Consider the following 144,179-nt stretch of genomic DNA (forward strand, 5'->3'; position numbering starts at 1 on the left):
GGCTGCCACCAGCTCACCTTCAGGTCTGAAAGTTCTACCCTCTCCTCCCCCGTGTTTTTTCTCGGCCAGCGGTGGGGGTAGGGTGACCACATTTCCTAACTGCCATTCAGGGACACTTACTTTCACAAGTGCATTTCGTCAAACTTATACTTGAGACTGGGCCGGTTCTAGGTGAAATGGGGCCCTTGGGCGAAAAACAATAAGGCCACCCCCCCCCCCATGACACTTGATGACTTTTACAGAAGAAACTGTATATTGTGTGGCACAGTGTATGCTGTATGTGTATAACATAAACATATTTCATATGAAAACTTACAATTACTTGACTTGGCCCTTGGGGATCTCGGACGCCACTTCAACACTTGGCTGGGGGGCTCGGCGGAGCTGATGTTGTGTTTTATCCTAATGAGAAAGATTTCATAATAAGGATTTGGAGAAGGGGCAGAGGGGTCACAGAGCAGGGAGAGGCTGGTGCTGCTACTAGGGGGTCATACCATGGGGGAGTAATAAAGCCCATCATAATGCCCTCCAGTAGAAATAATTCTCCTTATAATGTGACAAAAAATGCAAAAAATACCCCCTTGTAATGCCCCCCAGTTGAGCTAATGTCCCCATAGTGCCCCCATAATGTGCCAGTATAAAATACCCCTATATAGTGCCCCCAGTAAATGCCCCATAGTGCTCCTCTCCCCCTCCCTCCTAGTGCCCCCCATAATGTACCAGTATAAAATGCCCCATATATAGTGCCCCAGTAGATGCCCTCAGTGTCCCCTATAATTTGTAAGTATAAAATACCACTTCTCAGTGCCCCCGTAGATGACCCCATAGTACTCCTCTCCCACCTTCCCCATAGTACCCATCATAATGTGTCCCAGTATAAAATGCCCCTATACAGAGCCCCCATATAAAATAACTGTTCTTTGTGGCCTCAGTAGATGCCCCTATAGTGCCCACCAATAATGTGCCAGTAAGAAGTGCCCCCAATGTGCCAGTAATAAGTGCCCCCATAGATGTTCCCCAATAATATGCCAGTAGCCACAGCCCCCCCACCATCATGTGCCAGTAGCCACAGCCTCCCCTATATCATGTTCCAGTAGCCACAGCCCCCCTATATCATGTGCCAGTAGCCAGAGCCCCCCTATATCATGTGCCAGTAGCCAGAGCCCACCCTATATCTTGTGCCAGTAGCCACAGCCCCCCTATATCATGTTTCAGTAGCCACAGCCCGCCTATATCATGTGTCAGTAGCCAGAGCCCCCCCTATATCATGTGCCAGTAGCCAGAGCCCACCCTATATCATGTGCCAGTATCCAGAGCCCCCCCCTATATCATGTGCCAGTAGCCAGAGCCCCCCTATCATGTGCCAGTAGCCAGACCCCCCCCATTATGTGCCAGTAGCCAGAGCCCCCCTATCATGTGCCAGTAGCCTGAGCCCCCCCATCATGTGCCAGTAGCCTGAGCCCCCCCATCATGTGCCAGTAGCCAGAGCCCCCCCATCATGTGCCAGTAGCCATAGGCCCCCCTATCATGTGCCAGTAGCCATAGGCCCCCCTATCATGTGCCAGTAGCCTGAGCCCCCCCATCATGTGCCAGTAGCCATAGGCCCCCCTATCATGTGCCAGTAGCCTGAGCCCCCCATCAACATGTGCCTAGGCCCCCCTATCATGTTCCAGTAGCCATAGGGCCCCCTCTATAATGTGCCAGTAGCCATAGCCCCCCCTATCATGTGCCAGTAGCCATAGCCCCCCTATCATGTGCCAGTAGCCTGAGCCCCCCATCAACATGTGCCAGTAGCCATAGGCCCCCTATAATGTGCCAGTAGCCATAGGCCCCCCTATAATGTGCCAGTAGCCATAGGGCCCCCCTTATCATGCCCCTGTAGCCATAGCCCCCCCCCCAATCATGTGCCAGTAGCCACCAGTATTGACAAAAAAAAACAAAAAACACTTATACTTACCTCCTTGGCAGTGATGTGATGCAGGCCTCTTCCGGCCTGTGTCCCGCGCTGTACGGCTCAGGGCTCAGGCGGTGGCCTGCAGCCTCTCAGAGGAAGGGACACACCTCTCCCTCCCTGCTCTGCTGCACAGCCATCTGTATCGCTGTCCTGAGGATGGCGATACAGATGACTGGAGATGAGCGCTTCCACAATGGAAGCGCTCATCTCCGGCCCCTTGCCTCTATGGAAGCGCCGGCCCTGACTGTCACAACAGCAGCGGTCGGCGGCTCAGGTCATTCCGGGACACTGCATTGTCCCGGAATGAGGGTGACCGGGACCCGGGACAGACTCTCCAAATGCGGGACTGTCCCGGGCGATCCGGGACACGTGGTCACCCTAGACCGTGTGGGCGTGGCTTCACTGAGGTGGGGTGTGTGGCTTCATGTGGTTTGGAGGCGTGGTTTGGGGCGTGACGGGTGAGGTCCGGCTTTCTAGGGTGAAGCCATTGGCCACCCTGAGATGCTCCGATGCTCTCCCTTGCCCTGTGCTGAACCGCGCAGGTCAAGGGCTTTTTCATTAGATCCGGTGACGTACCGGGTCTCTGCTAGGTGGAGGCTTCTGCCTAGCAGTGTTCCTGGTGATGTCACCGCCACTAATGGGTGGGCTTTAGCGCTGGCCTAGCCTGTAAAACAGCTAGGGCAGCGCTAAAGCCCACCCATTAGTGCCGGTGACATCACCGCCTAGCAGTGTAAAACAGAAACAAATAGCCCTTGTCCTGTGGGCAAAGGGGGACATCAGAGCACGATATTCTCGGATGCACATCTCAGAGGGGCTGCCTGGGTGAAGAAGGGTCTGAACCCCAACACCCCTTTAAATGTCCCTCTTTTTGATCTGAGGCACAGATTTGCATTATTACATTTTACAACATTTAAAGTCTTTGTCCGGTTCCTATCTGTATATCAGAGCTCTTCTTGTATATTATTTCATTATCTAATGCATTTTGGATTCTGGTAATTTATATATTTAGATAATTTTAGCTCTATTTTGTAAAAGAACCCTATTGTACTGTGCAAATATTTCTGGCTCTTTCACACAATGAACACAAGGTATGATAAACTGCTGACCCTCATAGGCTTGAGCTTTGCTGACCGCAGCTTCTTTCTCAGGTAAAATGCATGACTACATGAAGAGGACATATTCATTCTGTAACATGGAGAGGACTCGTTTCGTCCACTAGAGGTCGCACTAATACCGCGTACTGCTCTCAGTCACGTGATCGCGATCAGCCGTCTCGTCACTTCTGGTCCAAGATGGCTGCTCTGAGAAGGAACCTGATGCAAAATGTAAGAGGGTTTATGTGGGGTCGTAGAGGAACGCCGAGGAAGGAAATAACGGGGGCTATACTAAGCAGATGAGAGCGTTTTCATAGGCAGGCTTCGTTCTGTAGCTGCCAGGAGCACTTGGTGCAGGCAGAGTGGTCGCACTGGTATAGCTTGCATGTGGGAGTCTGTGGATTAGAAATGGGCTTTTTGGCAAAGTTTGGTAGGATTTTACAACAGAACCGTTTGGAACATATTCCAATTCCTGGTGTAAAACTGCAGCCGCTTTGAATATTATCTTATTAAAGGGAGCAAGATACTTTCAGCAGTACTTAGCCCTCTACCTGCCAGTTCCGCCATCTCCGCTGCGATCATGTGACCGCCTGGACTGGCTGCAGGGCCTTCCCCCGAGGTCCGGTCTGGACCGACTCCTGCGTCTTCAGGACCTCAGCGGAAGAGCCCGCAGTCACATGGGGGCAGCGAGATGGCGGAATCGACAAGCGGGACAGAAGGATAAGTGCTGAAATTATTTCGCTTCCACAGGTTAAATGACAGAGGGATTTTAGTAAAAGCCCATTTTTAGCCCATTTTTTTTTATTTTTTTTTGTAGATGAATTTGGTAAATGCCTAAAAAAAAAAAATTATTAAAAAAACGTACCAACCTAAGAAAGATGCTGCAAATAAAAATGCACTTTTTCATATGTGTTTTATAGTTCACTATTCATCATCTGTCCTTAGAAAAGTAAAAATGTGCCAGGACAGTCCTTTTAAACACATGATTTTTGTAAAACCACTTTGTGAAACTGTATGTAAAAGGGTATTCCGGCTGCTAAAGGGGACCTGTCACCGCTCATTGTCTTCATGTATCCCCCATGTAATAACCATTCTGCAGCTTCTACTCTCATGGCTCTATGTTGTGCCATTCCTTTATTATTACTACTAGAAGTTATGAGTGAATTGCTAGCAGTCTGCAGTAAGGGTACAGAGGGGAGTAACCAGTTGGGGGTGTGAACCTGCACAGTCTGACAATGGCAGCACTGATTGGATAGAGTGAGACTGTGCAGGGACACACCCCAAACTGGTCACCACCCCTCTGTACCCTTACTGCAGACTGCTAATAATTCACACATAACTTCTAGTAGAAATAATAGAGGAACGGCACAACATAGAGCCATGAGAATCGATGTTCCAGCATTGGTATTACATGGGGAATGCATGCAGATAATGAAACAGACATGTCAGTAGTGGTGACAGGTCCTCTTTAAAATCTATTGGCGGTAACTATCCGATCAAATGACGAGAATGGGTTCCCCGTACCACAGGGAGCCCCTGAAATAAAGGTAGTGGCCGGTCAGCCATGCCCACTGCTGCTCCATTCATTTCTATGGGCGTTCTGGAAATGTCCAGGTACTGTACTCTGTGGAGATGAATGGACGCAGGCTTTAGCTGACCCTCTGTCTGTACCTCTCAGAGCCTCCTGAATGACTTTTAACAAGCGGAAATACCCCTGTAAGGGCCTATATCTGCTGAGAGAACAAAAAACCGCTCAAAATGTGGAAATACTAAACTATTTGATAATCTTGTACGTACACATAGGATGTAAATTCTGCAGTTGCACTTTTTTATTTACCCATTTACTAAGTGTCTCATTCAGGATACATTTTCCTGATGCTTTTGTGCTGTATATTTATTTAGATTTCTTGCCTCGTAGGAAAGATTACATGTTTTTTAGGTCTTCTTATTATGTTGCTTATACTTCTTATATTCCATAATTAGAGGGGTATTCTGGTTATGACAAGTTATCCTCTATCCACAGCATAGGGTAGAAATATTGGGTAGGTGGGGAACCACTGGCACCCCCATGGATTACAGATGCCCTGTAGCCCGAAATGAATCAAGCTGCAGGTCTAGCACACACACTGCTGTTCCATTCATTCTCCATGGGACGGCTGGACGTCTTCAAAGTCTCCTAGAGAATGAATCGAACAGCACACGCCGGACCAGCTGCTCCATTCATTTCGGGGTATGGGGCCTCTGTTCTCGTGACCGTTGGGGAGGATAACTTGTCATCCCTCTTGTTTCAATTAGACATCTTTTTGATGTTTCTTTTTAGGTGTAATTAAGGATATGTTACTTTGTTGTGGTGTTCTGAGGTTTTTACACATGTAGCACGCCTCACATTTCTAAGTATAGCTTTTTTTATTTACATTTTAGGCAGTAAAATGAGGAGCTGTCTGTATAAAACAGTGGGGTGTCGGTGTTACCGGAGGCAGAACAATGTGATAGTGTCTAAAATCAATACAGGGAGGAGGTGCCACTCAATAAAAACACAGAGGCAATTATATGAGGCCACCATATGTATATACCAAAACGACACTAAATATAAAGAAAAAAAAGATACGTACATTAGCAGTGTATCTAGGGCCTACTAAATCTGTATGCCGCCACATTGACATCTAGACCACTTCAGAGTTAGTACAATGTTATTAGGTTACTTTAAAGGGGTTGTCACATCTCAGACAATGGGGGCATATCACTAGAATATGCCCCCATTGTCTTATAGGTGCTGGTCTGATAGAAAGCCCCAAAACTGTTGGAGGGCGCACTGCGCATGCGCAGCCACCCTCCATTCATTCTCTATGGGGCCGCCGAAAGTAGCCGAACGCTGGCTCGGCTGTTTCCGTCAGGCTCCTAGAAATGAATGGGTGCGGTGACCGGTCATGCGTGGTGCGCTCCCATTCACTTCTATGAGGAGAGCGCTTGGTGGTTGCCGGACCAGCGTCCTCCAGCCACCACTTTGCAGAGCTCTGTTCCCGATATAGGTGCGGGTCCCAGCACCGGGTACGCTCCCATTCACTTCTATGAGGAGAGCGCTTGGTGGTTGCCGGACCAGAGTCATACGGCCACCACTTTGCAGGGCTCGGTTCCCGATATAGGTGCGGGTCCCAGCGGTGGGACCGGCACCTATAAGACTAATCCTAGCGATATGCCCCCATTGTCTGTGATGAGACAACCCCTTTAAAATATCAGTTAGATAGTATGATCACTCACAGACCAGCTTGTTGATAGTGTGGCTGCAGCTGGGGCATTTCCTTCTTTCCACTGGATATCCCATACACAATATATGGAATATCGTTGTCACTTAAAGGGGTTGTCTTACTTCAGCAAATGGCATTTATCATGTAGAGAAAGTTAATACAGGGCACTTGCTAATGTATTGTGATTGTCCATATTGCCTCCTTTGATCCAGCAAGCAACCAATCAGACATGCCACTTGCTGAAGTGACACAGCCCCTTTAATGCAGTAATGTAAACAGCCATCTCTAGCTGCCTGCCCTATGGATGTTCTCCCTCCACTTGGAGGTACTGCCACGACAAGGAGGACACCACTCTTGGTGGCTGACCCTGTATGTCCCTCAGACACCCTATAAACATCAGTAAAAATGAGTTATAGATTGTCCCAACTAATTCAAGGCCAGGCTACTGCAGGCACCATCCCATGTATGACATCCTCTTCACAGTGCTGTTAGCACGTTGGTCAGATACTCCACGGTGAAGGGTGCTGCACTTTGTATCTGCCTCATACACTATGCCTAGTAGTAGTTGTAGCCTTCCAGAAAATGCATTTTCAGTTTTGGACAAGTGACTGTTGTAGTTTTTGTTGCTTGACATTAAATGAATTGTGGGGTTTTTACAGGAGCAGTTGAGTTGGACAGATGACCTCCCCCTCTGCCATTTATCTGGCATAGGATCCACTACAAACAGGTCCTATAACTCAGAAGGAGTCCCCAAGGAAGAGCATCCCTGTGAAGACAACTGGCTCAAGTTCAGGTTGATCCCGTGGTGATTCGTAACTCGCTAAACTTCTTATGTGCAGAATATAGTTGTATTAACAAGATAAAGGGGTTATCTGAAACTGATGGCCTCTTCTTAGGATAGACATCTATGTTAGGTCAGTGGGGGTCCGACTCTCGCCACCCCCGCTGTTCAGCTGTTTAAAGCAGTGCTCATTCAAGCTGAAGTGTCCTGTGGTCATAGTGTCACTACCTCATTACTTCCACAGTGTCCTGGGTCTGGTCCTGGTCCCACAGGGATATAGTCAGTAGTGTCCTGGGTCTGGTCCTGGTCCCATGTGGCTGCATCAGTAATAAACTGTTTCCAAGGATATTGGACATGAAGGGTTGAGATGAAGGACATGACCGCATGCAACTTTCTGCTTTCATAACAAAATTTCCAACACATTTTATGCTTGTAAATATTGTACGTGAAACATTGGTTCTAATATTACCTCAGATCTGAACTCAGAAAATATGAGGTGATATAGAGTAGAGAGTTCAATGGACTATGCCACATACAGTGCTCGGCTATTCCGCTAGATAGGGGGTAACTTTAATTCTGGCTACAGACTTTTTAAATGGGCTGTCTCACTTCAGCTAATGGCATTTATCATGTGTAGAGAAAGTTAATACAAGACACTTACTAATGTATTGTGATTGTCCATATTGCCTCCTTTGTTGGCTTGATTAATTTTTCCATCACATTATACATTGCTCGTTTCCATGGTTACGACCACAGCATCGATGGCCCTATTTGCGCACTACAGGAAAAGGCACCATCGTCTGGTGTGCTCATAGGCTGGTACTTTTTCCTATAGGGTTCAATCACGGCCGCTGCTGCTGGATTGCAGGGTGGTCGTAACCATAGAAACGAGCAGTGTATAATGTGATGGAAAAATGAAAGGGTATCTGTCAACAGATTTAACCCTATTAAGCTAGCTGACATTAGCGATGTGCTAATGTCAGCTAAACCAAACTAGCCTATTCCTACTTTTATCTATGCCCCCGTTACTCCAGAAATATAACTTTTATAATATGCTAATTATCCTCTAGGAGCAGGGGGCCAGGTAGCACTCGCATCTGTCTGCCAGCCCTGTGCTCTGGTGAAATCTCGTGCCGTTCGGCATTCGGGGCAGGCGCGGTGAGGGAAGGAAAGACGCTCGCAGGCTGCCAGCTTCCTCACCGCGCCTGCGGGGGCATAGATAAGAGTAGGAATAGGCTAGTTAGGTTTAGCTGTCATTAGCACATCGCTAATGTCAGCTAGCTTAATATGGTTAAATCTGGTGACAGAAACCCTTTAAGTAAGGCTACTTTCACACTAGCGTTCGGGGCTCCGCTTGTGAGTTCCGTTTGAAGGCTCTCACAAGCGGCCCCGAATGGATCCGTACTGCCCTAATGCATTCTGAGTGGACGTGGATCCGCTCAGAATGCATCAGTCTGGCACCGTTTGTCCTCCGCTCCGCTCAGCAGGCGGACACCTGAACGCAGCTTGCAGCGTTCGGGTGTCCGCCTGGCCGTGCGGAGGCAAACGGATCCGTCCAGACTTACAATGTAAGTCAATGGGGACGGATCCGTTTGAAGATGACACAATATGGCTCAGTTTTCAAACGGATCCGTCCCCCATTGACTTTCAATGTAAAGTCAAAACGGATCCGTTTGCATTAGCATGAACAAAAAAAAAAAAAAAAAATTTTTTTTTTTTTTGTTCATGGTAATGCAAACGAATCCGTTCTGAACGGATCTAAGCGTTTGCATTATAGGTGTGGATCTGTCTGTGCAGATACCAGACGGATCCGCACCTAACGCAGCTGTGAAAGTAGCCTAAGCCAGTAAAGAAAGCAATATGGACAATTCTCTACATGATAAAGGCCATTTGCTGGTGAGACAACCTCTTCAAATGTGACCAGTTCACACAGATCTATTACATTTTGCTTTCAGTTTGACAACATGTTCAACAAGACAGGCACGCCTAAACCCTTTAAGGCTACTTTCACACTAGCGTTCTGGGCTCCGCTTGTGAGCTCCGTTTGAAGGGGCTCACAAGCGACTCCGAACGCATCCGTCCAGCCCTAATGCATTCTGAGTGGAGGCGGATCCACTGAGAATGCATCAGTCTGCCAGCGTTCAGCCTCCGCTCCGCTCAGCAGGCGGACACCTGAACACTGCTTGCAGCGTTCGGGTGTCCGCCTGGCCGTGCGGAGGCAAGTGGATCCGTCCAGACTTACAATGTAAGTCAATGGGGACGGATCCGTTTGAAGTTGACACAGTATGGCTCAATTTTCAAACGGATCCGTCCCCCATTGACTTTTAATGTAAAGTCTGGACGGATCCGTCTGAAGCTACTTTCACACTTAGGATTTTTTCTACAATATAATGCAGACGGATCCATTCTGAACGGATCCCATCGTCTGCATTATATGAGCGGATCCGTCTGGGCAGACATCAGACGGACCCGCTCCGAACGGTAGTGTGAAAGTAGCCTAATACTGTACTGTACCGATTTTTTTTTTATTTTAAATATTATTATTTTTTTTTTCGTTTTCTCATTGTCACATCGTTTGAAAGCAGCCTAAAGGGGATGTCTATGTTTTGTAAGCTTTCTCCCCTGCCAGGAAATTGTGTAGAATAACAGTAGTACTATACTTACCTGTTTCTCCTGCTCCGTTGTTGGCTCCACCTCTGGTCCTCCCATTCTTTAAATACAAGACTTCAGCAGTGACTTCCCGGACTCCGGTACATAACTACTGTAGCCAATCACGGACCTCAATAGCTCATGCTGTATATTGCTGAGGCCAGCGATTGGCTGCAGCAGTCACATGCAGCACACCTTGATGTCACTGCTGCAGTGTTGTGTAGAAACAGTAGGAGGACCAGAGGTGGAGCGATGACAACAGGTAAGTATAGGATTATTCTTTATTTTATACAATTTCCTGTAATGGGGAAAAGTTCACTATAATGCTCACAACCCCTTTAAACAGAGACCAACTGTATTGGTTTCCAGTCAGTGCCCTGATGCGTCAGGTTTGCAGTTTGCATACGGTACAATTTTCTCTGGAGCGCCATCATAAAAGGCTTTGCGTCAGAAGGTATTAATACTAGTTGTTGTCTTTTAAGTATGAGGTGACTGAAATTAAAGGGTTGCCGATACCATAACATTTTCACATTGCAGCACGTTATAATAATTTGCTGTCTCGTTCTACAGGGGAGAGAATAACATCTATCTTTATGGAGTGTTCAATGGCTATAATGGAACCAGAGCCACAAATTTTGTCGGCCAGAGGCTGGCAGCTGAACTCCTCTTGGGGCAGTTGCATTCAGACGTCACAGACGCAGAAGTTCAGAGAGTGCTTTTGCAGGTTAGTAGCATTAAAGGGATATTTCCACATGATGAAAGAATGGCTTTAAGAAATAAATAAAATGGCAGGTATGTTATAACGTACTGCTTTGTTATCTGAGGCAAGTTATACTGGTTTATTTCTGTATTTATTGCAGATACTAGATGTAGTGTGTTAAAACTATTTAAATTCTTCAGAAGTTGAGGCTCATCTTAATTACCATGAATTTGTATAACCGGTTTGGTATCATCATGACTTTCTTGAGAGACGGTTATTTACCTTTTCTACCAGTCTTGTATCTCATGAACCTTAATTGTGTTTTATTAAGGCATTTGATGTGGTTGAAAGAAGTTTCCTCGAGTCTATAGATGATTCCCTAGCAGAAAAAGCAAGTCTCCTGTCTCAGCTACCGGAGGTAAGTCTCATTCTGAACATAGTCTCAGTGCTCAATTTTGTTTTTGTTTTTCCAGATTGAAATATTATTTCCTGGTATTTTCATTGTATCCCAAAATAATGTAATAGGTTTCTCACACCTATGGTCATATTGGTTTGATTCTTTGCTTACTAGCATTTATTTCCAGGTACGATACAACCAGTGCTCCATGTTTTTTTTAAAAGGCCACTAAACTCAGAATCCAAACACAAAAAAGAACCAAGGACACCTCCTTTTGTGTCTTTATTTGCTCTTGTTTCGTCAGATATCACAATAGTAGACAATAAAAAATATAAAAGCAGCGCATTGTTCTATCAGGCTGCAGGCCCTCCCTCTCTCCTTCTAATGCTATTGCACATAAGCCAGGAAGTTTAGGAATAGGGGGCTGGGTTTAGTCTGGATAATTTTTGTCTCCACAGTGAGCATGGCCATTTTGTAATTGTTGGAAGTAATCTATTAGTAACAGTCCAAAATAGTATATACTTACTACCAGCTATAGTACATACAGCTGAATGGCTAATCTGCCTAGTGACGCCATGATAATTCCTCATTTCACTGCGTAATTGTACACCGGTTAATTTCAGCAGCTTTGGAAAGCTGAATAGCATGTGGAGGTATGCTGGAGATAAGACTACGTATATAGTACATGCTCAGAGCTGTCCTGATAGTATATTTATGGATATAGCGTATAAACATAGTATATAAGACCGAAAAAATTCATTTGTCCATTCAGTTCGGCCTGTTATCCTGCAAGTTGATCCAGAGGAAGGCAAAAAAAAACTGTGAGGTAGAAGCCGATTTTCCTCACTTAACCCCTTAAGGACTCGGCCCTATTTCACCTTACGGACTTGGCCATTTTTTGCAAATCTGACCAGTGTCACTTTAAGTGCTGATAACTTTAAAGGGACACTGACAGGCCAAATCAGCATATTTAGTTATATATATGACATTACAGGTCTTAAACAGTCTATTAAAAGCATCTAAGTATCCCCCCTGTCCACCTTATAAATACGGAAAACTAAAGTTTTATAACCTGCCTGTCTCGTCACCAATCTGCCCAAGGGGCGGCGTTTCATCTCAAAATGCGCCCAGCCAGCCTCGCCCCAACTGCCGTTCTGAAGCCCCGCCCAGCTCATCAATATTCACTTCGCTGGGTGGTGGCTACAACTCTCCCCAGTCACGATCCTGCGCATGGGCAATTGAATCCTCCTGGCATCGTTCATGTCTAATCTTCTGCGCCTGCGCCCCGCCGTGGTTACATCGTGCCTGCGTACACACTCAGCCTGCGTCTTCGAGGCCTCTGCCTCATGCGCATGCGCCAGGCACTGTTCAGAGCAGCGCTTCAGAGCGCTGCTCACTCACATCTCATTTACAATTGCAGGGAAATAAATGTATAACAGAAACTAATGGGGGGAACATTATTTACCTTTTTATTATGAAAAATTGGTCCACCAGAAATTGACACTAGATGTACTCGAACCTCAAACTCTTCTTCCGCCTCTCTTTGTCTGCACTGTGTACACACAGACAATGAGGGCGGAGTGAAGATTTGGAGGTCGGACGCACTATCATTAACCCCTTTTGAGATGTGAGTGAGCAGCGCTCTGAAGCGCTGCTCTGTACAGTGCCTGGCGCATGCGCATGAGGCAGAGGCTGCAGCGGCCTCGAAGACGCAGGCTGGGTGTGTACGCAGACGCGATGTAACCACGGCGGGGCGCAGGCGCAGAAGATTAGACATGAATGATGCCAGGAGGATTCAATTGCCCATGCGCAGGATCGTCACTGGGGAGAGTTGTAGCCGCCGCCCAGCGAAGTGAATATTGATGAGCTGGGCGGGGCTTCAGAACGGCAGTTGGGAGCGGCTGGCTGGGCGCATTTTGAGATGAAACGCCGCCCCTTGGGCAGATTGGTGACGAGACAGGCAGGTTATAAAGCTTTAGTTTTCCGTATTTATAAGGTGGACAGGGGGGATACTTAGATGCTTTTAATAGACTGTATAAGACCTGTAATGTCATATATATAACTAAATATGCTGATTTGGCCTGTCAGTGTCCCTTTAAAATGCTTTGACTTATCCAGGCCATTCTGAGATTGTTTTTTCGTCACATATTATACTTCATGACACTGGTAAAATGAAGTCAAAAAAATTTATTTTTATTTATAAAAAAAATACCAAATTTACCAAAAATTTGTAAAAAATTGCAAATTTCCAAGTTTCAATTTCTCTACTTCTATAATACATAGTAATACCTCCAAAAATAGTTATTACTTTACATTCCCCATATGTCTACTTCATGTCTGGATCTGGATTTGTTTAGAAGCAAATCTTGAAATTTTTACAAAATTTTCAAAAACCCAATTTTTAGGGACCAGTTCAGGTCTGAAGTCACTTTGCGAAGCTTACATAATAGAAACCACCCATTCTATAAAATACCCCCCTCAAGGTATTCAAAACTGATTTTACAAACTTTGTTAACCCTTTAGGTGTTCCACAAGAATTAATGGAAAATAGAGATACAATTTAAAAATTTCACTTTTTTGGCAGATTTTCCATTTTAATAATTTTTTTTCAGTTACAAAGCAAGGGTTAACAGCCAAACCAAACTCAATATTTATGGCGCTGATTCTGTAGTTTACAGAAACACCCCATATGTGGTCGTAAACTACTGTACGGGCACACGGCAGGGCGCAGAAGGAAAGGAATGCCATTCGGTTTTTGGAAGGCAGATTTTGCTGGACTGTTTTTTTTGACACCATGTTCCATTTGAAGCCCCCCTGATGCACCCCTAGAGTAGAAACTCCATAAACGTGACCCCATCTAAGAAACTACGCCCCTCAAGGTATTCAAAACTGATTTTACAAATGTCGTTAACCCTTTAGGTGTTCCACAAGAATTAATGGAAAATAGAGATACAATTTAAAAATTTCACTTTTTTGGCAAATTTTCCATTTTAATCCATTTTTCCCAGTAACAAAGCAAGGGTTAACAGCCAAACAAAACTCAATATTTATGGCCCTGATTCTGTAGTTTACAGAAACCCCCCATATGTGGTCATAAACTATTGTACGGGCACACGGCAGGGCGCAGAAGGAAAGGAATGCCATACGGTTTTTGTAAGGCAGATTTTGCTGGACTGTTTTTTTTTACACCATGTCCCATTTGAAGCCCCCCTGATGCAACCCTAGAGTAGAAACTCCAAAAAATGGGCCCCATTTTAGAAACTACGGGATAGGGTGGCAGTATTGTTGGTACTAGTTTAGGGTACATATGCTCTATATTACACTTTTTGTGAGGCAAGATAACAAGAAATAGCTGTTTTGGCACCGTTTTTATTTTTTGTTATTTACAACATTCATCTGACAGGTTAGATCATGTGATATTTTTATGGACCAGGTTGTCACGGATGCGGCGATACCTAATATTTATACTTTTTTTTATTTATGTAAGTTTTACACAATGATTTCTTTTTTGAAGCCAAAAAAATCATGTTTTAGTGTTTCCATAGTCTGAGAGCCATAATTTTTTCAGTTTTTAGGCGATTATCTTAGGTAGGGTCTCATTTTTTGAGGGATGAGATGACTTTGATTGGCACTATTTTGGGGTGCATATGACTTTTTGATCGCTTGCTATTACACTTTTTGTGATGTAAGGTGACAAAAAATTGTTTATTTAGCACAGTTTTTATTTTTTATTTTTTACGGTGTTCATCTGAGGGGTTAGGTCATGTGATATGTTTATAGAGCCGGTCGATACGGACGCGGCGATGCCTAATATGTATACTTTTTTTTGCCTATTTTTTACCTTTTTTTTTTTAACTTTATTTGGGGAAAATTACGTTTTTGTTTATTTTTACTTGAAACTTGTAATTTTTTTTGTCCCACTTTGGGACTTGAACTTTTGGGGGTCTGATCCTTTACAATGCATTCCAATACTTCTGTTGGCTGTATGAGTAATACAGTGAGTATTACTCATACAGCTTCCGGCCTGTGAGATCCAGGGGGCTGGATCTCACAGGCTCGTCACCGGAAGGCAGCGCGATGCCTTCCTTAGACATCGCGCTGCCTTCCATGCCATCGGGTCTCCCCCAGAGCCGCATGGGAATTAACCCCCCCCCCCCCGGCGTTGTGACAGTATGCTCGTTGAATTATTTCAGAGGGCATCCTGTTCCTATTAACCCCCACCGTGCCGCAATCTATTTTTAAACTTAGGACGTACTGGTACGTCCTGAGTCCTTAAGGACTCGGCAAACGTGGCGCACCGGTACGTCCTAAGGGGTTAAGGGGAAAAAATTCCATCCTGACTCCAATCAGGCAATCAGAATAACTTCCTGGACCAACGATCCCTCTCTAGTAGCTATAGTCTGTAATATTATTACACTCCAGAAATACGTCCAGGCCCCTCTTGAACTTTTTTAGTGAACTCCCCATCACCACCTCCTCAGGCAGAGAGTTCCATAGTCTCACTGCTCTTACCGTAAAGAATCCTTTTCTATGTTTGTGTACAAACCTTCCTTCCTCCAGATGCAGAGGATGTCCCCTCGTCACAGTCACAGTCCTGGGGATAAATAGATGATGGGAGAGATCTCTGTACTGACCCCTGATATATTTATACATATTAATTAGATCTCCCCTCAGTCGTCTATTTTCTAAAGTGAATAACCCTTATTTTGATGATCTTTCAGGGTACTGTAGTTCCCCCATTCCAGTTATTACTTTAGTTGTCCTCCTCTGACCTCTCCAGCTCTGCTATGTCTGCCTTGTTCACAGGAGCCCTGAACTGTACACAGTACTCCATGTGTGGTCTGACTAGTGAAGTGATAGGACTATGTTCTCATCACATTATCTTATTGGCCTTGGCAGCAGCTGCCTGACACTGGTTTTTACAGCTTAGTTTGCTGTTCACTAAAATTCCTAGGTTCTTTTCCATGTCAGTGTTACCCAGTGTTTTACCATTTAGTATGTACGGGTGACTTGCATTATTCCTTCCTATGTGCATAACTTTACATTTGTCAGTGTTAAACCTCATCTGCCACTTATCTGCCCAAGCCTCCAATCTATCCAGATCCCTCTGTAGTAGTATCAATTACTTTACACAGTTTAGTGTCATCTGCAAAAATTGATATTTTACTGTGCGAGCCTTCTACAAGATCATTAATAAGTATATTGAAGAGAATAGGGCTCAATACTGACCCCTGAGGTACTCCACTAGTGACAGTGACCCATCTGAGTATGTACCATTAATAACTACCCTCTGTTTTCTATTACTGAGCCAGTTACTTACCCACATACAGACATTTTCTCTTAGTTCCAAGCATTCTCATTTTACTAACCTTTTATGTGGTACAGTGTCAAATGCTTTGGAGAAGTCCAGATATACGACATCCATTGATTCGCGGCTGTCAAGTCTAGAACTTACCACCTCATAGAAACTGTTTAAATTAGTTTGACATGACCGATCCCTCATGAAGCCATGCTGATATGGCGTTATTTGCTTATTTCCATTGAGATGCTCTAAGATAGCATCTCTTCGAAAACCTATAAACTGTTTACCCACGACAGATGTTAAACTTCCCAGCCTATAGTTCCCGGGCTCTGTTTTTGGACCCTTTTTGAATATTGACACCACATTTGCTATGCGCCAATCCTGTGGAACATTCCCTGTCAGTATAGAGTCCGCAAATATCAGAAATAAGGGTCTGGCTATGACATATCTTAATTCTCTTAGGATACGGGGGTGTATGCCATCCGGTCGTGGCGCTTTGTCTATTTTAATCTTTTTAAGACGCCGCTGTACTTCTTCCTGGGTCAGACAGGGAACTTTTAATGGGGAATTAACTTTTACATTCTGCATTCCATCTGACAGTTTATTTTCTTCAGTGAATACAATGTAGAAAAAGATATTTAATAGCTTTGCTTTCTCCTCAACACTCTCTGAAACTCCCCCCTCATTACTCTGTAAAGGGCCAACACCTTCAGATTTATACTTTTTACCATTTATATAATTGAAAAACATTTTAGGGTTAGTTTTGCTCTATTTGGCAATTAATGTCTCTGTCTCTAGTTTGGCCGCTTTTATTAGTTTTTTTTACATATTCTATTTTTTTCCTTGTAGTTTTTCAGTGCTTCTTCGCCACCCTCCTGTTTTAGTGATTTAAATGCTTTCTTTTTGTCATTTATTGCTTTCTTTACAGTTCTATTTATCCACATTGTTTTTTTCTTGTTCCTTAACCTTTTATTCCCATACGGTATGTACCTCTCACAATTAGTTTTAGGATGCTTTTAAAAATATCCTATTTTGTTGCTGTATTTTTATTTTTGAGGACTTTGTCCCAGTTAGTTTGGCCTATGGCCTCTCTTAGTTGGCTAAATTTAGCTTTTTTGAAGTTTGGTATTTTTGTTCCTCCCTGTAGAAACGCTCTTTTGAATGATAATTGGAAGGTTATTACTTTATGGTCACTATTTCCCAGGTGTCCCCCGACCTGCACATCTGTTGTTCTGTCAGGTCTATTGGTTAATATTAAGTCCATTATGGCCGTCCCTCTAGTCGGGTTCTGAACCAGTTGGGAAAGGTAATTGTCTTTGGTTATTGCCAAGAACCTGTTTCCTTTATGAGATGTACAGCTTTCAGTTTCCCAGTCTATATCTGCGTAGTTAAAGTCCCCCATAATAACCACCTCATTATGATTTGCCGCCTCGTCTATCTCGTTTCGTAGTAGATTTTCTGTGGACTCTGGTATATTAGGTGGTTTATAGTAAACTCCTGTTAGTAATTTATTATTATTTTTGCCTCCATGTATCTCTACCCACAGTGACTCCACATGTTCATGTCCCTCACTTATATCTTCTCGGACTGTGAGCTTTTGACAGGACTTTACATAAAGGCAGACCCCTCCCCCTCTCCGGTTTTGGCGATCCTTTGTAAACAGACTGTAACCTTGTACATTAACTGCCCAGTCATAGCTATCATCCAGCCATGTCTCAGTTATTCCCACTATATCATAGTTCTCCTCACACATCACTAATTCCAGTTCCCCAGTTTTATTAGTCAGGCTTCTGGCATTAGTATACATACATTTGAGAGGTTTATGTATATTTTATACCTTACACGTTTCCTTCTGAGCTGTTCTAGACCCTCCTTCCATTTCTCCCCCAGTCCCACTACTTTGCCCCCAGTCTCTATCTGCACGTAATTAAGAATGAAAGTACCAAGCGTGCCTCCTTTACATTTCTACACATGTTGTTAGCCAGCTTTCCCTAAGTCCCTTCATAAAGCTAGACCAAATTTCCATTCAGGGTCCTGGAAAAGCTAGGTGACAAGACTGTAGAACTACATTGATGACAACAGATTACGTTGCCCTGACATCATATGATAGATTCACTCACTATGTCAGGGCGGCATAGTTTGTATTTTATATAAGCAATATGCCCCCATCACCAACCCAGATTGTTACCCAGCTTTCCCAGACTGCAGAATCCCAGATCAGCCTATTTCTGAACTGGTAAATTGGGAATAGCTGGATTTGCTAGCCAGGAGCCTGGAAAAGCAGAGTATGAATCCCAGTGCCAAATCCTCTGTGCTGTATAATAGCTAATCAGATTTGCTCTTCAGGGTTCTAGGAAAGCTGGGTAACACATTGAAGGTCATTTATCAAAATTGGTTAAAGGAAAACTGGCTTACTTGCCCATAGCAACCAATCATATTTCACTTTTCATTTTTAGGAGCTCCTTTGAAAATGAAAGGTGGAATCTGATTGGTTGCTTTGGGCAACTAAGCCAGTTTTCCTTTACATCAGTTTTGATAAATCTCCTCCATTATGTGGGACTGTAATAGGGACTGCTAAATAATAAGGCCTTGATTTATCATGCGTTCATTCCAGAATTCTGCCTTCATAAAGTTGCGAAATGGGTCTTTTGCGACTTTTAGCATTGTTACACTACTCACTCTTTTTTTTGAACGATGAGTGGGAGAGTTGTCATGGTAAGCTATGTTAATAAGTTTCACTTGCAATCTCAACACAGTAGAAGGATGGAGTAGGAAAACTGAAGTAGCTTTTCTAGACAAGTCTTAAGTTTAAGGATGAGACAAATTTATCAAGCATCATTTGATAAATGTGGCATAAAGTACTCTAACATAGACTCAAGCAAAACTTACCTCAAATATTTTCCCCAATGTCTACCTAAATAAATCCTTCTCCACTCTCTCAGATTTGCCTTTCAAGGTCTGGAGCTGTAATATATACTGCAGAATACTAAATCTATCAAGATAAATTCCCCTCCTTATTCCTGTATAGTGCCATAGCGAGGGAGATTTGCCTTTCAGGATCCTGAATCAGGATCCCCCACCATCATATATGTTAAGCAAGGGACAAAAACATAACGTGAACAACCCCCTGATGGTATCGATAGAGAAGCACTCTGCATGTTTTACACTAAAGATCCAGTATGGACAGGGCGACAGTGTAATGTGGAGACTTTACTGATGTCTGTGTGTTTCGTGCAACTAATCTGATGCTGTGATCTGGATGTTGTAAATGTCTGAGACATGGCATCAATAAAAATGTCTAATTCAGCCCAAAGAGGATTACATGGTAAGGGATTATATTCAGCATGCTGCATCTTATTTTCCAGTAAAGTTCCAGGTTTTCTAACAGTCACTGGGTCCATCAGATGACATTAATTTTATAGTCAGTGCAGTCCATCAGGAGGCGTTTGTTTTATAATGAATGAATTCCTTCAGGAGTTCATTTTGTAGTCCGTGTGGTCTGTCAGGAGGAGTTTTCTTTTTTTGTTCACTGTGGTCCGTCAGGAGGCATTCATTTTATAGTCCGTGCGGTCCGTCAGGAGGAGTTTATTTTATAGTCCGTGCGGTCCGTCAGGAGGAGTTCATTTTATAGTCAGTGTAGTCCATCAGGAGGCGTTCATTTTATAGTCAGTGTAGTCCATCAGGAGGCGTTCATTTTATAGTCAGTGTAGTCCATCAGGAGGCGTTCATTTTATAGTCCTTGCGGTCCATCAGGAGGCGTTCATTTTATAGTCCTTGCGGTCCGTCAGGAGGAGTTCATTTTATAGTCAGTGCGGTCCGTCAGGAGACATCCAGTATACAGTTGCAAGAAAAAGTATGTGAACCCTTTGGAATGATATGGATTTCTGCACAAATTGGTCATAAAATGTGATCTGATCTTCATCTAAGTCACAACAATAGACAATTACAGTCTGCCTAAACTAATAACACACAAAGAATTAAATTTTACCATGTTTTTATTGAAAAACAAAGAAGACCAAGGGCGTCCCAAAGGGGGGTGGAAAACAGTGCCCACCCAATGTAACCACAAAGGACACCCGTAGTTTATAACTCGGTACAAGCTCCCGAGTGAAATGGCGAAAGAACAAGAAAACGGAGCTCATAGTAGGGGTGGGCGATATAGACGATATGCGATATAAATTTGTGCCACGATATGGATTTTGAGCATATCGCCTATATCGCCGGACCGCGATATGATCCTGAGCCGGCACAGTGGAGAAGGAGAGAGTCCCTCCCCACTGTGCGCGGCTGCCGCTGACCACCAATGACAAAAGAGGAGGAGGGGAGGGACTGACAGTAAATCATTGAGTTTTCACGATCTCAGTGAGCGCGTGAAAACTCAAATCCGATGGTATATTCTAACCCCCAGGCGTTCCCATGGTGACAGGGACGCTTGCCTGGGGGTTAGAACATACAGGGCCACGCCGCTGACAGTAGAACATTTAAAAACTAAGGCTACTTTCACACTTGCGTTGTTCTTTTCCGGCATAGAGTTCCGTCACAGGGGCTCTATACCGGAAAAGAACTGATCAGGTATGTCCCCATGCATTCTGAATGGAGAGTAATCCGTTCAGTTTGCATCAGGATGTCTTCAGTTCAGTCGTTTTGACTGATCAGGCAAAAGAGAAAACCGTAGCATGCTACGGTTTTATCTTCGGCTAAAAAAACTGAAGACTTGCCTGAATGCCGGATCAGGCATTTTTTCCCATAGGAATGTATTAGTGCCGGATCCGGCATTCAGAATACCGGAATGCCGGATCCGTCCTTCCGGTATGCGCATGCGCAGACTGAAAAAAAGGTGAAAAAATAAATGCCGGATCCGTTTTTGCCGGATGACACCGGAAAGACGGATCCGGCATTTCAATGCATTTTTTCAACTGATCAGGCATTTTTAAGACTGATCAGGATCCTGATCAGTCTTACTAATGCCATCAGTTAGCATACATTTTGCCTGATCCGGCAGGCAGTTCCGGCGACGGAACTGCTTGCCGGATCTCTCTGCCGCAAGTGTGAAAGTAGCCTAATCAGTAACTTTAACTTTATTAATTGGTGATCTCTTTACTGTATACCTTACTAGGTCTTAGCTCCGGTAACTAGTGATGTCCGGTTCATGAACGAATCGTTCATTTGAATCGATTCAGTTCAGTGAACCGGAGGAGTCGATTCACTTGAATGATCCGATCTGTTTGAATCGGCTCTCAGTCCCAGCACACAGACACTGCAGACAGAGACGCTCAGCTCACCTCACGCTGGCAGCAGGAGTCTGAGGGAGGGACTCGGGAGGAGTCAGTAATATGATCTTAGAGTGGAAGAGCTGCTTCTGCCAGCCCCGCCCCTCCCCGCCCACCAACCAATCACCGACCAGAGCTGAGGGGGCGAGGCCAGCACAGCACAGTAGCAGCTCTGACGCGAGTCCTCGGAGTAGTGCAGGGTCGGGGAGTCTAAAGGAATCGAATGAGTCACAAGAATCTAAAGATCCGACTCAGTCAGTGACTCATTCGATTCATTGAGTTAGAAGAGCCGCGAGTCAGACTGTAGAGCAGGTTACACTGAGGCTGTCAGACTGTAGAGCAGGTTACACTGAGGCTGTCGGCTCTTGTTGCAGCAGTGATAAGGAGCAGAGAGATAAGAGAAGGGACAGATGACACAGAGTTTAGATTACAGGATGAATTAAATTAACCCTTTAGAATCAAATTGGCTTCTCAGGAGATATATATGTTAAAGGCATATATAGGCAGTACTACTGAATGAGATGCCTTTAACATATATATCTCCTGAGAAGCCAATTTGATTTGTGGGATCTGTGGATGGCACCGTTTAGGGGAGGGGGGGATCTGTGGATGGCACCTTTTAGGGGAGGGGGGGATCTGTGGATGGCACTGTTTAGGGGAGGGGGGGATCTGTGGATGGCACCGTTTAGGGGAGGGGGGGTGTCTGTGGATGGCACCGTTTAGGGGAGGGGGGGGGGGGATCTGTGGATGGCACCGTTTAGGGGAGGGGGGGGGGATCTGTGGATGGCACCGTTTAGGGGAGGGGGGGGATCTGTGGATGGCACCGTTTAGGGGAGGGGGGGATCTGTGGATGGCACCGTTTAGGGGAGGGGGGATCTGTGGATGGCACCGTTTAGGGGAGGGGGGGATCTGTGGATGGCACCGTTTAGGGGAGGGGGGGATCTGTGGATGGCACCGTTTAGGGGAGGGGGGGGGGATCTGTGGATGGCACCGTTTAGGGGAGGGGGGGGGATCTGTGGATGGCACCGTTTAGGGGAGGGGGGGATCTGTGGATGGCACCGTTTAGGGGAGGGGGGGGGGGGGATCTGTGGATGGCACCGTTTAGGGGAGGGGGGGGATCTGTGGATGGCACTGTTTAGGGGAGGGGGGGATCTGTGGATGGCACCGTTTAGGGGAGGGGGGGGGATCTGTGGATGGCACCGTTTAGGGGAGGGAGGGGGATCAGCTCCCTGCTGCTGTGTGCACAAAGCACAGGGCAGCAGGGAGAGTGTAAAGTCCTATTCACCCTAATAGAGCTCTATTAGGGTGAATATGACAAGGGTTCTACGTTCTAGCCCTTAAGGAGACTAATAGTTATTAAATAAAAAGTAAAAAAAAGTTTAAACACGCCCCCCCAAATATAGAAAACAATATATCGCAATATATATCGCATATCGCACATGCTTAAAATTATATCGCAATATAGATTTTAGGCCATATCGCCCACCCCTAGCTCATAGTACCAAAAATAAAAATATACTTTATTGTAACATATTAAAAATTATATATAAGTTTAAGAAGCAAGTAAATGATATGCCATTAAAAAGTGAATGGGAGCAGAAAAAGAGCGCCACCCTGGGATAGCACACGGATCAATTGTAAAGCATATAGGTATGGATTGGTGGAAAATACATGGTACAATGACCAACCAATGACCAAAGAGCAGTATGATAACCTTAGTGCGCCCTGCGCTGATGAATGGCAGGAAGAGTCTAACCATAGACTTTTTCCAGGGCGTGGGTTACAATAAAGTATATTTTTATTTTTGGTACTATAAGCTCCGTTTTCTTGTTCTTTTGCATGTTTTTATTGAACACACCATGTAAACATTCACAGTGCAGGTGGAAAAAGTATGTGAACCCTTAGACTAATGACATCTCCAAGAGTTAATTGGAGTGAGGTGTCAGCCAACTGGAGTCCAATCAAAGAGATGAGATTGGAGGTGTTGGTTACAGCTGCCCTATAAAAAACACACATCAGTACTGGGTTTGCTTTCACAAGAAGCATTGCCTGATGTGAATGATGCCTCGCACAAAAGAGCTCTCAGAAGACCTACGATTAAGAATTGTTGACTTGCATAAAGCTGGAAAGGGTTATAAAAGTATCTCCAAAAGCCTTGCTGTTCATCAGTCCACGGTAAGACAAATTGTCTATAAATGGAGAAAGTTCAGCACTGCTGCTACTCTCCCTAGGAGTGGCCGTCCTGTTAAGATGACTGCAAGAACACAGCGCAGACTGCTCAATGAGGTGAAGAAGAATCCTAGAGTGTCAGCTATAGACTTACAAAAGTCTCTGGCATATGCTAACATCCCTGTTAGCGAATCTACAATACGTAAAACACTAAACAAGAATGGATTTCATGGGAGGATACCACAGAGGAAGCCACTGCTGTCCAAAAAAACCTTGCTGCACGTTTACAGTTTGCACAAGAGCACCTGGATGTTCCACAGCAGTACTGGCAAAATATTCTGTGGGCAGATGAAACCAAAGTTGAGTTGTTTGGAAGAAACACACAACACTATGTGTGGAGAAAAAGAGACACAGCACACCAACATCAAAACCTCATCCCAACTGTGAAGTATGGTAGTGGGGGCATCATGGTTTGGGGCTGGTTTGGGGCTGCTTTGCGGCGTCTGGGCCTGGACAGATTGCTATCATCGAAGAAAAAATGAATTACCAAGTTTATCAAGACATTTTGCAGGAGAACTTGAGGCCATCTGTCCACCAGCTGAAGCTCAACAGAAGATGGGTGTTGCAACAGGACAACGACCCAAAGCATAGAAGTAAATCAAAAACAGAATGGCTTAAACAGAAGAAAATACGTCTTCTGGAGTGGCCCAGTCAGAGTCCTGACCTCAACCCGATTGAGATGCTGTGGCATGACCTCAAGAAAGCGATTCACACCAGACATCCCAAGAATATTGCTGAACTGAAACCGTTCTGTAAAGAGGAATGGTCAAGAATTACTCCTGACCGTTGTGCACATCTGATCTGCAACTACAGGAAACGTTTGGTTGAAGTTATTTCTGCCAAAGGAGGTTCAACCAGTTATTAAATCCAAGGGTTCACATACTTTTTCCACCTGCACTGTGAATGTTTACATGGTGTGTTCAATAAAAACATGGTAACATTTAATTATTTGTGTGTTATTAGTTTAAGCAGACTGTGATTATCTATTGTTGTGACTTAGGCTACTTTCACACTAGCGTTCGGGTGTCCGCTCGTGAGCTCCGTTTGAAGGGGCTCACAAGCGGCCCCGAACGCAGCCGTCCAGCCCTAATGCATTCTCAGTGGAGGCGGATCCGCTGAGAATGCATCAGTCTGCCAGTGTTCAGCCTCTGCTCCACTCAGCGAGCGGACACCTGAACGCTGCTTGCAGCGTTCGGGTGTCCGCCTGGCCGTGCGGAGGCAAGCTGATCCGTCCAGACTTACAATGTAAGTCAATGGGGACAGATCCGTTTGAAGATGACACTATATGGCTCAATCTTCAAACGTATCCGCCCCCATTGACTTTCAATGTAAAGTCTGGACGGATCCGTTCAGGCTACTTTTACACTTAGAAATTTTTCTAAGTTATAATGCAGACGGATCCGTTCTGAACGGATGCAAACGTCTGCATTATAGGAGCGGATCCGTCTGATGAAACATCAGACGGACCCGCTCCGAACGCTAGTGTGAAAGTAGCCTTAGATGAAGATCAGATCACATTTTATGACCAATTTGTGCAGAAATCCATATAATTCCAAAGGGTTCACATACTTTTTCTTGCAACTGTATAGTAAGTCTGGTCTGTCAAGAGGAGTTCATTTTGTAGTAAGCACAGTCCATCAGGAGGCATTGATTTCCGTTATTTGACGGAAATGCCTCTTCAATTATTTTAATTGTTCTCCTTCTATAGAGGATGGTTTTGTGATTATTATAATTTATTTTGTGCATATACCAAAAGAGGATGTGGAATATATTAATACATAACTTTTACTCAAAATTAGTTAAAATAAGTGCAGTCCTCATGAATATAAAGATACAAAATGGTGAAAAGTGAACAATTAGATCTTACCACCTCTAGCATATGATTGTTATGGTTGACTTGTTCAACTGCAAGGTCGGTAATCGTCTTTACAAAGAATCCCTCTGTCAGTCGAACTCTTTTTGGGGAAGGTTCCGTGTCTCTTGGCAGATTGTGTTGGGATCAGGACTATCTTTCCCTAAAATTGCTCACCCTAGAAGGTACAAGGGACGGGGGGCAGGCTTTAAATGGGGAAGCGCTGTTCGGCTTGGCGCCTCCTCAGAGAAAACATTGGTGAGACGCTTAGGGAACATTTCTCCCTCCTTAGACTATTTGCGCTGTAATCGTATTTAGCTACTGCTATTTTTCTAATATTAGAGAGGACCAAGTACGGTTTGCCTTCCTGACGGTAGGGTTTGTTTTTTGAGCATTTATCTATCTTTAGTATAGGTCCTCTTTTTCCAATTCAATCTTTTTGTTCCCCTCTGTAACTTATAGGGGCATTTTGAAATTTTGGGCTTTTTACTCCTCTGGAATTCTGGGAGGAAAGGGATGCAATGAGGTACTGGCTTATTTAATATCCAAGTCATGTCTCAAGGCTTAGTTAATGAGCTGAACATTGACTTATAGGATAGCTGCCTTACAGCTGGTGGCATTAGAGGCAGAGCTTGTTAAGAGCTCATTTGCATCCCTTCCCTCCCAGAATTCCAGAGGAGCATTGTATGGCCTATACATCTCCTCACACTGATTAAGGAGCTCTCTCCCTAAGGAGAGATAGTACCCCCCTAACCCTGACTGGCCTCTCACCCAGTTAAGCCAGTACTCTCTGCTCTGCACTGATGAGGGGCAATCACCCCAAAACAGCTGTCTGCAGATGTGTTGCTGGCTTATTTAATATCTAAGTCATGTCTCAAGGCTTAGTTAAAGAGCTGAACAACATTGAGTTATAGGATAGCTGCCTTACATCTGGTGGCATTAGAGGCAGAGCTTGTCATTTACATCCCTTTTCTTCCATATACTGGTATAGAAATGCATGTGTAGATACCAGTATAATGGAATACATTATACAATGGGAAAAATACTATTATGGTTTTTAGGCCGCATGCACACGACCGTGGTGTGTTTTGCGGTCCGCAAATCGCGGATCTGCAAAACACGGATGGCATCCGTGCGCGTTCCACAATTTGCGGAACGGCACTGACAGCCTTTACATATAACTGCCTATTCTTGTCCACAAAGCGCGGACAAGAATAGGACATGTTATATTTTTTTTGCGGGGCCACGGAACGGAGCAACGGATGCGGACAGCACACGGAGTGCTGTCTGCATCTTTTGCGCCCCCATTGAAGCCAAAACTGCGGCTCGGATGCGGACCAAAACAACGGCCATGTGCATGAGGCCTTAGTCGGTGAAAATCCTCAATAGCATTAGGCTCTATGGCTTAATGCTTAAAGAGGTTCCCCAGCCATTTTGCCTAATCTGTAGATGTTACTAACCTGTGGAAGGAAGATGTTTTACATATTACTTACCCGTCCTTGCCTTTACTGTGCCGTCGTCTCGCTGTGGGCTCTTCCACCCCAGTCCTGACTAAATGTGTCTAGTTCTGCATTAGCATTAATGCAACTGAACAGGAAAAGAAGCGCCCACAGCCTCTATATACTGCATCCCCTGTAGTGTTATATTGTACATTACAATATTTTTACAGCCATGTAGCGAGTGCACAACATTTCATGTCATTTCAAATTTTCATACAACCCTAAAGAGAGCGTTTTTGTGATTCTATAAAAAGGCTCCAGCACATGACTTGAATGATTGATTGTTTTATCGTTTAAACATTTGTTAGTTCAGGATATTTTCTACACTGTAGATATAGTATTGCAGTGCTGATTGGCCTCACTGGTGAGCACCCCTCTCACACCCGGTTGTTGGTTAGGCTTGGCTGGGAGGCAGTTTTGATAGGAGTGACTGTACGCTGCTGGACCAGTGACTTCAAGTGAATGTACTGCATTATGGTTACTCAAGATCCTTAAACAAAGCGATGCCGAAGAGCTACATAATTAGGGGGGGGGGGGGTGTTAGTAATTTGCAGCTTATTTAAGGGTATATCCGCTTTTTACTATTAATGACCTGTCCTCAGGATAGGTCATAAATGTCAGATTGGCGGGGTTCTGACTGCCGGCACTGCTGCCAATCAGCTAATTGCCGCAGAAACTGCAGTGGTGAGCAGGTGTAATTGCAAGTATGGCGTCCCTATTCACTTCTATGGGACAGCTCTCTCTGTTCAAGTGTATAGGAAGGAGCTGTCCCATAGAAGTGAAGGGGGATGCCATAGTTGCAATTACACCTGCTCACCACTGCAATTGCTGCGGCAAGCAGGTAAACAGAGCATAGAAAGCAGCTCTGGTATGAGGTCTGCGTTCTCTTCCAGCAGCTGATCAGCAGGGGAGCCAGATGTCGGACTCCCGCTTATCTGATATTGATGACTAATCCTGAGGGTTAGGTCATCAATACTAAAAAGAGGACAACCCCTTTTAATTTACTCATCCTTATTTTCCTTTTCATTTGTCGTAGGGTACAGCACTTCAGCAGCTCCCCAGCCAGTACCAGAAGATTGTAGAGCGACTTAACACCCTAGAGAAGGAGATTTATGGGGGCGCCATGGTTATTGTCGTGTTAATTGTGAACAACAAACTTTACGTCGCTAATGTTGGTATGTAACACAGAAACTCCAGTTTTAAGGTATTGTAATTTTCAGAGACAAACAGGCACATTTCTTTCCATGATCTTTAGGCACTTAAAATGGACACCAACATTTAGATGGCACTATGATGACATTAGCATGATAAATAAGGGTGGTACAGATACAGTCTGCATGCCAGAGATGGTGTTCAGAGGGCCCTTACCATTATATATGGCGACAACAGGGAACGCACAAATCATGTTTTCCCTGCTAACCTAAGCAGCAGGTGGGTAAAATAATTATACATGGTAATGGGAAGTAGCTGTTCCTCAAATAAAAAGTACACCCCACTCCAGACAGTACAATACTATACAGTATTAAACCCTTTTTGCACGGATGTCAGGCACTCAGGTCCTTACGTCTTCACTAACAAAAATGATCACTATTGTGTTTTGCACCGGGAATGTGCGTTCCGCATTTTGCGGACCGCACATCGCCGGCACTATAATACAATATGCCTAATCTTGTCCGCAATTGCTCACAAGAATAGGACATGTTCTATTTTTTTCGGCAACGGAAATGCGGACCCGGAAGTTCGAGTCCGCATTTCCAGATCCGGGCAGCACATCGTGCGGCCCCATAGAAATAAATGGATGTGTGAATGGACCCTAGGATGACCAGTGGGACCCCCCCTGCAGTTCCAAGAACAAGTGTGGTCCCTGAGCCCCTTTCTGAATGGAGTAGATAGAATGTTGGTACATTGCCCCATTTTTCACTTCTATTGGACTGACATAGACAGCACTCCATCAGACCTACAGACACTACACAGAATGTTGTCCTCTGTAACTGGCACAAACTGCTGCAGTGAAGGCACCCATGGCTGGCACACTGTTATTAATGATCTTGAGGGCAGGATTTAGAGTTGTCAGTTTTTGTTGATGGTATAGTACTGTAGGGTACTTAAAGGGGTTACCCAATACTATAAAAATGTCCCCCATATGCCGGGCTCCTCACAGTGAATATATCTACCTGGCTCCCTGCTCCTGGTCCCCGCACCGCCACTGCTGCTTCTCCCCGTGCGCGGATGAAAATATACAGTGTCGTGGGGGAGCAGCTAATGGCAGACGGTGATGAGTCTCCCTAGCATCACGGGTGATGCTAGCGAGGCTCGTCCCCACATGCTATTGGCTGCATACCCTTCCCCCCCCAATATCGGATGTTTTTATCCGCGCACGGAGAGAAGCAGCAGCGGCGCAGGGAGCTAGGTAAGTAAATTCACTGTGAGGGACCCGGCATATGGGAGAAATTTTTATAGTATTGGATAACCCCTTTAAAACCCTGATTGTCGGATATTACAGAAAAAGACCAGAGTAAGCTGGCAGCATGGATAAGGACATGGCAGATGAATGTTAATGTTGATAAATGTAGGGTAATGGATCTAGGCCACAGTAATTTTATTACTGCGTATACATTAAATGGGATAAAACTGGGGACAAACAAAACAAGAAAAGGACTTGGGTATTTCTGGTTACTAGTAAGTTGAGCGGCAGTACTCAATGCCAAGCAGTAGCTCCAAAAGCAAATATGATCATAGGGTGTGTAAAAAGAGAAATGAAAACCTGTGATCCCAATGTAGAATGTTTTTTTTAAAATACCTCTCGTATGCCCTGCTGTGCCCCCCGTGCAGTTTTCCCGCTCAGTATGTTAATCATGAGCATCGGTACAAGGAGGAAGAGACGTCAGGGTTTCTCAATGGGCGTCTCCTTCTCGCTGGCTGTGCCGCAATCCAATCACAGCGGAGAACATCACAGCCAGGCAGAAGGTTAGCTGTTTTTTCTCCCTGGCTGTGACGCAAGGAAAGGTATTTAATTAACCCGTAGGATACCAGTGCCGTATATGTACAGCGCTGGGAACTGGGTCAGAAATCCCATCGCTGTACAGCTTCAGCGCGCTGATCGGGTAGGCGCAGCTCCAGCTGCAGGGTCCAGCAGTCACTGATAGCCGGCCCCCTGCTGTATGCGCCGGCATCGGTGAAAACACAGATACTGGCGCATTAACCCTTGCACTGCCGCGGTCAGCGATGACCGCGTGGTATCTTGACGGATCTGCGTGTCCATCGGGTCCCGCGCTGCTGTGATGGGCACTCGATGGCCATCCATGTCAGCCTGTGAAATCCAGCCCCCTGGATCTCACAGGCAGGAAGCTGTAAGTGTATTACACTAGTAACACACTTACAGCCAATGCATTACATTACAGAAGTATTGTAATGCATTGTAAAGGGGATCAGACCCCCAAAAGTTTAAGTCCCAGAGTGGGACAAAAAAAAAAAAGTAAAAAAAAAATAAGTTTTACAAAATAAAAGCACCATTTTCCCAAAATAAAGTTAATAGAATTGTAAAAAATAGGGAAAAAGAGAAAAGTAGACATATTAGGTATCGCTGCATCTGTATCAACCGGCTCTATAAAAATATCACATGATCCATCCTGCCAGGTGAGCGCCGTAAAAAATAAATAAGTTAATAAAAACAGTGCCAAAACAGCCATTTTCTGGTCACCTTGCCTCACAAAAAGTGTAACACCAAGCGATCAAAAAGGTGTATTTAGCCCACAAAAAATGAGAACCTAACTTAGACCAGGGCTTGACAAATTTCCTTGGAATCTAGGAGCCAGCTAAAAAAGTTAGGAGCCAGGCGGAGCCGCGTCATAAAATCTATATTGCGATATAATTTTAAGCATGTATATCGCAATATATTGTTTTCTATATTTGGGGGGGGGGGGGGGGGGGGTGTTTAAACTTTTTTTTTTTTACTTTATTTAATAACTATTAGCCTCCTTAAGGGCTAGAACCCTTGTCATATTTACCCTAATAGAGCTCTATTAGGGTGAATAGGACTTTACACTCTCCCTGCTGTCCTGTGCTTTGTGCACACAACAGCAGGGAGATGACCATGGCAGCCAGCCTCTGATCAGCCCCCCTCCAGCCTCTGATCAGCCCCCCTCCAGCCTCTGATCAGCCCCCCTCCAGCCTCTGATCAGCCCCCCTCCAGCCTCTGATCAGCCCCCCTCCAGCCTCTGATCAGCCCCCCTCCAGCCTCTGATCAGCCCCCCTCCAGCCTCTGATCAGCCCCCCTCCAGCCTCTGATCAGCCCCCCTCCAGCCTCTGATCAGCCCCCCTCCAGCCTCTGATCAGCCCCCCTCCAGCCTCTGATCAGCCCCCCTCCAGCCTCTGATCAGCCCCCCTCCAGCCTCTGATCAGCCCCCCTCCAGCCTCTGATCAGCCCCCCTCCAGCCTCTGATCAGCCCCCCCCAGCCTCTGATCAGCCCCTCCAGCCTCTGATCAGCCCCTCCAGCCTCCCTCTTATCAGCCCCTCCAGCCTCCCTCTTATCAGCCCCTCCAGCCTCTCTCTTATCAGCCCCTCCAGCCTCTCTCTTATCAGCCCCTCCAGCCTCCCTCTTATCAGCCCCTCCAGCCTCTCTCTTATCAGCCCCTCCAGCCTCTCTCTTATCAGCCCCTCCAGCCTCTCTCTTATCAGCCCCTCCAGCCTCTCTCTTATCAGCCCCTCCAGCCTCTCTCTTATCAGCCCCTCCAGCCTCCCTCTTATCAGCCCCTCCAGCCTCCCTCTTATCAGCCCCTCCAGCCTCTCTCTTATCAGCCCCTCCAGCCTCCCTCTTATCAGCCCCTCCAGCCTCCCTCTTATCAGCCCCTCCAGCCTCCCTCTTATCAGCCCCTCCAGCCTCCCTCTTATCAGCCCCTCCAGCCTCCCTCTTATCAGCCCCTCCAGCCTCCCTCTTATCAGCCCCTCCAGCCTCCCTCTTATCAGCCCCTCCAGCCTCCCTCTTATCAGCCCCTCCAGCCTCCCTCTTATCAGCCCCTCCAGCCTCCCTCTTATCAGCCCCTCCAGCCTCCCTCTTATCAGCCCCTCCACCCTCCCTCTTATCAGCCCCTCCAGCCTCCCTCTTATCAGCCCCTCCAGCCTCCCTCTTATCAGCCCCTCCAGCCTCCCTCTTATCAGCCCCTCCAGCCTCCCTCTTATCAGCCCCTCCAGCCTCCCTCTTATCAGCCCCTCCAGCCTCCCTCTTATCAGCCCCTCCAGCCTCCCTCTTATCAGCCCCTCCAGCCTCCCTCTTATCAGCCCCTCCAGCCTCCCTCTTATCAGCCCCTCCAGCCTCCCTCTTATAAGCCCCTCCAGCCTCCCTCTTATACGCCCCTCCAGCCTCCCTCTTATACGCCCCTCCAGCCTCCCTCTTATACGCCCCTCCAGCCTCCCTCTTATACGCCCCTCCAGCCTCCCTCTTATACGCCCCTCCAGCCTCCCTCTTATACGCCCCTCCAGCCCCCCTCTTATACGCCCCTCCAGCCTCCCTCTTATACGCCCCTCCAGCCTCCCTCTTATACGCCCCTCCAGCCTCCCTCTTATACGCCCCTCCAGCCTCCCTCTTATACGCCCCTCCAGCCTCCCTCTTATACGCCCCTCCCATCAGCCCCCTCTGGTAACAAACCCACCCCGCCTCCCTCCTCAGTATTAATCATTGGTGGCAGTGGCCACAGGGTCCCCCTCCTCCTCCCCCCATCATTGGTGGCAGTGGGCAGTTCCGATCGGAGTCCCAGCAGTGTAATGCTGGGGCTTCAGTAGCGTCCTGGCTGCCATGGTAACCGATCGAAGCCCCAGCATTACACTGCTGGGACTCCGATCGGAACTGCCCACTGCCACCAATGCAGAGAGTCGAGACTGAAGAACCCGGCCCCCGACCTCTGACAGGACGCTGTGATCCGCGCGAATAACCCCTCAACTGAGGGGTTAATCGCGCGGATCACAGCGTGCAGTCATAGGGGCCGGGATATGGCCATTCATTGGTGGCGCAGTGGCCGCAGTCCCTCCCCTCCTCCTCCTACCCTGTTCTTAGTGGCCAGCGGCAGCCGCGCACAGTGGGGAGGGAGGTACTCCTCTCCTTCTCCACTGTGCCGACTCAGGAAACCATGGTGCGCGCCGAGAGCGCATATTTGAAAACGGGCTGACAAATACCCAAGCGCCAGGACCAAATTCCTGGTCGCCATGGCGACCTGGCGCCCGGGATTTGTCGAGCCCTGACTTAGACAATCGCCAAAAAAATAAAAAAATATAGCTCTGAGAAAATGGCAACACAAAAACAAGATTTTATTCTGTTCAAAGAGGCTTTCACTGTGTAAAACGTAAGAAAAATAGAAATAATGGACACATTGGGTATCGCCGCGTCCGTAACAACCTGCTCTATAAAAAATATCACCTTATATTATATGCCCCCTCAGATGAATGCTGAAAAAAAGAAAGCCAAAACAGCCAATTTTTTTTCACCTTGCCTCACAAAAGGTGTAATGCCAAGAAATCCAAAAGTCTTATGTACCCCAAAATGGTACCAATAAAAACATCACCTCATCCCGCAAAAAATGAGCCCCCACATAAGACAATCACTTAAAAAACCAATGGCGCCCATAAACCAATCCATCAAAATCTGCAGCTGCAAAAGCCATATGGCGCTTTTTCCGTTCTGAGTCCTACCATGTGCCCCCATAGCAGTTTACCACCACATATGGGGTGTTGCCATATTCAGGAGAAAATGGGTAACAAATTATGGGGTGCTTTTTCTTCTGTTACCCCTTGTGAAAATGAAAAATTTGGGGCTAAAGCAAAATTTTATTGGAAGAAATTTAACTTTTTATTTTCACAGCCAAGTGTTTCCAAATTCCGTAAAACACTTAGGGGGTCAAAGTGGCTAGTACCCCCCTTAATATATTCTTTAAGGGGTGTAGTTTCCAAAAGGGGGTCACTTTTTGACGGTTTCCACTGTAGGGGTACATCAGGGTCTCTTCAAATACAAAATGGTGCCTAAAAACCATTCTAGCAAAATCTGCCTCCAAAATCCATATGGCGCTCCTTTTCTTCTGACCACTGCCACGTGCCCATAGAGCAGTTTACCGCCACATATGGGGTATTTCTGTAAACTGCAGAGTCAGAGTAATGTATATTGAGGTTTATTTTGCTGTTAACCCTTGCTGTGTTGCAAGAAAAAAATTGATTAACATAAAAAATCTACCAAAAAAGTGAAATTTTGAAATTTCACCCCCATTTTCCTTTAATTCTTATGGAACACCTCAAGGGTTAGCAAAGTTTGTAACATCAGTTTTGAATATTTTGAGGGGTGTAGTTTCTAAATTGGGGTCATTTATGGGTGGTTTCCATTACCTAAACCCCTCAAAATCACTTTATAACTGAATTGGTGCTCAAAAAAATGGTTTTGAAAATTTCATTGAAAATTTAAAAAATTGCTTCTACACTTCTAAGCCTTCTAACGTCCTAAAAAAGTAAAATTAAATTTACAAAATGATGCCAACATAAAGGAGACATTTGGGAAATGTTTAGTAATAAATATTTCATGAGGTATCACTTTGTTTTAAAAGCAGAGAAATGGAAATTTTGAAAATTGCAAATTTTTCTAAATGTTTGGTAAATTTGGGATTTTTTCATAAATAAAGGTGAAATATATTGACTCAAATTTATGACTGTCATGAAGTACAATGTGTCACAAGAAAACATTCTCAGAATGGCTTAGGTAAGTAAAAGCGTTCCAAAGTTATTACCACATAAAGTGACACATGTCAGATTTGCAAAAATCGGCCTGGGATTTAAGGTGAAAAGTGGCTCGGTGCTGAAGGGGTTAAACTAGAAAATTCCTGTGAAAGGTCCTCTTTAAAGGGAACCTGTCACCGAGATTTTGTGTATAGAGCTGAGGACATGGGTTGCTAGATGGCCGCTAGCACATCCGCAATATCCAGTCCCCATAGCTCTGTGTGCTTTTATTGTGTAAAAAAAACCGATTTGATACATATGCAAATTAACCTGAAATGTGTCCTGTACGTGAGATGAGTCCAGCGTGAAGGAGCGCAACACCGCCCCGCATCCTCAGAATCTCCTCCTTGCTCCCCGACGTCAGAAAGCTAGAGCACCGTAATCTCACGATGCGCGAGCTAGCGCATGTGCAGTGTCGTCAGTGTTTCTTCCCTGTGCTGGCATCAGCCTCAGGGATTGAACTGTGCATGCGCTAGCTCACGCATCGCGAGATTACGGCGCTCTAGCTTTCTGACGTCGGGGAGAAAGGAGAAGATTCTGAGGATGCGGGGCGGTGCTGGTCTCCTTCATGCTGGACTCATCTCAGGGACAGGACTCATCTCAGCCTATTTTGCATATGTATCAAATCGGTTTTTTTTACACAATAAAAGCACACAGAGCTATGGGGACTGGATATTGCGGATGTGCTAGCGGCCATCTAGCAACCCATGTCCTCAGCTCTATACACAAAATCCCGGTGACAGGTTCCCTTGAAGCCGAAAGCAGGACCATATTCAAAAGTCAGAATAGCTGTGAAGTTTTCCTTTATATTCCTCTCTGTTAGGGTACTTTCACACTTGCGGCAAAAGATTCCGGCAGGCAGTTCCGTCGCTGGAACTGCCTGCCGGATCTGGCAATCCGGACGCAAACGGATGCATTTGTCAGATGGATCCTTCTGACAAATGCATTGCAATTCTGGATCCGTCTTTCCGGTTGTCATCCGGAAAAACGGATCCGGTATTTATTTTTTTCACAGCTTTAAAGGTCTGCGCATGCGCAAACTGCAAAACCGGATGCGTTTTTCCGGAACGCTTGGGGCTGGATCCGGCATTAATGCCTTTCAAAGTGTTCCGGATTTTTGGCCGGAGAGAAAACTGCAGCCTGCTGCAGTATTTTCTCCGGCCAAAAAACGTAAGAGGCACTGAACTGATGCATCCTGATGCATACTGAACAGAATGCTCTCCATTCAGAATGCATTAGGATAAAACTGATCAGTTTTTTTCCGATATTGAGCCCCTAGGACGGAACTCAATACCGGAAAAGAAAAACGCTAGTGTGAAAGTACCCTTAGACTTCTTAAGATCTAAATTTACAGCAAATGCGCAATCGTGTATGAGCCCATTCATAGGCAGTGTGTATTAACCTCATATTTTACAGAAGTTAAAGGGGTTATCCAATATCATAAATTTCCCCCCCATGTGTCGGGGCCCTCACAGGGAATATAATTACCTGGGTCCTCGCTCCCTGCACCGCTCCTGTTCCCCGCACCGCCGCTGCTGCTTCTCCCCGTGCGCGGATGAAAACATCATGTGTCGGGGGGAGGCAGCCAATGGTAAATTTCATGGAAATTTCAAGGCATTGTTAAAGAGCATGCTAATCAGTTTTCAGCCTCATCCTTCTATATTGGCCAAACGGTGGCAGCTACTTACATTCTTACCTGCACACAGTCTACCTAAAGTCAATAATTCATTTCAGATCGTTCCTTCCCGATAATTTGCTGCTCATTAGTAGAGGTGAGAGCTGCGTTTACATGGAGCAATCACCTCCACTGTATGGGGATGAGGGATCGCTACTGTGATTGCTCATCCCCATAGAGAATCAGTGTTTTCAGGCAGAATTAGTATGGCAGCATTAAAGGGGATTTCCAGGATTTTAATATTGATGACCTATCTTTAGGATAGGTCATAGATCAGCGAGCCAAAGTGAAGGCAAAATATGACCTATGCCATAATAAAGTCATGTAATGGCCTAAAATAGTGTTACACACGTACACACAGATGACAGTTTATTCTGAAATGTCATCTGAAACAACAGGCACGCTTTAAAGAAACTGTTAATTACGAAAGATTCATAGAATCTCCTTTGGAAAACCACATTGCTGTACCACATGTGAAACCTGCAAAATAATAAGCAACCCGAACAAAAATGAGGTCATGTAAGCGTGTACTTTTCTCTAAGCACAGGTGCTCTTGGTTTACATAAACCACTCCTAAAACACTTGTGAACAGCTTTAGGGTACCTATCGTGGCAGTGTACTTTATGAGGATTTTCAGTGTGAATTTTCATGCAGATTTTCCTGTATTTCCACACCAAAATCCACATGTTTGACTTGTGTATTGTGATGCAGATTTGCCCCAGATCTCACCTTTTGCATTTCAATTGCTAAAATCTGCACTGAAAATCCATACAAACATTTGACATGCTGCAGGATTCAAAATCGACAATGCAGATCAATGTTTCCTCGCAGAAAATGTCAGCACCTTGTAGATGGCAATTTCGAAATTTCATCTTCAGCGGCATATAAGTGAGCAAAAGATATAAATTAAATACTTAGCTGGTACTGTATTCTGCCCAAAAATCTACTGGTAAAATCTGTGCGTAATACACACCATGTATATGTGGTCTTAAAATCTAGATAAAAAGATTGCAGGGTTTATTATATTAATTATATAATAAATGAAAATAAAATCCAGGAGATGCCACACTTAGGCTACTATCACACTAGCGTTCAGAGCGGATCCGTCTGGGGTCTGCCCAAACGGATCCGCTCATATAATGCAGACTTTGGATCCGTTCAGAACGGATCCGTCTGCATTATGTTGTAGAAAAAATTCTAAGTGTGAAAGTAGCTTCAGACGGATCCGTCCAGACTTTACATTGAAAGTCAATGGGGGACGGATCCGTTTGAAAATTGAGCCATATAGTGTCAAATTCAAACGGATCCGTCCCCATTGACTTACATTGTAAGTCTGGACGGATCCGTTTGCCTCCGCACGGCCAGGCGGACACCCGAACGCTGCAAGCAGCGTTCAGGTGTCCGCTTGCTGAGCGCAGCGGAGGCTGAACGCTGCCAGACTGATGCATTCTGAGCGGATCCGCGTCCACTCAGAATGCATTAGGGCAGTACGGATGCGTTCGGGGCCGCTTGTGAGACCCTTCAAACGGAGCTCACAAGCGGAGCCCCGAACGCTAGTGTGAAAGTAGCCTTATTGACAGAAAAAACCCATAACGCACCAAGGAGTTGTTGGAATCAAGTGTATGTATGTGTGATTTGTAACTTTCTATGTGTGAATGTAATGATATATGTAAGTGATTACAATATTAGAGCGAAAGAATACGTTTATTAGGGAAAACTGCACAATTTAAAGGCTCCAGTACACCATTGTGACACCTCTAGCCTGGATGCAAGATGAGATAGGGTTGGGCATGCAAGTATACAGGTTCCTTATGGTATCCAGCAGCACATTTGCCCACAGATTTTGCAGCCAAGCCTGTAGATCCTGCACACTCGTGGGTTGCCAAAGCTGGAATCACAGCTGGCCCCATAAATAACTGATAGCTGATAAATGTGGTGACCAGGCAGGCTAAGGAAGTGTTTCAATCTGGCGCAGACATTCCTGGGAAACCCAGTGTGTGGGTATGAATTAACCTGCTGAAAAATGCCATTTGGAAGCCCTTCCATGAGAGGCATTACATGCTCAGGATGTCCTGCACATACCGCTGAGCTGTTTGTGCCCCTCGTATCACTATTATGGGTGACCAACGGTTATGTGATGGCTCTCCAGATCATCACACCAGAAGTTGGGGCAGTGTGTTGCCCCACAGCAAAGGCAGGATTGAAGTGTTTCCTATCCGTTGTCTGATGCCAAACAGAACCTGGATTTGTCTCTAAAGACGATATGGTTTTAATCCGTAGCAGTGTACGTTTCTCGTTCACAACACCACTGCAAACATATGTGATGATGGCTGGCTATCAATGACAGAAAAGTAATGGGTGCTCTGACTTGAAAATTTCCCTCCCCTAAGTGCCTGAACATGGTCTGGGATTTGTATTGAAGGTGCCACCTGTGTGTGGTGGACAACAAAACTGTGGCAGCTGCATGTGTTTTTTATTCGGATCATACAATCCTCTCTAGTGATGGTCTGTCTGGGTCATTTAGAGCCTTTTTGCCCCTCCCAGCACCTGCTAATTGCCAGGTTAGAACAGCCTAGATAGCGGGCAATTCATCAAAACGACCGTCCTGCTTCTGTCAGTCCAATGATGCGCCCCCTCTCGAAGTCTGTCAACTGGGCAAAATGTCTTAGTGTATCGTAGAGGCATGTCTACGATTTCTCACGAAAAGTTGTACTACCTAGTAGCCACTGTGAGCCAGCAAGGGAAGCGCTTTTTTTTACGCTCTGTCAGGCAGTGACAGGCCTCATATATGAAGGACGGTATGTATCTCCCAGAGTGGTGCAGGAAACCTATTAAGGAGATACATATTGTGGTTTGCTGTGGTGCACCTGAGACGTGCCACCAAGGTACCCGGCCTTGGTGGAGTGGAAGCCAGAAGCTAGAATATCCACTAAGATGGTGGACACTGTTGTTACCTAGTATAGCTGGTAACAACTAATCCGGGCCTGGCTTTTACTGGGAGTAAGCAAAGAGCTGGGTGGGTGCTTACTCCCCACGATCCTTTCCGGGGTTTATACGTGGCCCATGTCCACGATTGCGTTTAAAAGTCAGCAGCATGAGGCAGGGTGTGTCTGTTGTGAGAGAGGCTACAGATCACACCCTGCAAGGCGCGTCTGAAGCAAACACTACCCTGTGGATGCTTCTAAAGGAGCCCCGAGACACCTTGACTTTATTGTGCCTGACATGAAATGATTACTTGTCCCAACTGCGATCCGGCTGAACTGAACTATAAATTGGCTGGAACAAACAATAAACTGTATTGAAGTGACTTTGTTTTGTCCCTGCCTGTCTTTAAAACTGTTCATAGGAGCCCACGGCATTACAGCTTTCTCTCTTGTGCCAAGACCCATTGTCTAATCAGAGCACAACTGTGAACATTTACATATTTGCCCGAGATATGACTACTTGCCTAGTTTTGCAGAAATCCAACCTTTCTATTTCTAACATTTTGTTTTGACGGAGGGCATATCCCCTACTCGCTGCTGCTCTCCTGTTCCATACTGGCTGAGGTGAGAGTTAGCGGAAGGAATGGTGTGAATTATTTCATGCTGCTATCTCAACCCTGGGTAAAAGGCTAAGATGGGCTGTTATGAAATGCTCTCATTAAGGTGCACAGGGGTAATTAGTTGAGAGAGTGCTTATCTTACTCCGTTAAGCAACACCCACCGTGTGACAGAGAGTACATCACCCACTCGCTGCCCCTCTACTCCATGGTGACTAAGGCAAGAGCTGGCTGATGGGATAGAGGGGCATTAGTCTGTATAGCAGCTACAGATATGAACCTGGTCTGGGTTTTAAACTAAGGGGGTCATTTATTAAGACCATTATTTTAGACATCGGTCTTAATAGCCCTTTTAGCTGACTACTGTGGATCCGCCAAAGTTATTTAGAGGAACCAGCCTCTACATAACTTCGGCGTATCCAGCTCCAGTCTAAATGTAAGACAGCTTCCAAATTCATTGTCATGTATTAAATGAGGCATGGACTCGCGGGACAGGGATGTAAATCTACCACTTTATAAAGCATTTGTGCTGGCTCATCTGCAATATGCAGTTCAGTTCTGGGCACTAGTCTGTAGAAAGGATGCCCTACAACTGGAAAAAGTACAAAGAACAACTAAACTGATAAAGGGCAGGGATGGTATTAGTTATGAGGAAGGATTAAAAGAATTTATTTAGTCTTGAGAAGAGACATGCTTCCAACTGAAGAAGAAAAAGTTCAGTCTCCAGATGCGTCAAAGCTTCTTTAGGCCTCATGCACACGACCATTGTGTGCATCCGTGGCCGTTGTGCCGTTTTCCATTTTTTTTTGCGGACCCATTGACTTTCAATGGGTCCGTGGAAAAATCGGAAAATGCACCGTTGTGCAGCCGCATCCGTGATCCGTGTTTCCTGTCCGTCAAAAAAAATATGACCTGTCCTATTTTTCCCCTCACCCATGACGGCACCCTGTGCGACTCAGGACCTCCCATCAGGACAGGAAACCTGAGAAGATAAAAAGGACACACCTCCACACAACACCAGTTCAGGTTTCCTGTCCTCCGGATGGGAGATCCTGAGAAGCAGCACTGCTGAAGACGTACCTCCAAGACACCGGAGCTGGGGAAGGTCTGTGGCTGGGTGCCGTGGGAAGTCCTATCCCTGGGGAGCGGTAGTTCTGTGGCCGTGCTGGAAGCCGCTCCCCATAAGTCTGCCTGCGCCTGCCCTCTCTCCGGCCCTGCGGGGAGCCGCTGTGGCCGTGTTCAGGCGGCTCCCCATGCTTTCCTCTCTTCCCGATTCCAAGATGGCGTCCGCGCGCTTATGCGCAGGTGCGGGGCCGTCTCTTTGAGATGACGTCGGGGGGCGGGGCTTCACCCGGCAGGTCCCGGAAGTAGAGGCCGGAGCGCGTCTTTTTAAAATACAAATACGGCGGCAGGTTCAGGCAGCCAGCTGGGGCACAGTTTGGATGTGCTGTGTAGCGATCCTGGTGCAATTATGTCGGAGCCTAATGTGGTGTTTCTTATGATTGTTTTTAGATCCCTAAACCACCTAAAAAATCGTCTTCTAAGACAAGACACAAGGAATGTGCTGAATGTAAAGTGCCCCTATCTGCATCTTATCAGAAGGCGTTATGCTCAGCGTGTATAGATAATCTGGTAGCAGAGCAATCCCAGACCCTTACTAAGTCCATGAAGTCTATTATTAAGGCGTCCTTTAAAGCATTCAGTAAGAGCCGTGCCAGGTCCCCAGATAAACCAGGGAGGGATACAGAGTGCGACAGTATTGAGTTGGACTCTTCCGAAGATGGCGGAGAATCCGGACAACTATTGACTAGTGATTCAGACTCCTCGGATGAAGATTATTCAGGGAGATCCTTCTTTTCCCCAGAGGACACGCAGCCGTTATTAAAAGCGGTCAGAGCAACCATCCAATTAGAAGACGTTAAGCAGACCAGATCAGTTGCGGACCAGGCCTTTCAGGCATTAGGCCCTAAAAAACATTGGGTCTTCCCTATTCATGATAGCATGCAAGCGATCATCAATAGAAAATGGAAGAATCCTGATAGAAAGTTTTTCTTACTCTCCTCGGTGAAAAGGAAATATCCTTATGAAGAGAAAGTTTCCTCCAGCTGGGATAGGGCCCCTACGGTAGATGCTCCAGTCGCTAAGATAGCTAAGAGATCTGCCCTCCCCTTTGATGATCTGGGTTGCCTGTCGGACCCATTAGATAAGAAAGCAGATATATACCTTAAACGGGCATGGGAAACTTGCGCTACTTGTCTTAGACCCGCAGTGGCAGCCACTTGGGTATCCCGGTCCTTAAGATTGTGGATTGAACAGCTAGAGAAACATCTTAAGGAAAAAAAGCCCAGGGAGGAAATCTTAGCTTCTCTTCCCACCTTTGCTAAAGCGGCAGATTTTTTAACGGATGCTTCTACGGATGTTATGCGCTTTGCTGCCAAATCCTCAGCTATGACGAATGCGGCTAGAAGAGCCATTTGGCTTAGGTCATGGAAGGGTGACCAGGGGTCTAAGGCCAGACTGTGTGCCCTTCCGTGTGAGGGTGATAGATTGTTTGGATCCTCCCTGGATGACATCTTGGAGAAGGCATCTGACAAGAAAAAAGGGTTTCCTGTCCCTCAGAAACCCCCCTTTTTTCGTAAACCCCAGCAGGGCTTTAGAAAACAGAGGGGTAAGCCCTACGATAGGAAGGAAAGGGAAATTTTTTCAAAGAAAAACTAGCGGTTTCCTGTTTAAAACCCAGGATAACAAACCAAAAGACAAGCAATGACGCCAGACTCCAGGTTGGGGGGAGACTCTCTGCCTTTCTCCCGGCTTGGGCGAACGTCACCCAAAACAAGTGGGTTTTGGGGGGGATAGCGGAGGGATTCAGGTTGGAGTTCCGCTCCTATCCCCAAGTTTTTTTCACCCACACTCCAACTCCAAAGGATCCTCTAAAATCCACAGTTCTGGAGAAAGAGGTTCAGTTATTGTTGGACAAAGGAGTGGTTTGCCAGGTCCCAAAGAAGGAGGAGAGCAGGGGGTTTTACTCCCCACTCTTTTTAATAAAGAAACCCAACGGTTCCTTTCGCATGATTCTGAACCTAAAACGGCTAAACAAATTCCTGAGATACAAGAAATTCCGGATGGAAACTATAAAGACGACTTTAGACCTGTTATACCAGGGTTGTTGGATGGCAAGTATAGACTTAGAGGATGCCTATTATCACATCCCAATTCACTCTTCCTCCCAAAAGTATTTAAGGACGGCTGTTCAAGTAAGGGGCCAACTTCTGCACCTGCAAAACAGGGCACTGCCGTTTGGGGTCTCTCAAGCCCCGAGAATTTTCACCAAGGTCGTGTCGGAGATGGTGGCATTCCTTCGATCATCTGGGATAGTAGTAGTACCATATCTGGACGATTTTTTGTTCATAGCCCAAACAAGGGAGCAGTTACAAGCAGAGCTCGTCCTGGTGTGCTCTCTGTTGAAGGATCTGGGGTGGAGAATGAATCAAGAGAAATCTTGTCTAACCCCTTCTCAAGTTTGCACCTTTTTAGGAATGCAGCTAGATTCTACGGCTCAGAAGACATTCCTCCCTCAGAAGAAAGTGTCCTCGACAATAGAGCATGTTTGCTTCCTTTTCCGGTCCTTCCAATGTTCCATCAGGGAGGCGATGGCAGTACTGGGGCACCTGACGGCTACAATTCCAGCCGTACCATTCGCTCAGATCCACACGAGACCATTACAGTCAGATATCTTGAAGATTTGGAATGGTCTTCCATAAACACTAGAGAAAAAATTTCATCTTTCCTCCAGAGCAAGGTACTCCCTTCTGTGGTGGACGTCCGAGAAAAACCTCTCGGTAGGAATGCCTTGGTCCTTCATGGAACCCATGCTGATAACGACAGACGCCAGTCCGTGGGGCTGGGGAGCTCATTCAAAGGGAAAATACTGGCAGGGAAGATGGGATTTAAAAACCCGGGTCTGCACGTCAAATTACAAGGAGCTCAAGGCGGTAGAAAGAGTACTAAAGGTGGCAGTTCCAGAGGTCTCCAACAGAAAGTTGGTATTTTACTCGGACAATTCAACAACAGTGGCCTATATAAATCATCAAGGCGGGACAAAAGTACCATCCCTAATCTTCCTCTGCCAGGAAATTTTCAAAATAGCGGAAGACAGGAACCTGGTCTTATCCGCAATACACTTGAAAGGGAAAGAGAACACGGTGGCCGATTTTCTAAGTCGAGTAAAACTCAGGCAGGCAGAGTGGAGTCTGAACGAGGAGATTTTTTCCCAGATTGTAACAATGTTTGGGACCCCAACTATAGATCTCTTTGCCACCCGGAAGAACAGAAAGACAAAGAGATTCTTCTCCCTAGATTACACAGAGAATCCTACAGCGGTAGACAGTCTGGCTCAGGATTGGAGCCAGGAACTCGGCTATGCCTTCCCACCTATTTCCCTAATCCCGCAGGTTCTGAAAAAAGTACGGAGGGAGGGAGCCACCATAATCATGATAGCCCCAAAGTGGCCCAAGAGAATCTGGTACCCCACCCTCTTAAGTCTAGCCAGAGGCCCTCCCTGGGTGATTCCTCCGAGGGAGGATCTACTCTCCCAGGGGCCCATATGGCATCCCAATCCGGGGATTCTTCAATTGGCAGTATGGAGATTGACAGGGACATCTGGTTGAAGAGAGGGCTTTCTAGCAAAGTTGTTTCCACCCTTCTAGGTAGCAAAAAAGCGTCAACAGCTAGGAAGTATAATAGGGTGTGGAATGTCTTTTCTTCCTTTTTAGGTTCTAGCCCTGATCCATTTAGTCCTCCTGAAATCCCTAAGGTTTTGGACTTTCTACAAGCAGGGTTAGACAAAGGGCTTAAGGCCTCCACCTTAAAAGTTCAGGTGTCGGCCTTGAGCTACTTTTTTGACTTCCAATTAGCAATCCACCCGTGGGTCAAGCGTTTCCTTTCTGCCGCTGCCAGAATCTGTCCTTCCGCTAGACCTCTTTCCCCTCCTTGGGACCTAAATAGGGTCTTGACGGCCCTAACCGATAGACCCTTTGAGCCCTTACTAGAGGTTCCCATTGACATCTTATCCATTAAAATGGCTTTCCTCCTGGCTATTACCTCTGCTAGGAGGATCTCTGAGATCCAGGCCTTCTCGGCATATCCGCCCTATACGATCATCCAGGATGACCAGATGGTTATCAGGCCCCTGCCTTCTTTTCTTCCCAAGGTTGTCTCTGATTTTCAGGAGCCAAGACATTGTGGCGCCTTCCTTTTTTCCTAACCCCTCCAATAGCTTGGAGGAAAAGTTTCATTGCTTGGATGTCAAGAGATGCTTGTTAGTCTACTTAGATGTTACAGCTCCTTGGAGAAAGGACGAGAACCTCCTGGTTCAGTTTTTAGGAGGAAATAGGGGGAAAAAAGCATCCCGAGGGGTTATTGCTAGATGGGTGAAGAAGGCCATAGCTAGAGCTTATATTTCCCTGGGTCTCCCCCCTCCTTCAGGTTTTGGGGCCCATTCTACTAGGGCGGTGTCTACTTCGTGGGCTGAGAAAGCTGATGTATCGTTAGCCCAGATTTGCAGGACGGCTACCTGGAGCTCCCCGCATACTTTTCTTAAACATTACAGATTACAGCTCCATTCTGATGCTTCCTTTGGGGAGAAAGTCCTTCAGGCTGTGGCCCCCCCCTAGGTTCTACTTATAGTTTATCTCGCACAGGGTGCCGTCATGGGTGAGGGGAAAACAACATTGCTTACCGGTAATCGTTTTTCTCGATACCCATGACGGCACCCGATATTTCCCTCCCCAAGCAGATATATATATATATATGTATATATGTTGATGGCTTTTTGCCAGGTCTATATGACGTAATATAGATATATAAAAAAAAAAAAAAAAGAAAAAAAGAGGGTTTTTAACCCTTTGTCACTTCTCTCCGGAGAACAATTTATTTCTTCTACTGGTGTTGTGTGGAGGTGTGTCCTTTTTATCTTCTCAGGTTTCCTGTCCTGATGGGAGGTCCTGAGTCGCACAGGGTGCCGTCATGGGTATCGAGAAAAACGATTACCGGTAAGCAATGTTGTTTTTTGACGGACAACGGTTCACGGACCCATTCAAGTCAATGGGTCCGTGAAAGAACACTGATGCACACAAGATTGGCATCCGCGTCCGTAGGCCGTAGGTTACTTTCATACAGACGGATCCGAAGATCCGTCTGCATAAAAGCTCTTTCAGAGATGAGTTTTCACTTCGTGAAAACTCATATCCGACAGTATATTCTAACACAGAGGCGTTCCCATAGTGATGGGGACGCTTCTAGTTAGAATATACTACGAACTGTGTACATGACTGCTGCCTGGCAGCACCCGATCTCTTACAGGGGGCTGTGATCCGCACAATTAACCCCTCAGGTGCTGCACCTGAGGGGTTAATTGTGCATATCATAGCCCCCTGTAAGAGATCAGGGGCTGCCAGGCAGCAGGGGGCAGACCCCCCTCCCTGCCCAGTTGGAATATCATTGGTGGCCAGTGTACGGCCCCCCCCCCGCCCCCCCTATTGTAATATCATTGGTGGCCAGTGTGCGGCCTCCCCCGGCCACCCCCCCTCCCTCTATTGTAATATCATTGGTGGCCAGTGTGCGGCCCCCCCTCTATTGTATTAATATCATTGGTGGCCAGTGTGCGGCCCCCCCCTATTGTAATATCATTGGTGGCCAGTGTGCGGCCTCCCCCGGCCACCCCCCCTCCCTCTATTGTAATATCATTGGTGGCCAGTGTGCGGCCCCCCCGGCCTCCCCTCTATTGTATTAATATCATTGGTGGCCAGTGTGCGGCCTCCCCTCCCCCCGATCATTGGTGGCAGCGGAGATTCTGATCGGAGTCCCAGTTTAATCGCTCTGGGGCTCCGATCGGTAACCATGGCAACCAGGACGCTACTGCAGGTCTGGTTGCCATGGTTACTTAGCAATATTACAATATTAGAAGCATCATACTTACCTGCTGCGCTGTCTGTGTCCGGCCGGGAGCTCCTCCTACTGGTAAGTGACAGGTCTGTGCGGCGCATTGCTTAATGATCTGTCACTTACCAGTAGGAGGAGCTCCCGGCCGGTCACAGACAGCGCAGCAGGTAAGTATGATGCTTCTAATATTGTAATATTGCTAAGTAACCATGGCAACCAGGCCTGCAGTAGCGTCCTGGTTGCCATGGTTACCGATCGGAGCCCCAGAGTGATTAAACTGGGACTCCGATCGGAATCTCCGTTGCCACCAATGATCGGGCAGGGAGGCCGCACACTGGCGGGGAGGCCGCACACTGGCCGCACACTGGCGGGGAGGCCGCACACTGGCCGCACACTGGCGGGGAGGCCGCACACTGGCCACCAATGATATTACAATAGAGGGGGGGCCGACGGAGGCCGCACACTGGCCACCAATGATATTACAATAGAGGGGGGGCGGGGGCGGGGGGGGCGCACACTGGCCACCAATGATATTACAATAGAAGGAGGGAGGGGGGGCCGGGGGTGGCCGCACACTGGCCACCAATGATATTACAATAGGGGGGGGGGGGGCCGCACACTGGCCACCAATGATATTCAAACTGGGGAGGGAGGGGGGTCTGCCCCCTGCTGCCTGGCAGCCCCTGATCTCTTACAGGGGGCTATGATACGCACAATTAACCCCTTCAGGTGCGGCACCTGAAGGGTTAATTGTGCTGATCACAGCCACCTGTAAAAGATCGGGTGCTGCCAGGCAGCAGGGGGCAGTCATGTACACAGTTCGTAGTATATTCTAACTAGAAGCGTCCCCATTACTATGGGAACGCCTCTGTGTTAGAATATACTGTCGGATCTGAGTTTCACGATGTAACTCAAATCCGATGGTGTATTCTAACATAGAGGCGTTCCCATGGTGATGGGGACGCTTCAAGTTAAAATATACCATCGGATTGGAGAAAACTCAGATCCTATGGTATATTAACTCCTGACTTTACATTGAAAGTCAATGGGGACGGATCCGTTTGAAATTGCACCATATTGTGTCAACGTCAAACGGATCCGTCCCCATTGACTTGCATTGTAATTCAGGACGGATCCGTTTGGCTTTTTTTTCATGTCCGTGGATCCTCCAAAAATCAAGGAAGACCCACGAACGAAAAAACGGTCACGGATCACAGAAAAACGGAACCCTTTTTGCGGACCGCAAAAGAAAACTGTCGTGTGCATGAGGCCTTACTGTAAGAACTGTGAATCTGTGGAATAGACTTCCTCAGGACGTGGTCACAGCAGGAACAGTGGACAGTTTTAAAAAGGGTTTAGATTAATTCTTAAAAGTAAAGGACAGAAATCTGGGTCTCACGCCCCTTTTTCTAAATTTAGCGTCCCCTTCTATCCCTTGTTTGTACTTGATGGTCTTTTTTCAACCATATTAACTATGTTACTATGCAGCAGCTGTAACTAGTCTAGAATGACAAAAGAATGGTTATTATTGTGACAAGGGGACATTCTCTGCGTCTAGAGGAAAGGAGGTTTGTACACAAAGAGGATTCTTTATAGTAAGAACAGTGAGACTATGGAACTCTCTGCCTGAGGAGGGGATGATGAGTTCACTAAAAGAGTTCAAGAGGGGCCTGGATGTATTTCTGGAGTGTAATAATAATATTACAGGTTATAGTTACTAGAGAGGGGTCGTTGATCCAGGGAGTTTTTTTGATTGCCCGATTGGAGTCGGGATGGAATTTTTTTTACCCTAAAGTGAGGAAAATTGGCTTCTACCTCACAGTTTTTTTTTTTTTTTTGCCTTCCTCTGGATCAACTTTCAGGATAACAGGCTGAACTGGAAGGACAGATGTCTTTATTCAGCCTTACTATGTTACTATATTATCACTTTTCTCTTTTGTCGCTTCCAGTGTTGTTCTCCAGGTCTTTCCCGCCACTGTTGGTTTTCCAGCCTTCAGCAGTAACTGGCTTTCACAGTCACATCCCGTAAACTGCTGAGACCAGTGATTGGCTGAAGCAATGACCTCTGTACACAGAAATTCACTGCTGCACTCAGGAAAATGTTAGCGGTGTAGGACCAGAGTGGCAGATGAGAAAAGTAGTGTTACTACATTTGTTATTTTTTCACATTTATAAGTGCTGCCCAAGTTTTTATTGAACTCTGAAAACCCCTTTAAAGTGATCTGTACAGATCACTTTACTGCAGATATCTTCTTATCATTGGAAGCAGGATTAGAATGACAGATATCACCTATCTATAGCATATATAGGATCCACTATTATCAATAGGGGATATAACAGGTTATATATTCCTTCTCGACCTCTGCACAGGTCACAGAGCATGCCTAGAAACCGTGTCAATGGCTCATGTAGTTGCTGTAAAGAAATTCTCTAAATTCCTTTGTCATTTATAAGCATACAGTTGCATATGTCATCCATGGGTTAACATGTTTAGATTAAATATAAAGGTTGCCTCTGTATGGAAAAGTTCAGTCGTATATCAGCAATATCTATAGTAGACCCTGGAGCATTATTTTTAAATTATTCCAGTTAAAATTTTTAGGTCAACGTCTGCTGATTTTAAAAGTGCTGATAATATTTGTTTCTTGAGGGAAAAGCACATTATAGATGTCCCCTGCTTGATATAGCTTCTCTCAGAGAGTATATGGAGAAATGTATTAAGTAACATTGAAGGGCTTAGTCCAACCTGCTTTGGAGTAAGATGCCACAAATTTCTTAAGAAACATAGGCTAATTTTGTCACATCGTTCCCTATCCTTTCTCCAGAAATTCAAGTTTACACCGGCTATGAGCGGGGCTAGATTTGTGCTATCTTTCTTTACTTGGCCACGGTGAGAAAATGTTAACATGTGGCTGCAGGAGTGTTGTGCCATCCTCACAGACATCTCCACTGAAGCGGGCACATGTTAAGTAAAGCTAAGGAAACCAAGACTGGTTGGAGGGCATGAAAGCTGAGAATGTGACATTTTATTTTTAGCCATAAGGCTATGAAGGCTAGACCGTCCTTGAGCTTGATTAGTGGTCCAGCTTCCATTTCTTAATGACAAGTAGTTTTTTTCTCCCACTATTCTGAAAGCTAGAGACGTAGAAACAATTTAGAATGAGGATGGCGCCTAATCATCACTTTAATGGTTAAGCTGTAACTGCACTCTGGGTCAAGCAGAGTGAGATCCAGGGATATTATTTACTGGATGTGGCGAAAATAACCTCGCCACTGGGTTTTGGAGGGGCTGTTTGCCAGCCTCTTGCCTCAGGATTATGGCCCATATACTAACTTTGAAGGAGAAGGTAGAACGGCTGCACAGCCTAAATCTGTGGAACTGTTTTGGGCAAGAAAGCCATGCTTGCAGTCGGCCAAATGTGACTTCCATGGAATTCGGGAATCCCTGCTCGGATCTGGGTGATTGTTGGATATGTTGTTCACCCAGATCAGAGCTATCCATGGATGTAAAAATTATGGGGATATGTGGGGTTTTGAGGTGTTTTCTGTGTTTTGGGAAAAATGTGTGTTTTCTGCATGTGAGTGATTAAGTTAGCCCATTATGTTTGGTAATTGTATCACAGACAGAGCCCATTGTGTTTTGGTGATTGTATTTTCTTGATTGCGTCAAAGGCAATGCCTATTCTGTTATTGAGTGCGTCACAGGCAATGCCATTGTGTTTGTTAATTGCGTCACAGACAATGCCATTGTGTTTGTTGAATGTATAGTTTTATGTTTAAACTAGGGCTGCACGATATGGGAATTTTGTGCGATTGCGATTAGGGCCCTAAAAATTGCGCTGCAATATTTTAAGGGAATTGTGCTAGAGGTCTATTTGCTTGGATTTTCAAGGCAAAAGCACACAGAAATTACTGATGATGCTGAAATGTAGTTATGCTTAACTACAGAACTGAAATGCACAGTGTTTTTCAAAATGAAACATCTTTTGCTAAATTAAATAACATATTTGCATTACTGCAAAAGTACAAAATACAAAACTTGCCATTTTCTTAATAGCACTGCACAGAACAGATAAACAGAATAAATAGAAGAACATTTGTTCATTAAAATAACGACTTGCCTCCAGCCCCTCCTCCCTCCCCGCACTGTAACTGATGTATCGCCGGCCGCGCTGTGCAACATAGCGGCTGGCGATACATCCGTGTCAGCCACGTAAAAAGTCAACCATCGCTTTATAAGACGCACTGCCATTTCCCCCCCACTTTTGGGGGGGGGGGAAAGTTTGTCTTATAAAGCAAAAAATATGGTAATACAATTGCAGCATTTTTGGGTCGGCCAATTGGCGATTGCGATATGGCGATTTATTGCGATTGCTATTGCTTTGGCCATATATTGTGCAGGTCTAGTTTAAACTGTAAAACTGTAAAGGATTGGCTGGTATGTTATGTCCTCAGTTCCCAACCAGGTCCACGGGGGTGGTACCCTTGTTGGAAAATGTGTATATAAGTCAATGCTTGTGTGTTCAATAAAGAGTTCCTGTTTTACCCTTCATCATGTTGAGGCTGGTGTTTGAGTAACTGATCGACACTGGGGATTGCTATACGCTGAAGATTTGCTATACTCCCCTGGCTATAACTACTAGCTCTTGTAAGAGCTGTTCCTGTTCCTTGTTCCTGTGGTGGTTTTGGTGTAGAGCGGAGTGCTTGGAGTCCTTGGGAAGCGCTAGGAGCATCCATCAACGGAGGTACCCAGTCGGGGTGCCAGGAGATCCGTTACACTGGACATCAGGCAGACTAGGCTATGGCCATATTGACATCATGTATTTTATCTTCATTTAACTTATGTACTGGAAAAGGTCTTGATGTATGTATTAAGTTGCGGCTTTGATAGACACCTAACACTGACATCCATGACTTATAGGCTATAATGGCAATCATTCAGCAGTTACAAAATGAAAAGCTTTTAAAAGTCTCGTAATGTATACATTTAACAGATGTTCCAGACAGTTGCATCAGTCAGCCCTAGGTCTCATTCACACGACCGTTGGATGTTGTCCTGTCCGCAAATTGCGGATCCACAAAACATGGATACCGGCCATGTGCATTCCGCATTTTGTAGAACGGAACAGTCGGCCCCTAATAGTCCTATCCATGTCAGTAATGCGGACAATAATAGGACATGTTCTATTTTTTATAGAGCGTACATATGGACACTGAATGCACACGCAGTCATTTCCGTTTTCCCCATTAAAGTGAGTGGTTCTGCATACTTCTGTGTGCTTGGGCCCTTAGACTACCTAGTGACACATACAAGATGTAGAGAGGCCTCCGTCTGGCAATGGAGGGCTATTGACTTGTTTTGGCTAGGTTCGAAGATGTTCTTGTACAGTATCTCTGATCTTTGTTTTTCTTGACAGGGTACTGGTTACTTACACTCGACCCCTTCTTCAGGCTGCTTTCCACCCCATCCCTCCTCTACTTCACCTCCAACCTTCCCCCAAATAACACACCGACACCTGGATGGATAAATTGGCCACAGCAGCCTTTTATTAAACAAAACATACATATATAGTTGTCACATTAACCTAACCCAGGGGGAGGTCCTTGAAGCCCGGAAACCTTGGAAACCATGCCGGGGTGGCCAACCTTACCTCCAGCCGTTGCACCTTAGCTCGGAAGCACCACGGTTGACACACCCCAACAATCCCGCCACAGCCGCCAAGCAACCATGGGAGTCCAGCCCCCACCGTGGGGCCCTCCCATCCTCGTCCTCTGATAAACCCACCGACTCCAAGGACCTCCCACCGCCAAACTAAGCCGCCGCGACAATAACCTTCCTTCTTCTTCCTTCTTCATTCTTCGCCTTTTCTTCTTCCCTTCTTTATTCTTCCCCCTTTTCCCTTTTTTTTTTTTTTTTTAATTTAATTCTTTTTTTTTTTTTTTTTTTTAAAGAACCCTCAATATGCAGACAGCACGCAACCCCAACCCATACCAACAGCTATTTCCAAAGGGGGGCCCAGCCCCCTCTCTCCCCCCCCCAAAACAAGGGTGGGTGGGCGGGGGTCAGTACGCACAAAATGGCCCCTGTCTCCTACCACGCATCCCCTCTTAACCCCTTTGTTCCCCTCCCACCAACTCAAACCTACCAATCCCTAACCATGACCAGGGAGGGGTCTCCTTAAACCACCCCCTGTCATGTTCGCCTCCCCCTATGCTACGCCCTCAGTCCGGCTTCTTCTTGACAGGGTACTGGTTACTTACACTCGACCCCTTCTTCAGGCTGCTTTCCACCCCATCCCTCCTCTACTTCACCTCCAACCTTCCCCCAAATAACACACCGACACCTGGATGGATAAATTGGCCACAGCAGCCTTTTATTAAACAAAACATACATATATAGTTGTCACATTAACCTAACCCAGGGGGAGGTCCTTGAAGCCCGGAAACCTTGGAAACCATGCCGGGGTGGCCAACCTTACCTCCAGCCGTTGCACCTTAGCTCGGAACCACCACGGTTGACACACCCCAACAATCCCGCCACAGCCGCCAAGCAACCATGGGAGTCCAGCCCCCACCGTGGGGCCCTCCCATCCTCGTCCTCTGATAAACCCACCGACTCCAAGGACCTCCCACCGCCACAGAAGCCAAGGCTTGACCTCTTAAGCCTTGGCGTCCCTCCACACCCGCACTGCAACCTCAATGCCTTCCTGCAAAGCTAAACACCACATGTCTATACCCAGCGCATTCAAATGAACCCCGTCACTGCGCCAATAGCCACCAACACCCTTCTCCAACTCATGATGCCTGACCGCCAAAGCCCCATTCCGAACCATAAACCTCCCTATTGCCCTGTTTGCCTTCACCCTCGCCCTATTCACACCCTCAACTGAGCGAGCCCCCCTCCAAACCGTACGAGGCACCATGTCTGACCAGACCGTCACCATGCCCGGGTAAAGGGACCACAATCTAAGCAGGTCAAATTTAACATCCCTCACCAACTCCCGTGAAGGACGCGCACACAAATCATTGCCCCCCACATGCAATACGAGCACATCTGGAGCCCTATCCTGCTTCACGAACTGGTGGAATTCCGGCAACATACCCTTCCACATCATGCCCCGCCTGCCTATCCACCTTACCACTGCCACGTCCCGCGCCAAACCGAGCTGCTGGCCATCAGGCCGAACTGCCGCCCGGAGAGCTCCCCAGAAAACGTAGGAGTGCCCTAGCACCCACACCAACGCCGGACCGGAACCTGCAAAGAAACGAAAAAACATAACAGAACCAAAATCTATTGGCCGACTCCACACCTCCTAAACAACTCCCTTCACGACAAGTCACCACCCCCCAAGCCCTTCCAGGCGCACATAAGACCTGAACCGCACTGACTCCCATCTCCCGATCTTCTTGATGACCTCCTCCCCCAAACCCCACCTGGCAGCCTCTGTCGCCGCCCCTATCCGAAAAGAATGACTAGCATAACCCGCATCCCCCAGACCCAACTGAACCAAGCACCGTCTGAAAACTGCCGTGAACTGAAACCTAGACAAAAAGGCCCCATCCGCATGCACCAACAGGGGGGTGGCCACCCTACCCCTTTCACAACCGTAATCATGCCAACAGCGAACAGGACACATTTCACACTCCGGGACACTAAACAACACCAGCCGCCTGCCTCTTCCCTCCACATCAGTCTTGGACCGCCGCAAAACTATCTCCATCCGGTCCGGAAAAACATCCACATCATCACACAACAGGCCCCCCACCCTATCCGTTGCCGGGCAGACCAGCTCCCCCACTCTCAAAGCCCCGAAAAATGCCAATGAAAACGCTAAGCGAAACAAACGCACCTCCCATGGCGATGTGCACACATCCGCCAATGTCCCACCCAACTGCAACAACATCACAAACGACACTGGGCGGCGAGAATCCTTCCCCGTACCATCCCTGCGCCACCCCTTTAATGCCCTCCTCACCAAAAAAGCCTTAGTAATGTCGACCATACCCCGCAAGCGACACCCAAAAGCCACGCCCGCGATCCAACCATTCATCCTGGTGACAGACCATCCTTCCTCCCTACAATGACCAATAAACAACAACAGGGGGATCTCAAGATCCTCCCGCTCCCCCACCCCCAACTTCACCTTCCACTCTTCCCACCCCCGCCAAGCTCCAGCATACTTATCCCATGTCACAGGCGCCAAGGATGCCCGAATCAAACCCATCACCGCGGTTCCAGGATTTCCCAAATCCCCGCCGGACACTCCAAGCCGACCTCCGCTGCTCCAGGAGCCAGCTGCCGAAAACGGTCCCACTGCGAACGAGAGAGGGCATCAGCAATACAGTTATCCACACCGGGCACGTGAACCGCCACGACCCACGCATTGAGTAGCAGGCATTCTAACACCAATTTTTGTAGCAGCCGCACAACCAATGGTGAAGAAGCCGACAAACTATTAATTGCTTGCACTACCCCCAAATTGTCGCAGTGGAACCGAACCGTCCTATTACGAAACAGGTCCCCCCACAACAACACCGCAACGACAATCGGAAACAGCTCTAATAACGCTAGGTTACGCACCCATCCCTTACTAACCCAACTGTCCGGCCACCTGCCCGCGCACCACTGGCCCCCCAGATAGACCCCAAAACCGCAACCCCCCGCCGCATCAGAAAACAAATCAAAATCAAACGAACTAACCTCCTCCATGAACAAAGAACGCCCATTATATTGTTCCAAAAACATACCCCAAACTCGCAAATCAGCCTTCAACTCCCGACCCAACCGTACAAAATGATGAGGGGCCTGAACCCCCCCCGTGGCCCCCGCCAACCTCCTACAGAAAATCCTCCCCATCGGCATAACCCGGCATGCAAAGTTGAGCTTCCCCAGAAGAGACTGCAAATCCCTCAATTTGATTTTTTCCAATCTCCCCGCCCTCGCCACTGCTTGCCTAAGGTCCTCCACCTTATCCAATGGCAACCTGCACTCCATCCTCCCAGAGTCTATTACTATCCCTAAGAAGCTCAATTCCGTAACCGGACCCACCGTCTTTTCCCCCGCCAACGGAACCCCAAACGCCTCAAACAACGCAAACAACGTGTTCAACAAGACTGAACACACCCGGGACTGAGCCGGACCCACACAAAGGAAATCATCCAGATAATGGATGACCGACTCGCACCCTGACGCATCCCGAACTGCCCACTCTAAAAAAGAACTAAACGCCTCAAAGTAAGCACACGATAAGGAGCACCCCATTGGTAAACAACGGTCCACGAAAAAACCCCCATTCCAAAAACACCCCAACAGATGCAAGCTATCTGGATGCACTGGCAACAGCCTAAAAGCCGCCTCAATGTCGGTCTTTGCCATTAAGGCTCCCTGCCCATACCCCCTCACCAATGCCACTGCCGCATCAAATGAAGTATAGACCACGGAACACATCGCCGGGTCAATACCATCATTGACCGACGTTCCCTTAGGGAAGGACAGATGGTGAATCAGCCTGAATTTATTAGCCTCCTTCTTTGGAACCACCCCCAATGGCGACAAACGCAGTGCCGCTAAAGGAGGCTCCAAAAAGGGTCCCGCCATCCTACCCAACCTAACCTCCTTTGCCAGTTTTTCCGTGACTACCTCCGGGTGCTCCCTAGCCGACCGCAAGTTCTTCCTAACCAAAACCGCTTCAGACGAAACAAACGGAATCCGAAAACCAAACGCAAACCCATTTTTTAACAACTCCGCCGCTCCCCTATCCGGGTACCTATCGAGGTACGGGACCATCCTTGCTAGCCGCACCGGCGTCGCCCCCTTTTCCAGAATTATCCCCTCCCCTATGCTTCCCCCCTTTAAAGCACCTCGCCGCTCCATGTGCCCCCCCGCAAGTTGAGCACTCGTGCTTGAACTTGCACTTTGCCCCGAACTTGCATCCCCCTTCATTAAACAGGAAGCACAGCCCTTTCGCGGATGCTGACGCAAAACCCGACTGGCCTCCTCCCCCCACCTCCCCTCGAAAGGACTGACCCCCCCTTACCGGCGCTGTAACCTTTAACCACAGCGCGATATCCTTGTGGTCCCACCGAATACCCTGCCGCACCGCCTTCCGCTGCCGAAACTGCTCATCGTAGCGCAGCCAGGCCAGCCCCCCATACACCCGATAGGCCTCCCCTATCGCGTCCAGATAACAAAAAAGAGCGGAACAACATTCCGGCTCCTTCTCCCCTATAACACTAGCCAATATCGCGAAAGCCTGCAACCAGTTCGCAAACGTCCGCGGTATCAACCTATGCCTCCTCTTCTCCTCCTCCTCCCTTTTCCCCTCATCCTTCCTCACCCTATCCAGGTTAAACTTCTCAAGAGGGAGCAGCGAAAAAATATCCACATACTCCCCCTTCCAGATCCGATCCCTCACCTCCTGCTTCAAATGGGCCCCCAGCGGCCCCTCAAAGCAAACATAAACTTCACCTTTTGCCCGGTCATCTAACCGAGACTCACCCCCCTCCACCACTCCACCGGCCTGCGTCTGCACTGACACGCTAGCCGCGCGCACCTCCGCAACCGTACCCCCACAACTCTGTACCCCACAGGGACCCCCCGACGCCCCCCAAACAGGCAACGGTGACAGGCCCCCAGCCCCCCAGCTAGCCGCCAGCCCCGCCAAACCCCCCAGTAACTGACCTAAACCTCTGCTCAAATCAAGGTGGGCTCCCCCACCCCCAGCCCCAGCCAAACTAGCCCCCAGCTGCACTAACGGTCCCCAAGGTGTCTCACCTGGCTGCGTGGGTGCTGTGACCCCACCAGCCGCAGGTCCTGCATCCAGAAGAGCCGGTCTCTGCGCAGATCCTCCAGGGGCATCTTCTTCCAGGCGTCGCACCCCTCCACCGGACGAAGATCCACTGCTAGAGGCAAATTCTTCAAGGAGGGCCGGCCCCTCCCCCTCTCTACTGCCGGACATCACCGCCGGGAGCCTGCTGCCTCCTGCCTCCTGGCCTGCAGCAGCTCCGCCATTCTGTCCACCTCTCCCACGCTGAGAGGCCCCAGTCACCGCTCCATGGACTGGGCCTGCCGCACCGGGTCCCGCCTCCAACCGCCGTCCATCACGCCGGGCAGGCCTGGCACAGCCTGCAGCCGAGCTCCGCCGCTTGCCAGGATTCCTCCCACGCCTGGGCGTCCGTGGAGGCACAGGCACAGACTGCCCCAGGCGTGAAGGGTCCCTTGAGGGGCTCCTTTTTCGGCGCTGAGCCCTAGGGGGCGCCATCTCTTGACTAAGGCGCGCCGGCGGTACGGACCGCCGCGGCCGGGACGTCTGAGGCAGAGGCAAAGCGGGCGCCTCTGCCACCCCCTGCAGCAACTCCTGGATCCGACCCTGCAGCCAGTCCTCGCCTTTCTCCGCTGCCGCTGCCCTAAGCTGCGATATCAGCACCTCCATTGCGCGTCTGGATGGCGGTCAGTACGCACAAAATGGCCCCTGTCTCCTACCACGCATCCCCTCTTAACCCCTTTGTTCCCCTCCCACCAACTCAAACCTACCAATCCCTAACCATGACCAGGGAGGGGTCTCCTTAAACCACCCCCTGTCATGTTCGCCTCCCCCTATGCTACGCCCTCAGTCCGGCTTCTTCTGTTCCACTATAGGAACATAAAAACAAAAGTAACAGCAGTTCCGGATCCACCACAAATGCCACTGACTATAATGGGGTTCATAATTTTACTACAACAAATAGTATAGCCTTATTTCCTTCTGGCTTTTTTTTGACTAAACCTGTGATTGAGGTTCCAAATGGACCCTTCAATGCAGATGTGAAACTGTGCACAGTCGTAGCTATGTCATTGTACACAGAAAACAAGATGTGGATAGAGTCTGAGTTGGAGAATAGTTTGTGGTTAGCGAAACCACCAGCATGTGCTGCTAATATATGGATATTTGTGCAAGTAGCAGCAGATACTGCCAACATTTAATCCCCTTTGGAAAATATGACCAGGCATTGTAATAGTAATTTCTACTATTAAAAGGGGTTATCCAACCCCTATAATGCCCCCTCTAATGCTCGGGCCCCTCACACAGGTTGTACTTAACTTGCTCCCTGGCACCAGTGTTGCTCCTGAGGTCTGCATGTCCGCCGCTGCATCACCCCGGTGCACGGATCAAAACATACTTGAGGGGGGCGTGGCGGGCATCAGCCAATAGTAGGCCGTGACTGGGACGAGCCTCCCTAGCATCACGGGTGACGCTAAAGAGGCTCGTCCCTGTAGCGACCTGCTATTGGTTGCCCCAATTTGTCGGTGGATGTTTTGACAGGAAGATGCAGCGGCAGCCACATGGTAATCAGAAGCAACGCGGGTTCCAGGAAGTGAGGTAGGTATAATCTATATGAGGGGCCTGGCCATTAGAGGGGGCATTATAGGGTTTGGATAACCCCTTTAACTATTTTTCATACTATTTAATTTTTATACTATTACCGGTATATGTTCATTTTGTTCTGTATTTCAAGGCACACTTCACTGACACATTTCTTTTAGATAATGGGCAAAAACGAAATAAGTTTATTGAAAATGAACAAATTTGCATTTTTGTAATTTGCAGGTACCAACAGAGCTCTGCTATGCAAATCTACAGTGGATGGACTGCAGGTCACACAGCTTAATGCTGATCACACAACCGAAAATGAAGATGAGATATTCCGACTATCCCAGCTTGGTATGTCAGTATAAATGCAAACACTTATGATTTGTCTTATACCTAAGCTAACAAGTTATTATTATATGCAACATTTCTGATTGTCGATTTCTACTTGTTCTCTGCTTGTTGAATCCCTGCTGGCATGCCCTCTATTAGGTCAGATGAATGTTTGCCAAGTGCTTATAAGGCCTCATGCACACGGCAGTGTTCCGCGGCCGAGAGCGGTCCGTGGTAACCCGGCCAGGATTCCTTCTGACAGCAGGAGCGCACGGCGTCATTGGTTGCAATGACGCCGTGCACTTCATGCCGTCGCTGCTGTACAGTGATACACTGGTATGATCTATACGAGTGTATCACTGTACAGCAGCGGCGGCATGAAGCGCATGACTTCATAGCAACCAATGACGCCGTGCGCTCCTGCTGTCAGAAGGAATCCCGGCCGGGTTACCACGGACCGCTCTCGGCCGCGGAACACGGCCGTGTGCATGAGGCCTTAAGCACATACATATTCCAAGGGACCAGCAGAATTTGAACATCATATAATTTAAAGGATTTGTCTCAACATTTTTATATTGATGGCCCATCCTCAGGCTAGGTCATCAATATCTGGTCATTCAAAGTCTGACTCCTGGTACCCGAACCAGTCAGCTGTTTGAAAAGGCCGTGTGGCCTCCTCACAGCTTACCAAACACAGCAATGTACATTGTACAGCTTCTGTGCTTGATAGTGCAGCTCAGGCTTCAGTTGAATGATACTGAGCTGTGACTTATATTAGGCTACATTCACACGACCGTAGGTGTTTTGCGGTCCACAAATTGTGGATCCGCAAATAAAGTGGATGACGTTTCGTATGGCATTGTTTTTTCTCTTTCGCCTATGACAACACCCCTAGAGAGACCGCCTCCTCCTCTGGACAGGAAACGGGAACCAGAACGCCTTTTTAAAAGAGGGGTCCTCCCCTCCACCTCCAGTTCTGTTTCCTGTCCTAAGAGACAGGAAGGAATCGGATACTATTAGAGCTGCGGGGGACTGGCAATTTATGCAAGTGAGGAGGGTTACCCCAAGCGGCGTAAGTCTCCATGGGGAGCCACTGCTAAGTATGGGCTCCAGAGTCCCTCACCTTCAGTCCCCTTCCCTGGACCTGGGGGGGGGGTTTGTACCTTCTGGGTCTTCTGCGACCGTGTTCGCATGTTCGGCCGTCGGCCCGCGTGTGTCTGGACTTCCGGGTGCGGCGGTGGGACGAAGCTGACGCTGCGGATCGGAAAGGGACGGAGCCCGCAGCGCGCGCCGAGTACAAAATGCCCAGCCAGCTCACTGCCATGCGGACTAAAGAGCTGGCAGTTTCCCATTCCACCGGAGTTTGCTGTGTAAGGAATGGAGCAGGTTCAGCACGTTGAGACCACCAATGATACATCGGTACCATGGTGGGGTAAGAGGAGTCATTCCCCAGCAGATTTTAATTTAGTATTGCTTATGGGGTTATGTTTGTTTGTGTCTAAGGAGTCATCCAGGAAGTCCTCCAGAGCTAAAAAGAGGGGGTGTGCGGTTTGTAAACAGAAGCTACCCTCTGCATGGGCTAAACCCCTTTGTCAAAGATGTGTCAGCAAGTTAATGGAGGAGGAAGCTCCATCCTTGATGAGCAGTATTAACCCCTTAGGGACCCATGACGTACCAGTACGTCATCTATAGTTCCGATCACTGCCGCCCGGCGGGCGGTGATCGGAAAATGGTGCCTGCTCAAATCATTGAGCAGGCACCACGGCTAAATGCGCGGGGGGTCCTGTGACCCCCCTCGTGTCGGCGATCGCCGCAAACCTCAGGTCAATTCAGACCTGCGGTTTGCGGCTTTTACCTGGTGCGGTGGTCGGCGGTGCCATCGGGTCCCCATGGGGCTGTGGGGGGGACCCGATGGCATGGAAGACAGCGCGCTGCTTTCCGGTGAAGAGCCTGTGAGATCCAGCCCCCTGGATCTCTCAGGCCGGAAGCTGTATGAGTAATACACACAGTGTTACTCATACAGCCAATGCATTCCAATACAGAAGTATTGGAATGCATTGTAAAGGATTAGACCCCCAAAAGTTCAAGTCCCAAAGTGGGACAAAAAATAAAGTGAAAAAAAAAAGTTGAAAAAAAAAAGTTTTCCCCAAACAAAAACATCATTTTCCCCAAATAAAGTTAAAAAAAATTGGTAAGAAATAGGGGAAAAAAAAAAGTATACATATTAGGTATCGCCGCGTCCGTATCGACCGGCTCTATAAACATATCACATGACCTAACCCCTCAGATGAAAACCGTAAAAAATAATAAATAAAAACTGTGCTCAATAAACAATTTTTTTGTCACCTTACATCACAAAAAGTACAACAGCAAGCGATCAAAAAGGCGTTTGCCCACCAAAATAGTACCAATCTAACCGTCACCTCATCCCGCAAAAAATTAGCCCCTAAAAATAAAAAACAATCGCCCAAAAAATAAAAAAAACTATGGCTCAGAATATGGAGACACTAAAACATCATTTTTTATTTTTTAAAAAAGCTGTTATTGTGTAAAACTTACATAAATAAATAAAAAGTATACATATTTGGTATCGCCACGTTCGTTTTGACCGGCTCTATAAAAATATCACATGACCTAACCCCTGAGAGGAACACCGTAAAAAATAAGAACTGTGCTAAATAAACCATTTTATGTCACCTTACATCACAAAAAGTGTAATAGCAAGCGATCAAAAAGTCACACGCACCCCAAAATAGTGCCAATAAAACCGTCATCTCATCCCGCAAAAATCATACCCTACCCAAGGTAATCGCCCAAAAACTGAAAAAATTATGGCTCTCAGACTATGGAAACACTAAAACATGATTTATTTTGCTTCAAAAATGAAATCATTGTGTAACAGTTATTTCTTGTTATCTTGCCTAAAATCATATGTACCCTAAACTAGTACCAACAATACTGCCACCCTATCCCGTAGTTTCTAAAATGGGGCCACTTTTTTGGAGTTTCTACTCTAGGGGTGCATCAGGGGTGCTTCAAATGGGACATGGTGTCAAAAAAAACTGTCCAGTCCACTACAGAATCAGGGCCATAAATATTGAGTTTTGTTTGGCTGTTAACCCTTGCTTTGTTACTGGGAAAAATTTATTAAAATGGAAAATTTGCCCAAAAATTTAAATTCTGAAATTTCATCTCCATTTGCCAATAACTCTTGTGGAACACCTAAAGGGTTCAAAATCTGTTTTGAATACCTTGAGGGGTGTAGTTTCTTAGATGGGGTCACTTTTATGGAGTTTCTACTCTAGGGTTGCATCAGGGGGACTTAAAATGGTGTAAAAAAAAACAGTCCAGCAAAATCTGCCTTCCAAAAACCGTATGGCATTCCTTTCCTTCTGCGCCCTGCCGTGTGCCCGTACAGTAGTTTACGACCACATATGGGGTGTTTCTGTAAACTACAGAATCAGGGCCATAAATATTGAGTTTGCTTTGGCTGTTAACCCTTGCTTTGTAACTTTAAAAAAATTATTAAGATGGAAAATCAGCTAAAGTGAAATTTTGAAATTGTATCTCTATTTTCCATGAATTCTTGTGGAACACCTAAAGGGTTGACAAAGTTTGTAAAATCAGTTTTGAATACCTTGAGGGGGGTAGTTTATAGAATGTGGTCATTTTTGGGTGGTTTCTATTATGTAAGCCTCGCAAAGTGACTTCAGACCTGAACTGGTCCTTAAAAATTGGGTTTTAGAAAATGTCTGAAAAATTTCAAGATTTGCTACTAAACTTCTAAGCCTTGTAACATCCCCAAAAAATTAAATATCATTCCCAAAATGATCCAAACATGAAGTAGACATATGGGTATGTAAAGTAATAGCTATATTTAGAGGTATTACTATGTATTATAGAAGTAGAATTTTTTTGGGGTAAATTTGGTTTTTTATTATAAATAAAAATGTTTTTTTTTTTTACTTCATTTTACCAGTGTCATGAAGTACAATATGTGATGAAAAAACAATCTCAGAATGGCCTGGATAAGTCAAAGCGTTTTAAAGTTATCACCACTTAAAGTGACACTGGTCAGATTTGCAAAAAATGGCCAAGTCCGTAATGTGAAATAGGGCCAAGTCCTTAAAGGGACACTGACAGTCCCAATAAGCATATTTAGGTATATATATGACAGTACAGGTCTTATAAAGTGTATTAAAATCATCTAAGTATCCCCCCTGTCCACCTTATAAATACAGTAAACTGAAGTTTTATAACCTGCTTGAATTGCCTTCAATCTGCCCAAGGGGCGGCGTTTCATCTCCACTTGCGCCCAGCCAGCCTCGCCACAACTGCCGTTTTGAAGCACCGCCCAGCTCATCAATATTCACTTTGCTGGGCGGCTTCTGCTGTCCCCGCTCTGAAGCGATGCGCTGAACAGTGCCCGGCGCATGCGCATAATGCAGAGGCTGAAGCGGCCTCTAAGATGCAGACTGTACGCAGGCGCGATGTGATCCCGGCCAGTGAGGGTTCCGGGCGCATGCGCTGAAGATGAGACGGAGGCCGATGCCCATAGGATTGTATTGGGCATGCGCCGGATCTTGTGCAGTCGGGGACAGTAGTAGCCGCCCAGCGAAGTGAATATTGATGAGCTGGGCGGCGCTTCAAAACGGCAGTTGGGGCGGCTGGCTGGACGCAAGTGGAGATGAAACGCCGCCCCTTGGGCAGATTGAAGACAATTCAAGCAGGTTATAAAACTTCAGTTTACTGTATTTATAAGGTGGACAGGGGGGATACTTAGATGATTTTAATACACTTTATAAGACCTGTACTGTCATATATATATATATATATATATATATATATACCTAAATATGCTTATTAGGCCTGTCAGTGTCCCTTTAAGGGGTTAAGCAGATGATCAGGGATGAGGTCAGAGAGTCGGTTAGCGGATTGATTAAATGTCGCCCCAGTACTTCTGCTGCTGCAGGGGGGGGGACTCCAGTGACGGCGATATTCTATCTGGGTTGGAGGAAGAAGGAGAGTGTTTGTCATTGGACAATTCTTCTGAGGACGAGGCCGCAGGGAAACTGCTGTTTCATACTGAGAACACTATCTCCCTAGTCAAGGCGGTTAGAGCTACTATGGGATTGGATGATCAAAGACCTCAGCAATCGGTGCAAGACTCTGTTTGAGGGCCTAGGTCCTAGAAAGAGGAAGGTGTTTGATGTACATAAGAACATTCAGACGGTAATCGCCAGGCAATGGAAGAGACCAGGTAGGAAGTTTTTCGTTCCTTCCTCTGTTAAACGGAAATATCCGTTTAAGGCTACTTTCACACCTGCGTTAGGTGCGGATCCGTCTGGTATCTGCACAGACGGATCCGCACCTATAATGCAAACGCTTAGATCCGTTCAGAATGGATCCGTTTGCATTACCATGAAAAATTATCATGATAATGCAAACGGATCCGTTTTGACTTTACATTGAAAGTCAATGGGGGACGGATCCGTTTAAAAATTGAGCATATAGTGTCAACTTCAAACGGATCCGTCCCCATTGACTTACATTGTAAGTCTGGACGGATCCGTTTGCCTCCGCACGGCCAGGCGGACACCCGAACGCTGCAAGCTGCGTTCAGGTGTCCGCTTGCTGAGCGGAGCGGAGGACAAACGGTGCCAAACTGATGCATTCTGAGCGGATCTGCATCCACTCAGAATGCATTAGGGCTGGACGGATCCGTTCGGGGCGCTTGTGAGAGCCTTCAAACGGAACTCACAAGCGGAGCCCCGAACGCTAGTGTGAAAGTAGCCTAATGAAGAGGTCTTCGCCCCCTGGGATAGGGTCCCAAAGCTGGATGCTAAGATGTCCTGGAAAAATTCTCTTTGAAAATATGGGTTCCCTTAAGTACCCAATGGACAGAAGGGCAGAGGTTTACCTAAAGAAAAATTGGGAGGCCTCTGCAGCAGCCTTTAAACCTGCTAGTGCTGCTACCTCTGTCGCTAGGTCCCTAAAAGTGTGGATGGGAGAGTAAGAGGCCCACATTAAAGGGGATACCCCTAGGGAGAAGTTGCTTACCTCCTTCCCCGTTATAAACAATGCCCTAGATTTCTTGGCTGATGCCTCTGCGGATTCCTTAAGATTCTCCGCCAGGGCTTCGGGCTTATCCAACTCTGCCCATAGGGCTATTAAGCTAAAGGGCTGAAATGGGGACACTTCCTCTAAGGCTAAGCTTTGCGCTATCCCATGTCAGGGTCAGTTTTTGTTTGGCCCAGCCCTTGACGACCTTTTAGAAAAGGCTTCCGACAAGAAAAAAGGTTTTCCCTCCGCTAGTCAACCCCTAGGAGATCTTTCCGTCCTAGATTTAATAAAGAAGGGTTTAAGGGAAAGGTAAGAGCAAAGCAGTTTTCTGATGTCACTAGAAAGAATAAGAGGTTTCTTTTTTCCAGGTCTGATGCCTCTAAGAAACAGTCACAATAACGCCAGGCCCTCTGTTGGAGGTCGTCTGTCTCTGTTTGCACATCGTTGGCATGAGATTTCTAAGAGTGCTTGGATAAAACTCGGTGGTAAGGGAAGGCCTAAGATTAAATTTTCAGAGCATTCCAGAGGGGGAGGTTTGTGGTCACAGATTACCGGTTAGATCCAGCAAAACAGTCAGCTATCATTACAGAGGTTCTCTCTCTAAGGCCTCATGCACACACACCGTTGTATGCATCCGTGGCCATTGTGCCGCTTTCAGTTTTTTTTTTAAAAATCGAAAAATGCACCGTTTTGCAGCCGCATCCGTCAAAAAAATATGACCTGTCCTATTTTTTTGACGGACAACGGATCACGGACCCATTCAAGTCAATGGGTCCGTAAAAAAACACGGATGCACACGAGATTGGCATCCGCGTCCGTGGTCCTTGGCCGTAGGCTACTTTCACACAGACGGATCCACAGATCCGTCTGCATAAAAGCTTTTTCAGAGCTGAGTTTTCACTTCGTGAAAACTCAGATCCGACAGTATATTCTAACACAGAGGCGTTCCCATAGTGATGGGGACGCTTCAAGTTAGAATATACTAAGAACTGTGTACATGACTGCTGCCTGGCAGCACCCGATCTATTACAGGGGGCTGTGATCCGCACAATTAACCCCTCAGGTGCTGCACCCCCCCCCTCCCTCCCCAGTTTTAAATTCATTGGTGGCCAGTGGTCCCCCCCCCCTCCCTTGTATTTAACACATTGGTGGCCAGTGCGGCCAGCCCCCCCTCCCTCCCCTGTAGTTAACACATTGGTGGCCAGTGCGGCCGGCCCCCCCTCCCTCCCCTGCAGTTAACACATTGGTGGCCATTGCGGCCTGCCCCCCCTCCCTCCCCTGCAGTTAACACATTGGTGGCCAGTGCGGCCGACCCCCCTCCCTCCTTTGTATTTAACACATTGGTGGCCAGTGCGGCCGGCCCCCCCTCCCTCCCCTGCAGTTAATACATTGGTGGCCAGTGCAGCTATAAGCAATGCTCCGCACAGACCTTTCACTTACCAGTAGGAGGAGCGCCCGGCCGGTCACAGACATCGCAGCTCGCAGGTAAGTATAATGCTTCTAAAAATTGCTAAGTAACCATGGCAACCAGGACTGCAGTAGCGTCCTGGTTGCCATGGTTACCGATCGGAGCCCCAGCGATTAAACTGGGACTCCGATCGGTACTCTCCGCTGCCACCAATGATAGGGGGGGGAGATTTTAATTAGGAGGGGGAGGGAGGGGGGGCCCACTGGCCACCAATGAATCTACAGTACTACAGGGGAGGGAGGGGGGGCCGGCCGCACTGGCCACCAATGTGTTAACTACAGCGGAGGGAGGGGGGGCCGGCCGCACTGGCCACCAATGTGTTAACTACAGGGGAGGGATGGGGGCCGGCCGCACTGGCCACCAATGTGTTAACTACAGGGGAGGGAGGGGGGGCCGGCCGCACTGGCCACCAATGTGTTAACTACAGGGGAGGGAGGGGGGGCGGCTGCACTGGCCACCAATGTGTTAAATACAAGGGAGGGGGGGCCGCACTGGCCACCAATGAGTTAAATACAGGGGGGGAGGGAGGGGGCAGTCATGTACACAGTTCTTTTAGTATATTCTAACCTGAAGCGTCCCCATCACCATGGGAACGCCTCTGTGTTAGAATATACTGTCAGATCTGAGTTTCACGATCTAACACAAAACCAATGGTATATTCTAACATAGAGGCGTTCCCATGGTGATGGGGACGCTTCAAGTTAAAATATACCATCGGATTGGAGAAAACTCCGATCCGATGGTATAAAAGAGACTCCTGACTTTACATTGAAAGTCAATGGGGGACGGATCCGTTTGCAATTGCACCATTTTGTGTCAACGTCAAACGGATCCGTCCCCATTGACTTGCATTGTAATTCAGGACAGATCCGCTTGGCTCCGCACGGCCAGGCGGACACCAAAACGACTTTTTTTTCATGTCCGTGGATCCTCCAAAAATCAAGGAAGACCCATGGACGAAAAAAAGGTCCCGGAACACGAACCTACGGACCCCGTTTTTGCGGACCTTAAAAAAAAACGGTCGTGTGCATGAGGCCTAATAGAGAAAAAAGTATTGAGAAAAATCCCAGAGCAGGAAGTGACAAAAGGGTTTTACTCTCCCCTGTTTCTTGTCAAGAAACCAAATGGTTCATTTCGGACTATAATAAACCTAAAGTGCTTAAATCAGTATCTGGTGTACGAGAGGTTTCGTATGGAGCCCATCAGGTCAGCAGTAAGCAATCTTTTTCCGAACTGCTTTATGGCCACTGACCTGAGGGATGCATATTACCATGTCCCTATCCATCCCAGCCATCAAAAGATTCTGAGGGTAGCAGTCCAATCGGAGCAGAAAGTTCTTCATCTTCAATTTCAGGCCTTACCCTTTGGGCTTTCGCAGGCTCCGAGGGTGTTCACGAAAATAGTTTCAGAAATGATGACCCATGTGAGGGAGAAAGAGATAGTCATCATACCTTACCTGGATGACTTTTTTCTCGTGTCCCAATCGTATCGGGCCCTTCAGAGGCAGATTGCCTGGTTGAAGGAAGTTCTAGAAAAGCTAGGATGGCAGATAAATATAGAAAAGTCCAGTTTGTGTCCAAGCCAGAGGTGCAACTTCCTAGGGATGATTCTAGACTCAGAAGTGTCTGTTTCCCCTTCAGAAGGCCTTACAAATCAAGTCCAGGGTCCAACACATTCACTCGCACCCGTCTGTCATCCTAGGAGAGGCCATGTCAATGTTGGGCCTCATGACAGCTGCGATTACAGGAGTAGAATGGGCCCAATATCATTCAAGAATTCTATAACTTCAGATTCTACAGGAATGGGACAGATGTATACTCTCGCTTGACTCAGAGATATCTCTATCTCCTAGGACTCTGAGCTCCTTGGCCTCATGTCCCTTATCCATCAGATATTCAGTCTGGCAGAGGCTTCTCTATCTTCTCTTTCTGCGGTGCATCTCAAGGGCTCGGACAATGTGAAAGCGGACTTCCTCAATCGTCACCACCTAAGCCAGGGGGAGTGGTTCCTAGATCAGAGGGTTTTCAACCAGGTCACAGCATTATGGGGTAATCCGGAGATCTTTTTGCCACCAGATCAAACAGAAAGGTAGAAGTTTTCTATTCCCTATCTCCAGGGGAACATCCGAAAGCGGTGGACACATTGTCTCAATCTTGGAGACAGGGCATTCTCTATGCCTTTCCCCCCCCTAAAAATGTTACCGAGGGTTCTCAAAAAGATCAGAGAGGAGGAGGCCACTGTAATAGTTATAGCCCCCTTCTGGCCGAGAAGAGTTTGGCTCTCCTGGCTCCGCAGGATGTCAATAGCAACCCCATGGGTGCTTCCGGAGTCTCAGGAGCTTCTGTCTTAAGGTCCAGTCTTTCACCCAGAAGTAAAAAAATCTACATCTGACTGCTTGGCTCTTGAGAGGGAGATTTTAAAAAGAAGAGGTCTTTCTAAAGAGGTAGTTAACAACTTTGTTGGCCAGTTGGAAGAGGGTTAATTCTGAGCTCTACCTTAGAGTTTGGAGGGCCTTTTTTAGATTTGCCAATAGACAAGTGGATGTGCTAGAGATTCCTGAAATTCCGCTAGTGCTAGAATTCTTGCACGAAGGTTGGAAGAAAAAACTCAGTCCTAGTACTTTAAAAGTCCAGATATCGGCATTAAGTGCCTTGTTTGAGTTTAGACTAGCAGTTCATCCCTGGATCAAGAGGTTTGTTACAGCTGTGTCCAAGTTATCACCAGTCTCTAAGGTCAAAACCCCCCTCTCTTCTGACCCCTTTGAGCCGATTGATAGTATCTCCCCTAAGATGCTCTACCTAAAGCTTGCTTTCCTGCTTGCCATTACCTCGGCTAGAAGGGTTAGGGAGGTCAGTGCACTCTCTGCTGATCCCCCCTATTTGGTTATCTTGGAGGATCGGGTAGTGATTTCTCCTGATCCTTCTTTTTTTACCAAAAATCTCTACTCATTTTCACCGCTCTCTGGAGATAGTGCTACCTTCCTTCTGTGCCTCCCCTAAGAATGAGAAAGAATCCATTGCCTAGACGTTAGGAGGTGTATTTTACAATATCTGAAGGTTACTCCGCCTTGGAAGGGCCTCCTCTCGTCTGCTGCTTTTGTTTCAGGGAGCTAAGAACGGTTCTGCTGCCTCTTCTCAGACCATTGCTAGGTGGATCACACAGGCCATTGCCTTAACTCTTATAAGTGACTAGTTCCGCCCTCGGGGTTTGGGGCTCACTCTACAAGATCAGTCTCCACATCATGGGCAGAGAGAGCTTCAGCTTCGATTGAGCAGATTTGTAGAGCAGCTACCTGGAGTTCTCCTCATACTTTTTTTTTAGGCACATACTTTTTTTTTTATAGACTACAGCTACCTTCTAATGAAGGTCTTTCCTTTGGCCGTAAGGTGCTGCAGTCTGTAGTCCCGCCCTAGATAGAATTCTTGCCTATTCTCCAGGGGTGCTGTCATAGGCGAAAAAGAAATATTGGATTACACTTACCGGTAATTGTTTTTCTTTGAGCCTATGACAGCACCCGGTTAATTCCCCCCCCCACAAAAAAAGGTAAGATATTATGTTTCTTAGTGAGAAAGGACTGGAGGTGGAGGGGAGGACCCCTCTTTTAAAAAGGCGTTCTAGTTCCTGTTTCCTGTCCAAAGGAGAAGGCGGTCTCTCCAGGGGTGCTGTCATATGCTTAAAGAAAAACGATTACCGGTAAATGTAATCCAATATTTTTGCAGATCCATTGTAACAATGTCAGCAAAACGGACAAGAATAGGACATGTTCTATCTTTTTTGCGGGGCTACGGAACGGACATAAGGATGCGGATAGCACATGGTGTGCTGTCATGCGAAGCCATGCCTCTTCCTGCTTAGCCCCCCCCCCCCCCCCTCTTTTTAGGTGCAGACGCATCAATATATCAGGTCCAATGTGTAAAAGTTTTAAAGATTTGCCACTTGAACGTTTTGACACCTATTTATTTTACAGTGGAGTAAGTGGTGGCAGACTAGACAAATTGATATTAAGTGACCTTGAGCATTGTCTGGTTCACACACAGGAATGCCATACACTGTATAAAGATCTGGAGGTGCATTTTAGTACTTTCAGCAACACTGGCAAATGTGTGCGGTCAGAAACAGAACACCGCTGCAGTCAGGATCCATATGGCAGAGGGCTGTAATTCATACAAGGTTCAAAGTGTTCCTCATCGCGCCTTTATTTTCAGATCCACCACAGCTATTTTAAACTTCAAGGAAATGCCAAGCAAAATACTTTTCATTTTTGTGTGTGTAATTGTGTGTGACCACCTCCACAGTATGGGATTATTTCACGGGTCATTTTACAGTCCAGCAGTCAGGGCACTAGAATAAAACTTTCCACTATGTCATTTTTATTATCTACCTTTCCTTTATTTTGTTATTTTTATATTTTTTATTTACTGGTGCAGGCTATGCCGTAATGTGTTTTTGTTATGTTAGCACGTTAAGCATGTTAGAATAACGGTAGCTTTTTGAGGTAGATGATTCTAGAGGTAGAGAAATGAGGACAATCTCCATGAATGGACTTAGTAGCTACACAGCTTTTTAACCCGTAGGATACCAGCGCCGTACATGTACGGTACTGGTATCAGGGTCACCTGAGGCATCGTGGCTGCCTTCTGTGACAGCCTGTGAGATCCAGCCACCTGGATCTCACAAGCAGGAAGCTGTAAGTGTATTACAATGTGTAATACACTTACAGCCAATGCATTACAATATAGAAGTATTGTAATGCATTGTAAAGGGTATCAGACCCCCAAAAGTTGAAGTCCCAGAGTGGGACAAAAAATAAAGTGAAAAAATAAGTAAAATAAAATAATTTTTACAAAAAATTAAAAGTTTCAAGTAAAAAAAAAAAGCGTCCTTTTCCAAAAATAGTTTAAAAAAATTTGTAAAAAAATAGGGGGAAAAAAGAAAAGTAGACATATTAGGTATTGCCGCGTCCGTATTAACCGGCTCTATAAAAATTATCACATGATCCACCCCGTCCGGTGAACGCTGTAAAAAAATGCCGTTTTCTGGTCACCTTGCCTCAGAAAAAGTGTAATACCAAGTGATCAAAAAGTCTTATGTACCCCAAAATGGTACCAATCAAACAGTCCTCTCATCCTGCAAAAAAAAAAGGAGCCCCTACCTAAGACAATCGCCCAAAAAAAATAAACAAATAGGGCTCTAGGGAAAATGGCAACACAAGAACAAGATTTTATTCTGTTCAAAAATGATTTCACTGTGTAAAACTTAACAAAAATAAAAATTATAGACATATTAGGTATCGCCGCATCCGTAACAACCTGCTCTATAAAAATATCGCATTATATGGCCCCTCAGGTGAATGCTGTAAAAAAATAAATAAAAAAATAAAACAATATGCCAAAACAGCCATTTTTTTTCACCTTGCCTCACAAAAAGTGTAATACCAAGTGATCAAAAAGTCTTATGTACCCCAAAATAGTACAAGATCTGGATGGAGCGAGCGGTGGTTAGAGAGGCAGTGATGACGTGAGGTAGGCGGATCGCATGAAAGGGAGGGCGGCGATTTCAGCTCAGAAGGCGGCGCTGGGCGCCTAAACGACATGGCTGCAGCCGGGCACCTTTCACCATGAGACTTCCCCTTGGACACATTTTGAAGTAATTGACAGGTGATATAAACCGCTTTTTTTATGAATATAGAGCCACAGGGGCATTTGATAAACTCACTTTAGGATTCTGTGTTTTACAAGGGACATCGCCATATGTTTAGCTTATAGGGCTAATTTCTGATGACAGAATCCCTTTAAGCCTGGTCAGGAAGGGGGTAAATGGCCCGGATGTGAAGTGGTTAATATACTCTTTAAGTGGAGTAGTTTCCAAAATGGGGTCACTTTTTGAGGGTTTCCACTGTAGGGGTACGTCAGGGTCTCTTTAAATTCAAAATGGTGCCTAAAAACCATTCTGGAGAAATCTGCCTCCAAAATCCATATGGCGCTCCTTTCCTTCTGACCACTGCCACGTGCCCATAAAGCAGTTTACCGCCACATATGGGGTATTTCTGTAAACTGCAGAGTAATATAAATTGAGGTTTATTTTTCTGTTAACCCTTGCTGTGTTGCAAGAAAAAATTGATTAACATAAAAAAATCTATCAAAAAAGTGACATTTTTAAATTTCACCTCCATTTTCCTTTAATTCTTGTGGAACACCTCAAGGGTTAACAAAGTTTGTAACATCAGTTTTGAATAATTGAGGGGTTTAGTTTCTAAAATGGGGTCATTTATGGGTGGTTTCTATTACCTAAGCCCCTCAAAATCACTTTATAACTGAATTGGTGCCTCCTAACGTCCTAAAAAAATGTAAAGACATTTACAAAATTATGTCAACATAAAGCAGACATATGGGGAATGTTGATTGATAACAATTTTATGAGGTATTACTATCTTAAAAGTAGAGAAATTCAATATTTTATAAATAAAGGTGAAATTCATCGACTCTAAATTACCACTGTCATGAAGTACAATGTGTCACGAGAAAACAATCTCAGAATGGTTTGGATAAGTGCCCTGTAAGACACACTTTTTTTCTCCCAGAAGTGGGGGGATTACTGCCATTTACACTGATACATCGCCCACCGCGATGCTGCACAGTGGCCGGCTGTGTATCAGCAGGGAGGGAGGATGGGTGGGGGCCGGCATCTGGTGTTGTAATGGCAGCGAGGCACGGTGCAGTTACTGCATTCTATTACACCGGGCTCCACTCACTGTAGTATTATTAGGTAACGTGTAGGCATGGGCGCTGTTTTAAACTATAGTATTCCTCTGCAGCATAGAGAAATCCATGTAGTACGATACTCACTTGAAACTCCTGTAGGCAAGGCAGCGTAACGTCATTCACTATGTCACGCGCCTGCTCTATTCATAAAGTGGGAGGAGCAGGCGCGTGACGTAGTGAATGACGTTACGCTGCTGCCGCCGTCCGCTCTGCCTGCCTGCCTGCAGGAGTTTCAAGTGAGTACCGTACTACATGGATTTCTCTATGCTGCAGAGGATTACTATAGTTTAAAACAGCGCCCATGCCTACACATTACCTATTAATACTACAGTAGGTGGGGCCTGGTGTAATAGAATACAGTGACTGCATCGGGCCCCGCTGCCATTACAACACCAGATGCCGGCCCCCATCCCCTTTATTGGGGGTCATTCACTATTTTACACAGGGACACTGTTATGGGTGGGGGGGATCTGTGGATGACACTGTTATGGTGGGGGGGGGGGGGGGAATCTGTGGTTGACACATAGCATAAGATGCTATATATGTGTCATCCCCAGATCTCCCCCCACCCCCCCAACAGTGTCATCCACAGACCCCCCCCCCATAACAGTGTCATCCACAGATCCCCCCCCATAACAGTGTCATCCACAGATTCCCCCCCATAACAGTGTCATCCACAGACCCCCCCATAACAGTGTCATCCACAGACCCCCCCCCCCATAACAGTGTCATCCACAGACCCCCCCCATAACAGTGTCATCCACAGACACCCCCCCCCCATAACAGTGTCATCCACAGACCCCCCCCCATAACAGTGTCATCCACAGACCCCCCCCCCCCCCATAACAGTGTCATCCACAGATCCCCCCCATAACAGTGTCATCCACAGATCCCCCCCCATAACAGTGTCATCCACAGATCCCCCCCCATAACAGTGTCATCCACAGATCCCCCCCCCATAACAGTGTCATCCACAAATCCCCCCCATAACAGTGTCATCCACAAATCCCCCCATAACAGTGTCATCCACAAATCCCCCCATAACAGTGTCATCCACAGATCCCCCCCCCATAACAGTGTCATCCACAGATCCCCATAACAGTGCCATTCACAGACCACCATTAGTTCAAAACCCACCAAATGCACACCTTTTGGTTCAAAATATTATCCTCCTCTAAAACCTAGGTGCGTCTTATGGGCCCGTGTGTCTTACAGGGCGAAAAATATGGTAAAAGCGTTCCAAAGTTATTACCACATAAAGTGACACATGTCAGATTTGCAAAAATCGGCCTGGGATTTAAGGTGAAATGTGTCCCGGTACTGAAAGGGTTAATCAGAGGATGTCATCCGTTTTGGGGACATACCAACCATAGGATCCAAGTCAGCTCGATCTCAGGTGCAACAGCACAGGCCAGTATTTGAATACAAAGAGTTGTAGTGCCTTTAGGTCACTTAAGGGTCCATTCACACGTCCGCAACTGTTTTTGCGCACCCGCAAAACACGGACACTGGCCATATGCGTTCCGCATTTTGCAGACCGCACCTGGCCGGCACTGTGATAGAAATGCCTATTCTTGTCTGTGGCTGTGGAAAAGTATAGGACATGCTCTATTTTTTTTGCGGGGCCGCAGAACTGAAGTGCAGATGCGGACAGCACGCGGTGTGCTGTCCGCATCTTTTGCAGCCCCATTGAAAATGAATAGGTCCGTACCCGTTCCGCAAAATTGGGGAACAGATGCAGACCCATTATGCAGACATGTGAATGGACCCTAAGGCCCCTTGCAGACGAGCGTGTCGGATTCAGTCCGGATGCGTTGCAGACGGGTTCAGGGAAACCCGCGCGAGTTCGCGGTGTTCAGTTTTTTCCGCGCGAGTGCAAAGCGGATAAAAAAAATTGAATGTTGGTTCCCAGACCCGAACCCGGACTTCTTCACTGAAGTTTGGGTTCTGTGTTCTGTAGATTTTATTATTTGACATGGTTATAATGGAAAAATAATAGCATTCTGTAATACAGAATGCTAAGTAAAATGTCCATTGAGGGTTAAAAAATAATTGAAAAAATTACTCACCTCATCCACTTGATTGTGCAGTCGTTATCGTCTTCTTTCTTCTTCTTGCAGGACCTGCGCTGACGTCATTGCGCTCACCACATGGTGAGAGCGATGACGTCAGCGCAGGTCCTTTTGCAGGTCCTGAAAGAAGATGATAACGGCTGCGCGATCAAGTGGATGAGGTAATTTTTTTTATCAGTTTTTTTAACCCTCAATGGACATTTTACTTAGCATTTTGTATTAAAGAATGCTATTATTTTCCAAATTCCAAAATAATAAAGTAAATGGACTTTAATGGGGTCCCGGGGCTCATCCCTATTTATTAACATCATCTCCTTAGCAACCATCTGTGAAAATCGCATTGCATCAGCACTTGCTTGCGGATGCTATGCGATTTTCACGCAGCCCCATTCACTTCTATGGGGCCTGCGTTGCGTGAAAAACGCAGAATATAGAACATGCTGCGATTTTCACGCAACGCACAAGTGATGCGTGAAAAACATTGCTCACGTACACAGCCCCATTGAAATGAATGCGTCAGGATTCATTGCGTGTGCAATGCGTTCACGTCACACATTGCACCCCTCGCGGAAAACCCGCCCGTGTGAAAGGGGCCTAAGATTTACTCAGTGGCAGTCTTTCCACTGGCGTTGGAAATGGGTATCAAGCGCAGATTTGACGTGGGTGTAAATGCATGTCCCTATTTGCAAATTCTAGGTATTCTTGAGACCTTGGTCACTGTTATATAGATTTTATTTTAAATGTTATGAAAAAGGAACTCTAACCTCCTTTCATATACCGACAACACCGTCGTAACACCAGATACAATATGATAAGAGGTGCCCGACGTTCATAGAGAGGTGTGTGGCTGTGTTTACACTTAGCAATTGTGATGGTAGAAAACCAGGGCAAAAACTGCACTGTGGACACTGTGTGTGAACGAAGCCTGGCTTGTTTGTACGGGTCAAGAAGAGGGGAAAAAAAGCCCAAAAATATGCAGATATATCTGCTACTAGAACTTTGGGGGGAATTCATCAAGCTCTGCACACCAGAATTTTGGTGTCAAAAAGTAGCCAATAGGGGGGGGGGTTGCAAATTTATGGGGTCAATATTGAGACTTTTTCAGCACTGCGCCTTCATCAACAAATGATTTGGAGTGAAAATTTGGACAGAATTTCAGAGTAGATCACTTTTGAGTCACATTTCAAGTAGGACTTTTTAAAACGTCGAAACTCAGCTCCACGCATCCCCCAGATGTACTTTTACTGAAATAGGCTCAACCACATTGTATGTAATGCCAAATGTATTATTACTGTGCAACATTTTATAAATTTGGCTCATGTGTGTATAGCAACTCCAGTCTAAAAATGAATCTCAAATACACCTACAATGGTAAATCCCCCCCTTTGTTTTTCAGTGCCCCAGACGCTCTCCTCCTCTTGATTCTTCCGTTACTACTTCGTACAGCTGAAAGTCAACATTAAATATGAAAACCATTTAAAATTATGCAGCTTTTGGCTCTGCTCCATCACAGCAATGTTTGTAAGTGGCAGCCCATCCCGAGAGCATACTGCTATCCCTGCTGTGGAAGGATACGCCACCGATATCCCTGCTCTAGTACTTCACTATTACCCGCCAATAAACATTGTTCCCGCCTAACGCCCCACAGCACCAATGCATGATTACTACAGCATTGCCACATATGTACACCATTGACTGCCGTATTGCAATTATTGCCCTGCATTAACCCCTTGATGACCTCCGCCATACATGTTCGGCGGAAGTCATCACTTTAAAGATGGTGCCCACTCGTAAGCATCATAGCCGTCGAGTTTCTACTGTTTTAAACAGCAGAGGCACGGGGCTAATGTCTGTAATTCGATCGTAGACATTCAACCCCTCAGATGCTGTGGTCATATGTGACCATGGTATCTGAGCAGTGAAGATGCGGGGGCCATGTTCTCCCGTGTCCGTAACAGCCCAGCTGACATCCAGGAAGCTGTTACGTTACCATGATAGGCCAGAGCCTGCTTGAGACTCTGATACCTATCACTGGTATATTCCAATACAGGCCTGCAGGTGGCAGCACTGTATTAGAATATAGCGAATGCTGTGTTCTGTGATAAGTAAATATCCATCACAGAATACATTTGGCACTCTAACGGTTGCTAGATATAGTCACCTAGGGTGACTTAAAAAACAAACAAACATTATTTTGGGGAAAATCACCCCCCTTTTCCCAAAATAAAAATAAACAATTTAGAAAAACAAAAAAAGTCATAGGCTTCGCCATGTAACGCCCATACTTTTAAAATATAAAAATATTTATCGGTCGGTCGGTACAGAGATCTCTCCCATCATCATGTAATAGTATTGCAGGTTTAGGGTCCATTCACACGTCCGTTGTTTCTTTCCTGATCTGTTCCGTTTTTTGCGGAACAGATCTGGACCAGATCTGGACCCATTCTTTTTCAATGGGTCCTAAAAAAAAATCAAACATTGAGCTGTCCGATTTTTTTCAGGACCCATTGAAAATGAATGGATCCAGATCTGGTCCAGATCTGTTCCGCAAAAAACGGAACAGATCAAGAAAGAAACAACGGATGTGTGAATGGACCCTTAGTTATTAGATTTATGGAGAAGGGCCGTTGATCCAGGGAGTTATTCGGATTGGAGTCGGGAAGGAATGTTTTTCCCCTAAAATGAGGAAAATTGGCTTCTACCTCACAGGGATTTTTTTTGCCTTCCCCTGGATCAACTTGCAGGATAACAGGCTGAACTGGATGGACAGATGTCTTTTGTCAATTCACCCTCCCCCCCAAAAAAAATACAAAAATAAAACTAATTTTTTTTAATGAAGTGATCCAAAAGTGTCACACACTCCAAATTGGTATCACTGAAAAGTACGGATTGTCTCGGAAAAAATGAGCCCTCACAGAGCTCCATAGATTTTAATATGAAAAAAGTTATGAGTCAGATTATGGCGATAAAAAGAAAAAATTATTTTTTGCAAAGTTTTATTTTTTGTTTTCAGTATTAAACCACAAGAAAAACTATGCAAATGTGTTATCGTTGAACTCGTATGACCTGGAGAATGAAGCTAACAAGTCAGTTTTCCTTCATAGGAAAACCCATAAACTGTGTCAGAATTGCGTTTATTTTCCAATTCCACCCCATTAGGAATTTTTTTCCGGCTCCTCACTATATCATATGCAATATTAAATGATGCCATTAGAAAGTACATCTTGTCCTACAAAAAAACAAGCCCTCATACAGCTATGTGAAAGGAAAAATAAAAAAGTTATGGCTCTGGGAAGGCAGGGAGAAAAAGCAAACATGGAAATTTGCCAGGTCCTCTAAGGGTTAATTCATAGTCTGATCAGAAGAAGACTCTTGTTATCTCCTGTTATCCTTGTGGCCTTCTTACTGGCTAACTCATCATGAATTACATTTTTGTAAGTGGTGGGCCATCCTTTACAGGGTGTGTCTGAGAGGCGGGTCTAGCAGAAATGGCTGGCATACAAGTATAACACAGCTGGGCATGTCGCCAACGGCCACTAAAAGTCTTGGTTGCCATCTGTAGCCCTGAATTAGCAACATTTCTAATTTCTCCTCAGTATACCCTTCTTCTTCTTTGAAAGTCCAGATTATGTTGAACTCAATCTCTGTATGAATAGCACATTACATTTTCTATATTTTCTTATATTATGTGTTCTTGGGCAGTTGTTCAGTACTTGTTTACTGATATTGTGAGTGTCACAAGACTGTATCCAGATGGTGTTAGAACTCGAGTTTATCTTGGAATCCAATAACAGCTACCCACACTGATTAGTCTGAATTCATAAAATATTGTAAACTACTTTAAATTCAGCATCCAAAGAAAGACATATGTGGCGCTCACCATTAAAATCAGTGTCCTTTATTCAAAGCTTCATAAAATACAGCAGGGACAAGAGAGATGTTACAAAAAAGGTGACTGCCATTTTGCGTCAGTACACTTTTCTTCATGGCCTCATGCACGCCCCATAAATATTTATTTCCCCATACGTCACTACATTCCTACAGTTACAGGAATCTACCTAAATAGCACAAATAAATACACATCACATCACTTTCAATCAATAAATGGGCTTCAAGGGAACCTGTCATGTTGAACATGGTGTCTGAGCTAAAGGCAGTATTTTATAGAGCAGGAGGAGCTGAGAAGATTGGTATATAATTTTATGGGAGAAGATTCTGTGTAACTTGTAAATTATTTATATCTATGCTCATTCTGGGCTTTGAAGTCCAGGAGATGGTCCTATCAGTGATTGACAGCTCTCTCTGTATTCACAGTCATGGAGGGAAGGCTGTCCATCACTGATAGGACAGTCTCATTGACTTCAAAGCCCAGAATGAGCAGGGACAAGTTTTGCTGAATCTTTTCCCACAAAACTATATATTAAGTTGCTGAGCTCCTCCTGCTCTATACCATGCTGCCTACGGATTATTCTGAATTTTTATTGTGACAGGTTCCCTTTAAATCATTGCGTCTATTGAGACCAAACAGACCCATTGCATTACATTCCAAAATCTATTTTGATTTGCATTTTGAAAACTCATTATATCTATCCGTTTTTTCAATCCCAGCAAAGCTCAAACAATCACTTATGTGGCATTCCCTCATACTGGCAAATCAATCTTTTTTAGGTTTGATTGAATTTTGATGTTTCTTGAACTGTTCATATAGTTGGCAAATTGCTTTACCTATATAAAAACAATCACAGGGGCAAACAAAACCCCAACAAACCACAATGATTTGCACATCATGAAGTCCCTTATCCCATGTGTTGTTGCACTAATTCTTCAATATTTGGACTACCTAAAGTAATGGCAACACGTGCAATCACCACCTGTATATGTATCCCTAAATCAGCTCTTCACTATATTATCTCCAGTGTTTTTACATCTCCCAAAGGAAATAGGTTTCCTGTAGAACATGGTCATTCTCAATAATAATGCCAATTTTGATGAATCACAGGTCTCATAATATTACTCAAGTGTCCATATTTGAATGACAGAACAAAATGTTTCTGTCTGTTTTCGTTCATTTAATAATGCTAATGCATCCTGGCCCACTGCACATTATTGCATTCTTAATCATTTTCTGAGGATAGCCTTTCTAAGTAAAACACATTTTCATGTCCTGTGCATGTTCCCATGATCTTTTTAAAATACTGAAATGTGAACAGACACATTTAAGGCCTTGTTCACATTTCCGTTTTTCACTGACGTGTACTGTCCCCATTTTCTTCAGACAGCACACGTACCCATTGATTTACATGTGTCTGTTCACATTTCAGTATTTTTTTTACTGACCGTGGACATGCACTTTAATCTGTGATGCGGACAAGGCACACCCATTCATGTCTATTGTGTCTGTTTTTCATGCAGACTAATAGGAGATTCTTTGGAAATAAATTTTCAGCTGGGGAACTTCCCTGAATTACAGATGACACACAGATACGTACCCTTTTTTTTTCACGGATGTGACACTGACACGGAAATGTGAACAAGGCTAAAATCAATGGATACATGTGCTGTCCTCAGAAAATGCAGACAGCACACGTTAGTGAAAAACAGAAATGTGAACAAGGCCTTATACTGTAGTTCTATGGAGTAGTAGTATAAACTGAAAAGAAAATCTGACTACTGTATATTGTAGGCTCCTGCAGGCCAGCATAGGAACTGCAGCTCAATACGCTGAGTCTCTTCAGAGAGACTCAGCGTATTAGATCGAAGGACTGACTTCCTTGATGGCATTATTGCTGGTCGAAGACATTAGCCACTGTCCTTTGCTGTTTGAAATCCGCCTTCTATGGTGCCCGCTGTACACGTGAGTGGGTGCCATGATTAACCCCTTAAGGACATCCGCCGTATATGTACGGCGGAAGTCCAGTCCCTAAACATGGAGCCCGCTCGAACGTGCAGCGGGCGCCATAGTCGCCGGGTTTCTGCTATTTTAAATAGCAGAAACCCGCGGCACATGTATGCGATCAGCCATAAGGGCATATCGCATACATTTTACCCTTCAGATGCCGGGGTCAAAATGTGACCACAGCATTTTTGCAGTCCAGAAGCGGAAGTCGCGCGCTTCCGCTCTGGTAACAGCGTTCCCTGACTGAGATCGGGGAACCTGTTACATCTCTGAAATAGCCCGAAGCCTCAAGCAGGCTTCGGTGTCTATTTCAGGAATATACCAATACAGGCCACTAGGTGGCAGCATTGTATTGTTATATTGCAAATAATGTATTCAATGATGGCTATATAGCCAATAATATAGGCAACAATATATATGGCAAATGGCGTAACTGGGGAAAAAAATAAAAACAGCCAATTTGACATTTTTTGTCACTTCAACTACCCAATATTATTTTTTTTATAAAAAGTGATCAAAAAGTCGCACACACTTCACATTGGTATCACTGAAAAGAACAGATCGTCCCGCAAAAAATTAGCCCTCACACAGCCCCGTACACATAACTACAAAAAAGTTATAGGGGTCAGAATATGGTTATAAAAAATTTTAAGCTTTAAAAAAAAAAAATCTGTATTAAAACGCAAGAGAAATTGTGTGGTATCGTTGTAACTGTACTGACCTGAAGAATGAAGATAATAGGTCAATTTTACCACATAGTGTACAGTGTAAAAACCTTTATCAGAATTCACAATTCTACCCCATTTGGAAAAAATGTATTTCCGTTTCCTACTACATGGTATGCAACTGTAAATGGTGCCATTAGAAAGTACAATTTGTCCCGCAAAATATAAGCCCTCATAAGGCTATGTGAATGGAAAAATAAAAAAGTTAGGACTATGGGAAGACGGGGAGTGAAAAACAAAAATGCAAAAAAGGAAAACCTCAGGATCCTGAAGGGGTTTAAAGCCCCTCCCATCCCCGTACATGTACAACAGTATTCCAGTAAACAAAAAATAAATAAAAAATTTACCTATTCACTGTGTGCGTGATAAATACTAGATCGCTCTGCTGTTTTTGTCAGTGGCTTTAACATTGAGAAGTAGGGTGCATGCTTGACCGCCACGCCATTCAAAGTCCTTCTAACCATGGCCTAGTGCAGTGATCAGCAACCTTCGGCACTCCAGCTTCTGTAAAAACTACAACTCCCAGCATGCAAACCTACTTGTATGTTTATGTTCTTCTAACTACCACAGAAGTGTGAGTTGTAGTTTCAGAACAGCGGAGTGCCAGAGGTTGCTGATCCCTGATCTAGTGGCTGGGTGGGATCAGGGTTTCCTAGTCTGGCAATGGTAGAATTCCCAGCAGTTGGACCCCCACAAATATAGCATTTAACACCTACCATATGGATGGGTGCTGGAATATCCCTTTAGAGTATGTCTATGCGGGACACATGCGGTATGTTGCAAAGCTGTTGATGCGGATTTGCGTGGGGCAAATCTATAACATTTTACAGTTCCAGCAAAGTGGGTGAGATTTTAAGAAATTCTGCTGCCCTGTGTGGCCATACCCTTAAAGGGGTTGTCCGGGTTCAGAGCTGAACCCGAACATACCCATATTTTCACCCAGGAAGCCCTCCTGATGTTAGCATCGGAGCATGTCATGCGCTCCCTTGCCCTGCGCTGGATGGTGCAGGGCAAGGGCTCTTTTATTTACAATAACACACTGCCGGGTGGAGGCTTCCGCCTAGCGGTGTGTACGGTGACGTCACCGACTCTGATGGGCGGGCTTTAGTGCTGCCCTAGCCGTTTTAAAAGCTAGGCAGCGCTAAATCCGCCCATCAGTGCCGGTGACGTCACCAGGCTCACTTCTGGGCGGAAGCCTCCACCTGGCAGCCCCATGGAGAGCCTGTTACGTCACCGGAACTCCAAAAAATGCCTTTACCCTGCGTGATTTAGCGCAGGGCAAAGGAGAGCATCGGAGCATAAACTGCTCCGATGCTCAAGTCGGGGGTGAAAATGGGGATATGTTCGGGTTCAGCTCTGAACCCGGACAACCCCTTTAAAGGGGTTGCACCAGCTTTGAAGCTATTTTTGGCAATCCCCCGCTGAGGGAAGCATACTTACCTGCTGCCCGCTGCTGTGTTCCAGCTCCTTCGGTTTGCCACATTCTGGTTCCCTTTTTGTCAACTCCCAGGGTGGGCCCGGCACATCTGCCTCTGCAGCTAATTACTGACTGCAGCGGTGACGTGTCTTTCATGGTCACGTGACCTGCACAGTACCGTATATATTGTATAGTATCTGTGCTTGAAATTGTAGCCCAGGCCCATTCACTTGAATGGGACCAAGCTGCACATAAGCCATGTAAATCAATGAACGTGATGTCACTGGCCTAGGAAGAGGCCTCAGTGCTCAACTGGGTGCCACAGTCTCTTCAAACATCTGATCTTTGGGGTGCCAGAGGTCAGACCCCAACTGATCTGATATCTGAGGATAGGTCATAAGTGTTTTACTCCTGGAAAACCCCTTGACCCCATTACTGTTCTTGGCTTGGTGGCTGTACTGTTGCTGAGCTGCATGTAGCTGAGACACATATAGTTGAGGCTGGGTGCATTTGCTGGTCACTGCCTGATATGTGTTTGTGTCCTTGACAGCTTTTAGTATCTGCAGATGTCTCTACAAGTGTATTTTACTATATGTCAGTCTATGACTTTTTTGCAGTAACTCATCAAATAACGGAAACAATTGCAGCACAAATAGTTGCCAAAGCCCAGCTTCTGAATGTGTGATCACTAAAGGTTGCTTTTGTAGTTTTATTTATGTCTCTTATTTCTATATAGTTATTTCTATCATATGAATATACAGTGTGTGTATTAGATGGTTATTCACAGACGTTACCTTTTATTTTATAGTGAGGTGGACTGAATATATAAATTCAGTTTTATTCCTTTGGATGAATTGATTTACACTTTGCTGTGTTGTTCTCCGGTCTCTGAATGTATAATACCGTGGAGATGCTTTGGTTTGCCTAGAGGCCAGGTGTATTTGGAGACGTGATTGCTAAGCAGCAGACGCATAGCGCTGATCAACATGATAAGGTCGTGGGCCAAGTGTGAGTTCATGGTCAACGGTGACTAAACAATGGAACAGTCAGTACTGAGTAAGAAACGGCAATCTGTGTCACATTGTCCGTGATCGATGTAGTATCTGCTTCCAAACAAGCTGTTACTCTGACAATATGAAAACATACAGTACATAAAAAGAAAATGTCTTGGCCTTCAACCAGACATTAACTATGGACACCTTTATCATTGATTTATATGCATTTTGATATATTAAAAAATTGTAATAGTTTTTTATTTTATAAAATTGCTTTGATCGGCTTTACCCGCTTCTATGTTTTAGGGCTCATGCACACAAACGTATTTTTGGTCCGCATCCGATCTGCTTTTTTTGCGGGTTGGATACGGACCCTTTCACTTCACTGGGACCTCAAAAGATGTGGACAGCACACCCATCCATATGTTCGTTCCACAGCCCCGCAAAAGATAGAACATGTCCTATTCTTGTCCGTATTACAGACAAGGATAAGACTGTTCTATTAAGGGCCGGCCATTCTGTTCTGCATAATGCGGGATACACGAGGCCTGTATCCGTGTTTTGCAGACCGCAAAAATGGCAACAGCCATGTGCATGACACCTTACACTACATAACAACTGCAGAAAGCTGTTCAGTAGCAAATCCGTCACACTGGTTGTTGGTGGCTCGGTCGCCAGTCCCTCTCTGACCTCTCCTGAATGATCTTCTAACCTGATTTATAACCAAATGACAGTTACAGGGTACGCATCGCTCATGTGTTGATGGCAATATTTTTAGCAAAAACTCTGCAGTTGCACTTTGTTCCTGCAGAGTTTATTGGACCAGCCAGGCGTCTATAGAGTCAGTTACTGTGTCAGTTTATAAAGATAAAGCATTACATGCAAATTGTTAATATTATTATCTTCACAAATCTCAGCAACCATAGTGTCATATACAGTACATGGTAGGAGAGGGTTCCAGTCCGCAGGTACTTTTTATGCTTGGGAATGAACATTTTTTTTCCATCTAGCAAAATGACTCCACACATAAACGTAAGGTTCGGAATTCCTATATGATGAAGCCTGTACAAAAAGAACGGCCATATCAACAAGCGCGTACTAAAAGACACCATTTTTGCACTTGCCTCCTAAGATTTGGTGAAAGGGAAGTTGCCACAGTGCCAAAATAAAAGAAAACGGGATTTGTTTGATAGCTACAACTCCACTGGAAGTTGAATGGATGTTATTCACAGACGTTACCTTTTATTTTATAGTGAGGTGGACTGAATAAATCAATTCAGTTTTATTCCTTTGGATGAATCGATTTACACTTTGCTGTGTTGTTCTCCGGTCTCTGAATGTATAATACCGTGGAGATGCTTTGGTTTGCCTAGAGGCCAGGTGTATTTGGAGACGTGATTGCTAAGCAGCAGACGCATAGCGCTGATCAACATGATAAGGTCGTGGGCAAGTGTGAGTTCATGGTCAACGGTGACTAAACAATGGAACAGTCAGTACTGAGTAAGAAACGGCAATCTGTGTCACATTGTCCGTGATCGATGTAGTATCTGCTTCCAAACTTCATCATGCTTCATTTTCTCTGAGACAAAACTGTTGGAAAATGTCTTGGTCTTCAGCATTAACTATGGACACCTTTGGCGCTGTATTTTTACTTTTGATTTATATGTATTTTGATCTATTAATTTTTTTATAGTTTTTTATTTTAAAAAAATTGCTTTGCTTGGCTTCTCCTGCTTCTATGTTTTAGGGCTCATGCACACGAATGTATTTTTGGTCCGCATTCGATCTCCCTTTTTTGTGGCTCAGATGCAGACCTATTCACTTGAATGTGACTGCAAAAGATGCGAACAGAACACCAATTGATATGTCTGTTCCACAGCCCTGCAGAAAAACAGAACATGTCCTATTCTTGTCTGTTTTACAGACAAGGATAAGACTGTTCTATTAAGGGCCGGCCATTCCGTTCCGCAAAATGCGGAATGCACGAGGCCGGTATCTGTGTTTTGCAGACCGCAAAAATGGCAACGCCCATGTGTATGAGACCTTACACTACATAACTGCAGAAAGCTGTTCAGTAGCAAATCCGTCACACTGGTTGTTGGTGGCTCGGTCGCCAGTCCCTCTCTGACCTCTCCTGAATGATCTTCTAACCCGATTCATGACCAAATGACAGTTACAGGGTACGCATCGCTCATGTGTTGATGGTCATGTTTTTAGCAATCTGTATGACAGAGACTTCTCTATTATTGTGCCAGTTCTGTCGTCCTGCAGCTACCATTTTCTGTTCAGTCAAAAACTCTGGAGTTGCACTTTGTTCCTGCAGAGTTTCTTGGACCCGCCAGGCGTCTATAGAGTTGGATTTGCATGGATGTGACTTAGTATCAGTTTATAAAGATAAACCATTAAATGCAAATTGTTTGGATTATTATCTGAACAAATCTCAGCAACCATAGTGTCGCATACAGTACATGGTAGGAGAGGGTTCCAGTCAGCAGATACTTTTTATGCTTGGAAATGATTTTTTTTTTCCATCTAGCAAAATGTCTCCACACATAAACGTAAGGCTCGGAATTGCTATTTTATGACAACAAGCCCACACAAAAATTTTTTTTGCACTTTCCTCCTAAGATTTGGTAACAGAGAAGATGCTTTAGTGTCACCATGATAGACAAGATAACAGGATTTGTTCGATAGCTACTACTCCACTGGACTTAGCGGGGATGTTACCATATAATATAAATCTCATGCCACTACCTTTACCTCTAATTCACATTACTTGTCTTTAAAAAGTGTATTTAACTTATATGTCCTATGTGTGTGATAATGAAGGTTGGATTGTTAGGGTACATTACATGTCAATTTTTCTACTGTGTTTTGTCTTTTCAGGGTTGGATACAGCCAAGATAAAGCAAGCAGGTGTTATAGGAGGCCAAACAAGCACTCGAATAATTGGGGATTACAAAGTCAAATATAACTACAATGACATGGAGTTGCTAAGGTGAGAGAATTACTGAGTATTGTCTGTCAATATTTATCCTTTTTTTTTGTTACATAGTATTTGTTGTAATTAGTCACCAAGTGCTCATTATATGGACTGCAGCTGCCAGGACAGTAGCACAGGCTCCTGTGAATGTTCCTAAGGCATGAGAAAAACACGTGAAGTGTTCGCTCTTCCCATCAGATGTGGTTCAGCACTCAGGGGGTAGGGGCACACTTGTAATGGACAATGCTAGGGGGTAGGGGCACACTTGGAATGGACAATGCTAGGGGGTAGGGGCACACTTGTAATGGACAATGCTAGGGGGTAGGGGCACAGTTGTAATGGACAATGCTATATGACTATGTTCTGTCTTAGTTTAATGAGATTTGTGGTAAACTAAAATACATCCTCAATAGGTGTTTCCAGGACTTGAACCCATTTTACTTAAGCTTCTGAGCATGTGGTACCTAAAGAAAGAATCATACTCATCTGCTTCCCACTGATCAGAACCCTGGATTCATACGGCATCTTCTGGTCCAGCCGCGGTACATACAGTGTCATGTGTGCCGCTTCAGCCAATAACTTGTCTCAGTGGGAACATCTTCCCAGGCGACATGTGACCCAGCAGTGACATTCCACCTGAGGACATGTTACCAGTGAGGCTAGTCATTGGCTGCAGCGGCACACGTGACCCCCATCAGTACCCCAGCCAGAAGTAAATAAGGTGGGGATCAGATGATCAACAAACTGAGTTAAGGTAGCCGAACCAGAGCAGAAGAGAGCAAGTGAGTATGATGCTTTCCTTAGGTACCACACTCTAGGGGGCATTAAGTAAAGAGTGTCTGAATCCCCTTTAAATGCTATGTGTAATGATGAGTAAACCTGGCCATATACGATTAATGTACAGAGCATCTGATATATGTATAAGGGAAATTCAACATTCCCGATCCTTTGTTCTCAGGTGAGAAAAGCCATGGCAGAGATGGCTGACAGCCTTTTGTTTCTATCTCCTCATTGAAAACACTTACACACCCAGCCAAATGGAGTTCGTATGTGAATGGGGTGGGTTTGGGAGGAATAGCTGTCAGCCACACAAACATTCTGCCTACAACTATCTAAAGTGTATGGCCACACAAATGGCTATATAAAGTGCACGGCCAGTTTACAAGTCCGGTTATATTTAGACAAACAAAATATGGTCTGTTAATCCAGACATATCCATCTTTTATAATGTGTTTGGTTCAGTCAGAATATACTACTCTCACTTCACACATGAATGATTAGAATACCAGCTGCTGGAGTCAGAAGTCTACTAATGTTATTGTGGATTGTAGGTATCTGCCTGTTTCCAGATGTTATTGCATATTTATTACACTGAAAGTTTTTATATGAAATATTTGAAAATGAAACCATAAATTACATCCCTTTTAATACTTCATTTGTTTACATAGTTTCATAGTTAGAGCAGCTGAAAAAACCATACGAAATTGAGAGAATATGGATGGAGGGAGGGTTAAGAAGACAAATGCCCCATAAGACGGCAGCATATTGAGATGATGGACCCACTTTAATCCTCTGCTGTCAGGGGTGCTTAGACATTTTGCACCTCTGGTAGCCAGGACAATTTGTACGAATAAAACCTAAGTTACAAAATAGTAACATAGTATATAAGGCCGAAAAGACATTTGTCCATCCAGTTCGGCCTGTTATCCTGCAAGATGATCCAGAGGAAGGCAAAAAAAAAAAGAAAAAATGCCTTCCCGACTCTAATAAGGCAGTCAGATAACTCCCTAGATCAGTGATGGTGAACCTTTTAGAGACCGAGTGCCCAAAACTGCAACCAAATACCCACTTATTTATCGCAAAGTGCCGACACGGCAATTTAACCTAAATACCAATATAATATATCTTTCATGTCCTTTATCATTTATCTATAATAGATTAATAGCCTACATTTAATGCGCTGCCTGTGCTGTTTATAGTGTGTCCTGGGGATGATGAATGGCAGGAAAAGTCTAAAGCATATTGCTATCTATACCATAGACTTTTTCCAGGGCGTGGGTGCCCACATAGAGGGCTCTGGGTGTCGCCTCTGACACCCCTGCCATAGGTTCGCCATCACCGCCCTAGATCAACGACCCCTCAATAAATAAATCCAGGCCCCTCTTGAACTCTTTTAGTAAACTCACCACCTTCTCAGGAAGAGAGTTCCATAGTAGAACTGCTCTTACCGTAAAGAATCCTCTTCTATGTTTGTGTACAAACCTTCTTTCCTCCAGACACAGAGGATGTCCCCTCGTCACAGATACAATCCTGGGGATAAATAGATGATGGGAGAGATCTCTGTACTGACCCCTGATATATTTATACATAGTAATTGGATCTCCCCTCAGTCGTCTTTTTTCTAAAGTGAATAACCCTAATTTTGATAATCTTTCAGGGTACTGTAGTCCCCCCATTCCAGTTATTACTTTAGTTGCCCTCCTCTGAACTGTACACAGTACTCCATGTGTGGTCTGGCTAGTGATTTGTAAAGTGGTAGGACTATGTTATCATCACGGGCATCTATGCCCCTTTTGATGCAACCCTTTATCTTATTGGCCTTGGCAGCAGCTGCCTGACACTGGTTTTTACAGCTTAGTTTGCTGTTCACTAAAATTCCTATGTCCTTTTCCATGTCAGTGTTACCCAGTGTTTTACCATTTAGTATGTACGGGTGACTTGCATTATTCCTTCCCATGTGTATAACCTTACATTTGTCAGTGTTAAACCTCATCTGCCACTTATCTGCCCAAGCCTCCAATCTATCCAGATCCATCTGTAGCAGTATACTGTCCTCTTCAGTGTTAATTACTTTACACAGTTTAGTGTCATCTGCAAAAATTTATATTTTACTATGCAAGCCTTCTACAAGATCATTAATAAATATATTGAAGAGAATAGGGCCCAATACTGACCCCTGAGGTACTCCACTAGTGACAGTGACCCAATCTGAGTGTGTACCGTTAATAACCACCCTCTGTTTTCTATCATTGAACCAGTTACTTACCCACATACAGACATTTTCTCCCAGTCCAAGCATTTTCATTTTATATACTAACCTGTTATGCAGTACAGTGTCAAATGCTTTGGAGAAGTCCAGACATCCATTGATTTGAAGCTGTTAAGTCTAGAAATTACCTCCTCATAAAAACTGATTAAATTTGTTTGACATGACTGATCCCTCATAAAGCCATGCTGATATGGCGTTATTTGCTTATTTTCCTTGAAATACTCCAATATAGCATCTTTTAGAAAACCTTCAAACGCCTGTTCCTCGGAGCACTATGATCTCATCCGCGCAGCCGCAGTGGAGATGTCTGAGCAGGGAAGCGGTCAGACATTCACTGCGCATGCGCAGAACAGAGACGCGCACGGAGAGGATCGCATTCAGCAGGAGATGGGCGGGCTGGAGGGACGCGCTGGGCGGCGGCAGTTTAGGAAGGTAGACGGAGCCTCTAGGTGCTAATGACGCCCCCATAGCACCTAGAGGCTCATTAGCATATAGATATAAGTTGTTATTTTAGCAAAACGGCTGCCCCAAAACCTATCATATTAGGATGGTTTGTTAGAGCAGACAATAGCAGATCGCTAGTGTCTGACACCTAAATATGTGATACCAAGTGATAGAAACCCTTTAAATATCAGAAATAAGGGTCTGGCTATGACATTACTTAATTCTCTTAGGATACAGGGGTGTATGCCATCTGGGTCCGGCGATTTGTCTATTTTAATCTTTTTAAGACGCCGCTGTACTTCTTCCTTGGTCAGACAGGATACTTTTAATGGGGAATTAACGTTTACATTCTGCATTTCATCTGACAGTTTATTTTCTTCAGTGAATACAGTGGAGAAAAAAATATATACTAGCTTTGCTTTCTCCTCATCGCTCTCTGCAACTCCCCCCTCATTACTCTGTAGAGGGCCGACACCTTCAGATTTATACTTTTTTCCATATATATAATTGAAAAACATTTTAGGGTTATTTTTTCTCTCTTTGGCAATTAATGTCTCTAGTTTGGCTACTTTTTATTTGTTTTTTACATATTCTATTTTTTTCCTTATAGTTTTTAGGTGCTTCCTCGCTACCCTCCTGTTTTAGTGATTTTAAATGCTTTCTTTCTGTCATTTATTGCTTTCTTTACAGTTTTATTTATCCACATTGTTTTTTTCTTGTTCCTTAAACTTTTATTCCCATAAGGTATGTACCTCTCACAATTAGATTTTAGGATGCTTTTAAAAATATCCTATTTTGTTGCTGTATTTTTATTTTTGAGGACTTTGTCCCAGTTAGTTAGGCCTGTGGCCTCTCTTAGTTGGCAAAATTTAGCATTTTTTTGAAGTTTGGTATTTTAGTTCCTCCCTGAAGAAACACTCTTTTGAATGATAATTGGAAGGTTATTACTTTATGGTCACTATTTTCCAGGTGTCCCCTGACCTGCACATCTGTTGTTCTGTCAGGTCTATTGGTTAATACTAAGTCCAGTATGGCCGTCCGTCTAGTTGGGTCCTGAACCAGTTGGGAGAGGTAATTGTCTTTGGTTATTGCCAATAACCTGTTTCCTTTATGAGATATACAAGTTTCATTTTCCCAGTCTATATCTGGGTAGTTGAAGTCCCCCCATAATAACCACCTCATTATGATTTGCTGCCTCATCTATCTCATTTAGTAGCAGATTTTCTGTGGACTCTGGTATATTAGGTGGTTTATAGTAAACTCCTATTAGTAAATTTCCATCCAGCCCTGTCTCAGTTATTTCCACTATGTCATAGTCTTCCTCACACATCACTAATTCCAGTTCTCCAGTTTTATTAGTCAGGCTTCTGCTATTAGTATACATACATTTAAGAGGTTTATGTATTTTTTGTACCCTACACTTTTCCTTCTGAGCTGTTCTAGTCCCTCCTTCCATTTCTCCTCCAGTCCCATTACCTTGCACCCGGTCTCTATTTGCACTATCTTCCCATCCTATAACATAATTACCGTCCCCCCAGTCCCTAGTTTAAACACTCCTCCAACCTTCTAGCCATCTTCGTCCCCAACACAGCTGCCCCTTCCCATTGAGGTGCAGCCCATCCCTACGATAGAGCCTGTAGCCAACAGAGAAGTCGGCCCAGTTCTCCAGGAACCCAAACCCCTCCTTCATACACCAGTACTTGAGCGACTTTGTTAATCTCCCGCTGCCTTTCTTGTGTGGCTCGTGGTACCGGTAGTATTTCGGAAAATACTACCTTTGAGGTTCTTGCCCTAAGCTTTTGACCTACCTCTAACTTTGTGATTGGTTCCGATATGGACCATGACCGCTGGATCTTCTCCAGCCCCTCCCAGTAATCTGTCAACCCAATTCGCGATGTGTCGAACTCTAGCTCCAGGAAGAAAACACACTGTTAAACGATCTTTGTGACAGATTGCCCTATCTGTACCCCTAATAATTGCGTCTCCCACTACCAGCACCTGTCTGCCCTGCCATGCTGTCCTGGTCCCCTGCTTACTGGAGCTTACATTTCCCTGACTGGCAGAGGAAGTGTCCGGCTGCCGCAGTGCTCTCCCTGAACCGACATCCCCCTCATCTGCCAACCGTGCAAACTTGTTGGGGTGTGTCAGATCAGGGCTAGCCTTCCTGGGACTGTTCCCTCTACCCCGCTTTCTAACTTTTACCCAGCTAGCTACCTCACTTTCCTGGGCCTCCTCGCTGCCAATCTCCCCCACATCTACCCCATTGAGTGCTTGCTCAGTAAGCAGCAAACTCTTTTCCAAATTGTCAACGCTTCTCAGTGTTGAAATTCGCCTGTTTAGATACTCGATGTGCGATTCCAAAAGGGCAATTTGCTCACATTTTGAACAAAGATATGCACCCTCAAAAGGCTGCTCCAGGACTGCATACATTAGACAAGATGTGCACTGGACTGCGCTGTATACAATATAGTGCAGTGATAAGAATCTAATTTACTGTAGTCCCCGAATCTGAAGTCACGTAATCTAAAGTCACACACTTAATACAAACACACACTTAAAAATCAAACACGCGAACGCTCACAAACTCGCGTTATTTGCCTGCTTGTATAAATGTAGCTCTCAAACCAGCCTGCTTTTTTCCTCTGGATTCAAAATAAAACAATTATACTAGCCCTGCATACCCATATATTTTCTGAAAGTAGACATCCGGCACATTTTCAAAATGCCACTCCGCTCTTTATACACACAGACACCTTCATGCGTCAGTGTAATTTTTCTTAAAAGGTACATAGATCTTAAAAAGAAATGGTGGCATGCATTTGGCTGGTATCCGTGTTCTGCGGGTCCGCGATTTGCAGACCGCAAAACTAATACGGCTGTGTGCACGAGGCTTTACACAGGCCAATTTTCCGGAACGAGCATTCATACCAACATTTGTGCCCTACAAATTGCCCCATGTAAATCTGGCTTAAACCAGATTGCAAAAAAAAGTTAAATTGATTATGAATTTTGTCTATGAGATGAAGACACATCTGGATTACTAGCGCCTTCAACTGCACATCACCAAACGGTGTCTATTTAACTGTTCTTTGTGTCCCGCTGGGGGACTGTATGGAGTTGAAGCAGGGCAGATGCTTAGCACAAGTATGAATCTCAATGTCCTACAAAATAGATCTACCTGTAACAAATCATAATCCACCGCATCAGAGACATGATGAGAATGGTATTGAAAGGAAATTTCTATAAAACCAAGGGGTACTGGTTCTCATTGAAGAGAAGAAGTGGGTGTATGTCCGTTAAACAGGAGACTCCTTGAAAGAGAAGATGGGTAGATTGTGTGTACTTTTATTGGAGGGGTCTCAGTAAGACCGGAGAGTCCTGGATAACAAAATCTTGAGAACCCCCCGAACACGACGGATTGTTTCCCATGTAGTTATGTCATTCTATATCACTTTCGGAATTAGCCCCTCACACCTTGTGGGGGCACCACAACTATTAGCTAGATTTGAATCAGACGACAGTAAAAACGTTCACACTCCTTATGAACTGCTACAAGTGTTTACTCCTCCACTTACATGTAGTTGGTTTTGCTTTACATAATTTGTCTCAATTACTGAGCAATTTCTATGCCCTCATAGGCTATAAATACTCAACTCTTCAGACATTTCGTTATATCATGTCTGATGTAGAGACCTATTAGCCGCACTTTTTCTCGTCATTATTGTTCTGCCATCTTCTGATGCATCTAATATTCTAAATGAAACGAAAACAAAAATGCACAATCATATGCAGGTCAGGCGGCAGACGCTATGGGGCCATTTTACATTTAATGTCTTCCATCCACTTTGGTAACATGTGAAATGCTGTATCAGATAAATTCAGATATCTAAAAAAGGAACGTAGAAGGAGCCACTGGCGCTATATACTAGTCACAGCTGCAGTGTCACCGCACTCCCGTAAGGCGCTCACAATCTATATGCACATACTAAAATAATACCAAAGACACCGCGCTCAACTCACCTCACACCAAACCACAACTACGAAACACCGCGATTTATCCTGTGTCATTCAAGCCTACCTTAATCTAGGCACTGAGATCGCTGCACTGGAAGTTCCGGTGGTCCGGCGTGTTATACACGCGGTTGTGGGCGCTGATGCATGGGGTGCCTTCTGGGCAGGGGATCTATGTCTCAGGTGAGCTATTGGTCCTGGAGTCTACCATAAGTATTATATTATTATTTATCATTTTGTTTCTATTGTTTGACCTTTTACACCTGATGAACCTACGGTGGGGGAAACGCATTGGGGTGATTTATCTTTATAGAGTTAAGGTGGTAGGGATATCCAGGGGCCATCATGTTTAGGCATGTGGATGGAGTAATCCCACCTTTAGGGGTTGTCTCCGGGCTGAGGCTATACTAGGTCCCGTATAGGGCAAATACCCCCAGTCCTATACCTCACCCATTTATGCCTTCACTTTCTGCCCCCTATGCCTCCCACTTTTTGTTTTTTCCTTTTTTGTTTTTGTTTTGTTTTGTTGGTAGCGATACTCTGATCTGGTATCTAGTGGAATCGGATACATATCGTACCTGTTTTTGATTGATTGGGCATATGGGTTGTCCTATTGGTGACCTATTACTATAGGTCCCTTTTTTAGTATTCAATAAAAAAATTATGTTTTAAGGGTCCTTGTTCTCTTTCTAGTAATTACTTTATTCTAGTTAGGACACCACTATTATCTGTGATATCTTCGCTTTGTATACTTTTTAATATTCCAAATTCCAGCATTAGAAGCAGGAGACTCTGAGCTCCGTTACTGACTGACAGGCACTGGCAGGGCAGTTCTGTGGACACAGCATGTACTAATATTGTATACATAATCAGTGTGTTATCTGCTCACTGAACTGTCACATCTTCAGTGTGCAGATAACAGTAAATGTGTGCCGTGTCTGCCTTGCCAGGACTTTTGTAGCCTGCCCCTAAATGCTGTGCACAGGACAGGTCCATAACTCCAGACTCCTACCACTGCTTGTGACTGCGTAAGCTTAGGCAGCAAGGCTGTCCCTAGTAATGACAGTGCCCTATGGCTGGCATAGTCATGGGGATCCATGGCTGGCATAGTTATGGGGATCCATGGCTTGCAATGTGATGGGGCACTGTGACTGGCATAGTAGGGGCATTATGATTGCTAATGTGATGTGGCACTGTGGCTGGCATAGTTGGGGCATTATGGCTGCTAATGTGATGGGGCACTGTGGCTGGCAATGTGATGAAACACTGGCTAACATAGTCAGGGGGCATTATAGCTGGTAATGTGATGAGGCACTGTGGCTGGCATAGTCAGGGGGTACTGAGGCTGGTAATGTTATAAGGGCATTGTGGTTAACATGGGGAGCACTGAGATTGGCAGTCAGAGGGCCTTTTGGCTGCTAATGTGATGAGGTACTGTGGCTGGCATATTCAGGGAGCACTGTGGCTGCAAATGTGATGGGGCACTGTGGCTAGCATAGTCAGAGGGCACTGTGGCTGGTAATCTGATGAAGCACTGGCTAACATAGTCAGAGGGCATTATAGCTGGTAATGTGATGGGGCACTGTGGCTAGCATAGTCAGAGGGCACTGTGGCTGGCAATGTGACGAAACACTGGCTAACATAGTCAGGGGGCATTATAGCTGGTAATGTGGTGAGGCACTGTGGCTGGCATAGTCAGGGGGTACTGAGGCTGGTAACGTTATAAGGGCATTGTGGTTAACATGGGGAGCACTGAGATTGGCTAGCACTGTGCACTGGCTAACAGTCAGAGGGCATTATAGCTGGTAATGTGATGGGGCACTGTGGCTGGCAATGTGATGGGGGTACTGGGGCTGGTAATGATGAGGCACTGAGGCTGGCATAGTCGGGGAGCACTGTGGTTGGCAATGTTATGAGGCATTGGCTTTTGTACTCTTTCTTTACCGTATCAACTATTTATCAACCACAGGATATATACAGTAAGAATTTTATTTTCTATTTTTATGCTTCTAATTGTTTGTGTGTTTTATGGTCCAGTGCTTCTTATAGACTGAAAAATTTGGTAAGTAATTTTGAAAGCTCATGGTTTGTCCTTGTCATGTCATTTAGTCATTGAAAGGTATCAATGACTGAGGACTCGCTGATTTAGGTTATTAAAGGGAATCAGTCATCACATTTGCCATATGGAACTAATGATATGGTGCTGTAGTTCACACTATAGCAAAAGAAAAAAGATGCAGCTTTTTCATGTACATCCACTTTGAAAATGTACCTTTCCATATGCAAATGGAGGTCATGGAGTCATTGAGGCGTTGTCTTACATTGTCTGAATCACGGAGTCACTGCTGCAAGCCCACCCATCTCACTGTGATTGTCATCCCTCTGCCCGGGTGTCTGAAAACTTGTGCATGTACTGTAAATACTCTTTGCCTTATCGTCTGGTGTATACACCTCAACTTACTGTGCATGTCATGAAAGGAGAAGGGAAAATGATGGTGCATGAGCGAGATTTCAGAATGACTTGGTGCAGCTAAGTAGGATGTCAATCACAGTGAGATGAGCGGGCTTGTGGTGGTGAGGATTCCATGACTCGACAATGTAAGAAGACACCCCAGTGACACAGAAATGGTTTTGCTGTGATGTGGTCTACAGCACCATATTATTAGTTGCTTATGGCAAATGTGATCACAGGTTGCCTTTAAGTTAAATGAGGTAGATACGTTTTTCACAAAGGCATATCGATGTTGCTAATCATAAAAAAAAAAAACATGTTACAGACATTAGTTACTTATCCTCAGGATTGATCCACAAATGATCAGCAGCACTCTTTTAATTGTTTAGACAGATTCTATTTGTCAAATATTACATTACATTTAACAAGCAGAAAGCATTCAGTGTGACACATATATAGTCGTGGCCAAAAGTTTTGAGAATTACATAAATATTGGAAATTGGAAAAGTTGCTGCTTAAGTTTTTATAATAGCAATTTGCATATACTCCAGCATGTTATGAAGAGTGATCAGATGAATTGCATACTCCTTATTTGCCATGAAAATTAACTTAATCCCAAAAAAACCTTTCCACTGCATTTCATTGTTGTCATTAAAGGACCTGCTGAGATCATTTCAGTAATCGTCTTGTTAACTCAGGTGAGAATGTTGACGAGCACAAGGCTGGAGATCATTATGTCAGGCTGATTGGGTTAAAATGGCAGACTTGACATGTTAAAAGGAATGTGATGCTTGAAATCATTGTTCTTCCATTGTTAACCATGGTGACCTGCAAAGAAACGCATGCAGCCATCATTGCTTTGCATAAAAATGGCTTCACAGGCAAGGATATTGTGGCTACTAAGATTGCACCTCAATCAACAATTTATAGGATCATCAAGAACTTCAAGAAAAGAGGTTCAATTCTTGTTAAGAAGGCTTCAGGGCATCCAAGAAAGTCCAGCAAGCGCCAGGATTGTCTCCTAAAGTGGATTCAGCTGCGGGATCGGAGTGCCACCAGTGCAGAGCTTGCTCAGGAATGGCAGCAGGCAGGTGTGGGCGCATCTGCACGCACAGTGAGGCGAAGACTTTTGGAAGATGGCCTGGTGTCAAGAAGGGCAGCAAAGAAGCCACTTCTCTCCAAAACAAACATCAGGGACAGATTGATCTTCTGCAGAAAGTATGGTGAATGGACTGCTGAGGACTGGGGCAAAGTCATATTCTCCGATGAAGCCTCTTTCCGATTGTTTGGGGCATCTGGAATAAGGCTTGTCCGGAGAAGAAAAGGTGAGCGCTACCATCAGTTCTGTGTCATGCCAACAGTAAAGCATCCTGAGACCATTCATGTGTGGGGTTGATTCTCATCCAAGGGAGTGGGCTCACTCACAATTTTGCCGAAAAACACAGCCATGAATCAAGAATGGTACCAAAACGCCCTCTAACAGCAACTTCTTCCAACAATCCAACAACAGTTTGGTGAAGAACAATGCATTTTCCAGCACGATGGAGCACCGTGCCATAAGGCAAAAGTGATAACTAAGTGGCTCGGGGACCAAAACGTTGACATTTTGGGTCCATGGCCTGGAAACTCCCCAGATCTTAATCCCATTGAGAACTTGTGGTCAATCCTCAAGAGGCGGGTGGACAAACAAAAACCGACTAATTCTGACAAACTCCAAGAAGTGATTATGAAATAATGGGTTGCTATCAGTCAGAAATTGGCCCAGAAGTTGATTGAGAGCATGCCCAGTCGGATTGCAGAGGTCCTGAAAAAGAAGGGCCAACACTGCAAATACTTTGCATAAATGTCATGTAATTGTCGATAAAAGCCTTTGAAACATATGAAGTGCGTGTAATTATATTTCACTACATCACAGAAACAACTGAAACAAAGATCTAAAAGCAGTTTAGCAGCAAACTTTGTGAAATCTAATATTTGTGTTATTCTCAAAACTTTTGGCCACGACTGTACACACACACTTTGGGTAATCATGAAGGGGATTACTGCACTCTACTTGTAACTAGTACCTGTTTTAATAGGAGTTTTGCATTAATAATACTTCTGTACAGGACACTGCTGCAATGGCGGTGAGCAGCAATGATTGCTACAGAAGTTTTTATGGCAAGTTTGTTCTATAAGTTTAATTCATTTCATTGCTTCAGTTGCTTGTTGTGCTTTTGTTCTCAGTGCAGCAAAATCGAAGCCAATCACAGCAGAGCCAGAAATCCACGGATGTCAGCCCTTGGACGGTGTAACAGGATTCCTGGTCCTGATGTCAGAAGGGTTGTACAAAGCTCTGGATGCTGCACATGGACCTGGACAAGCAAATCAGGTGTGGTGGATACTTTTACTTTTCACTTTCTTCATAAAAAAAAAACATAAACAGTAATACATTCTTTATGATTATTAATTTCTAATTTTGATCTAAAGGAGATAGCAGCAATGATTGCCACAGAGTTTGCCAAGCAAGTGTCTCTGGATGACGTTGCTCAGGCAGTGGTGGAGAGAGTCAAGCGGATACATCATGGCACCTTTGTCAGTGGTGGAGAGCATGCCAAGTTCTGTGCCAAGCACGAAGACATGACCTTGCTTGTCCGTAACCTGGGCTACCCTTTGGAAGAGATTAACCAAACTACTCTTACTCCTACCCAGGGTTTGTGACATTTTGTAAAGTACGTTTGGTTTTCAATAATACATTCCCTGTTGTTATAAAAACACCAATTGTACATTTTAGGTGGCCGAGTATACCCGGTATCTGTGCCCTATTCCAATGCCCAGAACACTAGTAAAACCAGTGTCACGCTCTCTCTGGTTATGCCATCACAGGGAACAATGGTGAATGGTACCCACAGCAGTTCAACACTGGACGGAACAACTCCAACACTGTAAGTATCACTTGGCTATGACAGAAATGTAAAAATATTTGAAAAGTTGTTTCTGACCTATACCAAGATGCGGGGGGTACTATCTCTCCTTGGGGAGAGAGCACCTTTATTGGTGTCATGAGACTTATAGGCCATACATGCTCCTCTGGAGTTCTGGGAAGAAAGGGATGCAAATGAGCTCTTAACGAGCTCTGCCTCTAATGCCACCAGATGTATGGCAGCTATCCTAGAAGTCAATGTTCCACCCTTTAAGAAATGTTCCACAAGGCTGTAACGAGAGCCACGGCAGAAGAGTTTATTAGAGAAGTTTAATACTGGTTGCTTTATTTAGTCATTTACAGCCTCTTGGAACATTTTGCTAAAGTCAGAGAGTACTTAATTTTCAAGAAATCGCTTGAAAGATTGAAATGGTTAAATGAAAAGGGAGACAGAGATAAATGGACATCCCCAGCCTGTTTAATCACAGCGGTTTGTATGAGACGCTCACCGTATTTATCTTAAGTGAGTGCGGGAACCTGAAAGACTCTTTAAAACTCTGTTCACATTTGCATAGGAAGCTCTGTCACCAATTTGTCTTGCTATTGTTAAAACACAGGACGCCCTGCAGACCATGTACTGTACTGCACATCAGGCAGGGTGTTGTATCTAGCTCAAATGGCTTCCATAACTCAGTGTAATGGTAGTTAATTCTGAAAAAAATAGTTTCCGCTTTCAGTCTCTAGGTTTAGCAAAAAATATATAGTATCTTCTTAACTGGTCAGATTTGTTTTTCTTGATCTGCATATTGGCGTTAAGGGAAAACTGTCACCAGTAACCCCCTTCCTATCCAACTAAGGGCATAGACACATAGCTTTAGTTCACCTGATTAAAACCATGCTTTTTTTGTTGTTGACCCAATGCTCTATTCCCGAGTTATGACACTTTTTGTTATTTTGCAAATTAGGCATTTAGTGCAATAAGTATGTCGCCGTTGCTCTTATTGCACTGAAGCTTCGCTCCTTTCCATTGATAGTCCCTTCCTTACTGCTTTGATTGACCCGGCCCTGTGTTCTTGTTGTGCATGCGCCGTTCATTCACATATCGGCATATGCTTAGTACAGCCCTGATTCCTGGCAGGGATGAAAACAAGCATACTGCGCATGTGCCAGTAAAGTAAGCCTCCACCCAGAAGAGGCTGCCATAGACATTGCATGGGTCATGGTTGGAGGATTAGATCATGTGTGCATGCCCAGTACATTTGTTTCCATCACTGCTGAGAATTAAGGTGCCACTTGCACAAAAACACAGAACCAAGCAAAATGATATTGCCGCAGCCCGACCCTGTCAATCAAAGCTGCTAGGGAGGGGTTGGTCACAGAAAAGAGTGGAGCTTCAGTGGAGCGTGATGCCCTTTTTGTAACAAACACCTAACTTGCATATTAAAAAAAAAAGTATCATAACTCAGGGCGTCAGATCAACAAAAGAAAAAGCAGTGTTTTAATCAGGTGAACCACAGCTATGTGATTATGCCCAAAGTTAGATAGGGAGGTCACCGTTGACAGACTTTCTTTAAATTTCAGTGTGGAATTTGGGGGTACCTGTGTAGCAAATCAGTTATGTCACCTTCACCCAGCCACTTTAATTTTCTTTCTCTCCTTTTTTCTGCTTTCACCCAGGCAGTCACCTAGTGCAACCCTCCAGTCCACCAACACTCACACACAAAGCAGCAGCTCCAGCTCAGATGGTGGCCTCTTCCGCACTCGTCCATCACCATCTCTTCAGCCAGATGAGGATGGTCGGGTAGAACCCTATGTGGATTTCACAGAATTTTATCGTCTCTGGAGCATGGAACATAGTGATCCCACGGCTTTAGTCACTGCTCAGTGAGCCAAAATTTAAACTGTGGTCAACTGTTCCCAATGTCATCTATGACTGTTGCAGTTTTACATCAAGTCTTATAAACTGCAAGAAGAATGGTCTTTTACATATAAGAAGAAAGTCAACTCTGTTGGTTGTGACACCATTTCACCTGAAGAGTGGTTGTTTCTAATGTGCTCTTGGAGGACTGGAGGTTCTTAATGAAATCGGTCTGTAAGTTTGTCCCTTTGACATTGGTTGCAGCGTCCAAGGGTGTTGTGTGCATATTTTATTCCTAGTTTTTCTGCTGTACTCTCTTGAGGCCAATGAATTGTAGCTATGTACCAAAACAAGGCTCAGTCATATTTAGGTAAGATGTACATCTTCACAGTTCCCAATCGTCGTTATGCTTTATTCTTAAGGGTCCATTCACACGTCCGCAGTGTTTTGCGGATCCGCAAAACACTGGGCCGGCACCCCAATAGAAATGTCTATTCTTGTCCGCAGCTGTTGACAAGAATAGGACATGTTCTATTTTTTGGCGGAGCCGCAGACTGGAAATGCAGATGCGGACAGCACACTGTGTGCTGTCTGCATCTTCTCCGGCCCCATTGAAAATGAATGGGTCCGCACCCGTTCCGCATAATTGCGGAACAGATCCGGACCCATTCTACGGACGTGTGAATGGACCCTAAATGGGTTGTCTCACGTTAGCAAATGTCATTTATCATGTACAGAAACTTAATACAAGGCACTTACTAATATATTATGATTGTCCATATTGCCTCCGTTGCTGGCTTGATTCATTTTTCCATCACATTATACACTGCTCTTTTCCAGAGGTTATGACCTGCCTGCAATTCATCAGCAGTGGTCGTGCTTGCACACTATAGCAAAAAGCACCGGCCTATGCACATTCCCAAAAAACCCGTACACCAGAGAGGCTGGAGCTTTTTGCTATAGTGTACAAGCACGGCCACCGCTGCTGGATTACAGGGTGGTCGTAACCCCTTGAAACAAGCAGTGTATAATATGATGGAAAAATTCATCAAGCCAGCAAAAGAGGCAATATGGGTAATCACAATACATTAAGTGCCTGGTATTAACTTTGTCTACATCAGGGATGGCCTACCTGAGGCTCTCCAGCTTTTGCAAAACTACAACTCCCAGCATGCCCACAGTGCCTACAGCTATGAGCCTACAGCAGGGCATGGTGGAGTTGTAGTTTTACAACAGCTGGAGAGCTGCAGGTTGGCCATCCCTGGTCTACATGATAAATGCCATTTGCTGAAGTGAGACAACTATCTTAAATAAGTTGGCAGACTTTTTTTTAGTTCTTGGAGGAGCAGATGGGCTTATAAAAGAAAAAATAAAAGCTTAATTCACCTGCTAAAGGTTTCTCCTCTCCAGCGCTGTTTTCTGGTCCCCATTGATCCAGAAATGTCATGTTCGTCATTCATGAGACAGCTCAGCCAATCACTGGCCTCAGCACTCACATGCTATTTATTTTCACATGACAAAAAGTTGAAAAGCGATTCATACATAAGCAGGGTTTTACTCAAGAAGCCATATTTTTCCTTCAGTAATGATACATTCCGGTGTAATCAGATTAGATCATTTCTTGTTTGTGTTGGTTAGGATATTGGAAGGCTGCGGGCCAGTATAAGCAAGGCAAATTGATGCAGCAGTGAATGTTTTCATCATGAACTCTTAACTTTCAAGTATGAAATGTTTAACTGTGAAAATATAGAGTTTTACTTCAAACTGGGATGAAACTACTTGGAAGACGTCAGTTAAATCCGTTCACAGTCACTGCTGTCCTTTACTTTAGCCAGGGCAAAGATTACTTCTGCTGCCCTCATCCTCCATGTAAATACGCTGGCAAAGGCCTAGTCGCTTGTTGGCACCCAGCTACTGAGGCACTTGGCTCGCCAGACCCATAGCTGCACTCCCGTGTTATATATTAATCCACAGCTAAAATTAAACCTTAACAAACTACAGTGTTATCCAAATTTTTTCAATTTTCCAGGTATTTTCTAAGCTTTTATGCTACACTTGCAGGTTTCTGCTGGGTTTACTGTAGCAGTTTGTCATGCAGAAAAAGAATACTGTATGTACAAGTGATTGGGATTTTTGAAACACTGCTGTGTTTTTATTTTTTTTTATTAATTACACTCAATTCTCTACACTTTTGCAGTATTTCTTCCTCACTAACAATTTCAGTTTGAAGAAAATACATCTGGTTATTGTAGTACCCAATGAGGCACTAAATCCTGTAAATCCTTTTCCTTAGAACCAGTTCCGGCAACTATTCCTAAAGCTACTGTACTCAAAAACAAGAGCAGGAACCACATTTGTACCATAGGTTTAGATGCAGTAGAGATACCACCAGCACTAGTACTACCATGTGTAAACCCAGCTTTAAAGTTACCCATGCTTCCTTTTTTTCTTTAAAATGAAATACTAGGCTTTCTCCGACGCTCCCATAGAAAGAAATGGAGCGTCTGTGCGCATTTCCGATAAGGCTTCATGGAGTACGGTTCCCCTGTTCTTGTAATCGGTGGGAGTCCCAGCAGTAGGATCCCCACCAATCTAATAGTTATCTCCTATCCTGTGGATAGAGGATAACTTTCTCTAAGGCTACTTTCACACTCGCATTTGGTGCGGATCCGTCATGGATCTGCACAAACACATCCGTTCAGATAATACAACCGCATGCATCCGTTCAGAACGAATCCGTTTGTATTATATGTAACATAGCCAAAACGGATCCGTCCCCATTGACTTAAATTGTGTGTCAGGACGGATCTGTTTGGCTCAGTTTCTTCAGACGGACACCAAAACCGTGCAAGCAGCGTGTCCGCCTCCAAAGCTGAATGGAGGCGGAACAGAGCCAAACTGATGCATTCTGAGCGGATCCTTATCCATTCAGAATGCATTAAGGGCAAAATTGATCCATTTTGGACCGCTTGTGAGATCCCTGAACGGATCTCACAAACGGAAACCAAAACGCCAGTGTGAAAGTAGCCTAACCGGAATACCCCTTTAAGCTGGGTAGACAAGAATGTGGATTAGATAAGATAATTGTTAGCTGAGTGTGCTTGTGTATTCCACATGGTATGTCATAAATACCTGATGGCTTCAGGTCTCTGCTGCGGCATTCTCCGTGAATTCTAGTGGAGAGACCTGCATTTATAGGTGAGGGTCCGAGAGGGAGACCCTGCACATATCTGCCATTTATGGCATAAAAGCCTATCGCGTGCCTATAGAGGGTACTTGCTAGCTACTAAAGTCCCTGATTACAGGCGCTTCAGTGCACTCTTTAGCAAGTAGTCTCCGCAATGTGATGGGGGAGGAATATCAAGTATAGTTTTAGCAAGTGAGCATGACTGGGCTACAGCTCCACTATATCTGAAACATGATCACAGCTTACTGTCAGAGATTTACAGGAGGAGAGGTCAGCAGCAGAAGAAGCGGGTCTTTATAAGGAACGGCTTCACAGAGGTACCGCCTATGAGGATATAACTACTGTGAAGTTTTTAGTTTTCACTTGAATCCTATCTGCTTAGGAACTGGACACTTAACCGACAAGAACCTCTAGGAGTACAATTCATTTTACCATCTCCTGATTTTGAATAAATCCTTGAATCTTCTCGCACATGATTAGCAATGAAAGCTAGATCACAATTAGTGTAAAGCTACATGGATTTATTAGACGTGTATATATGTGCATACCATAAAATCTGAATTCCTTTTTTTGTGTTTCTTCTGATCATTTTTGTATTGTAAACCCAGAATAAATATATCTGCTATTTTTCATATAGTTGTATGTGGCCTTGCATGTTCTTTTGGTTTTTGGTGCAGATTTACTGTAAAGTCGATCATACATGGTTTGAGTATTTGTAATAATAAAATTGATTTCTTTCCATGTTGTTGCTCCTCGCCAGTAAAGTGGAGGAGGGTTTTAGTTGGCTCTGCCAGATGCCCATATGGCGGCTCTTCATACTTAGCGATTCTTTGGAGATCCAGCACAGATATTATGGACAGTAGTCTTCACTAGAAGCATTGTCTCTATGGGAGAATACTGAGAGGCACAAGGGGCCACACAGACTGCAGTACAGATTTGTAATCGGTCTGCCTCCAGGCATTTATTTCCTATGTGTATGATGCCGGCCAAGACAATAATTAAAATATGTACCACTAAAAATATAAAGCAGTTGCTATATTTCTCAGTACTGAACCCGTTTGTTGTAAGAGAAGCTGCACAAAGACCATAATCCATCCTTTGTTGGAGACACTGGAGAGGCTTTACTATTGGCTTTCCAGGACCTCTCATCGAATGGTTGTGGATATTAGATAAAGAACTTAAGTTCTTTCCATGGCACGTCAGGGGCCTTGCAGCTTGTGAACTAGGAGGCAGGGGAAGTTTGTGTAGTGAAGAAATGAGCTATGGACAGAAATATTTCACGTACAGTACTTAACACACATCATATTTCAGGAACACTGCTAGCTTCTTATTTTGACCGTAGGCACACTTTAAAGGGGTAACATCTTTTTATAATAAATCTGACAGTAAAGGTGTCTGGAAAACTCTGAGCGGTTCACACAGGAGGTATACTGGAAAATTAGATAACTTTTCATTATAGAAAGAGATAACTTTGCTGGAATCTGAATTCCAATTTAAATTATCTGTTACAGAGTCCACCTTTTCGGTCTAAGAATATAGCAAATTATAGTAAGAAATCAAATGGATTCCTTTGTGCACAGTATGAAAAATTGAATACACAAATGAAAAAAGCTAAGATTGTGAAAAGGTTTCATCTTTGCTACACCAAACATCCTATTAGTGTAGTGACTATAACTAGGGTCTGGTGCTGGTATGCAAAGAAAATGAATCGTCTCAAACCGTGTACAGTATCCTACCTCTTTCTGTTCTGACCTGAGATGGGAGAGTTATACTATGTTATATGGTCTTATTTATTTAACTGTCTTGCACAATTACTGCTTATGACTCTGGATGATCAGAAGGCACGTCTTTGGCTCTGTTGCTGTGCTGAACATTATTAATAGGGATGAGAGAATCGACTACGGATAAAACATCCGAAGTCGATTAGCATAAAACTTTGTTAGAATACTGTAGGGAGTGAGCGCTCCGTACAGTATTAGAATGTATTGGCTCCTATGAGCTGAAGTTATTAGCACTTGGAACCGAAACAGAGTTCGGTAAAAGGTTTTTAACAGTAGAAATTAATTTCTGAAGTTATTACCTGAAGTCTCGCGAGACTTCGCAAAGTAATAACTTCGGCTCATAGGAGCCAATTCATTCTAATACTGTACAGAGCGCTCGCTCCGTTAAGTATTCTAACAAGGTTTTATGCAAATCGACTTCGGATGTTTCATCTCAAGTCGATTCACTCATCCCTAATTATTAATTATAGTTCTCTGAACACAAAATCTGAAAAGCTCAAGTAATAGGATCAATAACTGTGTATAACGTAGATAGTAAGCTATGAGGTGTATTACCACACATGGAGTATTGTGTACAGTTCTTGGCTCATGTGAACAAGACAGACATAGCAGAGCTGGAGAGGGTTCAGAGGAGGGCAACTAAAGTAGTAACTGGAATGGGTGGACTACAGTACCCTGAAAGATTATCAAAATTAGGGTTATTCAGTTTAGAAAAATAGATGACTGAGGGAAGATCTAATTACTATGTATAAATATATCAGGGGTCAGTACAGAGATCTCTCCTATCATCTATTTATCCCCAGGACTGTGACTGTGACGAGGGGACATCCTCTGCGTCTGGAGGAAAGAAGGTTTGTACAGAAACATAGAAAAGGATTCTTTACGGTAAGAGCAGTGAGACTATGGAACTCTCTGCCTGAGGAGGTGGTGATGGTGAGTACAATAAAGGAATTAAAGAGAGGCCTGGATGTATTTCTGGAGTGTAATAATATTACAGGCTATAGCTACTAGAGAGGGGTCGTTGATCCAGGGAGTTATTCTGATTGCCGGATTGGAGTCGGGAAGGAATTTTTTATTCCCCTAAAGTGGGGAAAATTTGCTTCTACCTCACAGTTTTGTTTTTTTTTTGCCTTCCTCTGAATCAACTTGCAGGATAACAGGCCGAACTGGATGGACAGATGTCTTTTTTCGACCTTATAAACTATGGGGGTCATTTATTAGGGATATGCCAATTTTTGGCGTACATGTATATCTGTCACAGTTTTGTTCGCAAAGGGGATTTGTAGTGGCTGGTGGCAGTACCGAGAGAATTAAGGATATTGATGAAAATGTAACATTTGCAACAAGTGCTCGGCGGCTGCTGCCAAGGCAAATGAAGTCATGGGATATATCAAAACAGGCCATGAAGCTCATGACAACATATTCTTGACTCTATATAAACCATAAGTATATCTACACCAACTGGATGAGTTATCTATATAAATTATTAGTCAGACCACACATGAAATATAATTTTTGACCCCGGTGTATAAGACAGATATAGCTAAACCAAAGTGCGCCCTGAAGCGGGTGACCAAGGTAATGGTTGGTTTGCAGTATGAAGACAGATTATCAAAGCATTCTCTCTTATAGGATTATCAATATTGGGGCACTGTAATGGGCCCTATTACTAGTGAGGGAACTGAGAGAATTATTACTAGGGTTTTTTACTTGAGGTATGCTTTATTCCTATCTGCTTAGAAACTGGACACTTAATGACAAGAACCTCTAGAAGTACAATTAATTATACCATCTTCAGATTTTGAATAAATCCTTGAATCTTCTCACACATGATTGGCAATGAAAGCTAGATCACAATTACATGGATTTATTATACATGTATATAGGTGCATACTATAAAATCTGATTTCCTTCTTTTTGAGTTTCTTCTGATCATGTTTGTATTGTAAACCCAGAATAAATATATATTATTTTTGGGGGAAACTATGTGGCACTATTACTGTCAGGGGCACTTTTGACTGGGTACCATTATTTTTCAGGGTACTGTATGGCAATATTTATTGAATAGGCACTAATTGTGTGGTACTACTATTTTCTGGGGGACGGTCTGAAACTGCGCTATAGTATTTAGAAGTATAGCAGGCACAGTAATTGGGGTGGCAGCAGGATGGAGAGGATGATGGAAATACAGAGACTAGACATGGCTGGAAGAAGTCATCATGGCGGTTCAAGCCAAATGGAGAAAAGTAAAGAGAATTTCCACAATTAGAGGAGACATCACTGGATGTAAAAGGTATGTGGTACTGCATTGTCCTGTATGTTTGGTAGTGCGGAATGTAATTTAAAAAGTAATCGCCACCCTTCATGGGTCCAAATGTGGTGTCTGCCAAGAAGATTAGAACTGCACCCTACGCTATTCTTTCTGTCAAATCTGAAGGAACTGCTAACGAAACAGCCTCTGTCAAAGGGGTGAGAATAGCCTTATTATGCTAATATTTACTTGGCTGGAACTTCTTGTCCCTAACCGGTTACTGGAAGTGAAAAAGATTGAGAAAAACTGCTTTAGTTTAACACAGAGGGTTACAGGTTGGACTTGTGTCTTTTTTTCAACCTTATCTATGTAGCTATGAAATATTTTTATTCTGGTTAGTGCTGCAAAAATTCTCTTAGGCTTCGTTTACATCACCGTTCAGCCTTTCCATTCAGGACTTTTGTCTCCGCTTCAAAATCATCTTCTGAGCGGAAACATAACAGACCCCATTATAGTCTAGGGGGCCTAAGGGCTCCGTTTGGCGTCAGTTATGTGCCTTATCCGTCCTTTCCGTTCTCCTGCACCTAAACGGAGCAGGAGAACAGAAAGGCTGAACGGTGATGTGAATGAAGCCTTAGCGTGCTATGCATTTAAAGATTTTGTGTGTGTCTGCTGAGCACTGCCAGCTGAGCTCCCTTTCATATTTAGTGCATATTTCAGAGTGCCAACTTGTTTCCTATTGGTGTGCGCTAAATGAAATATTATCTTGACTTTTTTCATTTTTACTTGATTGCTTTGTTCAAATGAAAAAATAAATAAATGAAAAATAAATCTGGATGGCTGTTCTAGCTTGAAATTATTTCAGTCATGCCTCTTCTAAAACCAGTTGTAGTGTCCATGCTTCTGTAGGTGTGTTCTCCTGGAGATATGCAGATTACAGGGGAGACCTTGCAATCAGTGGTTGTAGCCCAAAATGCATTAAATGAGATGGCACCCATAAGCCTTCTTGATCTTCCATGTCCTCTTCTAGGTGAACAGCAGACAACCTGTTTAGTTCTGGGTTGAATGGCAGATTGCACTTAATAACACATTTGCCGTCACCAGATCAAGTTAATGAAGTGACAACTTGATCTTCATGCGACAATTAACTGAAATGATGTTCTCATTGTTAAAACAGAAAAATGTGCCCAGTTTAATGTGTTCTCACACTAAGAAATAACCACTTAAAACAAAGAAAAAAAATAATGAAAAAATACCAAGCTTCCAATTATTATTGCATTGTACTCACTTTATTAAAATGTTTGAGACCCTTTTCTCTGTACAGCTTTGAGATTCTATAGTAGCACGCTCTGTGTTTTTACTGTGTTCCGTCAGCCAGCTCAGCTAACGGCTCCTTATCTCTGATCTCTGACCTTATAAACACTTATAGCTCACTTCTTATCTTACTGGTAAGAATGTGGCTTAAATATGTGTTTTTGAGCTATCAGTAATTTAGAGATAAGGATTATTAGATGACCAGCATAAAGGCATTATTTACATAACAGTGAAAAATGGGCTTGTGATGGAAGTTTTATTAATGGTCGTCTCACACACACACACGTTTTCAGAACAATGACTGTTCTTTTTAATGGTCGGTGAATACTGGCTGTTTAAAAATAGGACCTATGTCATATTTTGTCAGTTTTCACAGACTGACAGTCCCCATACAAGTCAAGGGGACCATTTTTAATGGCTGTTTGTCAGAAAGGCATCTTTAAAAAAGCAGGCGTGAAAAATGAACCATTTTAATAGCAGTTTTTTCATCACTGTCCAGGGAATACAGTCTAATTGCTGGCTTTCCGCATGGGCAATGTGTCTCTACCTTTTCTTTCATTAATTTTTTTTCCCTATTTCTCTTCACTGAAGCAGGGGCGGACTGGCCATAGACCCTACAGGGAAATTTCTCGGTGGACCAATGCCCAGAAGGCCATCCAAGACCCTCTCATGGCTGCTGGCCAGGTACATAATGATCTGATGCAGGTGCCTCCAGAACTTAACTGTACTACCATCCTCAGTATGGTGATAGGGCAGTATTTTGTGCTGCACTGTGGTACTTTGTTTTACTAGGGCGGTATTTTGTGCTGAACTGCGGTATTTGGGTTTGCTGGGGCGGTATTTTGTGCTTCACTATGGTATTGCTTACCCTGCCTAATTCTGTTGTCTCTGTCTAATTGTGGCTTGTGTTGGCTGTGCATTCTGTCAATCTGGACCCGCTTACAACTTGGGGCCACTTTTATTAATTTTTTTGTCCAGGGCCACTTTAAGTTCCCAGTCCGCTCCTGCACTGAAGCATACATAAGTTAGGGAGACACTATAAAAGGAGTTTCTCAATAATATACTCTAACTGATAGATGGGGTTCCCGCCTGTAGTCTGTCACCCACTGTGCAGGAGAAGCAGCCTGTTTCAGAAACTCCCATAGACTATAATGAAGAGACCAGCGTATATATGAAGTCAATGCCAAATTTACAATGGTCAACACTGTCTGATATTCCATTCTTCCAGTAGGTGGGCATGCATATATGCCATAAATATGTATTAACCTCCCATCTACCCACTTTAACCTGCACATATACAGGGAGTGCAGAATTATTAGGCAAATGAGTATTTTGACCACATCATCCTCTTTATGCATGTTGTCTTACTCCAAGCTGTATAGGCTTGAAAGCCTACTACCAATTAAGCATATTAGGTGATGTGCATCTCTGTAATGAGAAGGGGTGTGGTCTAATGACATCAACACCCTATATTAGGTGTGCATAATTATTAGGCAACTCCCTTTCCTTTGGCAAAATGGGTCAAAAGAAGGACTTGACAGGCTCAGAAAAGTCAAAAATAGTGAGATATCTTGCAGAGGGATGCAGCACTCCTAAAATTGCAAAGCTTCTGAAGCGTGATCATCGAACAATCAAGCGTTTCATTCAAAATAGTCAACAGGGTCGCAAGAAGCGTGTGGAAAAACCAAGGCGCAAAATAACTGCCCATGAACTGAGAAAAGTCAAGCGTGCAGCTGCCAAGATGCCACTTGCCACCAGTTTGGCCATATTTCAGAGCTGCAACATCACTGGAGTGCCCAAAAGCACAAGGTGTGCAATACTCAGAGACACGGCCAAGGTAAGAAAGGCTGAAAGACGACCACCACTGAACAAGACACACAAGCTGAAACGTCAAGACTGGGCCAAGAAATATCTCAAGACTGATTTCTCTAAGGTTTTATGGACTGATGAAATATGAGTGAGTCTTGATGGGCCAGATGGATGGGCCCGTGGCTGGATTGGTAAAGGGGAGAGAGCTCCAGTCCGACTCAGACGCCAGCAAGGTGGAGGTGGAGTACTGGTTTGGGCTGGTATCATCAAAGATGAGCTTGTGGGGCCTTTTCGGGTTGAGGATGGAGTCAAGCTCAACTTCCAGTCCTACTGCCAGTTTCTGGAAGACACCTTCTTCAAGCAGTGGTACAGGAAGAAGTCTGCATCCTTCAAGAAAAACATGATTTTCATGCAGGACAATGCTCCATCACACGCGTCCAAGTACTCCACAGTGTGGCTGGCAAGAAAGGGTATAAAAGAAGAAAATCTAATGACATGGCCTCCTTGTTCACCTGATCTGAACCCCATTGAGAACCTGTGGTCCATCATCAAATGTGAGATTTACAAGGAGGGAAAACAGTACACCTCTCTGAACAGTGTCTGGGAGGCTGTGGTTGCTGCTGCACGCAATGTTGATGGTGAACAGATCAAAACACTGACAGAATCCATGGATGGCAGGCTTTTGAGTGTCCTTGCAAAGAAAGGTGGCTATATTGGTCACTGATTTGTTTTTGTTTTGTTTTTGAATGTCAGAAATGTATATTTGTGAATGTTGAGATGTTATATTGGTTTCACTGGTAAAAATAAATAATTGAAATGGGTATATATTTGTTTTTTGTTAAGTTGCCTAATAATTATGCACAGTAATAGTCACCTGCACACACAGATATCCCCCTAAAATAGCTAAAACTAAAAACAAACTAAAAACTACTTCCAAAAATACAGGGAGTGCAGAATTATTAGGCAAGTTGTATTTTTGAGGATTAATTTTATTATTGAACAACAACCATGTTCTCAATGAACCCAAAAAACTCATTAATATCAAAGCTGAATATTTTTGGAAGTAGTTTTTAGTTTGTTTTTAGTTTTAGCTATTTTAGGGGGATATCTGTGTGTGCAGGTGACTATTACTGTGCATAATTATTATTTTCTTGAAAGATGCAGACTTCTTCCTGTACCACTGCTTGAAGAAGGTGTCTTCCAGAAACTGGCAGTAGGACTGGGAGTTGAGCTTGACTCCATCCTCAACCCGAAAAGGCCCCACAAGCTCATCTTTGATGATACCAGCCCAAACCAGTACTCCACCTCCACCTTGCTGGCGTCTGGGTCGGACTGGAGCTCTCTGCCCTTTACCAATCCAGCCACGGGCCCATCCATCTGGCCCATCAAGACTCACTCTCATTTCATCAGTCCATAAAACCTTAGAAAAATCAGGTCTTGAGAAATTTCTTGGCCCAGTCTTGACGTTTCAGCTTGTGTGTCTTGTTCAGTGGTGGTCGTCTTTCAGCCTTTCTTACCTTGGCAATGTCTCTGAGTATTGCACACCTTGTGCTTTTGGGCACTCCAGTGATGTTGCAGCTCTGAAATATGGCCAAACTGGTGGCAAGTGGCATCTTGGCAGCTGCACGCTTGACTTTTCTCAGTTCATGGGCAGTTATTTTGCGCCTTGGTTTTTCCACACGCTTCTTGCGACCCTGTTGACTATTTTGAATGAAACGCTTGATTGTTCGATGATCACGCTTCAGAAGCTTTGCAATTTTAAGAGTGCTGCATCCCTCTGCAAGATATCTCACAATTTTTGACTTTTCTGAGCCTGTCAAGTCCTTCTTTTGACCCATTTTGCCAAAGGAAAGGAAGTTGCCTAATAATTATGCACACCTAATATAGGGTGTTGATGTCATTAGACCACACCCCTTCTCATTACAGAGATGCACATCACCTAATATGCTTAATTGGTAGTAGGCTTTCGAGCCTATACAGCTTGGAGTAAGACAACATGCATAAAGAGGATGATGTGGTCAAAATACTCATTTGCCTAATAATTCTGCACGCAGTGTATTCAGCTTTGATATTAATGAGTTTTTTGGGTTCATTGAGAACATGGTTGTTGTTCAATAATAAAATTAATCCTCAAAAATACAACTTGCCTAATAATTCTGCACTCCCTGTACACAGTTGAGTCACATTATTACAGGTGCATCTCAATAAATTAGAATATCACTTAAAAGTTAATTTATTTCAGTAATTCAATTCAAAAAGGGAAACTCCTGATATACTAGTAAGATCACCGGTGCGATCACAAAAGATAGTGCAGCCGTGCACAATCCAGAACCGCCCGCCAGCTCAATAACAACTAACGAGGATAAAGTGTATATTGTTACTGCTCTATCAATGTCCAACTAGCATGTCCGACCGCTACTCCCTATAATACTGTATGTAGTAAACACAGGTATATGTACAGTTCTTCGAAATACACACAGGATATTTCCCACATAAACAATCCAATCAGGCACCTACCAGGATTGGTGGCACCGGAGAGGAAGAAGTTCTATATATGTGGCATCCTCTTATATAGGCAAAAATCCATGGCACTGGCAATGTCAGTTGCAATTCTGGATAATGCTTGAAGCATGCCCTGGCCGAAAGCACGCTTCTCCTCCTCAAAGCTCACATTGACATCACCTGAGCTGCGGAATCTCCAAAAGATTAAACTTTCCTTACTCAGGGATAAAAGATCCTTGTTCTTCTAATTATATAGGCACCTGCGGAATGAAATGGTGCCTATATAATTAGGAGAAGAACAAGGATCTTTTATACCTGAGTTACTAAAACCTGACCATTTTCCGAAACGCGTTGGGGGCTAACACAAACCCCGCCCATAAGCGGTTGTTTTCAGGTGGGTTCGAGGAGTTCCCAGGGCAGGGCTTATTTGCGCCGATTTTACCAACTGAAATGTTGGCAAGTATGAGTGTGATCTATTTCAAGTGTTTATTTATTTTAATGTTGATGATTATGGCTTACAGCTAATGAAAACCCCAAAGTTAGTATCTCAGAAAATTTTAATATTATGAGATCAATTAAAAAAATAATTTGTAATACAGAAATGTTGGCCTACTGAAAAGTATGTACAGTATATGCACGCAATACTTGGTCGGGGCTCCTTTTGCATGAATTACTGCATCAATGCGGCGTGGCATGGAGGTGATCAGCCTGTGGCACTGCTGAGGTGTTATGGAGCCCAGGTTGCTTTGATAGCGGCCTTCAGCTCATCTGCATTGTTGGGTCTGGTGTCTCTCATCTTTCAGTTGACAATACCCCATAGATTCTCTGTGGGGTTTAGGTCAGGTGAGTTTGCTGGCCAATCAAGAACAGTGATACCATGGTTATTAAACCAGGTATTGGTACTTTTGACAGTGTGAGCAGGTGCCAAGTCCTGCTGGAAAATGAAATCTGCATCTCCATAAAGCTTGTCAGCAGAAGGAAGCATAGAGTGCTCTAAAACTTCCTTGTAGACGGCGATGCTGACTTTGGACTTGATATAACATAATTGATAAACACCAGCAGATTACATGGTTCCCCAAGCCATCACAGACTGTAGAAACCACACTGGACCTCAAGCAACTTGGATTGTGTGCCTTTCCACTCTTCATTCAGACTCTGGGACCTTGGCTTGACACAAGGAATGGGACAGTTGTAGCCCGTGTCCTGGATACTTCTGTGTGCGGTGGCTCTTGAAGCACTGACTCCAGCCGCAGTCCACTCCTTGTGAATGTCACCCAAATTCTTGAATGGCCTTTACTTCACAATCCTTTCAAGGCTGCAGTTATCCCTGTTGCACCTTTTTCTACCACTTTTTCCTTACACTCAACTTTGCTGGATACAGCACACTCTGTGAACAGTCCACTTCTTAAGCAATGACCTTTTGTGACTTCCTCATGATTGTGTAGCCTACTGAACCAGACTGAGGGACCATTTAATGGCTTAGGAAGTCTTTTCAGGTGTTTTGTGTGATACCATTAGAGAGAATTATCAAAACTGGTGTAAAGGATAATAAGCTTAGTTGCCCATAGCAACCAATCAGATTCCACCTTTTATCTTCCAAAGAAACTCTGTAAAATGAAAGGTGGAATCTACTATGCAACAGTTTGATAAATCACTCCGCATGAGTCTACAATATTGAACATTTTCGCAATATTCAAATTTTCTGAGATACTGACCTTTGGGTTTTCAGTAGCTATAAGCCATAATCGTCAACATAAAAAGAAATAAAAACTTGAAAGCACTCTGTGTGTAATAAATCTATACAATATGAGTTTCACTTTTTGAATTGAATTACTTAAATTAACTTTTCAATGATATTCTAATTGTATTGAGATGCACCTGTATAACCACCAAATAATATCCAGAGTAACCACTGCACGGACTGCAGCGAGGCAGGCTGTGAGTGACTCAATAAGGTCCTGGTAGGTTGTCACAGATATCTGGAGCCATGCTGACTGCAGTGCATCCCACAGCTGCTGGAGGGTGCATGGGGTAGGATCTATACAGCGAACACGATGATCAAGGTGGTCCCACAGATGCTCAATTAGGTTCAAGTCTGGGGAATCAGGGTACCAGGTTAGTACTTGGTCATGCTCTTCCAATCAATGTCAGACATTTCTAGCCATGTGACATGTGTCGTCTTGCCGGAAGAGCCCATCTTCCCCAGAGAAGAAAATCAACATGTGTGGTTGTACGTTATCTGCAAGAATCGATTCATATACCCAAATCAATTGAGAGTGCCTTCCACATGGATGAATGGGCCCAGAGAATACCATGAAAGCATTCATCACTACCAGCTTGTGTTCTTCCAGCAATGGTTGCAGGTTGTTTGTTCTCTGATGTTTCTCACCTAACATGCCAACATCCATCCGTTGGATGGAGCAGAAAATGTGACTCATCAGAGAAGTCAACTCTTTGCCAGTCAGCAGAGGTCCAATTCCGTGAAAATTGAAGCAATTTTTTTTTTAGCTTATGCAACTTCATTAACAGTGGTGCAGTGACCATCCATCTGATTTGGAGCCCCATATGCAGTTGCGTTCACCGAACTGTTGCTTTTGACATGCGTCTGGTAGGCCCCTGGTTCATTTCAGCAGTGAGCTACTCCATTGTAATGTGTCTGTATACCTTAGCACACCTTCATTTACCTCTCACATCAATGGCACATGGTGCTCCTTGGTTTCCACATTGCTTATTCATTATGGTGCCATTTCTCCTTTCCTCATACATTTTCACCACAGCAGCACACGAACAGTTCACAAACTGTACTGTATCAGAAATACCGCGACCCTTGGCCGGAAAGCCAATAGTCATCCATTTTTGCAACTCTGATAAATCGCCCCTTTTACCAATGACAGCAACGAGGAATGTGTGTGCAGACAGCCTATCACGCACCTTATGTACCCACCAAGCCAACTCCTGACACGATCCTTCATGAGCTACGGACTGCCGATGTTGGAAGTAGGAAGTGGTCATTATAATGTGCCTCGACTTTATTGGTCTCCTGAACATGCATGATAGGCTAACTATGATATGCATCAGTATTGTGAATACAACTAAAACCTGCACATTTAACACAAGAATAAGTGATTCAACAAGAAATTTATGTACAGGGTTACACATTCATAATTTAGAAATCTGCTTCTGGTCCATGCATTGCAGTTCTGCTTTAATACATTTCCCTTTGCATTTTATTTGCAATAATGAGTAAAGTGGAAAGTAAACATTCACACTGTTTCCCTACTATCCTATGACCCGGATCTTATACATTCACTACATCCCATTAGAACAGTGGAAAGGCATACTTTGTCAATATCACCCTTCATATTTGAATAAGGCAAATGCTGAACTGTATAACATTACCCACTTTGAAAGAATCTGTTGTCAGGGGGCGGACATAATTGTAAAACTGTTGAAAGGAGAGTCCATATTCTGTTGCATCACGCTCCATGGGATCAAGCTTGTATAAATTATTGACAGCTTTAGCTATGAACTGTAAAAAGGGTCATGCAAGTGGAAAAATGTACTCAAATGGTGTAGAGAAATAAAGACCCCTGCTGTGTTTAACAATATTGTTTGTATTTGAAGATCTGACAAAACTGGAGATTTATTGATGCCTGTGGCACTGGTTAGCAACTACCAATTCTATCCATTTGACAACCAGTATTTTTATTGCCCTGGGCCCTAACACCTCACAACTTTACATATGATAAACGGGAGTGGGTAGGCATGCAACCTACCTCTTCCATAATCGCTCGTCCATGAGGTGAGTTGAGTCTCTCGCCTCAGGCAGCACTCTTTCCCCAATTACAGGTGGCTGCAAATTATTAAAAGGTTCTTTCATATTTTAACATTGCCACTTTGCTATGATTTGTGCAAAAAAAAAAAGCGTGTTTTACCACGATTTGCACAGAATCGCATCAAGATTCTCTGTAAGTGACAACAAATCTGCAGTGTTTTTGCTGCGACTTAATGCAAATCGTGGCTAAACGGCAACTACAAGGGCTGCAGAATCTTCTGTGACATCTGGTCACATGTCAGAGGTTCTGCATGCAGTTGCAGCAGGAGAGGAAGATTGGTAAGTGTAGGGTGTATATGTTTTAAAGGGGTTGTGAAAGAGGTGAGGTGGGGGGGGGGGGAATGACTTACCTGCTTCCCATCGCCGGTTCCCTGCTCTTCCTCCAGGCCGGTGATGCTCCACTGGGCTTCCTCCATGTCAATATCCGGTTTCACATTGCCGCAGTGGAGACCGGATCTCATTGCGTCATGTGACAATTTGTCATGATGTCACCGCCGCAGTCAGTGATTAGCTGCAGCGATGTCAAACTGGATGTTGACATTGAGGGAGCCCAGCGGAGCATCGCAGGCCTGGAGGAGAAGGAGCAGGGAGCCAGAGCCGAGAAGCAGGTAAGTCACCTTTCCTTTACAGGTCCGACCAATTTGCCAACCCCCCATTCTTTCACAACCCCAAAACTGAAATGGCTCCCCCTACTCCCCCTTCCCTTTATTGCCAAATTCTTAACCTAACCCCTTCCCTCCAGCCCTACTGTTAAAGACATAATTGGAACACATTACATACAGGGTAATACAGCGCCATATACCTCTTACATCAAGTCACATATCCTATGATGTAGACGTTCTCTTTCTTTATCTTCTCCATTCAGACCAAACCGCCATCAGGATTTCTTTCAGCCATCTCTTGTCTCTGCAGAGTTTGACAACTACTTTTGCATCCTCCTCCCCACTTTCTGAACACCCCATCCTGTCACCTCTAAAACCGTGCACATTGTGCTTTCCAACGCTATACTGCAGAAACAGATAATCCCCCTGAAAATACTAGTACTACACAGATAGTTCCCCTTCAATTATTGGCACACAGTGCCCTAAAAAATAACTGTGCCCGGCTTATAGTGTCCCTGAAACTTATAGTTCTGTAAACATAGTGTTCTCCAAAAATAATTGTGGTAAGCTGATACTGTGCGAGGATGCCTCCCAATGTAACAGTCCTCCGAAAAGTCCCACCAATAGTAATAATTCTCTGCCAGAGTGCACTATCTGGTAACAGTGCAAGCAATAGTAATAATGTCCCTAATTTTGCCCCCAGTAGTAATAATTCCCCCTATAATATGTGCCTGTACAAAAAAAAATACCCCCTTTTAATGTGAGCCAGTAGAAATAATTACCCCTTAAAATGTTTGCCAGTAAAATAATTCTCCCTTGCAATATGTGCCAGTGCAAAAATACTCCCTTATAATGTGTGCCAGTACAAAAATACCCTCTTATGTGTGCCAGTACAAAAAAAACTTTTAGTGCCCCGTGTACAACAAATGTCCTCATAGTGGCCACCTTAGAATGTGTGCCGGTACAAAAATTCTCGCTTACAATGTGTGATAAGTACAAAAACGCCCCCTTATGTGCCAGTACAAAAAATGCTCCCTTATAACGTGTGTCAGTACAAAAAACGATCCCCTTTTAGATTATAACGAATGGCACCTTAGTGACCCCCTTATAATGTATGTGTAAGCCGTTGGATACAGCGAAGTCACAAATGAGGAAAACAACTCCACCACCAGCTTTTGCCAAAACAGAATTTTACTTGGGCTACTTTCACACTTGTGTGAGAGGATTCTGGCAGGCAATTCTGTCGCCAGCAATCCGGACGCAAACGGATGCATTTGTTAGACGGATCCGGATGTGGATCCGTCTGACAAATGCATTGAAATACTGGATCCATCTCTCCGGTGTCATGCGGAAAAAACGGATCAAGGATCCGGCACTAATACATTTCAATGGAAATGAATGCCGGATCCGGCATTCCAGCAAGTGTTCAGGATTTTGGGCTGGAGAGAAAAATGCAGCATGCTGCGGTATTTTCTCCGGCCAAAAAACTGAGATGCATCCTGAACGGAATGCTCTCCATTCAGAATGCATTAGGATAAAACTGATCAGTTTTTTTCCGGTATTGAGCCCCTAGGACAGAACATAGTACCAGAAAAGAAAAACGTTAGTGTGAAAGTAAACGTGGTAATGAACACAACCACAAATGCTGGGAACACACAATAAATTTTCATACACCCAGCCCGAAGGCTGAGCGCCCTCCGATGGATGCAGGAGGAAAGCGTGGTAATTTACCTACTGGCGAGCATGACTAAACCACCACACCTTAACTGTTCGTACCCTATAAAAATAAGAATAACTGTATGGGTGTGTGGTGCGAGCTAGCCTGCGGTGCAGCACAACAGCTTACAAACTTACAACGCTCTACAGGATTCCCACTCCCATAACTGGTCCTGTAGCACGTGCATGAGTATTCCTTCTGAGCAAAATGCCAGCCTGGCTTGAGTTTGTGGGAAGTTTATCAGCTCTCCAGTGTGAAATGTGACTTTAAAGAGGACCTTTCACTAGATTAAAAAATCTAAACTAAGTATACAGACATGTAGAGCGGCGCCCAGGGATCCCCCTGCACTTACTGTTATACCTGGGCGCCGCTCCGTTCTCCCGATATAACCTCCAGTATCTTCACATGTTAGGCTCCACCCAGGGGAACCTGCCGGCGTCTCTTTCTCCCATGCTGTAGCGCTGGCCAATCGCAGCGCTCAGCTCATAGCCTGAGAGAAAAAAAAAACTCTCAGGCTATGAGCTGAGCGCTGCTATTGGCCAGCTCTACAGCATGGGAGAAGGAGACGCCGGCAGGTTCCCCTGGGTGGAACCTGGCTATACCGGGTGTTATGGAGTCCTTGCAATGAACAGCCAGCGACACTTGTGGCCTAGTCTCAGTCTCTAGGCGCCAACACTGTGATTAAGTGCGTGCACAATCTTACCGACCCGGGTCTGCTCTGCCTTCACCGGTGACTCGGAACTGAACAAATATCTCTCCAACAAGCATGCAGTCCTGCAGTGTATACAGCTTTGCTCCTCAGCTCTCATTAGCGTTCCTGGAAGCAATCCTTGTTCCTCTGGATAGGATCAGGGTCTTGGACACAATCAGCTTCACTTAGCTGCCGCCCTGGTCACTGAGGGATGCTCTCACACCTAGATGCCGTCGTATCCTCAGGTGACACAGTTCCTCAGTCTCAGCTTCCTCTAAGATGTCTGCTCCCTTTCTATTCCTCTCCAGGCTCTGTGTAGCAGAATTGGGAATCATAAAACATAACGTTTACTTTAAAATATAAAAATACCACTGGATGAAAGACAACAAAATACATATACCTCCACTATTACAAATCACACTAAGTGAAAAAATGGGTGGATCTTACCACGTCTTGTGAGTTCCACATCCAATGGAGGGAGGTCCTGGCAGTTGGTGATACCTGGGACCAGCGTGACCAAGATGCTTGTGTCAGGTGGCAGTTATAGTTCTCCTAATAAACCCTATTATGGCTTTCCTACCTATATGAGGGCTAGGGGCTGTTCTTATTGCCTGCCTAACACACATGGAGCACCCGCCCCGACAGGGGCGACCCCATACCGAACCTTTCCCTCAGTATGGGTCTAGTACTATACGTAACCCTAATTACAGAGCCCTCCATGCCATGTTTCAGTCTTGCTTTTCAGACATCATCAGGGGACTTCACAAAGGTATTCAGGGATAGCTAAAAACAGAATTACAAACATACACTAAGTATAGGTTACATATACTACTGAGTGCCGGATGTTAAACAGCTTAATAAAAACTCAGATTACTTACTGAAAGATTAAGGTCGTTTTACCCTCGTGCTTTCACTTTGGATAATGGGTAAATCTTATCCATGCCACATCATGGGAAGTGTCCCATGTCAGCTTGTGTCTCACCTCAAACAGTGGTAATTTGGGTGAGCAATTGGTGATTGTTGTCCACCTCCTTATATTACCCCACTTCCAAGTGGGTGTACGCCCCCCTGATTACCTGCCTCACCTGTTCGCATCCGCGAAGGTGCCTGTCAGTGCTTGTGGAATGCACGCCGCTCGCGTGCGTTCCACCGGACCGGAAGCTGGGATCACATGGTGCGGGCAAACCGGAAGTGAGGTAAGGACCTGCGTCTGAGCGTCACCAGTTGCATGGCAACCTCCAAGCTCACATCCGCACGGCCCGATCATGCGACAAATGATAACTTGCCTGCTTTTTATACATGCAGAATCGCAATTTGGATTTAATTTGGCAGGACAGCCAAACACATGCCAAGATACCCGGCCTAGTAACAACCGGCATAACCAAGGAGAAACTACAAATACATTTTCTTTGTTGTATAATATCAGTGTCATGTCTGTATTACCTATTAATTTTCTGACCAAATCAACCATCAAACTTCGCATGCTAATATAGTCAGGTAAGCATGTACGAATTAAGGGAAGTTTAGTCAGATATATGGGCTCCTGATCAGTGCACTTATGAATGAAATCCCATTACAGCGCATTCTATATAGACAGGGGTCATATAAAGCAGCTGTAATTCTATTGTTCGTTCAAACCGAAGGGGTGGACCGTCTTAAGATAGAAGATCCACTTCGCTTCACATTGAAGGATCCTCCTATCAAAGTCCCCCCGTCTCCTCCCGTCTCATTCCTGGTTGATTCTTTCAATCCCCATAAAGGAGAGACAATCAGGTGATTTTCCTATTTCATGACGTAAAGTCATGATTTTATTAAAGACACGGAGGCGAGTATTGCTATTCTCCTTCTTTACTCTGACCAATAGCAGCAAAGAAAAAATATTGAAACATGTGAACAGCCCCTCCCCATAGTCCCAGTATAACAGGCCACTCCGCCTGCAAATCCTCCTCTTTCTTTGTAACTCGAGTCCGAAAATCCAACTGAACCGGAAACCAAGAGTCCCAGAACATCATGGAACAACAACCGCCTTCTGTCCGGAAGTGAACCGGGAACAACCGGAAACAACACCGAAGGATGCTCCTCGTCCTGTCCACATCAAACGATCGGCTGGAACCGAACTGCCGACGACGTAGACCAATGGATACAGCACACCAGGCCGGTCTCAACCTGAAAAGGTGAAAACAGAGAATGATAGAAACAAATTGGGACATGGTATCCAAAATCAACTGGTTGCGACAAACCTACTCAGGAAAAACTCATAGAGTTAAGATCAATATGCGTATGACAACAAATCAATAATATCTGTAGAAATAAACATCATTCATAATAATAAACATATATATAGGGAGGGAACATAGGGTGGGCAATACTCGCCTCCGTGTCTTTAATAAAATCATGACTTTACGTCATGAAATAGGAAAATCACCTGATTTTATTACAAGACCCGGAGGCTCGTATTGCAAGTTCAAAGTTAAGATAAATTCTCAATGATTGATGAGAAAACGTGAGGACCTGGCCGAAAATAAAATTCTCTGAACGTGGATACTCTGGACCAGTCCGCCAATTTCAAAATGTCCTCCAGTCTGGCGCCAGAAACCGCCAAAGAGGTAGCAGATGCCCCCCTAGCGGAATGCGCCGAAAAAATGGAAGTGTCCACGCCCGCCAATTCCATGATCCACTTCATCCACCTAGCCAGCGTGGGAGTGGTCACTGGGGCAAAAGGGCGAATGGTAGAGAGGAAGAGATGAGGAAACTCCCGCGAACGATGAAGGGAAGTGCGAGCTTCATATTCCTTGAGGCATTCCACAGGACAGAGAGAAGGCGAGGCCGGGAAAGCAGGATAAGCGACTGAACGTATGTAAGTCTTGGTCCTCCTAGAGATGTCAAAGGAGACCCCCTCCGGAGTATACGAGCGGGCATCATAATCCAAAGCCCGGACGTCGGACACCCGCTTGCAGGAAATTAGACAGAAAAGAGTGACAAGCTTCGCCGACAGTTGCCTTAAGGAAAGGTCTGTATTCTGAGGCCAAGAAGATAAAAAAGAAAGGACACAAGACACGTCCCAAGTGGCAGAAAATCTAGGCCTAGGAGGACGGGACATCCGAGAGCCACGCAAGAGACGGCATACTAAAGGATGTTGCCCCGCAGGAGTACCGTCAAATCCCTGATGGGACGCAGAAATGGCCGATCTGAAAAGGCTGATTGTGCGATAGGCCTTGCCCTGGTCGAAAAGAGAAGACAGGAAATGCAAGATCTCCGTCACAGGTGCCGAAACGGGATCCAAGTCCCTAGCCACGCACCAGCGATCCCAAGATCCCCAGGCAGATCTGTAAGATCTTCTGGTTCCTGGGGCCCAAGCGTTCTCCAAGAGGACTTTAGCTGTTCCCGAAACTCCCGGGACCTCCCAGGGTCCCCTGAAATTCGACATGCCAACAGGCGCAGGGATCCGTCCAAGAGAAGAGGATGGGGTTGGTGATGCGGGCCGCGGAGGAGAGTCTGAGATATCGGGAGCAGGCACGGGATCTCTATCATCATCTCCAGAAGATGGGGAAACCACGACTGGGAATTCCAAAACGGGACCAGAAGAACCAGATCCGCTGCATGACGGCGTACTTGAATCAGGGTCCTGGGAATCAGCTGGAAGGGAGGAAATGCGTAAAGCAGGCCCCTGGACCAATCCTGTAGGAACGCGTTCACCGCTTCGGCCTCCGGGTCCGGGCGCCAACTGTAGAAACGTAGCAGCTGCGTGTTCAGGCAGGAGGCAAACAGGTCGATACAGCAAGGTCCCCAAAGAGATGTTAAGGAACGGAACACCGCTGGATCTAACTGCCAGTCGCTGGAGTCAGAGAGATATCGAGAGCTCCAATCCGCCCGAATGTTCTGGACGCCTGGAAGATATTCTGCCAAGACAATCAACTCCTTGTCTAGGCAGTAGTCCCAGAAATCCTTCGCCAACCGAGATAGAATGGTGGAACGGGTTCCGCCCATGCCGTTGATGTAACGCACTGCCGACACGTTGTCCATGCGAAGTTGAATGCAGGCTTTGGCCGTGTCTCTCGTGAAACTCTTGATTGCGAACGAACCTGCCAACAGTTCCAGCGCATTGATATGGAATCCCGCTTCGTCCGCTGACCAGCCGCCTCCGGTTGAGATCCCCTCGCAATGAGCTCCCCAGCCCGACAGGCTGGCATCCGAATCTACCACGAAGTCCGGACGATGACCGAAAATAGCCTTGCCGTTCCAAGCTTGCAAATTGTGGATCCACCAGGACAGCTCCTCCTTGGTTTCCTCGTCCAGGGAAATCCAATCCGCATAGGAAGCCCCCGTCCGCAGGTGGGAAATTTTCAGGCGTTGGAGAGCCCGGTAATGGAGTGGGGCTGGGAAAACCACCTGGATAGATGATGCAAGAAGGCCTATGATCCTTGCTAGTTGACGCAACGGGATCTGGGAAGATGACTTGGCTCTGCACAATTCCTTCCGTATGGACCGAACCTTGGCCGGAGGTAGGCTGAGAGTCCCTGCCGTGGAATCCACCAGAAACCCCAGGAACTCCATCTCGCGAGCCGGGGTGAGACAGGACTTCTCCTGATTGAGGAGGAAACCCAGATCCGACAGGAGATCCATTGTCCAGCGAAGGTGATTCAGTAACACCGAATGATCCTGTGCCATGATCAGGATGTCGTCCAGATAGACGATGAGGCGAACTCCCCGACTGCGCAGCCAGGCCATAGCAGGGCGCATCAGCTTGGTGAAGCACCACGGAGCTGAAGAGAGGCCGAAAGGGAGGCATGTAAACCGCCAAATCCTGTCCTTCCAAGAGAAACAGAGAAGGTTCCTGGGCGCGTCCTCGACAAGGACGGTAAGATAAGCGTCCTTCAGGTCCCACTTGACCATCCAATCGCCCACCTGAAGAAGGTCCCGAAGGAGATGGATGCCCTCCATCTTGAAATGGCGGTACCTGACGAACGCGTTGAGAGCGCGTAAATTGATGACGGGCCGCAGCTGGCCCCCTTTTTTCGCCACCAAGAAAATGTTGCTGATTATCGCACCAGGGGATGCCGGTGCCGGCTCTATGGCCCCTTTGCGGAAGATATCTGACAACTCGGAGTCCACCAGTATGCGGCTCTCTACCGACAGCACTGCAGGGTGTGGGGGCGGAATGGATAGATGAGAGGACGTCAGCTCGATGTGGAAACCCCTGACCGTGAAGAGAATCCATTGGTCCGAGGTGATGCGTGACCAAGCTCGAGAAAAAAGCCGGAGTCTGCCCCCTACACAAACAGTTAAAGAATTGAAATGAGGCATCGGTCTTACCGTAAGGTCGTCTGGAACCATGGTTTCCTCTGTATCCTCTAGGCCTCCAGGATTCTCCCCGGGAAGGGAAAAAGGATGGTGTCTCTCGCCTTTGCTCCTGGAATGCAGGTCTCTGGGAGAAGGAGCCTCGGCCCGTACCACGGGATTGAAAATGGGCACGGCCGGACAGACGGCCCCTGAAACTGCCGGCCCTGGTAGAGACCCTACCATGAAACACCCGCTTCATCGAACTTTGGGCTTTATCGAGTGCTGTAAAAGCACCGACAAACCGTCCTAAGTCCTTAATAAAGGACTCGCCAAACAACAGGCCCTGGGCCTCCTTACCGGCTTCTGTAAGCGCCAAGTTGGACAGTTTAGGCTCAATTTTAAAAAGTATGGCCTTGCGCCGTTCAATAGCCAGGGACGTGTTAACGTTTCCCGCTACGCAAATTGCGCGCTGAACCCACTCGCGCAGCTCTAGAGGGTCTACCTGCCTACCCTCAGCCTTGGCAGCCTCGGCCAAGTCAAAGATCTTTGCCAGGGGGCCAAATATGTCAAGGAGCTTGTCCTGACAAGAGCGCAGGGCCGACTCCAGACCCTTTCTCGGATTCCACCCAGATTTGGTGAGGAATTGGGTCATTTTGGGGTCTACCGCCGGAGTCTCGCAAACCCTATTGGGAACTATGGGTCTGGGGCATTCTGCCCTAAGCTTGTTGCGCGCCTCTTTGGAGAGGGGGCAACGCACGCGGGCCTCCAAATATTTGGATACATGATCCAACGGCAACCACTCCGCCGACCGAGGGTGGTGGAGGGAATCCGGGTCAAAAAGAGGTTCCCCGCAGGGATCTGTCAAAGAAGCAGGGAACACATCTGCTGCCGAAACCAGGGAGCTGTACCCGGGTAAGGGGTTAGAATCTATGACCCCGGAAGGGTCGTCCTCTGCCTCCTCAAAGGCGTCATCTATAGCCTCCTCATCAGAACCGACCTCAGAGTCGGAAGCTGTACCCTGCTGTGCTCTAGCACATTTCCAATTACGCGTACGTTCTGCCTGACGCGTACAGGCTCTTTTGCGCGGACCTAGCACGCCAACATTGGTGGAAACATCGTCACCAGTCATGCGTTTTCTGGAGGCAGGCCCTGGCCCGGTTGGTTTAGAAACCGTAGCGGGCTGTGGGGTGGGAGAGGCAGCTGGATGGGTAGCAAGGGCCTGCGCAATGGACTGGGATATGACCGAAGTCATTGATCCCATAGCCGCAGCAATCACATTAGATAGTGTTGTTTGAAAGGCCAGGGAATGATCCGCAGGGGCCATCACTGTTTCACAATCATCCCCAGAAGGGGTTAATTCAACTTGAGGCATATCTTCCTCAACTGGGCCCTGCCCACTGTGAGCTGCATTAGGCATAATGATGCTGTCACAGCCTGTCTCTAAAATTATTACCGGTAGTGATAGGGTTAACCTAATAACAAGGTAAAACTGCACAGTACACTTCCACCCTATGTACTCCACTGGTAGAGGATTTTCCCCAGCCAGGGAGAGCAAACTAAAGTGGAGATAGAGCAAAAGACCTGAACCAAAGGAGCCGGAGGAAGGAGCAGGGGCCGCCGAGACTCCGGAGCACCGCACTAGAAAACCGGAAGCGGAAGCGCCCGAGATCTCGCGAGATCTCGGGCGGAGTGAAGCGCAGCAAGCAGGAGAGCCGGCGGCGAGATCAGAGGGAAGCCGCGGCGCGAAAAGCAGCCGAGGGGGGAGGGGGGACCGAGGGGGAGCGAGGTAAAGTGAGGGGACTGAAGAAACTCAGTCGGAAGCAAAAACAATCACCAAACCAGGGGAAGCAAGTAGAGGGAACTGACAGAAGGGGAAAGATAACCCCATAGGGAAATAAAACCAGTCACAAAAGAGAGATTCCCCTGAAAAAACAGGGTCACCAGAGATGTGCCAAATGAGTAAAACGGCACAAGGTAAGCAGGGAGAACCCTGCAGACAAAAAACCTGTAAACACAACAGAATATCCCACAAACCCAAAAGGGGAGAAAACTACATAAAATAATAGTAATCAGACATATATCACAGGTACTTATCTCTGCGGTCAGCAGCAAAGAAAGAGGAGGATTTGCAGGCGGAGTGGCCTGTTATACTGGGACTATGGGGAGGGGCTGTTCACATGTTTCAATATTTTTTCTTTGCTGCTATTGGTCAGAGTAAAGAAGGAGAATAGCAATACTCGCCTCTGGGTCTTGTAATAAAATCCGGCCTCCCATCATGTTCCGTGTTCATATGTCGTGACACCGATGTGTCTCTACCATTTTTGATGTCGCTCACATGCTCTCCTATCCTTCTCCTTAGTTCTCTAATTGTCTTACCGACATATTCTTTTCCGCAATCACATGTAATTTTATACACTACTCCCATACTTCTACAGTTGATGACGTCATTTACTGTGTATGTTTTCCCGGTGTTATTACTCCTGAATATTTTTGCCTTGGTCATAAAGGGAATACGCCACGCATCTTCCACATTTAAAATTGCCACTGATGCCTCTCTCAAGCCATGTTTTTTTAGAGGCCGCTGGTGTATAGTGGCTATGCACCATCAGGTCACGGACACTCCTGCCACACCTATAGGTGATGCTGGGGTGCCCCTTTATGACCTTGCAAATATCTGGGTCCATTCGCAGCACATGCCAATGTTTAGATATGATATCTCTGATTGCAGAGGAGCAACCATTGTATGTGCTAATAAGACAGATCTCCCTGTTTTCATTGGATCCATTGGTCATGGGAGCATCACCCTGAGGGGCAAGGAGTTACACTCTGTCCCTGTTGAGGGCCATCTGATACGCTGGCGTAAGTACACCTGCTGGATATCCGCGGTCCAGAAATCGAGTTCTCAGGTCATCGGCATGTTTAATAAAATCTGAGCGTCTGGAGCAATTCCTCCTCAATCGCAAATACTAACCCCTCGGTATTCCCTTCCTGAGGGGGTACGGATGGCTACTTTCCCACCTCAGAAGGGAATTAGTGGAGGTCGGTTTACGATATATGGATGTCTCCAGACAACCGCTATGATTTATACTGACGCAGATATCCAGGCTCTGTGTAACCTCACCTCTCATAAATATGGACATATATGCAGTCTGTAGCTGTGTTTAGGAAACAGCAGCATCTTGTGGCCAAACAGCAGAATGTAATCACTAAAGGTATATTGGCAATTGATCCTTGCTATGTATATAATGTATCACTGAGGGCAAGGACCTAAAACTTAACTTTTATTTATAATCACAATAAACTAAAATTACAACTTGGATAAAGCATCCTAATTGGTGCGTAGAAAGCTATCAGGATAAAGCATCCTAATTGGTGCGTAGAAAGCTATCAACGGTAAACGAGGAGCGGTAAAAGTCTGAGAAACTAGGATACAGGGAATAACTATCCCTAAACTTTCCCTCCACAGCTGCTCAGCCCGGAGATACACCTTAATGGTAGGTGTACTCTGTCCGCGTACCTAGGACTGAACTGTCCTTGAAAAGACCCTATAACAAGATGTAATCCCAATTTCACAGGTTCCAACGCGTTTCCCCCTCTTAATGCAACAGAGGGTTCATCAGGGGACAATACCTAAATGGGTCAATACAGAAAAAGTGTGCGGCCTCTTAATGGACTAACAGCGCATTGACATAGGGGCAAAACGCACAAAAATGGAACCAGTGGTACACACATGTACTCCTAAGATACAGAGTTTATGGCAAAACAATTCGGCAGAGTTGTAACCAACAGATAGAAACAACATTAGTCAAAGTCCCTTAGCATTCATACTATGCAACAGTGCAGGAACTAATATTACATGCAACATATATTCATGAAATGCTGAGTTTGAAACAGAGGGGTTATAAACAAACCAATGAGACCATAATCACAATTACTTGACAGTCATACTGTGACACAATGCATGGGCTGACATTACCTGCATCACTGCGTCCTGTGTTGTTTCCATTAGATACCAAATGGGATCATACATACCAAGCCGCCTGAGGTGTGAGCTATCTCTGTATAAGGCCTTATTCACACGTCCGTGATTAAATCCATGATAAGATGGTCAGTGATTCCATGGAGAATCCATATTTGATCCGTGTGTGTATTTTGCTCTGACACTGCACAGCTGAAAATTTATTTTGAGAGCACCTCCTATAAATGATCCCTGAAACCTGGAAGAAACACTGATGGCGTCTGTATTAGGTCGGTGCTTTTCACAAACCTATAGACTATAATAGGTGTGATGGATCCGTAAACAAAGACAAAATAGAGCATGCTTCCATGCTAAAACCACAAACCCACGGACCGTGCTAACACATGATGTGTGAATACACACATTAAAATGAATGGGTACGTGTGCTGTCCATGAATCACTGACGTGTGAATAAGGTCTAAGGCCTCTTTCACACGAGCGTTACGGATTCTCTCAGGGTCTCTTCAGGAAAAAACTCATGGTTTTGCATTCAAGTTTAGGGTCCATTCACACGTCCGTGTGTGTTTTGCGGATCCGTGGATCCGCAAAACACGGACATCGGCGATGTGCGTTCCGCATTTTGCCGACCGCACATCGCCGGCACTTAATAGAAAATGACTATTCTTGTCCGCAATTGCGGACACAAATAGGACATGTTCTATTTTTTTCGGGATCAGAATTGCGGACCCGGAAGTGCAGATCCGCAATTCCGGATCCGGGCAGCACATCGTGCTGCCCCATAGAAATTAATAGGTCCGCATTTTGCGGAACGAAATTGCGGACGTGTGAATGGACCCTAACTCAGTTTTGTCTGCAATTGTGTTCCGTGTTTCAGTTTTTTCCACGTGGGTGCAATTATTTTATGATGCGTTTTTCACGTGCATGAAAAAAAACTGAAGAATAACATCTCCTAGCAACCATCAATGAAAAACGCATTGCATCTGGACTGCACCCGGACTGCATCTGGATGCAATCCGTTTTTCACTGAAGCCCCATTCACTTCTATGGAACCAGACCAGCGTGAAAAACGCAGAATATAGAATTTTTTTCTTGAATGCAGAAATGATGCATGAAAAACGTTCACAGACTCATTGAACTGTATGGGTCAGGATTCAGTCTGGATGCTATGCATTTGCTTCACGCATCGCACCCTGACGGAAAACTCACTTGTGTGAAAGACGCTTTAGTGTGCATACATGAAAAGCTGTCAGTCACTGATAGAACTGTGCACATGACTGTTAAAGAAGACCTTTCACCAATTTTTACTTTATAAAAGTGATACCTCACACTGTAGCCCATGTTCCCTAGATGTCATATCGCTAATTTATTTCATGATATGCTCCTCCGTTGGCCCGCTGTGTCCCTCGTTCTGTTTAGGTGCCCTGCATGCTAATTAACCACCTCAGCCCCCAGTGCTTAAACACCCTGAAAGACCAGGCCACTTTTTACACTTCTGACCTACACTAATTTCACCGTTTATTGCTCGGTCATGCAACTTACCACCCAAATGAATTTTACCTCCTTTTCTTCACACTAATAGAGCTTTCATTTGGTGGTATTTCATTGCTGCTGACATTTTTACTTTTCTTGTTATTAATCAAAATGTAACGATTTTTTTCACTTTCAGTTGTAAAATTTTGCAAAAAAAAACGACATCCATATATAAATTTTGCTCTAAATTTATTGTTCTACATGTCTTTGATAAAAAAAAAAATGTTTGGGTAAAAAAAAATGGTTTGGGTAAAAGTTATAGCGTTTACAAACTATGGTACAAAAATGTGAATTTCCGCTTTTTGAAGCAGCTCTGACTTTCTGAGCACCTGTCATGTTTCCTGAGGTTTTACAATGCCCAGACAGTACAAACACCCCGCAAATGACCCCATTTCGGAAAGTACACACCCTAAGGTATTCGCTGATGGGCATAGTGAGTTCATAGAACTTTTTGATTTGATTTCAAACTCCTTACCACACATTTGGGCCCCTAGAATGCCAGGGCAGTATAACTACCCCACAAGTGACCCCATTTTGGAAAGAAGACACCCCAAGGTATTCCGTGAGGGGCATGGCGAGTTCCTCGAATTTTTTATTTTTTGTCACAAGTTAGTGGAAAATGATGATTTTTTTTTTGATTTTTTTTTCATACAAAGTCTCATATTCCACTAACTTGTGACAAAAAATAAAAACTTCCATGAACTCACTATGCCCATCAGCGAATACCTTGGGGTCTCTTCTTTCCAAAATGGGGTCACTTGTGGGGTAGTTATACTGCCCTGGCATTCTAGGGGCCCAAATGTGTGGTAAGGAGTTTGAAATCAAATTCTGTAAAAAATGACCTGTGAAATCCGAAAGGTGCTCTTTGGAATGTGGGCCCCTTTGCCCACCTAGGCTGCAAAAAAGTGTCACACATCTGGTATCTCCGTACTCAGGAGAAGTTGAGGAATGTGTTTTGGGGTGTCTTTTTACATATACCCATGCTGGGTGAGATAAATATCTTGGTCAAATGCCAACTTTGTATAAAAAAATGGGAAAAGTTGTCTTTTGCCAAGATATTTCTCTCACCCAGCATGGGTATATGTAAAATGACACCCCAAAACACATTCCCCACCTTCTCCTGAGTACGGAGATACCAGATGTGTGACACTTTTTTGCAGCCTAGGTGGGCAAAGGGGCCCATATTCCAAAGAGCACCTTTCGGATTTCACAGGTCATTTTTTACAGAATTTGATTTCAAACTCCTTACCACACATTTGGGCCCCTAGAATGCCAGGGCAGTATAACTACCCCACAAGTGACCCCATTTTGGAAAGAAGAGACCCCAAGGTATTCGCTGAAGGGCATAGTGAGTTCATGGAAGTTTTTATTTTTTGTCACAAGTTAGTGGAATATGAGACTTTGTATGAAAAAAAAAAAAAAAATCATCATTTTCCACTAACTTGTGACAAAAAATTCTAGGAACTCGCCATGCCCCTCACGGAATACCTTGGGGTGTCTTCTTTCCAAAATGGGGTCACTTGTGGGGTAGTTATACTGCCCTGGCATTTTCCAGGGGCCCTAATGTGTGGTAAGTAGGTAAATGACCTGTGAAATCCGAAAGGTGCTCTTTGGAATGTGGGCCCCTTTGCCCACCTAGGCTGCAAAAAAGTGTCACACATCTGGTATCTCCGTACTCAGGAGAAGGTGGGGAATGTGTTTTGTGGTGTCATTTTACATATACCCATGCTGGGTGAGAGAAATATCTTGGCAAAAGATAACTTTTCCCATTTTTTTTATACAAAGTTGGCATTTGACCAAGATATTTATCTCACCCAGCATGGGTATATGTAAAAAGACACCCCAAAACACATTTCTCAACTTCTCCTGAATACAGAGATACCAGATGTGTGACACTTTTTTGCAGCCTAGGTGGGCAAAGGGGCCCAAATTCCTTTTAGGAGGGCATTTTTAGACATTTGGATACCAGACTTCTTCTCACGCTTTGGGGCCCTTAAAATGCCAGGGCAGTATAAATACCCCACATGTGACCCCATTTTGGAAAGAAGACACCCCAAGGTATTCAATGAGGGGCATGGCGAGTTCATTGAAAAAAAAATTTTTGGCACAAGTTAGCGGAAATTGATTTTTTTTTGATTTTGTTCTCACAAAGTCTCCCTTTCCGCTAACTTGGGACAAAAATTTCAATCTTTCATGGACTCAATATGCCCCTCAGCGAATACCTTGGGGTGTCTTCTTTCCAAAATGGTGTTATTTGTGGGGTGTTTGTACTGCCCTGGCATTTGAGGGTCTCCGCAATCATTACATGTATGCCCAGCATTAAGAGTTTCTGCTATTCTCCTTATATTGAGCATACGGGTAATGAGATTTTTTTTTTCCGTTCAGCCTCTGGGCTGAAAGAAAAAAATGAACGGCACAGATTTCTTCATTCGCATCGATCAATGTGGATGAAAAAATCTCTGCCAAAAAAAGAAAAAGGAGGGGAAAGGCGTCTGCCAGGACATAGGAGCTCCGCCCAACATCCATACCCACTTCAGCTCGTATGCCCTGGCAAACCAGATTTCTCCATTCACATCAATCGATGTGGATGAATAAATCATTGCCGGGATTTTTTTTTTTATATATACAAAGTGTTTGCCAAAGTATATGAACACCGCCACCTCCTCAGCTCATATGCCTCGGCAAACATATCTTTTACTGCAGAGGAGAAATCTCGTCTTGCAGCGCCGCATACACCGACTTGCGTGTAATCTGACAGCAGCGCTATGCTTCTGTCCGAATGCACATCAGTGCTGCAGCTGGTCGATCGGTTGGTCCACCTGGAAGGTAAAAAAAACAAAACAAAAAAGAAAAAACCAGGCCGCAAAGCAATAACTTTATTAACTTTAGAACAGAACATATTAACTTTTTTTAACTTTTTTAACTTTTTTACTTAACGGGAATTTTTTTTTTGGTTAGTTTTTTTTACCTTTATAGAACAAACCTCTCCTTCCCCATGGGACAACGTGCAAAGCGCAAATCGCCCAAAGATGTGGCGAAGTACGTTATGCACTTTATCCCAGGTGAAAGGAGAGGTTTGCAGCAGCTGAGAGTAAAAGGGCCCTAATAGCCCTGTGTGCCTGTCCTGTGAGATGCAATCCCTATGCTAGGTGTACCTGTGTGTGGTACTTCCGGAAACACTCACCAAAGCATAGGGCAGGGTGGTCAGGACAGTCAGGACAGAAATAGCAGGTGTCACGCCTTATTCCACTCCTGCTACAGACACAACATCTTTTTCGGGGTGACGGTTGGGTTGAGGTACCAGGAACGACACTGGGGAAATGTCGCTCGTGTAGACGGCTAACTACACTGCTGGATGGGGCCACGGAACCTCCTGGGTAAAGGAGGTTCTCGATGATCTCTTCCTGGAATTTGAGGAAAGATCGTGTTCTCCCAGCCTTACTGTAGAGAACAAAACTATTGTACAGCGCCAATTGAATTAAATATACAGACACCTTCTTATACCAGCGTCTGGTTCTGCGGGAAACTAAATACGGAGACAACATCTGGTCATTGAAGTCCACCCCTCCCATGAGCGCATTATAGTCGTGGACACAGAGGGGCTTTTCAATGACACGGGTTGCTCGCTCAATTTAGATTGTCGTGTCTGCGTGAATGGAGGAGAGCATGTAAACGTCACGCTTGTCTCTCCATTTCACCGCGAGCAGTTCTTCGTTACACAAGGCAGCCCTCTCCCCCCTTGCAAGACGGGTGGTTACAAGCCGTTGGGGGAAGCCCACGCGACTAGTTCGCGCGGTGCCACAGGCGCAAATCCGTTCTAGAAACAAATGCCTAAAGAGGGCCACACTTGTGTAAAAATTGTCCACATAAAGATGGTACCCCTTGCCGAATAAGGGTGACACCAAGTCCCAGACTGTCTTCCCACTGCTCCCCAGGTAGTCAGGGCCACCGACCGGCTCCAGGGTCTGATCTTTTCCCTCATAGATCCGAAATTTGTGGGTATAGCCTGTGGCCCTTTCACAGAGCTTATACAATTTGACCCCATACCGGGCACGCTTGCTTGGGATGTACTGTTTGAAGCCAAGGCGCCCGGTAAAATGTATTAGGGACTCGTCTACGCAGATGTTTTGCTTGGGGGTATACAAATCTGCAAATTTCTGGTTGAAATGGTCTATGAGGGGCCGAATTTTGTGGAGCCGGTCAAAAGCTGGGTGGCCTCTGGGACGGGAGGTGGTGTTGTCGCTAAAATGCAGGAAACGGAGGATGGCCTCAAATCGTGCCCTGGACATAGCAGCAGAGAACATGGGCATGTGATGAATCGGGTGCGTTGACCAATATGACCGCAATTCATGCTTTTTTGTCAGGCCCATGTTGAGGAGAAGGCCCAAAAAAAATTTAAGTTCGGAAACTTGGACTGGTTTCCACCGGAAAGGCTGGGCATAAAAGCTTCCCGGGTTGGCGGATATAAATTGTGTGGCATACTGGTTGGTCTCTGCCACGACTAAGTCCAAGAGCTCCGCAGTCAAGAACAGCTCAAAAAATCCCAGGGCCGAACCGATTTGAGCCGTCTCAACCCGAACTCCAGACTGGGCGGTGAAAGGGGGAACTACAGGTGCGGCTGAAGTTGGTGACTGCCAATCAGGGTTTGCCAGCACCTCAGGGATTCTAGGGGCTCTACGGGCCTGTCTGTGCGGTGGCTGCGACGGGGTAACTAGTGCACGTGCCACCGTACCAGCTTCAACTGCCCTTCTGGTGCTCGCCACGTCACCATGTTGTACGGCAGTGCTGGTGCTAGGTCCAGGGAGGGCTGCGCTGCTGGTGTATGCCTCACCACGTGATCCGGCAGCGACAGCCCCACTCTGCTGCTCTTGAAGCGGATCCTGCATAACCTGTGGTCTAGCGACACGGGGCCGGGTACGCCTGGTGCTGCCAGGGACCTCCACCTCCTCGTCCGAACTTTGGGTCAGAGAGCCACTGCTTTCCACAGGTTCATATTCTGACCCGCTAGATTCATCAGATGAGGGTTCCCACTCCTCATCCGACTGGGTCAGAATCCTGTAGGCCTCTTCAGAAGAATACCCCCTGTTTGACATTTTGGACTACTAAATTTAGGGGTATTCCCTGAGACTACCCAAGAAAAAAAGCAAGCCTGTCTTACAAAGGGGAGGCTAGCGAAGTACCGGAGGCCGCTGCGGTTGATAAAAAATATCAAAACTGATTTTTTTTATCGCCGCAGTGCGTGTAAAATGAACGTGCAGTGATCAAAAAATATATATTTTTTGTCACTGCGGTGGGGCGGGCGTGGGTGAACGCACGTGTGGGCGACCGATCAGGCCTGATCGGGCAAACACTGCGTTTTGGGTGGAGGGCGAACTAAAGTGACACTAATACTATTATAGATCTGACCGTGATCAGTTTTGATCACTTACAGATACTATAAAAGTACAAATGCTGATTAGCGATACGCTATTCAGCGAATAAAAGTGACTGCGGTGCGGTGGGGTGGGCGCTAACTGACGCTAACTACCTAACCAAGGGGCCTAAACTATCCCTAAAACCTAACAGCCAATACCAGTGAAAAAAAAAAAGTGACAGTTTACACTGATCACTTTTTTTCCTTTCACTAGTGATTGACAGGGGCGATCAAAGAGGTGATCAAAGGGTTAATTGGGGTGCAGGGGGGTGATCTGGGGCTAAGGTGTAGTGTTTGGTGTACTCACAGTTCAGTCTGCTTCTCTGCTGGATCCAACCGACGAAAAGGACCAGCAGAGAAGCAGAGAAGCCATATAACAGATCATATTTACTAATATGATCTGTTATATGACTTTTGATTGGATTTTTTGAAAATCGCCAGCCTGCCAGCCAATGATCGTTGCTGGCAGGCTGGTGACGAACTTCTTCTTTGAATTTTGCCGGCCCGCGATGCGCATGCGCGGGCCGGCTTTGAGCGAAATCTCGTGTCTCGCGAGATGACGCGTATATGCGTGATTGTGCGCAGCGCTGCCACCTCCGGAACGCGAATCTGCGTACAGCGGTCCGGAGGTGGTTAATAGCATCTGAACAGGGAGGAGGAGACAACAGCCTTTCTCAGAGGGCGTCTCTTCTACCTGGCTGTGGCGCTGTCCAATCACAGTGGAGCGCGTCACAGCCATTGAGAAAAAACAGCTCATTTTCTCCCTGGCTGTGACGGTGCTCCGCTGTGATTGGACAGCGCCACAGCCAGGTAGAAGAGACGCCCTCTGAGAAAGGCTGATGTCTCCTCCTCCCTGTTCCGATGCTATTAATTAGCATGCAGGGCGCCTAAACAGAACGAGGGACACAGCGGGCCAACGCAGGAGCATATCATGAAATAAATTAGCGATATGACATCTAGAGAACATGGGCTACAGTGTGAGGTATCGCTTTTATAAAGTAAAAACTGGTGAAAGGTCTTCTTTAAGTCCACAATTAGCAGAGGTTTAAAGGGAACCTGTCACCGGGATTTGGGGTATAGAGCTGAGGACATGGGTTGCTAGATGGCCGCTAGCACATCCGCAATACCCAGTCCCTATAGCTCTGTGTGCTTTTATTGTGTAAAAAAACAGATTTGATACATATGCAAATTACCCTGAGATGAGTCCTATACGTGAGATGAGTCAGGGACAGGACACATCTCAGGTTAATTTGCATATGTATCAAATCAGTTTTTTTGTACACAATAAAAGCACACAGAGCTATGGGGACTGGGTAATGCGGATGTGCTAGCGACCATCTAGCAACCCATGTCCTCAGCTCTATACACAAAATCCCAGTGACAGGTTCCCTTTAAATGAATAAATTACAAGTTTTACTGAATCTGTTCCCACAAAACTACAGGGTGGGCCATTTATATGGATACACCTTAATAAAATGGGAATGGTTGGTGATATTAACTTCCTGTTTGTGCCCCAAAGATAAAAGGGGGTCAGATCGGGGGACCTTGGGGGCCATTCAACTGGCCCACGACGACCAATCCACTTTCCAGGAAACTGTTCATGCACTGAAGCTGGCATGTTCCCTGAGTTTTTCCAGCAAGATGGTGCACCACCACATTATGGGTGTCAGGTCCGAGCATTCCTAGATGAACAGTTTCCTGGAAAGTGGATTGGTCGTCGTGGGCCAGTTGAATAGCCCCCAAGGTCTCCCGATCTGACCCCCTTAGACTTTTATCTTTGGGGTCATCTGAAGACAATTGTCTATGCTGTGAAGATACGAGATGTGCAGCACCTGAAACTACGGATACTGGAAGCCTGTGCTAGCATTTCTCCTGCGGTGTTGCCATCAGTGTGTGAATAGTGGGAGAAGAGGGTTGCATTGACAATCCAACACAATGGGCAGCACATGGAACACATTTTATAAGTGGTCAGAAACTTGTAAATAAATCATGAAAGAATAAAGTTACGTTAAAACCAAGCACACCATTGTTTTTCTTGTGAAATTCCCAATATGTTTGATGTGTTACATGACCCTCTTCCTATTGAAAAAACAAAAGTTGGATTCAAAATGGCCGACTTCAAAATGGCCGCCATGGTCAACACCCATCTTGAAAAGTTTTCCCCCTCACATATACTAATGTGCCACAAACAGGAAGTTAATATCACCAACCATTCCCATTTTATTAAGGTGTATCCATATAAATGGCCCACCCTGTATATCACCATATAACAGTTTGCTCAGCATCTCATGATGCTGCCTGCGGGCAGGGCTGGCTCCAGGCTCATGTGGGCCCTTGGGCGATAAAGTCTCAGTGGGCCCCCTTATGGAATTTTGCACAGCGCTTACAGCAATGAAACTGCATGTATTATAGATTAAATACCTTACACGGAGCATGCTACAGAGCGGATATATGTGAATCAGTCCTTATGTGCCTACTTTTACTTTCTACCCAGAGTTTCAGTCCCTCAGGTCTACTCTCAGATATGTGCCACTTCACATTAGATATGCCATTTGCCAAGATATGCGCCCCCTCACAGTAGATATGCCAAGATATGTGCCGCCTTCACAGTAGATATCCCCAAATATGTGCCCCTCACAGTTGATATGCCAAGATGTGTACCCCCTTCACAGTAGATTTGCCAGAATATGTGCCCCCTTCACAGGAAGTGAAAAAAAAACTATAAATACTCCTTGCCTCAATTACCTGCACTCCCCATCAGCAGCAGGATACTGTGACACATCGCTCTGCTGTGTAGGAGGAGCAGAGGCTGATTCCCAGCCTGCCCCGCTCCTCCTCCTACACAGATCAGCAGGACGATGTGTGAGGACATTGTGCTGCGGCTGAATGGTGGAGCGTGGAGCGAATAGTTCCCTGCTTCAGTGGCGTACCTAGGGTGGGTCCTTTCCCTGGCACCCCCCCTTCCCAATACTTTACAAAAAATTGTACCCACTCACAGTAGTATTGCCCTCATTGTACAACCTTCACAGTAGTTTTGTACAGATGTGTGTTCCCTCACAGTAGTTATGCCCTCTCTGTGCCCCTTTCACAGTTTTAATGCCCTATCTGTGCTCCCTTCATAGTAATAATCCCCATTGTGCCCCCTTTATAGTAATAATGCCCACTGTGCCCCCTTCATAGTAATAATGCCCATTGTGCCCCTTTACAGTAATAATAGCCATTGTGCCTCCTTTACAGTAATAATACCCATTGTGCCCCTTTCATAGTAGTTGTGCCCATTGTGCCCCCTTAATAGTAGTAATGCCCTCTGTTCCCCCTCCATAGTAGAAATCCCCATTGTGCCCCTTCACAGTAATAATGCACACTGAGCCCCCTTCACAGTAAAAATGCCCACTGTGCCACCTTCATTGTAGTAACGCCCTCTGGCTCTGTGCCCCCTCCATAGTAGAAATGCCCATTATGCCCCCTTCACATTAGTAATGCCCTCTGTGCCCCCTCCAGAGTAGTAATTCCCTCTGTGCCCCCTCCATAGTAGAAATGCCCTCTGTGCCCCCTCCATAGTAATAAAGACCTCTGTGCCCCCTCCATAGTAATAAAGCCCCCTTTGTATAAAAAAAAAAACCCAAAAAAAAAAAACAACAGTATCTACTCACCTTCTCCCACAGTACTCTCACAGTATTCTTTTCCCTGCAGGCACAGATCACTCTGCAGTGCTGTGTGGGCGGAGAGTATGCAGATTCCTGGGCTGCAGGCTCTGCTCACACAGGCCGGCAGCGCGATCTGTGTCTGCAGGCTGAATGGTGGAGCAGGGAGAAGTTTCCTGCTTTACCATTCTGAGCGCCGCCGGCCTGAAGGAGGGGAGGAGCGCGGGGAGCTGAGCAGTGAGTGACAGGACCCATTTCCCTGCGCTCCAGCAATCAGCGCTTCCATCTGTATTGATGGAAGCGCTCATTGCTTCTGGACTCTGGCACCCTGTGAGAGCCCCCCCATTAGCACACCACTGCCCTGCTTCACAATTATAATCAGCTGTGCAGTGGGCCCCCGCAGGAGCTGCTTGCCCGGGTATGCCGGGTGCTGACGCTGGCCTTGCCTGTGGGTACACTGCATTTTTATAGTAACCACACGCACGTACATGTACAGTCAGGTCCATAAATATTGGGATATTGACACAATTCTAACATTTTTGGCTCTATACACCACCACAATGGATTTGAAATTAAATGAATAAGATGTTCTTTAACTGCAGACAGCTTTAATTTGAGGGTATTTACATCCAAATCAGGTGAACGGTGTAGGAATTACAACAGTTTGCATTTGTGCCTCCCACTTGTTAAGGGGACAAAAGTAATGGGACAATTGGCTTCTCAGCTGTTCCATGGCCAGGTGTGTGTTATTCCCTCATTATCCCAATTATAATGAGCAGATAAAAGGTCCAGAGTTCATTTCAAGTGTGCTATTTGCATTTGGAATCTGTTGCTGTCAACTCTCAAGATGAGATCCAAAGAGCTGTCACTATCAGGGAAGCAAGCCATCATTAGGCTGAAAAAACAAACCCATCAGAGAGATAGCAAAAACATTAGGCGTGGCCAAAACAACTGTTTGGAACATTCTTAAAAAGAAGGAACGCACCGGTGAGCTCAGCAACACCAAAAGACCCGGAAGACCACAGAAAGCAACTGTGGTGGATGACCGAAGAATTCTTTCCCTGGTGAAGAAAACACCCTTCACAACAGTTGGACAGATCAAGAACGCTCTCCAGGAAGTAGGTGTATGTGCGTCAAAGTCAGCAATTAAGAGAAGACTTCACCAGAGTGAATACAGTGGGTTCACCACAAGATGTAAACCATTGGTGAGCCTTAAAAACAGGAAGGCCAGATTAGAGTTTGCCAAACAACATCTACAAAAGCCTTCACAGTTCTGGAACAACATCCTATGGACAGATGAGACCAAGATCAACTTGTAGCAGAGTGATGGGAAGAGAAGAGTATGGAGAAGGAAAGGAACTGCTCATGATCCTAAGCATACCACCTCATCAGTGAAGCATGGTGGTGGTAGTGTCATGGCGTGGGCATGTATGGCTGCCAATGGAACTGGTTCTCTTGTATTTATTGATGATGTCACTGCTGACAAAAGCAGCAGGATGAATTCTGAAGTGTTTCGGGCAATATTATCTTCTTATATTCAGCCAAATGCTTCAGAACTCATTGGACGGCTCTTCACAGTGCAGATGGACAATGACCCAAAGCATACTGCAAAAGCAACCAAAGAGATTTTTAAGGGAAAGAAGTGGAATGTTATGCAATGGCAAAGTCAATGACCTGACCTGAATCCGATTGAGCATGCATTTCACTTGCTGAAGACAAAACTGAAGGAAAAATGCCCCAAGAACAAGCAGGAACTGAAGACAGTTGCAGTATTGGCCTGGCAGAGCACCACCAGAGATGAAACCCAACGTCTGGTGATGTCTATGTATTCCAGACTTCAGGCTGTAATTGAATGCAAATGATTTGCAACCAAGTATAAAAAAATTAAAGTTTGATATATGATTATTATTCTGTCCCATTACTTTTGGTCCCTTAACAAGTGGGAGGCACATATGCAAACTGTTGTAATTCCTACACCGTTCACCTGATTT

At 45.3% G+C, this 144,179-nt stretch overlaps 2 protein-coding genes across 3 annotated transcripts; one reads left to right on the forward strand and one right to left on the reverse strand.

Moving 5' to 3' along the window:
* The first annotated feature begins 3,209 nt into the window (after positions 1 to 3,209).
* Positions 3,210 to 102,943, forward strand: TAB1 (TGF-beta activated kinase 1 (MAP3K7) binding protein 1). 2 transcript variants are annotated; one of them, XM_040407138.1, is made up of 11 exons: positions 3,210 to 3,279; positions 6,953 to 7,086; positions 10,294 to 10,447; positions 10,755 to 10,841; positions 28,009 to 28,147; positions 59,465 to 59,578; positions 87,841 to 87,952; positions 100,120 to 100,264; positions 100,363 to 100,585; positions 100,667 to 100,817; positions 102,473 to 102,943. In XM_040407138.1, exons 1-11 carry the CDS (start codon positions 3,247 to 3,249, stop codon positions 102,681 to 102,683), a joined length of 1,503 nt encoding a protein of 500 aa, XP_040263072.1. In that variant the 5' UTR covers positions 3,210 to 3,246; the 3' UTR covers positions 102,684 to 102,943. The 2 variants fall into 2 exon arrangements, with proteins under 2 accessions (XP_040263072.1, XP_040263073.1); XM_040407139.1 differs by lacking the exon at positions 6,953 to 7,086 and having other exon boundaries at positions 3,220 to 3,279.
* A 21,411-nt stretch (positions 102,944 to 124,354) lies between these two features.
* Positions 124,355 to 128,503, reverse strand: LOC120979386. The gene is made up of 2 exons (XM_040408111.1): positions 127,656 to 128,503; positions 124,355 to 124,508 (listed from the first exon to the last, which is right to left on the reverse strand). The coding sequence occupies exons 1-2, from the start codon at positions 128,272 to 128,274 to the stop codon at positions 124,504 to 124,506; spliced, it is 624 nt and encodes a 207-aa protein (XP_040264045.1). The 5' UTR covers positions 128,275 to 128,503; the 3' UTR covers positions 124,355 to 124,503.
* Between the last annotated feature and the right edge of the window lie 15,676 nt (positions 128,504 to 144,179).

Source organism: Bufo bufo, chromosome 9, assembly GCF_905171765.1.
Source record: "Bufo bufo chromosome 9, aBufBuf1.1, whole genome shotgun sequence".
Lineage (NCBI taxonomy): Eukaryota > Metazoa > Chordata > Amphibia > Anura > Bufonidae > Bufo > Bufo bufo.

Bases quoted from the DNA above. Each gene is read 5' to 3' on its own strand.
- TAB1 (XM_040407138.1), top strand. From the start codon at position 3,247: ATGGCTGCTCTGAGAAGGAACCTGATGCAAAAT. The intron at 3,280-6,952 runs GTAAGAGGGTTT...GGGTTTTTACAG, and splicing joins GAAGGAACCTGATGCAAAAT to GAGCAGTTGAGTTGGACAGA. The intron at 87,953-100,119 runs GTGAGAGAATTA...TTTTGTTCTCAG, and splicing joins AATGACATGGAGTTGCTAAG to TGCAGCAAAATCGAAGCCAA.
- LOC120979386 (XM_040408111.1), bottom strand. From the start codon at position 128,274: ATGACCCAATTCCTCACCAAATCTGGGTGGAATCCGAGAAAGGGTCTG.